Source organism: Nicrophorus vespilloides, unplaced genomic scaffold (genome assembly GCF_001412225.1).
Source record: "Nicrophorus vespilloides isolate i.1.1-1 unplaced genomic scaffold, Nicve_v1.0, whole genome shotgun sequence".
NCBI classification, from domain to species: domain Eukaryota; kingdom Metazoa; phylum Arthropoda; class Insecta; order Coleoptera; family Silphidae; genus Nicrophorus; species Nicrophorus vespilloides.
In genome coordinates, this window is record NW_017097090.1 from 1 (window position 1) to 130,280 (window position 130,280).

At 30.5% G+C, this 130,280-nt stretch overlaps 11 protein-coding genes across 26 annotated transcripts; 4 read left to right on the forward strand and 7 right to left on the reverse strand.

The window, feature by feature from the left end:
- The first annotated feature begins 518 nt into the window (after positions 1 to 518).
- LOC108558879 (serine/arginine-rich splicing factor 2) lies at positions 519 to 3,310 on the forward strand. 5 transcript variants are annotated; one of them, XM_017915925.1, is made up of 6 exons: positions 519 to 616; positions 675 to 911; positions 1,334 to 1,477; positions 1,547 to 1,757; positions 1,818 to 1,900; positions 2,740 to 3,309. In XM_017915925.1, exons 2-4 carry the CDS (start codon positions 730 to 732, stop codon positions 1,755 to 1,757), a joined length of 537 nt encoding a protein of 178 aa, XP_017771414.1. In that variant the 5' UTR covers positions 519 to 616; positions 675 to 729; the 3' UTR covers positions 1,818 to 1,900; positions 2,740 to 3,309. The 5 variants fall into 5 exon arrangements, with proteins under 5 accessions (XP_017771414.1, XP_017771416.1, XP_017771415.1 ...); XM_017915927.1 differs by having other exon boundaries at positions 561 to 616; positions 658 to 911; XM_017915926.1 differs by lacking the exon at positions 519 to 616 and having other exon boundaries at positions 623 to 911; positions 2,740 to 2,891; positions 2,977 to 3,309.
- A 1,506-nt stretch (positions 3,311 to 4,816) lies between these two features.
- LOC108558878 (ras-related protein Rab-40C) lies at positions 4,817 to 6,817 on the forward strand. The gene is made up of 5 exons (XM_017915923.1): positions 4,817 to 5,042; positions 5,156 to 5,365; positions 5,426 to 5,619; positions 5,673 to 5,898; positions 5,954 to 6,817. Exons 2-5 carry the CDS (start codon positions 5,212 to 5,214, stop codon positions 6,202 to 6,204), a joined length of 825 nt encoding a protein of 274 aa, XP_017771412.1. The 5' UTR covers positions 4,817 to 5,042; positions 5,156 to 5,211; the 3' UTR covers positions 6,205 to 6,817.
- Positions 6,818 to 7,690: 873 nt separating this feature from the next.
- LOC108558869 (glucose-induced degradation protein 4 homolog) lies at positions 7,691 to 9,342 on the reverse strand. 2 transcript variants are annotated; one of them, XM_017915903.1, is made up of 4 exons: positions 9,126 to 9,342; positions 8,728 to 8,895; positions 8,436 to 8,668; positions 7,691 to 8,206 (listed from the first exon to the last, which is right to left on the reverse strand). In XM_017915903.1, the coding sequence occupies exons 1-4, from the start codon at positions 9,270 to 9,272 to the stop codon at positions 8,131 to 8,133; spliced, it is 624 nt and encodes a 207-aa protein (XP_017771392.1). In that variant the 5' UTR covers positions 9,273 to 9,342; the 3' UTR covers positions 7,691 to 8,130. The 2 variants fall into 2 exon arrangements, with proteins under 2 accessions (XP_017771392.1, XP_017771393.1); XM_017915904.1 differs by having other exon boundaries at positions 7,692 to 8,194.
- A 322-nt stretch (positions 9,343 to 9,664) lies between these two features.
- On the reverse strand, positions 9,665 to 10,626 carry LOC108558868 (SUMO-conjugating enzyme UBC9-B-like). The gene is made up of 3 exons (XM_017915901.1): positions 10,380 to 10,626; positions 9,958 to 10,304; positions 9,665 to 9,899 (listed from the first exon to the last, which is right to left on the reverse strand). The coding sequence occupies exons 1-3, from the start codon at positions 10,443 to 10,445 to the stop codon at positions 9,824 to 9,826; spliced, it is 489 nt and encodes a 162-aa protein (XP_017771390.1). The 5' UTR covers positions 10,446 to 10,626; the 3' UTR covers positions 9,665 to 9,823.
- A 494-nt stretch (positions 10,627 to 11,120) lies between these two features.
- LOC108558870 (SUMO-conjugating enzyme UBC9-B) lies at positions 11,121 to 12,047 on the reverse strand. Its single transcript, XM_017915905.1, has 3 exons — positions 11,820 to 12,047; positions 11,413 to 11,759; positions 11,121 to 11,337 (listed from the first exon to the last, which is right to left on the reverse strand). Exons 1-3 carry the CDS (start codon positions 11,883 to 11,885, stop codon positions 11,265 to 11,267), a joined length of 486 nt encoding a protein of 161 aa, XP_017771394.1. The 5' UTR covers positions 11,886 to 12,047; the 3' UTR covers positions 11,121 to 11,264.
- Positions 12,048 to 13,293: 1,246 nt separating this feature from the next.
- On the forward strand, positions 13,294 to 14,754 carry LOC108558872 (G2/mitotic-specific cyclin-A1-like). Its single transcript, XM_017915907.1, has 5 exons — positions 13,294 to 13,669; positions 13,724 to 13,773; positions 13,824 to 14,102; positions 14,164 to 14,322; positions 14,395 to 14,754. The coding sequence occupies exons 1-5, from the start codon at positions 13,309 to 13,311 to the stop codon at positions 14,623 to 14,625; spliced, it is 1,080 nt and encodes a 359-aa protein (XP_017771396.1). The 5' UTR covers positions 13,294 to 13,308; the 3' UTR covers positions 14,626 to 14,754.
- A 1,908-nt stretch (positions 14,755 to 16,662) lies between these two features.
- On the forward strand, positions 16,663 to 26,326 carry LOC108558874 (serine/threonine-protein kinase ULK2). 2 transcript variants are annotated; one of them, XM_017915909.1, is made up of 17 exons: positions 16,663 to 17,045; positions 17,145 to 17,237; positions 17,709 to 17,792; positions 22,711 to 22,747; positions 22,806 to 22,856; positions 22,935 to 23,060; positions 23,479 to 23,552; positions 23,622 to 23,782; positions 23,970 to 24,226; positions 24,281 to 24,395; positions 24,454 to 24,727; positions 24,785 to 24,935; positions 25,000 to 25,247; positions 25,305 to 25,569; positions 25,629 to 25,765; positions 25,820 to 25,955; positions 26,010 to 26,326. In XM_017915909.1, exons 1-17 carry the CDS (start codon positions 16,956 to 16,958, stop codon positions 26,075 to 26,077), a joined length of 2,367 nt encoding a protein of 788 aa, XP_017771398.1. In that variant the 5' UTR covers positions 16,663 to 16,955; the 3' UTR covers positions 26,078 to 26,326. The 2 variants fall into 2 exon arrangements, with proteins under 2 accessions (XP_017771398.1, XP_017771399.1); XM_017915910.1 differs by having other exon boundaries at positions 25,024 to 25,247.
- On the reverse strand, positions 18,721 to 21,598 carry LOC108558876. The gene is made up of 6 exons (XM_017915911.1): positions 21,011 to 21,598; positions 20,879 to 20,948; positions 20,534 to 20,806; positions 20,312 to 20,477; positions 19,629 to 20,249; positions 18,721 to 19,272 (listed from the first exon to the last, which is right to left on the reverse strand). The coding sequence occupies exons 1-6, from the start codon at positions 21,055 to 21,057 to the stop codon at positions 18,929 to 18,931; spliced, it is 1,521 nt and encodes a 506-aa protein (XP_017771400.1). The 5' UTR covers positions 21,058 to 21,598; the 3' UTR covers positions 18,721 to 18,928.
- A 1,097-nt stretch (positions 26,327 to 27,423) lies between the features above and the next one.
- LOC108558871 (putative uncharacterized protein DDB_G0285119) lies at positions 27,424 to 29,641 on the reverse strand. Its single transcript, XM_017915906.1, has 12 exons — positions 29,398 to 29,641; positions 29,086 to 29,343; positions 28,857 to 29,026; positions 28,691 to 28,800; positions 28,563 to 28,632; positions 28,230 to 28,510; positions 28,127 to 28,177; positions 27,972 to 28,070; positions 27,792 to 27,920; positions 27,695 to 27,733; positions 27,571 to 27,636; positions 27,424 to 27,505 (listed from the first exon to the last, which is right to left on the reverse strand). Exons 1-12 carry the CDS (start codon positions 29,468 to 29,470, stop codon positions 27,487 to 27,489), a joined length of 1,365 nt encoding a protein of 454 aa, XP_017771395.1. The 5' UTR covers positions 29,471 to 29,641; the 3' UTR covers positions 27,424 to 27,486.
- Positions 29,642 to 30,450: 809 nt separating this feature from the next.
- LOC108558873 (intraflagellar transport protein 22 homolog) lies at positions 30,451 to 31,321 on the reverse strand. The gene is made up of 4 exons (XM_017915908.1): positions 31,200 to 31,321; positions 30,951 to 31,123; positions 30,701 to 30,891; positions 30,451 to 30,631 (listed from the first exon to the last, which is right to left on the reverse strand). Exons 1-4 carry the CDS (start codon positions 31,248 to 31,250, stop codon positions 30,513 to 30,515), a joined length of 534 nt encoding a protein of 177 aa, XP_017771397.1. The 5' UTR covers positions 31,251 to 31,321; the 3' UTR covers positions 30,451 to 30,512.
- Positions 31,322 to 37,481: 6,160 nt separating this feature from the next.
- Positions 37,482 to 62,227, reverse strand: LOC108558877 (broad-complex core protein). 10 transcript variants are annotated; one of them, XM_017915921.1, is made up of 7 exons: positions 57,864 to 58,944; positions 52,129 to 52,330; positions 50,858 to 51,043; positions 50,073 to 50,775; positions 48,515 to 48,565; positions 38,592 to 38,828; positions 37,845 to 37,919 (listed from the first exon to the last, which is right to left on the reverse strand). In XM_017915921.1, the coding sequence occupies exons 2-6, from the start codon at positions 52,312 to 52,314 to the stop codon at positions 38,608 to 38,610; spliced, it is 1,347 nt and encodes a 448-aa protein (XP_017771410.1). In that variant the 5' UTR covers positions 52,315 to 52,330; positions 57,864 to 58,944; the 3' UTR covers positions 37,845 to 37,919; positions 38,592 to 38,607. The 10 variants fall into 10 exon arrangements, with proteins under 10 accessions (XP_017771404.1, XP_017771401.1, XP_017771405.1 ...); XM_017915919.1 differs by having other exon boundaries at positions 48,515 to 48,580; XM_017915915.1 differs by lacking the exons at positions 38,592 to 38,828; positions 57,864 to 58,944 and adding an exon at positions 62,103 to 62,227 and having other exon boundaries at positions 37,482 to 37,919; positions 48,515 to 48,580.
- Between the last annotated feature and the right edge of the window lie 68,053 nt (positions 62,228 to 130,280).

The window sequence follows — 130,280 nt, forward strand, 5'->3', positions numbered from 1 at the left end:
AAAACCAATTGAATTATTTAATTCCCAACTACTGAGACTCCACAACGACAAAACCAGACAATATTCCACTGTGTCCAGAATTCCATCCCTGGGACACGACATTATAATAAATATATTCTTAGTTAACTCTCTTTTTCGTTTAGCACATTTGTAACGTATATTATTAAGAAGTAATGTAGAAATTTAAAAATAACAGAATACTTTTCATATTTGATGAAATTGTATTGAACTTTGCAATGATTATAAAATTGGTTTGTAAAGAGTAAAACAACTATGAAATTATTTAAATACAGTGGAACCTACAATTTATTTTGCTCGTTAAGCGAAATGCTCGTTATTCCGCCACCCTTTCGGTGATTTTCTGCCCCATAATTTTTGTTGTTCCTACCAATTTTCGTATCAAATCGGATAAAAATGACAAAAAAAAAGGAGGAAAAGTTGATTTGCACTGGTTTTAGAACGGTTGGTATATGGATGCCAATGGGGGAATCCCCGAATGCATCCATCATAATTTCTTGTCGTGTTGTTGGTAACGGTATTATTATGTTGGTCCTACTGTTGGTTCCTGAGGAAAAGCCACCTAAAGCATGCGCAAAAAATGCGTCGGCCATTTTAGGTGGGTTGTTTTTAGCGTCATGTTTGGCATTATAAATTCAGTTTAATTTCTGTGTCAGAGAGTGCATGTAGCAGATCGAGTTCCTCCGTTTGTACCGTGCCCGAAAGACCAAGATGAGTTACGGACGACCGCCACCCCGCATCGAGGGCATGGTTTCTCTAAAAGTTGATAACCTCACTTACCGAACAACTCCGGATGATCTGCGAAGGGTCTTCGAAAGATGCGGCGAGGTGGGCGATATTTACATCCCTCGGGATCGATTCACGCGCGAAAGCAGAGGATTTGCTTTCGTAAGGTACGTATTATATTGAGCCAAAAAGAAAAACCGTTGGCGCCGCTTCCGTTTCTCTTCTCCCTCTTCCCTTCTAGACGCTGAGGGTCGTTGACCCAAATCTACATCTCTACGTCGTTTGTTTTATCCTTTAGTTTTTGTAAACATTAATGATGCATTGATATACTCTTGTATCAAATATGTTTCCGATAATTGCTGCATCACCTTTCTTCAAAGGTGAAAGGCGGCATAGGTGCTGCGCTCTACATCTAGCCTTCTTCTTTAACCAGATGCGAATTTAACTTGTTTACTTAATTTTCGAGAAAAATATTATGATGCAATTCGCGCCTTATTTATAGAAATTTATCTGTTTACTTCTTCGTCTTTGAATTTAACCATTAACACTGTTTTTTTTTTAAATAATAATATCAATATAATATTTGCAGATTTTATGATAAACGTGATGCACAGGATGCTTTAGATGCCATGGATGGTAGAATGTTGGATGGCAGGGAGTTGAGGGTACAAATGGCACGTTATGGAAGGCCGACGTCGCCCCATAGGAGGTATGGTAGATCTAATAGGAGGAGGTAAAAAGATACTCTTGCGAGAGTATAAACGTTGATGCTAATGTGCTTTTTGATTTGGTGTCGTTGCAGGGGGGGACATTCGAGATCAAGATCCAGGTCTCGATCACGATCCAGAAGACGCTCCAGGTCTCGTTCATACAGAAGACGTTCGCCGAGTCGCAGCCGGTCAAGATCAGACAGCAAAAGTTCAAGAGGTCGCTCCAGATCTCGTTCCAAATCCGAAAAGAGAGGCGGCGACAGGGAGAATAATACCAAGTCGCGTTCCCGGTCTAAATCATAGGTAAGATCGAAAACAGTCAACTTTTCAGCGTCTTACGAATATCCGTTTCTTTTTTCGCAGATATCCTAGACCTGGCGGTGCCTTTTTCAATTTTTGGCGCCCTCATAGTTGCCATGTTGCGGTTTGTGTTTAAGAAAATCAAGGTATCTAGTTATTTAGTTACTTCTTATTATTTTTTTTAATTATTATTGAACTTGGTATTCCTTAATATTATTTTTCACTTATTCGTAACTATTATTTTTTAAATTCATTATTTTTTACTTGTTCAGTTTCGATAATATTTTTTTTCGATATTAAAATAGTTTATAGTTAAGACAATTGTTAAATTGCAAACTGAAGAATATATATTTCAAGTCAAATTCTTTTATTACTTTTCGTTCTTTCGTGTTTTTTTTCTTTTCTTTAATTTTATTATTATTAATTTTCTTTTAATTGAATATATTTAGAATAAAAAGTACACTTATTATTAAAATGTAATTAGTAGATTTTAAATATATTCAGATGGATTCAAAATTTGTTATTTGCAGGATTCTGTTAACTTAAATTGAAAGCAAATATATAAAGAGCAATAATACTTGTATGATAGCGAATTTGTATTTAAAAGTTTTAAAAGTACTAAAACACTGGAGTGTAATTGTAAGTGTTCTGTATAAGGCCAACTTTTCTAATTTAGTTTCTTGTTCTCCTTCGTTTCTTGATTACTTTTCGTTCGGAATTCGCGAGTGCCATGCTTAGATGCACTTGCGAACGAGCATACGTACATTTTTTTTTTAATTCTACATCTCTATATATATATTGATAATAATAATGTTTCTTCTATTTTAACTAAAGAAATATATCTGAAGGCACACATACATTTTCACCAAATGTTATTACTGTTTTTTTTTGTTTGTTTGTTGATGATGTTTGTTATTATTGCATATTTTTGTTGATATGTGATCTGGTGGACGAGAAAAACTAACGTGTTTTAATATATGCACAGGCGTGGCAGTGTTAGCTGTGGCGTGTCGAGGGAGAAAGAGAGGCTGAGTCAAAGAGACCTGGTGTAGCTGTTTCTCAGCCCCACGTGCAGTTGCAGTAGCAGTCCCAGGTTGCGGGGGCGTACTCTTAGCAGAGCTGTCTGTGGCCGCCCAGGTGCTGTACTGTCGCAAAAAATTCATTCATTGATTTTGGGGCTTGACAAACATATGACCGAGACAACTTTAATCTTGATTTTCAGACTAGACTTTCGATCAGACTGTTTTGTTTTGAGAACCTATAGAGGTAGATTGAGAGAGAAAGAGATTGAGAGTAGTGGCGGTGATCATGATGATGATGATGATCGTGGTGGTTTTCTCTGAGGTTATGTATTTTTTATTCGATCTTTTTATTATCATTATTTTTTTTCCTCTCTCCGTTGATTGAACTGTGCATTCAACTGATCATTTATGTCCAGGAAGGTAAGACTACTCATCATTTCGTAAAGGCAGGTAGGTATATCTATTGAGATGCAATATTAAATTGTCTTTTTCTTCTATTCTTTTACAGAGACCACATAAAAAACACTTCTGTTCATAAACATGTTTATTAAATAAAATTTTTACTCATTTATATTTCTCTTTGTGTCTCCATATTGTATCGCTCATCAAACAAAGATATTATTTGCTCTCTGTTTTATGATGATCGATGTTCCTCTTCCAACAAAATATAATACAATAGAACTAAGCAAACATTGATTAAAATGAAACCGTATTTCCTACTATTCATTTACATATATCAATTCAATTGATTAAAACTATCAAATTACAGTGGAACCTCGCTTAACGAGTTTAATCAGGTGGCAATTGCAAGCCCGACAACCGAAATACCGTCAATTAAAATTCCGGCATAATCCCGACTATATCGAAAATGTCTACAATAACATTTTTAAATTATTCCGGAGCGTAGTGACTTTTAAATTGTTATTAATTATAAATAATAACAATTAATAATCTTAATGTATTTGATATTATTTCATAATGTTAAGGTTTATTATGAATAATTCAACAAAATCAAATAAATTAATAATATTTTTTTGTTATTAATAATAAAAATGTAGCACAAGGTGACTACGCTCCGGAATAATTTAAAAATGTTATTGTATAAATTTTCGATATAGTCGGGATTATGGTTGTCGAGATTCTGATACAGTCGGGTTATGGTTGTCGAGATTTTGATATAGTCTGTACATTTTAAAAATGATGTAGCAGGCGCGCAATCCGGGACTTCTCTTCTTAAACTTCGCTCGTTAAGGGAGTCATTTTTCTTACAATTAATTTTGCTCGTTAAGCGAGGTTCCACTGTACTGTAAATTTATTTAAACGTAGTGCAATTATGAAATTGTCGATGATTTCAAAACTTAATAAATTAACTGAAAATAGAAGTGTGATTTATTGTATCATTTAAATTTCAAGTTTACGGTAATAAATTTCCATTCTATTAAACACAAATATTTTAATTAAAATAAATCTTTAATTAGGTTAATTAAAGTTCTTAAGAAATATATTCATTTTAGTTTTTTTTACTTAACTAATGAATTTGTTAAATGATATTAAAATGCTCTAAGAAATCATGTTTCATTAAGTCAAGAAAAACGTCTTGTTTCTGATAATACTTTCTTTAAAATCTATATGAAATAGAGAATAATTTATAATTAATAACTCAATGATCTTTTTGTGTTCGTTATAGGAAGAAGTGGAAAGTTTTTAAATGGTTTTGCTTCTAAGAAAATAAGATTCTTTCAAATTCTGCGAAAATGTGCTTAAAATCTTTAATTAAGACATTACATTAATATTGTTTAATAATGAAAGTTTAATTTTAATGAATCAAAATTGTATAAATTTATTAGGAATTTGTTAATGATATATTAATTGTTTTTCTTGGAAATGTTCAAAAGAACTATATAATTTTTGTAAATGATTAGTTTGTTAATGATTAATAGTTAATTATTTAGCATTTAGAAAAAAAAAATCTGAAATTGAATTATGAAAGATTTGAACTACGTTTTCGAAGAAAAAAAAAATCACGTCGTAACCAAAAGCGCACAAAGTGAAAATCCCTACGGACGCACAGCCCACTTGAAACCTGACAGTTCACCATCTTGTTTGTTGATCTACAAAAAAAATAATGTGAATTATATATGCAGCAAGGACTAACAAAGACGGACGTACCAGAAGATTTGTTGCACATCGAAGGACAATCGCATACGATACGCGATGATCTCCAGTTTCGTTTCCGAGTGATTTCACACAAGTATCCACACCTCAGGTACGAACGACCTTCTGCTTTAAAAATAAGTCGAAACTGGAATTTGCATTTGCAATAAATTACATTCTCTAAATGGAAGCGCATTCCATACTAATGCGAGTTCACGTCCCCAGTGCTGTAGCCCATACAGATTGTTTATTATGGTGACAATCACATCAATTCCACTATTATGGCTGAGGATAGCAGTCGGCCCCCACAGAAATCCTACGACTACTTACTGAAGTTCCTGCTGGTCGGTGACAGTGATGTAGGGAAACAGGAGATCCTCTCGGATCTAGATGATGGGGCTTCAGAATCACCTTTCTGCAGTGGCAGTGGAAAGTGTAAGTATTTTTTACTAAATCATAATAATATATTTGTTTATTGTCACTTTTTAATTGTAGCTTATAAAACAACAACTATACTGCTGGATGGCAAGAGGGTGAAGCTCCAGCTATGGGACACTTCAGGACAAGGCAGATTCTGCACTATAATAAGGTCTTATTCGAGGGGAGCCCAAGGAGTTCTTCTTGTCTATGACATAACTAATAGATGGTCCTTTGATGGATTGGATAGATGGCTGAAGGAAGTTGATGAGGTTGGTTATCTTAATACATCTTTGATTTGTGTTAATTGTAAAATTCGTTTCAGCATGCGCCTGGGGTGCCAAAGGTGCTTGTTGGTAATAGACTGGAATTAGCGTTTAAGCGGAAAGTCGGCGTGAAGGATGCTCAAGCGTACGCCGATAAAAACAGCATGGCTTTCTTCGAGATATCCCCGCTGTGCAACAAATTCAATGTCATTGAAAGCTTCTGCGAACTCTCGAGAATGGCCCTCCAAAGGAACGGCATGGAAAGGCTATGGAGATCAAATAAAGGTAATTGCGTATTTCTTACAATTCTACTAAATAATAAATTTGATTTTTTGTTTAGTGTTAAGTTTACAAGAGCTGTGCTGTCGCGCGATTGTAACGAGGACGACCGTTTATAGTATAGAGCAGCTACCATTACCGACGTGCGTCAAATCCCACTTAAAGTCGTACGCGTTGACAACGCGAACGCAACTGAGGTACTCGCACAGTCAGAAGAAAAGCCATTCTAAGAAGCTGAAGCTGCTCACAACCCCGTCATCGCCGGCCGACAACAGGAGCTGCGTACCTAGAAACAGCTGCTGCATTTCATGATGAACCAAAGACTTGTAAATTCCCGAAGGATATAAAAGACCAGTGTGAAGTGGACTCGATCATTAATAAATTTGTGGGAAACTGAGTTTCTATACAATACGTACCTATAATACGTTCTGTCATATCAAGACCAACGTTGATTTCTATCAAGTCCTACAGGTGCGCGATATATTTAGGTACGTTAAAGGTATAAAACAGAAGAGAGAGAGTACAAATATTAATGAGACAGTTTAATTTTTTATATGCGTATAAAAACAATGACAGAAAATAATACTATATATATATATATACATACATATATTTTTTTGTTACGTTGTGTTCTGGTTATACTCGAGAACTAACTATTTAAATCTGCATATATATATCCTTTTTCTTATATGACTAACCGTCCTATTTACACTAAACTAATTGATATAGCAATGACTCGTCGTAAACTACTCCACTTGTTCAAAGGCAGCACATGGGACAAAGATATGAAACTGAATGACCTCAGCTTGCGGCATCACAGACTGAGACCTATAGATTTAGGTGATTCGTTGTGAATAAGCGAACGAGTGATTTTGCAATAATTATTTTCGATATGCAAAAAAAAAAGAATGAGAGAAGAAACAAAGTAATTGATAAAACAAAAAAAATTGTATATATTTTGTGTATATTGAAGGAAAAATTATATTTGAGATTAATCAGTATTTATAAATATTGAGTAACAAGAAAAAGAAATGGAAAACAGAACTGTACAAGTTTGACAGAAACCGTTGTTATTTATTGTTTTGCCCACACTTCCCACCCATCTAGAGGTTGTTTTGTATTATTTGTTTGTTTTTTTTTATTATTCAAAATGCATCTTATTTATTCTATTTTTTACCCTGTATATGGCTTTTAACATAACATGTAATTATTATTTTTCACTTTTGATGTTATTACCTTCACCATTTTTTTTTATATTAAACCTGTAATTACATTTCGTTGTATTTGTACTTATTAAAAAAAAATAATTTTAAACACTTCCCATACATTTTTTAATTTCATATTTGATCCCAAAAACCAATGTAGTCTAGTGACTTTCAAGTATTATCTTAATCTGAAAAGTTTGTAATGAAAGTTAAGCAACGTATGTTATGATTGGATGGATGAATTTGACAGTTTTTACTTACAAATTGTGGAAAAACTTTATAGTTGATGCATATAGGAATGAAAATTAATCAAAACTTCTATCTTAGCGTAAATAGGTCTGTTATTATACTATAATTCGTAGAAATGTATAACAGTTTATTTACCAAAATTAAAAAAAAAACTATATTGATATCGATTCAATATAAAAAATAGTTTTCAGCGTTTTCGCATTCCTTACAACTATTACTAATTGACAACTTTGCTCGAAATTACACACATTTCAATCAATACAATTCCGACGAAAATTACAAAAATAAATTAGAAATGAAAGGTTCAAGAAAAAGTAACAATTTAAAAAATATATTTATACACAACAGAGTAAAAACAAAATTTCACCTAAAGTAATTCAAATAACTTAATTTCACATGCCGCGACTAACATAGGTCTTCGTAATTAATACTAAGTATATAATCTAATCAATCATATTAGAAGTTGTTTCCTACGCGTTTCCTTATAATTATTTTATTTTTAATTTTGCAGTTGCTTCAAATTAATTTTTGCGGATTTTAACAAAAAATAAATAAAATAATAATAACTCTTGACCGCATCAAATCCTTGTTTCGTAACAGGAAAAAAAAATAATAATAATTCACTTATTGACTAGTTAACGTAACCACAATTAGTTTTGTAAGAATATTATATAATACATATCCGAAATGTAAACTTCAAAGTAATAAACGATAGAGAGTGCGTGTTTTTTTTTTTTGTTTGTTTCTTTTTGTGTGGATTCTCGAAGATCGAGTCGTTTTCACTTCACCTGAACTCGTAGATCTGTATGCTGTGTTCAGGGACGTGCGTCAAATTTAAAGATTGATACCTGTAACAAATACTAGTTTTATGATAGTTACATAATTGGAACAAATGGTAATAATGACTCATGAATCAATGATTCTAGAATAATGTGAGTCATTGGTAAATGTAACATGATATGCTGTTGTTGATTGAACTTGCAATATATTTGCAAATAACAATTATTGAATGTGTGGCATTGATAAAATAATGCTGTAATTGAATGCTATTATATGCAAATAGGTGAATAGAAAGTATAATATATTTACCATTCTGAACTTCGATGATAATAATAACCTTCAATATTTGCCTTTGACTTTTGAAAGCATATGTAATAGAAGCCTGCAAAGGAGGCTCCACTAATATCCTTAATAGTATGATCAGGCACTAAAAAATGTTCCTTCCATCTCATGAAGACGAAATCCGTATCAGCGAGAGCTTTATAATTAAACGTATCTGAATTGAAAGTCTTTGCATACTGGCAGAATGAAGTAAATTTACTCTAAAAAAAAAAGAAAATTATTGAGTTTATTTAAATCTTAAAGCTATTTGATTTAATACCCAATGTTTCTTGTCAACATCTTCGTCAGCGTCCCATTTCCTCGTTAAAAATGGGTATTTCTGGCTTATGATTTCACCATCGAAGAAGGTGGTCAACGTTGGATACTCGTTCGTCAGTCCATTTATTTGTAAGTATCCGCACAGGTAAGAGTTCTCTTCATCTACGTGCTGAAAAGGAATATTCAAAAAGTTATTTGGCGCGAAAAATTGTTATGAGGTTAAAGCCGGGGGGAGTGGTCTCGCTCAAATGTCAAAGTGACATATGTTCAGGGGTATTTCGGTGCAGCGACTGTTTATAAATCGTCGCCAAAAATAATGTTATTATGCACTTTACTTTTCTGTATTGGATCTAAATCGATGGAACGGATCAAAGTTTGATGTTTTTTTTTTAAACTAACCTGTAAAACTACTTCCACCTCGTAAGAGTTTCCTTTAGACTTTTGAAATCCTTGAAACTTGGAGCCGTTGTAGAGAAGGGACTTGGTGACTCCTGGTTGCTTCGAATTTGCCGGCGGTGGCGGCGCAATATCTACCTTTACAGGCATATTCTAAACATCTAGTATTATTCGCTCACCAACCAAACTTTTGCAAACCAGATGCCAAAATAACAGTGGCGACGTCGACGGAGGAATCTCCAACTCCTATACTTCTTATAGGCAATTCCAACTACTCCAATTACAATAGAATTAGTAACTCGATATTTTCTTAATAGAACAATTAGTAAACATAATTAAAGTACTAAATAAACAATGATTTAATTGTCTAAATTAATGAAATGTATTGAATTTTACAAATAAAATTCTGTTAAATTTCTAATGTAGTATTATTTATTCAGATCAGTTTGGTAATAATTATAAAATTTTATTTGAAACGTCCGAGTTTCATTGAAGTTTATTTGTACGAATATATGTGTACATATCATCTAAATGCTAATACATAAAAAAAATAAATTTATTGACTCCTGCATACACAATACTCAATTAATTGGATTATAGTAATTACAAAAAATAATAAATCAAGAAATGATAATAGCACAATAATGGAAACATCTTATAATATATTTATATGTATGTATCATAAATAAGTATCAGTACTCTTAACATTCGAGTTCTTGTTGGTTCATGGCTCTTGCCTGTGCTCTCACCCTCTTCTCATACTCCAAACGGTTCTGGCTGCAGAAAGAACATCACATTAACAAAAAATGAAAATTTAAAGAAACAAAATACTGACCAATAAATTGTGTAAGCTTCTGCTTGTGCTGGATCTTTAACATTAGGTTCATTCAATAAATTCTGTATTCCAAGTAAAATTTGCTTTATTGTTATGGCTGGTCTCCAATCTTTCTCTTCGTCAAGTAGCGATAAGCAAACAGTGCCCGAGGGATAGACGTTCGGATGGAAAAGTGGCGGCTCGAATTTGCACTTGGGCGGGCTGCTCGGGTAATCGTCTTTGAAGATCATACGAAGTTTGTAGTGGCCTCCTTCCCACGGGGTGCTCTTCTTGCCGGGAATGCAGCAGATCCAATTCATCAGGTTCAGGGAACCATCCTGATTCTTGCTGGGTCGTGCAACGAAGCCCTGCAATTCGAGAAAAGCAGTCGGTTTTTAGGTTATATACAATCGGGTTTTAGGAAAGAAGCTAGGTCTACTCACAAATGGATGCTCCTTCCTCCAAGCCTTTCGTTCCTCAGCCAAACGGGCGCCGGAAATACCAGACATCGTGCAGACAGCTAGTAATTAACTCGGCCGATTACGGATATCCAATAAGTGAAAAAAAAACTCGTGTAAGCAGGGCTGTAATTTGTTTATTTCAGAGCTGAAAACACACAAAGAAAAGCGGTAAATTGGTGAAGAATTTGACAGAACACCACAGTTATGTCAAAAAAAAGACATACCCTCGAATTTAAACACGACTGCCAACATTAGAATATTCAAATTAATTGGATTTTCATAATTATGCTGTTATTTGTAATAATTACGTTAACTTTTAATAATAAACGATTATTTTAGTATTAGTTGCACCATTAAATAACCCACGAAAGTTAACAAATTCTATGATTATTGTCTTTGGGTCAATTTTATTTATATTAATTGTTTATTAACTTCAACAAAAATAGTATTGCTTTTACTTAATGTTAACTAATTCTAAGATAATTAATAATTTACATAAGAACAGACAAATTACCCAATTCTTCAACTATCAATAATTCAGTGTAGCCACAACACTAATAATTCAACCATAAACCTACCTTGTTTTAAGACCACTGTAGACCATTTGTAGATATTGATATTCACTTATGTATATTATATTTATTGAAATATAATACATCTACTATTGATTCTATAGAAATGTTGTAGGAATTTCTTATTGACACATTAAAAAATCTTCATAACTTTATAAAAAAAGTATATTTATTTATTTAAAAAATATTATAAACGTATCCTAGAAGTTAACAATTGTATCGTTTTGTTATGTTAAAACTACTTTTATTATAATACAGATTAAATTAAGAAAAACATATTTTAGAGGTACTGAACTTATTCCATTTCTTGTTGTGCCATCACCCTTGCTTGTGCTCTGACCCTTTTCTCATATTCCAAACGATTTTGACTGAAAAAAAAACAACAATAACATAAGATTAACAATCATATTCAGAATTGATTAGTTATTAACTATGATTCTTACCAATAAATTGTGTAGGCCTCTGCTTGAGCTGGGTCCTTTACATTAGGTTCATTTAGTAAATCTTGAATGCCCAACAAGATTTGTTTGATTGTGATTGCTGGTCTCCAGTCTTTTTCCTCATCCAGCAAGGATAGGCAAACAGTGCCTGAAGGGTAAACATTCGGATGGAACAGTGGTGGCTCAAATTTGCATTTGGGTGGACTGCTGGGGTAATCATCTTTGAAGATCATTCGCAGTTTGTAGTGTCCACCTTCCCATGGAGTGCCCTTTTTACCAGGAATGCAGCACGCCCAGTTCATCAAATTGAGAGCACCATCGGCGTTTTTACTGGGCCTTGCAACGAATCCCTGCAGTAAACACAATAATTAAATCCATTCAAAAAAATGTACAACCATTTCAATACTTACAAATGGGTGCTCTTTTCTCCAAGCTTTCCTTTCTTCAGTCAAACGAGCTCCAGCGATACCAGACATCTTATTTTACGGATTATTATTTAGGTAATAATAAAGAAAATGCCAAAAAATTACGAAAATTATAGTGTATACTGTCCCATACACAAATGACCCTGTTGAAGATAAATGACAAATGATGAATGAAGTTGTGAACGAAGTGAAGTATCATCAAGATAAAATGATATGAATTTTCAAAAACTATAGCTCGCATCTAAGTTGCGTTTCAAAGTTTATCATTGGAATATTTAGTATTAAATTTAAAGTTAAATAAAAATTTGCTTTTTAGAGAATTTAAATAAAACTTTATTTGTAGATCACCAGCTATACTTTGTTTTTATGGTACATTTTTTGCGCAATAAAAATCAATAAAATCTCGTAAAAAATGTTTAAATCTTTAAAAGTATCGCAAATTTGAAGCAAGACTATACTTTATTATTGACTCCGGAATAATAAATTAAATTAACATGAGTAAAAAATCAGATAGCATCGTAATGAAGACCGAATCTACTCAATCTATGTCCTCTTTAAACTTAGAGAAAAGATCGATGGGAAAGCAGCATACACCTTCGCCAATGGGTAAAAAATGGACATGGGATGAATACAAGCAAAAGAGACACGTCGAATTACCTCCAGTTCCCATCAAGAAGAAGGTCGTGAAGAAGAAGAAGCGCGAGAGCACTCCCAACTCGTTGCTGCAACTTTCAGAAAAAGTTAGTATGATTCGGGAAAAATCGTTTGTATCAACTGAAACTACTGTTGTTGAAAAAACGGTGAAAAATTACGAATACGAACGCATCGAAATCAATAAGACTTACGATGAAGTCGAAGAATACACATCAAAGACACCGGAAAAGAAGCCGGAGAGGAATTTGGACGAATTTAAGAAATATCTGGAAAGATCTCAGGCTTATCTTGCTGAATGTGCAATAATTAATAAAAAGACTGAAAAGTTTATAGCAACGGAGTTGAAAAAGTATCCGAACCTGCAAAAACTGAGAAAATCTTTGTAATTTGTATTATTAATGTTTAAAAATCAATTGGAAATATTAGCTGCGCTAAGTATTCATAATTGTTTTGTTTTAAAAATTTTATATTGTATGACATAGTTTTTAAGGTGTATCAATAAATATTATCACATTTGAATAGAGTTGTATTGTTTTGATCAATTTGTTCTATAATCCTAAGCCACATTTAGACTACATATTATATAATTAAACATATTAAATTAATCGTAATTTTTATGATTAAAATTAAAATGTTTTCAAAAATATTATATTTAAATGAAATATTTTCAAAGATAAAATTGTTGAGAATATTTTCGTTGAATATTTTATATGCGATAGTTTATCAATAAATGTATGTAGTTTTTTTTTCTCTTCGATTTCTTGTGCTTAGCGATAAAGTTAGGATACTTTGTACAGTCATCTGCAAGCATTTGTGAAACATGGAGAGAATAATTTACGAGAAAGAAAATAAGAGGACGAAGATCACGAGGCAAAGGTTGTGCTCGGATTCGATGCATCGAGATCAAAATATCGAGATCAAAAGGGAGCGAACCCGTTCCACCGAAGTCCAACGTGCAGTTTTAGGTGACCTCCAGAGGAACGTAGTTTGCCACAGGAAAATCTTCAATGGGGATATAGAATTCACCAGCTTGCAGAAAAAGTGTAACATCTCGCCAATTTTGAAGAGCGCATTTCTACAGAAGAAGGATTCCAACTCGCCCATTTTGAAGAAGAAGGATTCCAGGAAAAAAGTAAACTTCATAAATAAACTCGAGCAGAGGAAAACTGAAAGGCGCACCAGTGAGTATTTTATTAAAGTAAAGGTTTACGTGACGGCACGGATGTTATTTGCAGATGAACCGGTCACGAAGGTTCTACATTTGTACACGCTTGAATATTTAGAGGTACGTGACTGAAGTTGAACGTATCAACGTCTAATTCGAATGTTTTACAGGACATTATCAAACACATGTTGAAGAAGGAAAAGTCGCAGGTTCTTCACAAAGGTTTTATGCTTAAATATTCAGCTTGCGAGGAGAGCAGGAGAAGAGTGGTGCTCTGGTTTTACAAGTTCGAGAATGAGTTTAATATTTCCTACGATATGCGTTACGTGATTATTAAGATGTTCGACAGAGTTTTAGCAAACATGCACGTACCAAGGGACAAGTACCATCTCTTCATGATAACAATTATTTTCATATTGAGCAAACACAGCAGTGTTAATGCAGTTTCGGTGAAAAGAAATATATAAAAATAATAATTATCATCATGAAATTCATTATATTCATTTACAGATGGCCAAATTACTGAATGCTTGCAAAGGTCATTACATTCAGGAACAAATTCTTATCCTGGAGAAGGATTTGCTGGTCTTCTTCGAGTACAACTTTATGCTCAACGAGCCTATACAGTTCGTTCAGTATTATTTACATAAAATTGGACCAAATTCCGAGGTCTGTTATATTCCAATATATATATATATATATTTAATGAATAGATAATAATTTAAAAGAAAATTTTAATAGGAGATAGTGAAGATTATGAAGCAAACTCAGAAAATCATACGCGATTACGCTTTGACCACGGAGTTCTCGATTCATCCTTCGTCCAAAGTAGCTGCGGCCGCGGTTTACGCCTCCTTGAGGATTATCTACGGCAATACTAGGCTCTACGATATAAGTTCAAATATTCAGGGATATTATTATGGTCCGCATCTGTTGCCTATGGTTTACTCCATGGGCCAATTAAACTTATAAGTGTTCGTTTTTATTTGTGTATTCATTATTTTTGGCTGGTCCAATATTTTACTTGTAGACATTTTATATTTGTGTTTGTGTATTTAAGAAACGATGAGCAATAAAAATAAATGATTCATCTTGATTAAACATTTTAGTTTTGTGTTATTTTTAGGAGGTGCCCTCTACTTATTTTATTGTAGAGTGTATTTCGGGTCAAAGTGACCCGTCTATATCAAATACGTTCTTGAAATATCATCAATATTTGAATTTCAATGTGCAATAACTTTGGTTTCCTTTGTACAAAAACGTGGGAAATCAGTAATTGTGATATCCAGTATGCAACACACTAATACAAAACAATCTGATATCATACATGTCTATAATGAGATGAAAAATGTGTCAATAGCTTTAGTTCATTATAGTATATATGAACCAATTCTAGATATTATTTGATAAAATAAGTAAAACGATCGTTCTGTAAACCATATATGTATGCATGATTGAAAACTTGATTACAAGTATTATACAGGTGAAATGTCTGTTGAAACACAACCTAATGAACGGATTCCAAAAGAAACAGATGTTTTTTTTTGTCCAAGCAAGAGCGAAAATAAAATAGCAACGTTTTGTAACATATGCAAAAAACCAATTTGTTCTACTTGCTCAACAAAAATATGTTAAATAAAATGATGTTAAATTCGTCAAGAATTAATCTGTGTTTGTTGTAATATTTTCTTTCTATTTTTAATATTTAATAAACGGGTCATTTTGACCCTTGATTTATTTATTTGTCTGTAGTAGTTACGGGATAAGTATAACAATATGTTTAACTATAGATTCAAAACTGCCTTTGAGATAAAAAAAAAAGGTTGAAAAACACTGCTTTAGTAAATGTCATCCTGATGAGTGAGACAGAGAAAAAAAATGGTTTTCTATTTTTAATATTTAATAAACGGGTTATTTTCACCTATGTTTTATTTATTTGTCCGTAGTAGTTACGGGTTAAGTATAACAATACGATTAACTACAGATTCAAAACTGCCTTTGAGATAAAAAAAAAAGGTTGAGAAACACTGCTTTAGTAGATGTCATAGTAATCATATTATTAGACTGCGTTACAAACACACTACAGTTTCAGTAAGTTTAACAAATGAGTAAAAGAAAAAATAAATTACTGTTATATAATCTTCTGTATAAATAAGAGGGTAATTAAAAGGAATGTTGCAATTTTCAGAGGAATAGAAGAAATCTGCAATACCGATAGAAAGACTGATGAGCGAGACAGAGAAAAAAAATGGTTTTCTATTTTTAATATTTAATAAACGGGTCATTTTGACCCATGTTTTATTTATTTGTCCTTAGTAGTTGCGGGTTAAGTATAACAACACGTTTAACTATAGATTCAAAACTGCCTTTGAGATAAAAAAAAAAGGTTGAGAAACACTGCTTTAGAAGATGTCATAATAATCATATTTATACTGCGTTACAGACACACTTTAGTTTCAGTAAATTTAACAAATGGTTAAAAGAAAAATTAAATTACTGTTATATAATCTTCTGTATAAATAAGGGGATAATTAAAAGAAATGTTACAATTTTCAAAGGAAAAGAAGAAATCTGCAATACCGATAGAAAGACTGATGAGTGAGACAGAGAAAAAAAAATAGTTTTCTATTTTTAATGTTTAATAAAAGGGTCATTCTGACCTATGTTTTATTTATTTGTCCGTAGTAGTTACGGGTTAAGTATAACAATACGTTTAACTATAGATTCAAAACTGCCTTTGAGATAAAAAAAAAAAAAAGGTTGAGAAACACTGCTTTGGTAGATGTCATAGTAATCATATTATTAGACTGCGTTACAGACACACTTCAGTTTCAGGAAGTTTAACAAATGGTTAAAAGAAAAAATAAATTACTGTTACGTAATCTTCTGTATAAATAAGGGAGTAATTAAAAGGAATGTTGCAATTTTCATAGGAATTTAAAATAATGTGGGTATAGAAGAAATCTGCAATACCGATAGAAAGCCAGATGAGTGAGACAGAGACGGAGAATCAATATTATGATGGCGGAGTTTGACAGCATTGACGTTTCGGTTGTTTTGTCGTGAAGATGTTGCAAATATTTCTGTTTGAAAGTGCCATTTGATAGTGTTTCATGTGCGTTTTGGTTCTTTAAGGACTGGATTATGCGAGCAAAATGTAGAGGTCGGAGATTAGGTTCTTAGCGCTTCAATTTTTTCGTTTTATTTATGCTTACGCGAATGGAATATGCGCTTCTATTGATTTGGGATCTGCTGATAGAACAATAAACAATTTCCCTGTGACCAGTGGTGCTGCAAGAAATATGGAGAGCATTGGGGATTTCGAGTACAACTCCAAGGAACTGATTGGTCATGGTGCCTTCGCTGTTGTCTACAAAGGCAGACATAGGAAGGTCAGTCACCTTGCCTTGTTTTTGTTCTATTCTATTACCATTTGTTTTTCTTTGGTCCACATTCCGTAAACTTATGCCAATTATGATTTTACTTTGCAGAATCCATCTCTTGTTGTTGCTGTCAAGAGCATTACCAAGAAGAGCCTGGCCAAGTCGCAGAATCTCTTAGGCAAGGAAATCAAAATACTTAAGGTATGCATATATCACCAATACTTTGCAAAATATTGTAACTGATGTGCTAATAATCAGCTTAATTCTTTATTTATTATGTTTCATATGCAAATAGGAATAATTTTAACCATTGCATATTTCTTAGGTTAAAATTAAGCTATAGTTATTATTAATATTTAATTAGAAGCCTTTGATCGTACTTCCATAAAAATCTGAGAATTCCTCATTTTTCTGGAGTATTTACAAATCAATTATCTTATCATAGTTTGTTTACAAATCTTATATTTATTTGTCATTTAAATTTACATCTAATTTAAATATAACAATAGCAAATAGCAAAGGGTTTTTTAATATATATTTATTTAGTTTATATATATTATTACTATTTCTATTAATATCTAGATGCAAATTTATCAAAACTATAAAATAGAGTAGTTTTACAATTTTTTGAACTCTAGGATTTGTTAATTAATATTTTATTGTAATTTGCAGGAATTAACTGAACTTCATCATGAAAACGTTGTGGCTTTGTTGGACTGCAAAGAGTCCAGTCATAATGTATTTCTGGTCATGGAGGTAAGTTTTATTTGTTATTTTTTTATAATTCTATTTATTAATTTAATTTTAAATTGTGTTTTATATAATAATAATGTTTATGGCATCAGTCGAACAGAAAAAAAAACACATAATTAAAAAAAACAATATTAATATATATAATTTCAAAAAAGTCAACTGGTTCATTGACGGTAAGTCTTTCTGCCTAGGGAATGTTTTATATATTAAATATACTAATTTGTATTATGCAAGTAAATGTAATTTATTTGCTTTAAAGAATGAACGAATTGTAATTGTATTTTTAGATTCTCATTGCTGATTAATTGAGTCTTTATAAAGAAATGCTGGTATAATTGCATTTGAGGTCTGACTAATTTGTATCAAACACGTTAGGTACGCGAAATGTCGATTTGTGATGCTGCTGTGATACTTGTTGTTTTCGTGATGAACTTTTCCCAGCGTAAACAAAACGATATTAATGCTAATATGTTGTTAATTAATGAAAATTGATATTAATTAGTATAATGGATTACAAAATAGCTTTGTGGAATAAAATAGATAAATCTTTAGCAGTCATTTGGAAAATTGCTCACTGTGACTAATATTCGAGTCTCCCCTTAGAGTAGTCTAGGTCTCACAGTCTGGAAAACGCTGGTTTAGATATAAAGTCCATTTTTTTCATATATCGAGATATTTAAGGGTTTGCGTTTGAATTTATAAATATAAAAAAGAAGATATCTATATCTTACTAAAATTACTATTTTTTTTCCAAAAGTGGATTTTTACCAGTTTAAAAAAAACGGTACAGAAATGTATATTTTTGGAAAATAAAGAAGGAATGATCATATGCAATTATATTTGCTTTCTCTTACATAAATTTATACAAAAAGCTTACAAGTAAACACCATTTACTTACAAATATAGGACCAAATCTCTTAATTTTGCCACAGTTTTTATATAAAAAAAAATCTATCAGACAAACATTTAATAAATAAAAAAAAATCTAATTATATATTTAATTAAGGTGCAGTTGTTATGTCCAGAATTCGAACGCAGTGTTTCATTCCTCGGATTGGTTTTCATATTGTTTTTTCTCTACGTTTTTTTCATTAAAATACTGCTACAAATATGGAATTCCGCTGATTTCATTGTTGAATTTACTTCTTCGGTTGTTCATCATCGTCATCATCCATCGGAGGGATGGTGTGTTTCTCCGGTTCGTTGATGACCTCTTTTGCTGTGCAATCGCAGAGCTCCTCCACCTCGTCAGGTTGAACGTCCGGCATCAGCGGTTTCTTCTCCGCTTCCACTTTGATCTCCTTCAGTTCTTTGCCCTCGTTCGGATCTTCCTTGGTGGTGGCGCCATTGACTGCATCGTAACGTGGCTTCTTATGCTTCTGCCAGCACTTGTAGGATACGGCGACGCTGCCCACGACTATCACAGCTATGACCAAGGTCACTGCAATGTTGGAGCTGGATGATGGCGTTGTCGAAGCATCGGCTAGAACACACGGATATTTGGTTTAGCTCACCTTATCTTGCGACATATTTGAGGCGAACAAATATTAAACGCGCCACATTTATTATTTATAGGTGCGCATTTAGATATGGCATATACATTGCATCGTTACAAACTTATCCTATTTATTAACTTATTATCACTATCTTCTTTTCGGATTATCGGCTGTGACGTTATTGCGTTATCTTACCTGTCCAAGAATGCCTTTTACATAATTCAGTTTTGTGCATAATGATGATAATATGTCTTGAGATTTCTATGTCAAGTGATTGCAAATATTGATTTGCGTTATATGCATTTCTTTTTCTTTGAGCGATAATAATGAAGTGAATACTTACTCTTAATATCTTCGTTCCTTGAATTCGTGGCTCTCACGGCGGTCACTATCTCCGCATGAGTGTTGGATGATTGCAAGTCGCCTTCCTGAACTTTCACCGCACCTCCATCGGATACATCGACTTCTTTGGATTTTTCATTTTCCTCGACCACTTCCGTTTCAGAACCGAAATTTCCTCGGGTACCGAACGCCGTGGGTATTATTGGATCTATTGCGGTATCAGCGCTATCCTCCTCCTCCTCCTCTAAATCTCCTCCCATGGATTCGTTGGCGTTGTCCAAAGTTGTTTCTCTGATAGCATCTTCAGTGACTTGCAACACTTCGTCCATTCTCGTTTCGTCATCTTTGTTGACCTCCTTAGAGTCCACCTCTAGTTCCTCTCCCTGAGCTAATTGCACTGGAATAGAAGTATCTTCATCTTTGACATCTTCTTCAACATCTTCCATATATTTTTCAACATCATCGTTCGCGATGATCGGAGTGCTATCCACATCCTGTGCATCGCCGCTTCCTTCTAGGCTCTCATCGTTGCCCGCATCCGACATCATAATATCAAGGTGGTTGTCTTCGATTACTCCATCATCCATTAAATTATTGGATTCATCGACGTTCTCCAGGACATCTATATGAATCACGTTGTAAATAAATCAATCGAAACAATCAATTTTTTTTAGCAAAACTTGCCTCTTTGCACGTATTGACTGCAGGTGATGTTCTTAGATTCATCAAGAATCACGATGGTCATCTTCGGCACCCTGCACACATTCTTCAAGCCGGCTTCGGTGATTTTCGAAACGATCACGGTTTGCGGGAAATGCCCCATAGTCCCGAAAGCGTCCGAATCTTCGAACTGAAATCCAAACGAATGTATTCAATTGTATCCTATGGTTATTTGGTAAACTATACGTCGATGGGGTTTTCGCTAAGATCCAGCTGCTGCAGGTTGAGCAGGTCGTCGAAGGCGTTCCCAGGGATTTTCCGTAAATCGCAATTAGATAAATTCAATTCCTGAGCGACGGATTCGAGGAAAGAACCGAGCTTGGGAAACTCCAGTTTCTTGTTGCCGGACAAGTCGATCCTCTTAAGCTGGAGGTTATCTTTGAAGACGGTGGATTGGATCTCGGTGACATCATTGTTCGACAAGTCGATTTCTTCCAGAAAAGCGTAATCTTTGAAATCCTTTAAACCGAAATGCAAATAGTTATCGTTTTTTAACAACAACAAAAAAAAACATTATCATCTTATTGTTACCTGAATTTCGGTGAGCTTGCTGTTAGATAAGTCGATTTTAATGCTGTTCTCGTCGATGTCCAGCCCTAACCTAGGTGGTTAATCGTTCGCACCGTTAATTTGCTGAATGTGTAACTTCCGTTCTCCACTTACCCGTGCGACGCTGCGCCGATTAGTAACGTTATAGCGAGGTAATTCATCTTCCGATGCGGTTTGGCTCTTCAAGAAAGGTGTTGTATTTGGCACGTCGCATGAATAATACGCTAAGTAAAGAATTGAACTAGCAAGCTCGATGCAATCATAGTAGATTATTATATTACACAGATAAGGTTATTTATATAATGATAACACTACTCATACATTGAAGCCGTTGTATTATTGATGATTTATTATGGCCGATTTTGTGTTTCAACATTCGTACTTTTCGTTTTATTTTCATTTCACCAGCCAGTCATGCGAGAGCCCTTTTATATTCGTTTCTCCCTTAACTCGAAATATGATCGACGACGACTTCTCGCGAGCAGTTCCGATCTGAAAGGTCGTTGTATAATTTTTATTGATACGGTTCACTTGAAGCAGTTAAAATTATCGTCATAGCGAGATTAGAAACTGTGCTTTGCATGGAAATCATCTCTCTTTCGCTACTTTTCACGAGGAATTTCCGACTCGTAATGTTTATCGATAGGATTAATCACGATTGCGTTCGTTGAAACTGAACGACTTATCTGTTTGTTTCTACACAACTTTTAATTCATATCTGAGTCATAACGGAAATATGGGTCATACCGTGTATTTGATCTTAATACAGATACCTGTCTGCCATAAGATTCCTTTTTTTTATATTGTTGTTGTTGCGAAACGCATCTTGCATAATTTGATTTATCTGCTGCTACATACATTGGAAATACAGAGGTGCACTGCTGAGACGTTGCTTACTTTGAATCGATAATCTATTTGTTATTGCAATTGAAAACTTTATGCTCGGCGACGATGTTTTAGAAGCACTCACTTTCTATACTAAACATTTAATTTCCTGTAATACTTCCACTGTTGCATTCTTAAACAGCTCTCAACCTTGTTTGGAATTGCTCTAATAATAATAGTCACCGGTTATTATTATACCCTATTGTTGTTTGTTTCCTCATCCTCATTTCTTCTGTAAAATAAAGAACAACAATTCTGGCCATCTTCAATGAACGTTTGCAAAGAAAAAAGACCATTAAAAGTACTATTAAATAATTTAATATAAGTAAGCTAATTGTCAATGATTTACAAGAGCACTTGAACTCGATAAACCACAAAATTATAATCCTTCCACTTTAAAGTTATCCAAGGTCGTAACACGTTTTTTTTTTAATAGAGGGTTTAAAAAGGATTTGCGCTCTCTGTGACAGCTACTACAATCGATATGAATTGAAAAAGTTGTATAAAATAATGTTTCACAGTTCCAAATAAAACATTAGATATAGTGTATAAAAAAGATTGAAACATTTTCAATTTAAAGTCCAACATTTGTTTGAGCAACCCATTCATTTAGATCGATTACGAAACATTGAGAATCATTGGTTTTCAAATGGAAAACTAGTGTTTATTTCGAGTGCATTATTTTGAAATATAAATGTTTAATGGCCCTTAATAATTTTAATTAACTGTCTTATCATAATTCTGATAGTATCCAAATTTTATTTTAATTAATTAATAAAGAAAGTTTTATCATTTTTATTGAAAGGCTATCAAGGTCTTTGTTATCTTATATATTTTATTAATTAACTCTTAGTTATTGTTATTGACAATTGAAACTATTATATAATTTATATGTTGTACTTATTCAGTTTTATTTATTTTCTTTACAGTATTGCAATGGAGGAGATTTGGCTGACTACTTGAATGGTAAGTTGATACGTTGTTTGTAATTATCTTATTGTTTACATATTGTATTTGGTTTCAGTTAAAGGAACGCTGAGCGAAGACACAATCAGGCTGTTTTTAGTACAATTGGGTATGTGCTGCTATTTATTTTCTTCTATATTTCGATGACAAATCATTTACGTATAATTTTATATTTGATAATGTTTAGCTGGAGCAATGAAAGCGTTGTATAACAAAGACATTGTTCATCGAGATCTGAAGCCGCAGAACATCCTTTTGGCGCATAGTGGAACGAAGCCACATCCACAACCATCCGAGATTAGATTGAAAATAGGTATAGTCTTTCATATCCATATCAGTTTGCTCCTCTGTAAAACGCTTGTTTTTTTTTTAATTGTCTGCTTTTTATATAGATGAGTACATTCATAATATTAAGATTTAGCTTCAACAACAACAGGTTTTGTGACGTGTTCTATTTAAATTTGAAAAATTCCTTTATAAATGTTGACAAATTTAGATTAACTAGATAATAGATAAAATTAGGAGTTGGATAATATTTAATCAAAAATATTATGCAACAACTTCATCTAAACTGCAATTAAATTATATTTAAAAGTACTTTCTATTAATACAAAAAGTAGATAAATTTGGAATGTCTAATATATTAAGTTATGTTAATATTAGTATACTACATTACTTAAATCAAAACTCATTTTTTTTAAGCTTATACGGTTTTTTGTTTGTTTTTACAGCGGATTTTGGATTTGCAAGATTCTTGCAGGACGGCGTCATGGCTGCAACTTTGTGCGGTAGTCCAATGTATATGGTATAACATGATCATTTTAACTCTCAGAACATAGTAAATACTAATCGTTGTATTATTCATGCAATTTAGGCCCCTGAAGTCATCATGTCCATGCAGTACGATGCGAAGGCTGATCTTTGGAGTTTGGGAACCATAGTTTTCCAATGTTTGACTGGAAAAGCGCCGTTTCAGGCGAACACTCCGCAGGCTTTGAAGCAGTACTACGAGAAAAATGCAAATTTAGCACCCAAGTTAGTACATACATCATTATCATTTAATTTTCATTTTTTTTTTTGATCAAATGTGCTTATTATAACTAAGTATGTCAACGTCAGATTTAATGTTCGTAGTTAATTTAAAAAGTAATTTTATTTTTTTTTATGTTTTCTTTTTGTGGTGATTGTTTTATAGTGTATAAATAATTAATTTTCTTTGCAGAATTCCTGCTGGGACTAGTCCGGAGCTGAGTGAATTGTTGAACGGTCTGTTGAAGCGAAACGCAAAGGATCGCATGAACTTCGAGACGTTTTTCAATCACAAGTTCCTGCAGAGGCCCGAACCTCAGCAACCGCAGATCCCGGTGGATCTGCCGATGCCGCCTACCGTTTACGGATCACCAACAATAACCAAAGTGTCACTGAGGGCTGTGACTCCGATAAAAGTGGGAACTCCGCCCAGATCGATGCCCACACCAGGTACGTTGATCGTGAAAAAAATAAGTTTTTGTTGTTAATCTAAAGATGTTTCAGAATATTCAAAGTTACCCAAAACGGCTTTAAGTTCAAGCTTAGAAGATGATTTCGTCCTAGTACCTTCTAATCTGCCCACCACCGAGCATTCCAACGATAATACACACGATAGATAGTAAGATTTAGTTTTTTTTTGGTGTTTGGGGGTTAGTTCTAATTGTTTTGCATTGCAGTTACAAGGTGGTGGCGCCCGTTAGAACCACGCTGCCTCAGCCATGCGTACCTGTTATAACACCGCTGAGACCCAGCACGTTACCAATCTCGGAGCCTATACCCGTTCCTACCCAAAGACATGTATACGAAAAGTTAAACAATCCGCAGGATAAGAGCACGGAGCAATCGGTTGCGAAGAGCTCCGTGCCGAGATCGCAGCCGATCAATATGAAAAGATCGGAAAACCGCGTCGTTCACAACGACATCGATATAAGTTCACTCTCTCCTCCTTCGGTAATGATCTTAGTATGCAGATATTATGATGATGATATTAAATAAGCTATTATGTAGGTTCAGTTCGTGATTGGTACACCTCCAAGTGGCGGACGTCGTCGCACGTCCTCCAGCGGATCCATAAGCGAGACTCCGCCACCTCCGAGTATATGGCAAGTCTCGCCTGTAACCAGACACATACCCAGCAGCTCGCCTCTAAGACGTTCAGGTAACGTGATCAAATTTCAGTAAAATGATGTTTGGTTATTACAATCCATTGTTGAACATTGTAGATAATTGTTTGAGTACTTCTCCAGTTTTAAGCGGCCCACTGGCCAGAGTGCCCATTCTGAGCAGCCCAAATTTGTCCGATAACAACAATCTACGGAACTCGCCGATTATACCGTTCGGAACTAGGCCTGTTACGCTACCAAACATTTCAGAAATGTGCAATTTTCAAAGCCTCTTTGGTGACAATAACGCTATTGAACCGGAGCGCACATTCATCGCTCCCGAACTTCCTGAAGAAACTTTACTTGAAGTATTATCTTACTATAGATTTTCTCATAGCAATTATTAATTCAACTTTTTTTTTTAGAAAGAGCATAATGAAACATTGGCTAAGATCAATTACGTGCTCGCTTTGAGCAATTGCGTTTTGGAGTTTGCGGCTGCACGTTCTACACCTCTTGGAGCTTTGGTAGATGCTTCGACACAGATGCAACCTCAAACCGAAATGGGACGACGCGCTGAGCAGTTGGTTCTTTTAATAAGAGCTCTGCAACTGCTCAGCTCCGGTTTGTCTCTTGCTACTCAGCAATTGAACAGCGGGCAGTTGCGACCTAGTAGCACCGTCAAAACTGGTAAATTATTTAGTTCCAAGTGAAAATGTTCATTTCTTAATTATTATTTCTTCTTTCAGTAATGACTGCTTTGAACACAAAGTTTCGATCAACACTAGCCGAATGCAAGCAACTCAACAGCATCGGATTGCTGAGCAAAGTGGGATCAGCGAACGTTGCCGCTGATAACATCCTGTACAATCATGCGATTCAAATCGTTAGTAACCTATATCAAAACATAGTTCTTGTTAATTAATTACGTTGATTCCAGTGTCAATCGGCTGCTTTAGACGAGCTCTTCGGAAATCCCGAAGAATGTTTTCAAAGATACCAGACGGCCCAAATACTCTTGCACAGTTTATCCCAGCAGGTTCATAATCCACAGGATAGACAACGTTTAACAAAATGTAAGATCTTCTAATTAATATCACGTATATGGCAGTTATATTCTTCGTTTACAGATAAAGAAGCGGTGGAGAAACGTCTGTACGTATTGCAACAGCAAGGGTACATCTACGCAAGGGACTGAGCTTTCACTAAGGAAAACACTTTTTAATAAGGGCACATCTTATTTTCAGTTAGTTTTATTTGAATCGATTAACGTTTAGTTTACCATTACTTATTATTTCATAGATGGTTATATATAAATATTTAATTTTATAGGCAGCAAACTCAATAAAAAATCATACCAAAAAGTATGAGACAAAAAAAAAACACTAATGATGATGAAGAAGAAAACTAAATACGTATAAGTAAACATGTAATGGATATAAAAAAATTTACGCTTCTGTACGATATATCTTCCCTTTCCGTTCGTTTCTACTTATTTACATTTATGTTTCTCGAAAATAATTAAACATATCTTTGTACGTAGATTGTTATGTGGCGCTCCGTTTAGATATTTTTCGTTTTATTGTACTTCTTTGAGAAATAATGTTAGCAAGGAAGAATGTATATATGATGAAACAAAGAAAAAAATTGACACCGAAGACACGCGACTAACTGTATAAAAAAAACAATATATAGAGGAATGTTGGGATGGCGAAATTGGTTTTCCGGATTCGGATGATGGTTATTCATTATTATTATGAAATTGACGATGTATTTGTATAGTTTGAAAAATTCTCTTCCAAACGGTGTACATTAGATAGGTGACGTTCCAGTCCATTTAACGTTGTGTCTTGGGGGGGTTACCCTCTTTTTATGTTTCTTCTCTTAATTTTCATTTAATTTGAGTTTTTAATTGCATGCAGTTTCGTTTCTCGAGTAGTTTCGTTTCGTGTAACTTGAATGGAAAGTAAACGTCTTGGCTGAATCTCGGATTCGTTGTAAATAGTGTGCGTGATAATCCCCGAGCCGCTGGTAGTAGTGCGCGTTTATTTTCCAAATGGTTTACACGATGCGATCGCTATAAACATTAAATTTATAAACGTATGAATAACTCGTTCGGTCTTCGTTGATTGTGTTACAAAGAAAAGTCCGTATGGATTTCGATATGCGACATAATATAAATATATAAATAACAAAAAAAAAATAATGATGTCGTCTATTGTTTTCATTCTACTTTTAATTTATTATTAATTAATAAATGGTATTGTTGATTGAGAGGTATGGAGTAACAAATAAAACAAAACAAAAATAGTGGTGATTCTGATTTATCCTATGTTCTTTAATCTTCTTCGTTCAAACTATGGTGACAGAAATAGCATCAAAATCGGATAGGATAATGATGTTAATAATAAAAAAAAACGTTCAATAATAATCTCAATATGTATATTTCACCTTTTAAAGGTAACACTTTTGGAGGAATATTTTCAATCAATATTATAAATCTTCTGCATTGAAAAAAATAAATAAAATGTTATTATCATATATAAAAAAATATTGTTAATTTCATAACTTCTTCGATAAATTAAATGAAACTTAATATAAACAGTTCTATGGTCTTCTCATTCGGCTGAAACGTAAAATAACAAAACATTAGTAAGACGTTAAATCGATTCATAATAAAAGCAAACTCACGAGTTTAATGAAGGTTCTTTCATACTTTTTGGAGCGGCATTCCTCTTTGGTCGCGTATTGATTGATCTGAAATTATATATTTTTGTATTAGTTAAAACTAAAATTCATTTCAATAATCACTTACATTTCATCGGCTTGTGAATCTTTCGTCGAATTTATGGAACTGACGAGAAAAAAATGTTAATTGTATGAGGGTAGAGTTCGCAGTTTAGAATACGTACCTGGATGCTCTTTCCGATTTGCTTTTCGTTGTTTTCAGAACTTTCCTCTTACCAGCAGAGCTTTTTAAATTAGTTTTGCTTAAATGCGTATTGCTCTCAATTAGCGTGGATTCATCGGAATCGTCGTCGCTGTAAAATAATTCAGAGTTAGATATATAAATTACATTGAGAAAGTCTTACCTTTTGCTATAAGTATTTCCATTCGAAATGGCAGAAATAAGAGGTAACGGTAATCGAGTCAACATCACTTTACAATTGTCTATGTTGCTATTTGTATTCCTAAAATAAAGTAACGTTATTATATAAAAGTAAGTATGATTTAAGATTGAACTCACCTTTTCGATAAATCAGTCATTTTATTGGATTCAAATTTGTACGGTGTAGATCTGAAAATTTTCGTTTTAATAAATGAATTACATTATAAAGTGATGGACTTACGTTGATTGAAGGGATGGGTTAAAGGTTTCTTCCAGTTGTTTGCTTGCAACATTTTTCCTTCTAGCTGGAGTCGTTGATGCTGTAATTGATGTATCACTATTCGTCACTGAGAGACTCACTTCAGAGCTTCCAAAGTTATTGCTCAGACTTGAATTTAAACTAGACATGCTGAATGGTGATTTGTTCATATTCAGCTTCTTATTCCTACGTGTGATGAGTGGTGAACTGTTACGTTTTCTGCTCGTCATATTTTCGTGGAGAGGCGACAAATGTTGAGAGATCTAAAATTGCGGAATGATTATAGAAGAAATTGAATATGTTGCTAAACTTTACATTAGTACTTGATGGATGCACAATAGTTTGACTAAGATTATCCTCATCAATTTCCTGCACTGTTGTTAAGCTAAAACAAAATTGATTGATCAATAATAAGATTAATAACTATGTTGATTTAGAATTACTTGGGGTGTTCACTACAATCATTTTGGTTGGGGTCATTATTTTCTAAATCGTCGTTTTGGGGAGAATTACTGTTTTCTGGTTCTTCTACTAATTGGTCCATGGGTGTTATCTAGCAAATTCAATGAGATCAATCAAGATAAACAGTCCAATTAGACTAAAACTTACATTCACTAAGCTACTGTTGATTTCTTCGTCTCTGCCCCTCCTTTGCAAGTCCTCATTCAAATTATCAATGTTACATCTTCTCAGTGTAACTGTGGGGTTCATTAGAAAATGATCACTAACCATACGTCGAGATGAATTCTGCTTATGGTTTGGATTCTCTGTTTCAATTACTAAAATTTCAATTATCATAAACAATTCTATTATTATTATTATTATGAAGTAGATTTACCTGAAGATTCAGTAACCACTTTTGTGTCATTCATAATCTTAATAATAACTTCACTCAATCTTCCTATCATTGTCAATGCTTCAATAGCATCTCCATTGATGTTCTTGAGGGCATGCATTAGATTACGGTTAGTCAATAGCTGAGACACACTCTGATCATACAAAGAAGAGTTTTTCATCCGTAGATTATTAAACTCTGATTTCATGTCACCCAAAGCTTTTGCAAGCTCGCGGTTTTTAGTTCTCAAATATGTGTTTTCTGCAAAATCAAAATCAATTATCTTTAGATCATTTCAAATTTAACCAAACAAACCTTCACTGAGAAAATCCATGTTTGTTGTGTTTATTGTGGTGCTGCTGCACGCTGTTCGAGATACTTTAGGCATTTTATCACAAATCTGTCTTACGTTCTCTTCTTGAAATCCTTATTTAAAACAATCTTTGAAGTATTTTCACACCAGTTTATATCCTATGGCATATTATTGTTCATTAGTCAACGGTTTTTCACTGTTCAACAACTATCAAAACACAAACTGTTGAATTGACGCCAAAGTCAATTTTACTGCCAACATAATAGCAAGAAAATGTTTACAGATTACGCCATATTATCTTTTCAACGGTCGTTATTGGTCGTTATTCTTATATAACATGTAACCTACTATGGTTGCCTGTATCACGAAAATCTGATACGAAAGTTCGTTGGTTCGATTCCCAATAACCAATAAAATTCGTGGCGGCTAGGGCTAGAAATAGGGCCGAAATCTAACCTTTGTAACTTAGTAGATTATAGTTTTAAAGTTGTTTATTTAATGAATATTTAATAGTAATTAAGATAAGACTTCTTCTCTTCAGTAAAAATGATTATTTATATATATATAACAAATAAAGTCCTTGCTTTTTTTTTATTAATATTAATTTTCCATGTATTGCCAACGTACAACAATTATGTAAACACATCATTTTTTTTTAGGTTAGGTTATGAAAGGTTAGGAATAACAATTTTTAATTTTTACTTCTTATTAATAACAATAATCTTTTTGCTATAATAAACAAATAAAATTAAACATTTTCATACAATAATAGGAAAACAAAAAAGTTAACTGCTGCAAAGATGGATGGACCATAGGTCATATTGTATAATTTAACCCAGTGATTCCAATTGTCTTTCGACGATTAAAACTGTTTGATGCAACTAATGTAAATTGAAGCTAGATGTATTTTTAACAGTATGTAACCTGGAAAGGGTTAAACGTCATATTAAAATACAATAGTAACGTTTCTTTTATGACATCTTTATGAAAGTTTCATTAATATTATGTAGAAATTAGAAATTATTATATTTTCACAAAGTTTGTTTTCTTCATCTTAAAAACAGTTATATCGTATAGTTGTAGTTTACAGAGAATATTGAACTTTGCGAAAACTTGTTTATTTATTGGTGAGGTTGTTAGCTACGGAGACAATGTACTTGGCAAACTCTTGTCGAAACTTTTCGGCGTTGTTTTCCAGGTTGACGTTGATCTGAGAGATTTTATTGAAGACCTGAGCTACGGAGGGAGAGAGAGAGAGTAGAATTAGAGACTTCGGTCGCTTCGCAACGGCCATCATATATTTACGTAATTTCGCCGAATTATCCGCTGGAGAGTTCAGTGTGCAAACTAAACATGCCCTTAAGCTGAGGCCCTGCTGACTGACGAAGTAATTGTGCATGTAATCCAGTTTCTTTCCGTAATCTTCGTCCTCATTTGAATACGCAAAGACGACGCCGTCGGCGTTTTTCCTCCAAAACGGCCAAAACGAAACGCATCTGGAAAATTAAACAGACAAAAAGAGAAAATCAAGTTTAAGGAAAAAAGAAGGGACAACTTCTCGTTTCCGCTCGTGTCCCATAACTGCACGTCCACATTACTCTTAGTCCCATTAACATCCACATCGTGCAGATCGTATTCCAAAATCCGGAGTGAATCCGTCGGTCTCATTGAATCCGGCACTTCCAGACTCATATCGGCTAAGAAATTTGCTATACTCGACTTTCCGGCCTGTTGTCAATTATAAAAAAAAAGAAAGAGAAAAAATTGTGCGATTGAAAACGAAAATGGAATAATAGAAACTCACATTTCTCGTTCCGATGATTAATATCTTCACATTCAATTGATTGCTCTTCATTCTGGATTTATGTTGGGTCCGAGTGAAGGACGCCGGAATTGAAATGGCATTTGAAAAGATAATAATGGACGATGGCGTACATTTGTTTTCATTTATGGATTCGTTTCCATGGTGATTCCATCGATTCCAACGAAAAAAAAAAACATACAGAAGCTGATGAAGAAGTGGAGCGGAGTGTAAAAAGGTGGCGGTTGTGGTTCGCACTACTTCCTAACCGATTGTCATTACTGCTACATATTATATAGGGGGAGTCCAGATCTCCTCCAATAAATCAAATTACGACGCGTTTCGGCTTTATATCTCAATTCCCTCGAGGCGAACCGATATTTCTTTGAATTCCATATGATCTTTCCAATATTTATTTAGCAACATCTTCGATAAGGGTCATACCTTTAACATTCAATTTAATTATAAACAAGGATAGATTCATCATAAATGTATTAACTTTGAATTTGTTTTTATATTGAAATCTAGGGCAGCTTATGTCAACATAATCTGACATTTAAAGAATTAAATTTAATAAGAAAAAAACATGTTGTCACAGCGTTAAAGAAGACATGTAAAGGTTAGTTAAACTTATTTAAATATACTAATTACTAAATATACAATGTAATTACGACATTAATGAATGTTTTAACTTTTGAAAACTTACGAAATGTAATTAGAACTTTCATCAAATTGTGAAAAATACTAATCAAATAAAACAATTTCTTATAGTAATTACATATACGTGTGAAGTACAAATACTGTTTTTCCTACTTAAGTTGCGTTTTCACTAAGTTTAATAATTGTGAACAAAATTATTTATTATTTACAAGAGTATTGTATTTTGTTAACAAGTGTACCAACTCAAAAAAATCACTTACACACGTAAAAGTGTAGGTAGAAACAGAAATTGTAATTAATTTTTGTAATAAACTACATTTATTTTTAAAAGAATTTGATAAATTTGTATAGCAATATGTTAAAAAGTAGATGAAAATATTGAAACAAATCTTAGAATCAAAGTTATTATTTGAATTTGGATTTTTCGTTAGCAATATTAATATGAGAAGAATTGTACACGTTATTGTTACTAGATGTCGCTTCAAGTGTCGATTTGTTGAAATATGTTTCACTACTGAATATTGTACAACTTACGCTAAGTTAAGCAAGGTTTATAGTACGTACCTGGATGGGTGATCGATGTCCTTTGCTAATTGTTACAAAACAAGTAGATTTCCATTTGGCAGAGATAAAAAAAAACCTATAAATTATGAAAAGAAAATGGGAAATGGTTGAAAAGTAAGAAAAGACAAGTCCAGTTATTTTTTTAGTTATTTTATTACACCAACAATCAATTGATAATATATTCAATAAGTTTTTTTTTTTCATTATTTTATTATATTCTGTTTTGTTCATTTCTCTTCATCATTCATAATAACAAAAGTTACCCTTAATAATAGACTTTAAATAAAAAATAATAATAATAATAATCCTAAACATAATAATTAATAATTAATTAAACATAATAATAATAATAATGGAAGCATATTCTTAAGAAATTTCAATGTGAAGCTGATTATACAAAACGAAAACAAATGAGGAAAAATAATAATAAAAATAAAAGACATGTATGTACTTAAATTAAAACCCTTCAAAGCTTCAGTTAGTGTTTGCGCTATATAAATATGTACATTAAAGAATTAAACAAAGTAATAATAATAATGAACAAAGAAAAAAAAAAGAAATAATGTCACCGAATTAATAAAGAAAACATATTTATAATAATTATATATAAAAACAAACAAATATTTAAGAAATTAAAAAATTATATATAATAATATAAATATATACATTACAAATGGCTTTCATTACATATTCTAAAGATTCATTTTGCGTGTTTTTTTTCATACGTATGTTCCTTCTATGTCCATTGAAGTAATCCTGTTTTACTTCTTCTTATATAATTCTGTTATTCATTAAGCAAAGTCATAGAGGCTTCAATTAAATTAAATTAAATATATTTATAATATATAATATATGTATTTTCTATTACTTTGATATGTCTATATGTTCTGTTTTCACTTGTAAATTCATTATGTCGCAGTACATATATGTACAAATATTTCTTAAATGTTGATACAATTTTGACCGTTGCTGCGCTGACGCCTTTACACCCGATATACACACATACTTACATTCATATACATTTATATATATATATTTATAATAATTACTTTAATTAGGCTAAGTTTAAAATATAATCAAAAATATTTCATTTCTATTCCCTGATTTGTTCTTTTGTTGTTGTTTGTTTAGGTTTGTCAATATAGATATATATCATTTGAGTTCGCGCGCCAACCGTCAAAATTGTTTTGGTTTCATGCTAAGAACTTATTCCTCTTGTTATTTTCCTCCATTTTTAGTCGAACGCTAAGATGATGGCACTATGACTTTGTTTGTTATTGTGTTTCTTTTTTCCTCTCTCTCGGAAAACCGGATTCGCGAAATCGATAGAATAGGAATTACAATAATAATAATAATAAAAATATATCAATAGAGAAGCATATCTAAAGCTAACGTTTCACGTTGTTTATTTCCTTATTTATTTTATTTTTTGTTCCTTAAATCCTAATACGATACTATCATAAGTACATCTGAAAAGGTTGGCTGAGTATTGAGGTATATATCAGTAATTTATTATTATTTTCATTTTTTCTCTTCTTTTTTTTTAATATATATATTTTCATATTTTTTACGCTTGTAAGTGTAAAAAATTGGTTGTGTTGTACTGTATCAAAGGCATCTTGTTGCAAACATGTGAATGAACAAAAAACATATTGGGGGTTTTCTTTAGATTTTCTTTTTCTCTGGGATGAGGGGAGGAAGGGTCTCGTTTCTCAACAACACGGGAGCAATCTGAATTATCATATCATCATCATCGTTATCAACACATCGTCTTCATCGTTAACATCATCGTCATCATCATCATAAAACACTAGCCTCTTGCACATGAAAAGTCAACTGCTGAAACTGTTTTTTTTTATTTAATTTTTAAACTAGCGACAGAAAACGAAACAGAATCAATGAAGGAAACAACCAAACCGAAAGGAAAATAGTAAAGTATATAAAGATAAATATTAACAACACCAACGACGAGAAACGCGAACGTGGGGGTGGGCAAAAGAAAACAACGCGAATTGCTTTCTGCCGAGTTTCCCTGCTCTGAGTTTGGCTTTCGATTAAAGTACACAGACAATCATTACAGACACTATTCTACTTCACGCCAAAAAAAAATTGTAAATAAATTATAACCAAAACCAAAAACGTTCTTGAATAATTTCTGATAAGTTTAAAAAATCTACTGGAGCTTCAATTTCGATAAAGATCAAAAAACGTAGAAAGATAAAGTTTCTTCTTTTAATTACTATTAATTTATATCTTCTTTACAAAATATCCTAAACGTCTACCATTAGGTACAAATTTCCAATTTCTTTTAATACTGTTTTCTATTTCCGTTTCATTCATTCATCATTTTGTCTCGTAAATATATATAAATAATTTAAATTTTCTTAAAGGTTTCTTTTTTTTTTTCATTGGCATGAATAGATATGCAATTTCCATATTTTTACTCCATCTTTTTCTTTTATATTTAACAATCCACCAAGTCTTAAAAAACATCTAATTTCGCTCCGTTAGGGAAAGACACGGACGTTCTGCTGGATGTGACGATTCTCGAGGGTTTTTTAGCGAATTATGACTAGTAAATTTCTTTTAATTAAGATTTAATAAAAGCAGCGCGCCAACGAAACAAATGTACAATAGAAACAAAGTTTTAAAATTAAATAACGAATTAATTTTTTTTTATATAATTTATAAAAGAAACAAGACGCGCGCTGCTCGTTAAAAATTGCATTAGTTTCTTTTGTTCTTTAAATAAAAAAAAAACTATCGCTCCCTCGTCATCATCATCCGACGACTCGATAAATCCGCGTTCTTTCCGCGGAGGACGAAAACCTAACTACGCCTTAAATTTAAAAAGAACATTTTCAATGTTTCCAAATTTAATAAATTCTTTGTATTTCAATAATGGCACGAATTATAAAGTAAAAAATATATTAATTTTCAATATTTTTTTTTTGTTTTTTTTTTACTCGGGGAGGAAAATGTGGAAAATCTAAAATAATTTTCTTTGGTTCGACCGTATCACAAAAAAAAAGTAATCAACAAAACAATTAATATAATAATCTTACCGCGCAAACGAAATATGCGGCAATTTAGTAAAACATAATTTAAACCTAATCAGACGAGAAAAATGATTAAAGTCATTAAAAATATTATAAGTCAAAAACAATGATTTCTTCGTTTGTTGTTGGTTTGTCGTTTCTGCAGCCAAAACGAAATCGGATTTTACCCCAATCCGCGCCCAGATCAAAAAAGAAAAAAAAAACAAACAACGTAGATTCCGTTTTCAGTCTTCAGAGCTAAAACTGAACTAAGATTTGCGATTCAAAACGAAATTATTCTGTTGTTGTTTTCGAAGTTTAACAATCGAATTTTTGTAAATTAAATAAATTAAAAATTATGTAATAAAGAACGAGCGTTTGAAAATGTGTGCCGGAATCTGAACGAAAAAGTAAGTAAATGAACGGTTTACTTGGCACATATTATTTTTTTTTCTTCTTTCTATTAAATATATATATAATATTAGTTATTATGTACAATATGATATTTTTTGTGTTTTTTTTTATAATATTATTTTTTTTGTTTGCAAAAGTTTCATCTCTTGTTCATTCGCATTTTTTTTTTCTTTGTTTCACATTCATTTTTTTTCTTCTTTTATATAATAATTAAACCCTGGAAAGATATGTGTACTTGTCGCTAGTGCACAAGTTATCATCGAGTGAACATAAATACATACAATTTTTTTTTTGTCAACACTAAGAATTCTCTCGTACATTATCCATCAACAGTAAGAACCTACCTTACATATCCTAGCTAAAAGGGGCGAATCGGTGGCAACATCAAAAATTATATAATATAATTTAAAACAAAAACAACAACTTTGTTCGATTCTCTTTGCGACTTTCATCGTCGTCAGTGTTCGAGATATGCTCAAGGTTCGTAGAAGATATGTACAGTTTGATTAATAAATACACGTTCACACCAATCGCAGTATTTTCCTCAACATCAATTAATTTACATTCTTATTTATTTGCAATAAAATATAGAATTGATTTATCAGCGTTTCTCAAACTGGATGTAATTTGAACTATTCTTTTTTTGTAACTCCAAAGAGTTTTACTCATTCCAGTATTTAAAAAAAAACTGGTTTCCTTCAAATATTATTGAAAGTGTTTGTTTGAGAAACAGAAATTAATTGATATTTGAGGTGAAATATTGTTTTATGTAAGTAACTTTATATATAATATTTGTTTGATGTGTATGGGGGTAACGTTTTTCTTTTGTTTCTTTTTTTGATAGGTGCCACCGATTTGCGGTGATGAAAAAATAAAGGGTTTTGAACCGAATCACAGTAACGCAGGGGAATGGCGCCAAAGGCTGCTAAATATGTGATATTATCTTCTTTATATAATATAATATGATTTCATCTGGCATCTTTATATAATTAGTTAATAAAGATATGTTTTCTTTAAAGAGGGGGGGGAGGATAGTAAAAATTATCTTTTTTTTAATGTTAGTGGTGAGTGTGGGGATAATTGAGGGGGGTTATTTTAGGGGACATTTGGGGCTAAGTGGCAGCACTCACAAAGACATTTCGAACCGTATTTGTACTTGTTTGATTGTAAAGAGTCCAAAGAGAGAAAGAGCGTGAGAGTGTGAGAGAGACAAAGAAATATATAGCTCGAGTGGTGTTTCTTTCGTTTCAATTTCTTTCCTTTCTACATCTTCATAAATCTATATATGTGTATATAAATTTGTTTATAATTTCTTACTTTTTTTTTTTGTTAAATTTAGCTTTGAGGTAGATCTATCGAGCAGACCGCGATTGAATTTATATATATATATTTAATATATATATTTGTTAATATTTATATGTAGATATATAAATATATTGTGCTTCAATTCGTTTTCTTTTTTTGTAGTTTGCTTCTTCTGGTTCGAATGGCTTTCGGTTGCGTTTTTTTTTTTTAATTTGTGTATATAATTATAGTAATAGTAATAATAATTTAATTAATTTATATACCGGAGGAGGTGGTAGCGTTTCTTCTTTCTTCTTCTTCCAAAATTTTCTTCTTCATCATCTTCCTTCGTGCTTGCTTTTGTTTTTTTTTTTCGCTTGCATTTTAAAGAGAGATAGATAGAGAAAGAAAATAAAACTCTAGGGAGTTTGGATTTGTACTTGTGGTCACTGCAGGCGCGGCGGCAGAGGTGGCGGCCCCAGGACGCTCTTGATGGCAGTGGTCTTGAGGAGTCTCTTGAGCATGCCGCTGGATCCTCGATGCTGGAGACTCTTGTGCGTGGTCAGGGAGTTCTTGGTGCGGTACCTCCGGTGGCAGAACTCGCACACGTAGAGGGTGTCCGACTGTTCGTGCTTGTCCTGGAAGTGGCGCTTGAGGGAGTAGTAGCAGCTGAAGGTTCGTCGACAGTATGGACACTCCTGGGGCTCGTTGATGCCTCCGGAGGTCGGCGGAGGCATCCGTATGGGGGTGGCGGCGGCGGCGCCTGGAACAGGACGCGGTCAGAGAGCGAGAGGTGCTCGCGCGGTCACCGAGGGTGATTTTCGAGAGAGGGGGGGCTGTTCTAGGTTTCTTTTTTCTTTTCTTTACTTTTTTTTTTTGAAATCTTCGGTTGGGTGTTATCTTTCATTTTTAGTTGATCACGTTTACTTAAAAAAGGAATGAAGGGTCGGGGCACAGGAGTTTCAGGACTATGACTGAGGGTTTAGGCTTAGGGTTTGATGGGAGGATGGGATTTCGGGGGGTTTTTATTTTGGGGTGTAAGGTGTCGAGGTAGTCGCCGTTTTTCCATTTACCATCGATGGATTGGACGGCGGCCGACCTCGCATCCGCAGCCACAGCACATGCCAGCAACCCACAAAGAAGCAACTCAAGAGTATATATAACAAAGCGAGAGCGGGATGAGAGCGAACAAGAATCATATATTATATAAAAATAATAATAAATAAAAATAAAAACAGTGAGAGAGAGAGAGATAGAGAGATAGTGAAAGAGAGAGAGAGAGAGAGAGATAATGGTGATCGAGAAGAAGAGATGATAGAGAGTGAGAAGAATTGAAAGATATTGATATATAGATTGATTTGTTTGATAGAAAGAGAGAGATAGAGAGTGTGTGTAATTTGTGTGTTAGATCTTTTGGTGTCGTATTGGGGGTTACCTGGGGATCGGGGAGGCTAAAAGAACTTAATGTCGATGTCTCCAGGTCGGGACTTGTGGTATGTGTAGATGTGCGTCATGAGCGAGTTGCGAGAGCAGTACACGCGCTCGCAGATGACGCAACGGTACTCTTCCTGCCGTTCCGCGTGCTTGTCCGCGATGTGTCGCTTTAGGGACGCCTTTGAGCACAGCATCTTACCGCACAGCTGGCACGTGAACACCTTCTTGGGTGACGCCCCTGCAACAGCAAAACCAAGCCATGTCCGCGTGTTGTCTGGTCGCGCGTGTTGCCACCCTTTCCTTCCTTTCCATTCCATACCTTTCTTTCCACCTTTCGTTCCATCATCATCATCAACATCATCATCATCAATCGCACACCACATTCATCTCTACTCTTTCGCAACCTCGCGTTCATAAACTTCATCCCCCAGCATCAAAAGACTCTCATCTCTCATCACCTAACACCATCCACACACCGCATTCCTCTCTACGTCCAAACAACTATTCACATCGGAACATCCACCCAAGTATAATTTAGTCTACCATCGCAGTGATCAACATTTTTGAAAAGAAAAATAAACTTCCTAGGAACACCTATTTTCCAACAAAATCTCTTCCTCATAACACCTATATTACTTATTGACTTTCAAATATGAAAATAAACTTTTCAAAAAAAACTTGTTAAATGAACTTTTCGAAAACATCTAAAAATATTAATTATGAACTGAATTGAATTGGACATACATAAAAGTCTTTAGACTCTTTTTTTAATGTTTTCAAAATAATAATTTTGGTCTATTGGAACCAATTTTCCTCCTTGAAATATCCTTTAAGTAATATGAATAAATAGATTCTTAAGAATACTAATTTTAAAGTAGATTTAATTCGATAGGTATAAAACTTTTACTTTGAATATAATGAGCTTTCCTAATAATTAGAAAATTTTTATTTATATTTACAAGTTTTTACCAAAATGTATGAAATATGGAAATAAATAATCTCAAATATCCCTACTAATTATAGCAGAAGTGAAAACAAAACATCACTTAATAAAGTATAGATGAAATGTAGCATAATAGCCAAGTAAAATCTTAAATTATAAGCAATAGCTGTTAAAAATTAGACATAAAGCATGAAAAATTTGCTTCATTTAGTTATACACAAAAATTGATAAAATTCAATTTATGTTTGAAATGTTCGTAAAATTAATTTTCCTGCATCAACGTAGACTAAACTGATACATCCTTAGGTGCATTTTCAAACGCAACAGCATCTTTCAGAGTTATCTCTCAATCAAATTCATGACATCATTCTACACCATCCAAAAGTCCCCACTGTTTATTTTTTTTTCATTTCCCAGCGTCGGCCGACATCACAATCAATCCAACAAATTCAAGAAATCTTCATTTAATCCTATTTATATTTTTAACAAACATTTAATTTCGTATATTCAGAGCAGTGCATTGCATTGCAGTGCAACCCGAAATTTGTTATCTTGAAGATACAACGTGAAAACCTTCAACTTTGACCTTCCCCGATTTATAAACGAATATTTAGTTAATAACAAAAACAACGTGTGCACGTGATATTTTCGAAAATAAACTAGGAGACTTTGTCAGAAGTCAAAGATATAAGAATAATTACGTTTCCTTTCGTTGGTCTAATTAAAAATTCAACTTTGACCTCACGATTACAACAAATCTTCGCTTCTACGTTGTTATAATTATAATTTAAAAAAAAAATAAATATGTTTTTGCATCACGTAAACAAAAAAACTCTATAATTTGATTATTGCAACTATTCCTATAAATTATGATTAACTTAAGATTTCTTTGTTTGTAAGAATTGATTGTAATGTTTCCACAGGTATTCTTAATTCCAACGACCTTTTTCTCGCCGTTTTTTTTTAGTTTCCCGCAAAGCGAAAATTAGGAATTTGCTGGAAATTTAATTTGTTTACATTAATAAATATTAAATTCATTGATTGAGTGAAGTCAATTTTTTCCAGCAAATTCCTACTTTTTTTTCCTTCGATTTTTTTTTTGAAATGTCGAGTGAAATGTGACAGAAGCCAATTCAGCGCATGAAAATGAAAATTTTGGATTTTCGCCCGCCGGGATGAAATCGGAGAAACAAACACAAAAAAAAAATGTATAAATAGAGAGAGAGAGAATGCGAGATTAATTGAGCGAAAAGCGAAACAAAAACAAAAATTGGTGTGTCATAAAACAAAAACAAAAATATATAAAATAGGTAAACAAATTAAAAACGAAAAAAAAAAATTAAGAATGCGAAATTAGTAGTAGTACAGATGGAGGCGCTCCCAAGAGGTGCGAGTTTTGTGGGGGGGCGCTGATTGTTTCGCAGCCCCTGCGATGCGGGGGGGTTGACGTTTACGAACGCAAGTGGTGGCAACTCTCCGCGACCGATCATTAAGAAAAAAAAATAATAATAATAGTAGAAAAAATAAAAAATTAAAAAAAAAATAAAATCAGACAAAATAAAACAAAACAAAAAATCACAAAATAATAAAAAAAAAATAAAATAATTGGTGGTCATACATAAAGACAAAAAAGATTAATTTATGGGGGGGTCGGGGGTTTTTGTGGTTTTTTTCGGTTGTTTTTTTGAAGGGTTGTTGGTACTTTGGGTGGTCGTTTTGGTAAAACATAGCAGTTAAAAAATAGGGGGTTTTGGTTTGGTTTCTGTTTCAAAAACTTCTTTTGATCTTTGAAGAAACTATGTAAAAAACAATAAATAATAGTTTATAGAAATCACACAAGTTATATATAAAAAAAAATAAATAAATAAATAATAATTCTTATAGAGGGAAGAAACAACAAGCAAAATAAAACCCAAGCTGCTCGCCAATGTAAAAATATATTTGAACATAAATACAACAAGTACATTTAAAAAAAAATCCATCATCATCGTCATCATATATTGCATCAAACAACAACACATGACATGCTCATACGCAACTAGATAAAATAATAATAAGAATAATAAGAGACAAAATAAAAGAGTGGGATTAAAAAAAAATGAAATTAAAAAAAAAAGTTGTAGATAGTTAAAGTAGTTAATTAAATCAAAAGTAGAGTAATATATATATTTAGAAGAAGGAAATTCTCTCTACACAGGACGTTTTTTTTAATATATATATATTCTATGCTTTCTTTTTATTCCTCTTCAAATTAGGGTTCAGTTTAATTAAAATTTCAGTTACTCTTTTCTCAAAGAAGGTTTTCTTTCTTCCTTTTTTTTTTGGTTGCCAATTCGCCTAATTTTTACACCAATCAGTCCGAAATTATCAGTCTTAATGAATACTTTTCAAATAACATTTTTTTTTCTGTTTTTTTTGTTAGCTATACATATTATTATTAAACGAAGAACGACTCTTCGCTTTACGAATTTTCTTTTTACAATTTTTCAAAAATGTTTCCGTTTCAACAACAAAAAGAAAACGATATTCGTAAAGGAAAAAGAACCGTCCGTCTAAATTTTCCGTGCATTTTCCCCTTTCTCGCCGGTTTTGCTGCAAGAGCCCCCATACGCTAGGACACTTGATTTAAAAAAAAACTCTTGCAACAATTACAAAAAAAGTTTTTCGAAATGGGAAAAAGCCGCAACTTTTTTTTTGCATAAAAGTTTTATTATTTTCTTGGTTGCCGTTATTTTTTTTTTACAAATCATTTAAACAGAAATAATTATAATTATACAATAACAATCAGTCTTTCAGAAAGTTCAAAATAATAATAATATTAAATAATAATAATAATATATAATAAACAAATTAAAATAGTCCTGCCCTCTCGTAATAAGTTTTTTTTTTCTTCTTTTTCGATCAACTTTCGCACAAAATAATAATAATAATGCAATATAATAATTAAGAAGAAAGAAAGAAAGAAAATAAAAACAAAATAATAAATATATATATTTTATATGTAATAATAATAATAACATTAATTGATTTTTGCGTGTTTTTTTTTTGCTTTTTCTCGTATATCGATTTTTTTTTAAATAAAATTACTGGAAGAAATCCTTCACCGATTAAATCATATAATATATATTTATTTATATATATATTAATTATATAAATTAAATACGAGCGAAATCGCTGTTAACAAATTGTAATAATAATAATAAAAAAAAATATATTTATATTTACACCGAAGAAAGTTGCGTATTTATTTTCGATGCATTTTTTTTATTTGAATTTTTTATTGTTTGTAAGAATTTCCCTCGCTCCGGCTCTTCGTTCATTATTAATATGTTTAATTGTTTTTTTTATCACAGAGTTCCAGAAATAAGTCAACTAAAATTGCACATTGCGAAGGCCGAAAGAACAAGAACAATTTGCAAGAATTGCCAATAGGGCCGCACTTGGAGCTTAGGATTCTTTTTTTTTTGTTAAATAATTATCAAAAAAATAAAATAAAATTATATAATGCAAGCGAAGAAATACGCAAATCCCTTCGACCACACACACGAAAATTTAAAAAAAAAAAAACAAATATGTAGTGTAAGAAAAATTTAGTTTCGCTTTACAAGTTACGCAAGTTTTAGCCTTTCTTTCCTAATTGGCCTAATAATTAACGTTTTTTTTCTTCTCTTTACTTCTTTAATTAACTTTTCGTCATATCACAGAGTCCCAAAAAATATAAGTCGCAATTGCACGTAATTTCCGCACGAATTTACAAAAAAAAATGTAAAATAAAATAATTAATAATAATATTTATATATATATATAATAATAATCACGTAAAAAATAAAGTACTTCTATAAATATATATTTTTCAGCGCGTATCCAAAAAAAGTTTGGGAAAAACGCACGCATCACCTAAAAAAATCAAGTCTTTTCGTTCTACAAAAAAAAAAGAAAACCGTTTTGGCTTCAATTTTGGTTTTTCTTTTTATTTGGGTTAAACAATTGGCCACTTGCAAAGAAACGTAAACTTTCCTTTCAGAAAAAAAAAAAGAATAACTAAGATATAATTAATAAAAAAAAAATTAAATGCCTTAATCCTTAAATATGTATGTATATATATAATATATAATATATCTATAAATATAAAAATTTTCTTAAAGCTTTTGAGCTTGTTTTTCTCTCATAATAATTATGGTTTTTTTTTTACTCTCTGTCGGTTTCTCAAGCGCACATCATTTTCTTAAGAGATCCGACGACGCCGTTCGCGAGAACAATTAACAAATATATATATATAATAGACGCTTAAAAATTAAGTCAAAGAAGTATATAGATTATAAAAAAAAAATGGAAAAAAAAAATCTTGGATTAGATATAATTAATATGTCGATTATACAGCTTACAAATTAATTGAAACAAATAATATATTAATATGCTTTTTCTCATCTTCTATATAATAATAATAATAATTAATATTTAGTGTGTGTGTGTTTTTTTTTATCCAGTTTCGTTTATTACATTAAACACAATATATTCATTCATCGTGTGTTTTTTTCTTTGTTATAAACGGATTGAAGTTGCACAATTGCAATCAAATCATCCGTTTTTTTTTGTCTTAATTGTGATTAGGGGAGGTTTTTTTTGAGGGGGCTGAGTTTACTTGTAATATCAGACAGCTTGACGATTATTGATTGATTGATTAATTAAAATTGTAGTTTAGGGGGTTTTCGCTAAATATTATGTAATATGTGATTTTAATTATTTTTTTTTTCTTGCCTGGACTCGAATATTTGTTTATTTACAAAAGCGCGAGGAAAAAGTTTTTGAATTGAATTAAAAAATAATAATAATAATATATAAAGAAAATAAAAATTTGGGTGGGTGAAAATTAAAGTTAAAGGGTTTTTTTTTGTGTAGAGAAAACAAAACTTTTTCCTTGTTCCGCTGCGCAGAGGATGTATATATATAGAATAGTAGTAGGTGTGTTAAGAATTATATAATATTGATTTTTGTTACTTTTGCCTCCTGTGGTAAATGCTTCTGTGATTGTTTAAAGAATTTAATGTCCTAAAGACCTTGTGGCACAGAGTACACACTGCATTGTTGAGGGGTTGGAGATGTTGTTGCTCCTTGTGTCTTTTCAATGTGAGTTTGGTGCTCAGGAGTTTCCCACAGACGTCGCAACGATGGCTGGCCGACAGAGGGAGAGGCAGACTGATCCTTCTCACTGGCACACCGGGAACAATAACCCTAATTAGCCCTTAGGTCTTAATCTTTTAACAAGTAGAGCTTTAGACACTCACTTACGACCAATACCACAAAGCAAAAATAATAATAATAATAATATATGTAATCATAATAATAATAATCAAAAAAAAAATAATAATAAAATAAAAATAATAAGAGATAAAAAAAAACGTATAAAATATATAGAAAAATAAAACATTGGATAATAATATATAAATATATGTATAAAGATAGATTAGGTATGTGTGTGTATGTGGAGGTACAAGAACGAAATCATAATAATAATAATAAGAATTAGAGACGGAATGGATTGAAATTATATAAGAGAATTGAGTGTGCATCTTCGTTGTCCAGCTCAATAATGAAAAATTCTGTCTGAATTAATTCGTTTCAAGTCAAGCATGTCTTATACTACATTCTTCTGTGTATTATGGTTGAAATCCGTTAATTATAATTATAATAATAATAAAAGTGGGTCGTTTAAATTACTGATTAAAACTATTGAGAAAAAAAAAAACAATTCCCTTTCATCCCTTTTTTTTTTCGTAAAAAACAAATCGTTAAAAGTAATCATATAGTTTATATATTTATAAGAAAAGAAAGTGTAAAAGCGGAGTTGTTTTTTTTTTGCATGTCGAAGAAGTGCGATCTTCGATCAAAACTACTACTGTACATGAGAAGGTTACTCTTCTCGCGGGACGTTTGTACGAAGCCCTCAGTAAAAAAAATAATAATAATAATGATGGAGATGATTAACAAAACGTTGATCTCCTATGGGCTTCGTGGACAGTTTTAGTTTGTTTCTCTTGTTCTGTATTGTTTGAGTCGCGTTAGGTCGCTTCGAGTCCAGAAATTGAGAAGGTCACGACGACGCCTCCGCCGTTCACAAGAAAAACGAGTGGTGCTGCGGGATAATGTCGTCCGTCTTGACATTCTTGACGTTTCTGTGATAAATACTCTTATGATTTCGCAACGAGTTTAGACTACTGTAGACTCTCTTGCAAATGTTGCAAACTGGCTCTCTAGATGGCCTCATGTGGACATTCTGAATGTGTCTCTTCAGTCGGGTCAGAGACGACAGACTCTTGTTGCATGGTTGGCATCTGAACTCGTCCGCACCTAAACGGCAAAACCGCTCTCAATTTCTCATTCTTTTCTTTTATATTATAATATATATATATAATAATAATAATTTTTTTTTTGGTGTTGTGTGTGTTTTATTATATTACATTTGATATTTTTTTTTAAAGCAAAATTTTCAAAAATAATAATTCGTATACTAAATCAACAAATATCGTTCATATAAATATAATAAATAACAATCCGAATCCAACAAAGCTCTCAACTCGTATGTACAAAACTAATCAAAATCCCCCAGGCGCTCACATAAACCAAATATTAATAAATTAAAAAAATAATAAACATAATTGAAACAAGTGTTATTTACAATAAACAATTAGAAAAAAAAAACATCCCAATTTTTTTTTTGTAAGAATCATGCTTTTATACGTAATCTTTTCGTGACTGAATGAAATCTTTTTAAACTGAAATAAGTGATTTATAAATTTGAAAAACAAAAAAAGATAAATAAGAAGCGTTAAAGCGAGATTGATTAAGTGAAAGCAAGAATTTATTGTGATGAAACACTTCGAGTAAAAACATAACTTTTTCCAAAAAAAAAAAAATATGTAAGTAAATAATAATTGAATTGCGTTCAAAATTTATCGATAAAAAAATTGTATTCCATCTCAACAAACAATCGCTCAAAAAAAAAATAAATAAAATACTCCAAGCCCAAAAAAAATAATAATAATAGTAATAATATATAATAGTAACAAATAATAAGTAAAATTAAAAGTTAATGTTGTCAAAAAAAAAAGAAAAGAAAAAAATAAAACAAAAAAAAAAGAAAGAATTAATCACGACTCTCACTCACATATACTTTAAAGAAAGTTTTAAATCCTTGGCTAGTTTTTGTGTGTAATTATTGTATCATAGTAATAATGATAGGTTGTTGAGTTGAAACGACAATTTTTTTATGTTTCCATTTTGTGTGCATATTTATATATGTTAAAAATAAATATATATAAATATTGATATGTAAATATAAAATAAAGAGGCTAAACCAGATAAATAAATAAATATATAAAAAGAAAATAATAATAAAAAAAATAAATAGTAATAATAAACAGAAATAAATATTTCATCCCCCTACAATTAACGTTCGCTACAATATATATATAAAATATCTTAAAAAATACAGTTATAAAGAATACTTTCAATTCGTTCAAATTTATTTCTTTTAACAATTCTGAATGTTTAAAATTTATTATAGTTTTGATTTTCTCTTTGCAAACGATCCGAAAATATTCTTTATTTACAAGGTGTTTTTTTCTTTCTTTATTAAATCGCTCTTTATGTAAGCTAAACAAAATGTATAGGCTAGTTTTGGTTCATCCAAAGAAAACAAAGTAAAAAAATTAATTAAATGTATATAAAATTTCGGCGTTTTTTTTTATTTAAATATTTCGTATTCAATCGAGACTGAAAATTTCTTCCAAATGTTTTTGAAATGATGAAGAAATAATAATAATAATAAATAATTGGATTAAGAATAAGAGAATACCGCATGTCAGTATGTCTTTTTCCTCTCTCTCTGCAGATTTATATTCAAATTATATATTTTTTATTTCATTGCACAACTTGGGCGTCAATTTGCTCTACTTGTTCACTGTCTACTCTTGGCTTTGATCAAAAGAAAGTTTGAGATCAAGAATGACGTAGGCCGCAGATGTGTTTGTTGTTGTAGTGATAATAATTATAATAATAATAATTCGCATGCAATTTTCTCCTCCTTTTCCCGAAACGACAACAAACGAAAATAAATGAAAAATAAAATCATCAAAATATGAAAGTAGTTGAAACAAGAAACTGATAGAGAAATAAATGATCGCGACTAAAAATGGTGGCTCTTTTTTCGGTTCGAGTCTTTTGCGCTCTTCCGTAAAACAATTGGCTTCCCCAAAAATTTTGCGTCAAAGTCCGAAATATATATATATATATATCGAAAGAAAAAAAAATATAGTAAATTAAATTAATGATAAGTAGAAAAATTAAAAAATATACTTTTTTTTTAAAGATAAATAAATAAAAAAACAAACGAACACAAAAACAGACCAGGGACAAAACTTATACAACACAACACAATTGTTAAATAAATTAAAAAAAAACAACATTCCAAAAAAAAAAAAAAATACACATAAAGTGATTCTAAACTGCGGAGGGAATGCGTGGGAGTTTCTCGTTATAAAAGTGATTATTTTGTCTTGTTGTTGTTAACAAATAAAATTGATCGCGTTTCCTTCGCATTTCCTCCTTGCAGCTCCCAAAGTCACTTGTTTATTTATTTTTTTATTTTGGAGATCGTCGGAGAGCTTTTCTTTATTTTCTTTGTTTTGAGGGCAGCTTTCGGACAAAACAATCAAAAATAAAAAAATTTGAACTTGCTTATCTTTTTTTTTTTTTTTTGTTGGTGGTGGTAAATTTTGGGGGGGTGGTGGTGGCGGGTTTCGAGAGGGGGGGCGGGGTTTCAATTTTTTCTGGCGGTGGGGTATTTTTTTTGTTTTGTTTTCTTTTTTTCTCTTTTTTTTTCTTTTTTTTTTTGGTTTTTTTTTTTGTAAATGTCAAACATTAAATAATAAAACGAAAATAAATAGTGGTTAAATAAGTACGGAGTAGTTGAAAATTCTTACCTTGAGATGTTCCCGCCAGGCTGTCTCCTCCTTGGAACGACTGTCCGAGACCTGGAAGGAAGAACACTGATTGTTAGAAAGCAGTCAACCGGTTGCGTCAAGTTAACTGCCCGTCCCTAATAAATTGATGGTCCCGCAGTGGTGGGTGAGACAAATTCTACTTAGAGAGGAGTTATAATAATAGTAATAGACCATCACCAATTAGAGATAGGCTTCTACGAGATTTGTTAATATAATATAAAGCGAGGAATCTTCATCTACTACTTCACTCTTTTGTTTATTAGTTTTCTTAATTATTGTTCTATTAAGAGTTGATCTTGAGCTTTTGTCGGATGGCAAAAATCGATTTTTTCGTCATAGGTTTTTCGCTTTTCTTTTCACTTTTCCACTCTTCCAACGGACGTGAGAGTGAAAACTGAGTGCAGGCAGGATTCTATAGAACCGCGCTCCGCGACTACTCAAACACAACTGACCTAACCCAAGGTGAGTTGCAACTACTACTACTACTACTAGCTAAGTACTCTTGCTTTTGGTCGTCTCTTTTCTCGACGTGCCGCCTCTTCTTCGTGTGGCTGCACGAAGCACACGTACTCGAAATAACGCTCGCAATTACATCTCTCATCTCTAATTAATTACGCGCTAAACTGTCGTCCAAACGCATTTAGAAAATAACCAACGACTCGGAAACACTCCACAGCTAATTAAACATTTTCATTCACAATTGAATAATGACCTATTCCAATCTTCATATTAGATTTATATACATCTTATATAATCAATAATATTGTTATTATATTTATTCCAATTGAATAAATTTTAAAAATCAACTAGGTACTTCATAGTAGAAGACATTACATTTGCTACCATAAAATTAAGTAGCAAATAATTTATAATTTAATAATAGGAAAATCAATAATAATTTACACGACATACAAGTTCTTACATGCTTAAATTTCAAGTTGAAAAGTTTATGATATTGTGTTATAATTTATGTTTTTGTTAAGTAATGATTTTTATTTTTCAAAATCAGTTAATACTGAATGAATGTGTTGTCTTTGTATTAACCTATGTATTAGGTCCACTTTTTTCAATTTTAAAAATCCGCGCCAAAAGTGAGTACTTTCGACATATTCTTCGGTTCGCGTGCAATCAAGGGAATAAAGCATCCAAAGCTGTTCCCGATATTTGCGTAGTGTACGGTGATGATGTTATTAATGAATAGACAGCTATAAAGGATAATACAGTGATTAATTTGTTGTAATTTTCTGTTGCTGTGACCTCTTGTCCTCTTAATTTGGAAAATGGACAGAACTTATATTAATACTCAATAGAACAGGGGTGGACAAAGTGCCCGCATGTCTGATGTGTACACACATTGGCTTTAAATTGTTACTTTTCTTATGATCACGATGTTGGTAGTGATCAAAAGTTTGGCCATCCCTGCAATAGAAGTTTGTATCCTTTGTTGGGGTAAAAAGGAGTGAAGAAATTGTGAGTGCTCGAGAGAAGGAGTAGGTTAGTGCGCTAATCTAATATGAAAAAGGGAAAGTCTACGAACCTCCCAATGCAGCTGGATCAGCGAGGGTGGCCATGCTGAAGTTGTAGCTGCCGGCGGCGGTGGCAAACAGTTTGCTCTCATTGGGTGTGAGGTAAGGTCCGATGGGGCTGTCGTGGTCGTCGTGGTCACCGCCGCCGCCGCTGCTCCCAGAATGGGGTCCTTGCGGCAGATTAGGCCCGTTATCGTTAGCCGCCTCATTGGAATCGTTACTGTTCTCATCCTGGTTCGTCGTGCATAGCAGATCCATCGGTTCTGTCTTGATCTCATCCCTCGAATTATTCGTGGGCGATGGGGAGCTGGGACTCGAACCGTGCTCCGTCGAGCTGATCCCGTTACCCTCGATGTCCGTTTTGATAGAATTCAGTATAGGATTTACGTTATTCTTCATCGCCGTCGGCGAGAAATCTGTCGGTTGCGTCTGCGGCGGCTGATGGTGGGACAGGTTCAGCTCGTTGTTGTTGTTGTTCAAGTGTTCGTTCCGTGATCGCTTGTGGTCGCCCTCAGGATCCTGGCTTATCCTTCTGTCCCTGCGGTTCTGCATCGCCGCCCTCCGGAGCAGCTGATTCACGGTCGTCGCGCTGTGAGGCGGCGACGACGGCGACGTGAAGATCGACTCGTCCATAAGTTTATCGGGGAATGCCGGATGGTGATTCGACGAAGGCGTCTGCTGCTGGGCCCTGACCAGACTTTGTACATGCGCTAGCTACAAATTCGAAAGAAAAAAAAAAACATTAGTCAAAATCGAAATTATCAATAGATTTTTTTTTGCAGGATGATGCACGCACCTCTCTGTCATCTGCGTGTTTCTGCGTGAGGCCGCTGACCCGCAGGACCTCCGCAGTTTTGAGGAAGGACGAGAGTGATCTCTGGTGCACGTTGACCTCCCCATGGTATATGAATTCCACGAGTGCGTGCAGGTCTGTCCAGGCTACGTCTTGAAGGACTATCACAGGATGCTTACAAGGGGTTGACTGTAAAAAGATAAGAAAAAAAAAACATTCAGTTACAATTTTGTTGAAAGAATTACCACAATTTTCAGAGAATTTATTTGAAAAAATAAAATAAAAACAACAAACAATTTGCAGCGCTAAACCCGAACCTGTTGCACAGAATCGATCTGTGGAAACGCTACCAAACTACATAATATGAGCATCACACAATATACACGTTCGTTGCCGTTCAAATACTCAACATATGTTAGTACTTGACAATTAATTTGAAAAGTAACTACATTTTTTTTTTATGAATATCATCTACTAAGTCTGTTAATTTTTTTTTATGATTAGATATGGACTTAATATTAAGTTTCTAATATGCAGTTAAAAGTAAAGCGTGTCATCATGTTTAACCTTCAATGCAAATGCTGATTAATCATATGAGTAAACGCACGTATTGTTCCTTGTTCTTGAAACAAAGCTGCGATAATTGAAAGAAAATTTGGCTTCTGCAGTTTCTCTTTGATGTTCTCGTTATTTAACAATTATTTTTTTCACAAGAAAACTGAGTTTTTGTTATAATTTTGATAAAATGTTTGTTCTTGTTTAATAAAGACTGATTGATGAAAATGTAAATTAGAAAGATAATGTTAATATTAATAGTTTATAATTACAGCATAACGACTTGCAAACGTTTGTAATATACGCGCATGCAACGCGCGGTTCTAGTCAAATTGATAGTCTAATTGAGCATAGATTAATACTTCAGCGTGCATAGACGGATCGTTATCAGTACAAACACTTTGACCTTTTTCCTCGAGATGTTAACATTTTATGCATTGCGCTCCGCAATCAGCCGAAAATATTTATAGTTTCCTTTCACATAAAGCCACAAACGTACGATAATTGAACCTGATAATCTCGTAATCTCTGAGAGCCAGTTTCCTGTTCGCACTTATTTTTATTTACTTATTTTTTTCTAACAATGACGTAATAACTGAATTTTTATTTTGAAAATTGAATTATTGTATAAATTGAAATCCCGACAACTAACATCTCGACAGTATCAAAATGTCGGGATTTTGATTAGAATTGTATAGTAAGAATAGTTTTGTTGTTACCTTAAGTAATTCTCTGAAATATGGACTGCAGGCTGACAGGACGACCCGATGCGCCTTCAGGCTCTTCCCGTCGCAGGCCAAGGTGACGTCGACGAAGTCCTCATCGTCCCTCAGATTCTCGAACGCCGATGTTATACTACTCTGGTAGTTGTTCCAACGTAGACAGAAATGTTGTGTATCTACCATCGTTAACGTTAATTACCTGCAACCGAAGAAACGAAACAAAAACATAACGTAAATAAAATATTGTTATTTCTCTCGCTCGAATTTTCCATTAAACTTCACACAGAATAAACTTAATGTAAACATATTTTCGCGAAATTCCAATAACACGAATCATACACATTTCGTTCGCTAGACGACCATCATCATCTCTTTCTTTCTTCGTATCTTCTTTTTCTCATCCTTCAACGAAAATAGATTCTTTCATTTGCACCGAATAAACACATTTTCACTTTTTATTATTGTTCTTCGGATTCTTCTCTTGACTTTATTCTTTTTTTTTGCATGCGAGTATTTGCTTTGGCCTCTTTATATTTCTGGACCCTCGTTCCATTCCAAAACCAACAGGTTCCATTTTTAGCGAGAAAATTAACACGTCTTTAATTTCTACCATCAATATTCGGCACTATTTGCACACTTAAAAGCATCATTTCCCAACACTGTTTGCATTTGATTAAACCCGTACAGCCAATGGTAAATATTCAAATAATCTTCTTAACCACAATCAAAGTAATTAACACAATTCTTATTTCAAATATTAATTGATTGAAATATTTCAATACAAAACATAATTATTACATAAAAAAGTACATATTTCTGTTATATTTAAAAAAAATTGGCCGAACGAAAGATTTAAAATTTAAAAAAATATTATAAAATCAATGATCAATAGCGTTTTGTAATAGTTATTACAAATTAGAATTATATTTTGTAAAAATAATTATTCAATGATAACTCAGTTTTAATTCTATTCGAACGCGTTGAAATTTCTATGCAGTTTCTAATGTTACCCGGCGCATCCACAATAATGTTAACACGAGTATAAATCTACTAACATAAAATTATCATTTTCTATTTTAATTATATAATTTGAAATAATTGTTGCTTTATCTTATGTAAATCAATTAATTGTATATAGTTTAGTTTATGATTAGGATTTATGTGCTCATTGTAAAATAAAATCATAAAAAAAAGAAGAATTGACTTGAAATAGGAATTTATTAGATAATTAATTTAAAATTGTTAAAGAAATTGTTTAAAAAATGAATCAATGAAATGGCAATTATACTATTAGTATGGAAATTAACTAAATTGGATGAATTTGTTACAAATTTGAATTTGACACCTGTCAAACGTTTGCGGCGAGCGGGAGTTTCGAAAGTGACAGGTTCGCAAGAAAAAAAAAGTTTCTTGAAATAGTTACCCATAGTTGAGGTAATGATTAGTCCAAAATAGATGAAGGTAGTTTGGAAAGGGGCACTTGTTTTAGCACCGACTCGTCGTAACTGTACTCGATAAACTATACATATTGTTTATGGCGATTTGCATATGGAGCGATGATAATGTTCCACTTGGTCTCTGTTTGTATGTATAAACAGTCGATGAAGTTGAGAGAAAAAAAAATATATATAATCGTAATAGATCGTCTCGGGCGGTGCGCGAGAAGATCTCGATGAATGCGCGCGAAAAGCCGCGGAAAACTCGAAATAAGAAGCACACAAAAAAAGCACAAGAGCAGCGGAAAAAATGGGTGAAAAACGAAACGAAAAGTGGCGGCACGGAACACTGGAAGCACGCGGACGGCGCCGTCGACCGGAAACGGAAGCGGCGGAAAACTGCAGACGTCGTTGCCGCGCGGCCCTCTTTCAATCATTAAAAATAAAATTCGCGCTGCATGAAGAGACGAAAAAACATATTCATTGGCTATTAGAACGCGCCGGTGGGGGGGATGCGAAAATATGGCCGCGAAAAATATATATCTGTGTGGGTGCGTGTATATATATATGTATATATACATCTATATATATATATATATATATAGTATACACATTGCGCGGAAAGGGAAAACTCCGACGCTGCGTGCGGGGGTGCGTCGCGACGCCGGGCCGCGACCTCGACGGTCAATGGCAAATCAACGACGCATCAGCTAACGAAATCATTCGATACATTATTCCCGCACGTTTCCTCTCTTTCTCCATTTTTATTCACGTTTTTTTTTCTCCATCTTCCATCCATCCACCTCTTCCTCATTTTACCAACACTTCCATTTTCTTTTCATGCTTCCATTTCATTCCATAATCGTTTCCTTGCACTTCTCGTTTCCACCGCCACCGAAATGCAAAGCAGGCCCACGAACAATGCGTATAAATTAATGATTAATATGTTGAAAAATGCGGCTGGTGGGTGGCGCTCTCTCGCACAATGCAGAAAAATAAACCTTAATACCCCCGGCTTCCCATCTACGACGTCGTTGCGAATAACCCAGATCTCGAAATAAATGCCGAAAATATACGTGCAACGAAAAAAAATAAATATATATAGAAGTAGATGGACGAAATCCTTTGCCCAGTTGGTTGCCTAAAACCATTTTTTTTTCCTGAAAAATCACTTCAATTTCTTAAAAGCTTTCAATCCAAAAAGAAAAACTTTTGAATCTTATACATGCAATTTGTCTTCGTTATAACAGAGTGATATTTTTATTCTTGAAAGTCTCCTTTTCATTTTACGTAATTTTATATTAACTATTAGTTGTTTTTTCAAATTATTTAATATTTAAAAAAATAACATAATTATTACAAGATTCTAGTTTTTCGTTCTTGTAAAATAAAAATATATGCTTAATATTCACTAAAACAATATTTTTTAATTGTTTATTATATAAATTATGAAATATTATTGTATAAAACAAAAAATCTAATAATCAAATTAAATTGTAATTATAACAAATTATATAATTTTTTTTTGTGAACGGAAATGCGCGCATAGTGTTGCATAACCGGAGGGGGTTAGAAAAAAAAATATACGCACGTCGCTCGTACATATGTACATAATCGATTTTCGTCCCATTACCATATCCTCTCCCTGCTTCGCTTTCATTTTCCCCAATTTCGCTTTTGTTTTTCACTCCTTTCCCTCTTCTACTCTATTTGTTTTTGTTGTTTTTTTTTTCACCACCGACCATCATTTTCAATGCCGCCCATCCCGCCTAGGATTAATTGAATGGACTAATTGATCGTCCGGACGAAGCTACTAACCGTTTCGCCGGTTGCCACGAGCTTATGTAATTATGTTGATATGTTACACAATATTGATTTTTTTTCCTCTCTCGACGTTTTGCTGTCTCTGGGCATCATTCCATCCGTACACGGTTATTATCATCCGCCAAGTTAAATATATATATATACATTATATACACACACATCACATTTTTTATCTAACACCAATTCCAGATAAAAAAAAATGAAATAGTTGATAATAAAAACATTTAATAACAAACATTTCGTACTTTACGATCATCGTTATTAATGTTGCTGTTGTTGTTATTAACAATAAAAGGTAATAATTATAAAAAATTTACAAGTCCAGAAAACTGATCAAATTAGATCTATTAAATATCAACAAATTTGACAAACTTTTTATCGAAGATTTCATCCGGATTACATAATTTCGCGACGATTCTATTGCATTGTCTCTGGCCGATTAGTAGATAAAATAAAAATAAACCTTTACTTTTTTTTATCAGCGAGATGATGTAAAGATTACAACGTTGCAACTATTTACTTTAATTCCTGTCACTTCTTGTATATTTACACGTACGCGTCTGCATCGAATTGGATCATCCTCAATGTATTTACGTAACTAATTACGTATTAATATGTTAATGTATTTTTTTCTTCTTCTTCTTCTTCTAAAGAGAAACCTAATTTTCAGATGAAAACAAATGTCATAAATATTTTGAAGACGAGTAAACACTTCGTCTCGAAAAACATTTCAATGCACGAACGTTATTATTAATTTGTATCCCTAATTCTCTCTCTCATTTCACAATACGCCTGAGACACAAAAACATGTTTATATATTCGAATTAATAACAAATCATTCATAAAACAAACAAAAAAGTTCAATTAGATATTTTTCTTGTATTGGGTAGAAATCAATTGTCTTCAAATACAAATGACGTTAATCTAAATCCAAATTGCTTTGTTAAGTATAATTCAGTTTACTTGAACTGTTTTTTTTTATTATTATTATTATTAATGCATGCACATATCCCGAACAAACAATTGACGTAGACTCGAAATTATGCAAATACCGAAGTTGCAAAATAATGCATCAATAGAAGTTTCGTTGAGGTGTTTCATTTCTCTTTTTTTTTGTTTCAGTCTTTGTTATTTACGTTGCTTATTTATATTGTTTTTTTTTTTGGCAATTTAAATAATGGATGTTTTGGCGGTCGAGCGCAGGGCCGGACCGGGCGCGAATTCCTAGGGTTTGCGTCTATTAATACCTGTTACCAATGAGAGAGAGATAGTCCGTAAATTCCGGTTATTTGTTGGAACTCCCCGGCCCAAAAGGGCCGTCGACCGTTGCCCTCGCACGCCTAATTAGGCACGCACCAAGGGCTTCGGAAGGATAGGTTTTCTTACCCGTTTTTTTATTGCATAAACGCTCAAATTGATTACGTAATAAAACTAATATTAATTTTAATATATAATTATTAAGATTAAATTGCAATTCGAAACTAATTTATGAATGTTTCTATTCTATTATTGCTATTTAAGAATTGTACTTTTGGATGCAACATAGATCCAAGGTTGTTTTCATTGCAATAATTTGGGTGCTTCTAAATCATATTTTTATACGCAGATTGTATCAAAACAACAAGTAAATCATTGTTATTTTGTTACGATTTATATTGTTATTTAATCGTTGTTTATTTCATGGGTTTTGGAAAATCCGAAAAATATTGTTATTTACCGTTTATTTTTTATATAAAATATAAAATTAGAAAATTAATTTTTAAATTTGTTTTTTTTTATAGTCTAGGATTTACGCAAATAGAAATTAAATAACAGAGATTAGTCCAATTTCGAGTAATTTAAAATGTATATAAAAAAAGAAACATTTAACAAAACAAGAAATGCATAGTTGTTATTTACTAGTAATTTTTCTAATAAATTAATCAAATTAATAATTCAATTTGTGGATTATATAAAAAATACTTATTATTTAATTAGAGGTATTATAATTGTTGTTTTAAAATCTATGAATTATTTTCATACAAAAACGTGGAGAAATACTGATTAATTGTATTATTTAGAGGGAAATTTCGAAATGATAGGAAAACCAGGAAACTTTTATTTAATTTAGATTCCAATGAAATCTTAGAAATTGAGGATTTATATTAAAATTGTTATTGACATCTGTGATTCATTTATATATAAAAAAAACAATATAATGAAATAAATGATTGTTATTGAATTTTATATAGTTTTTTTTGTGTGGAAATAACTAAAAATTATATTGAAATTATTTAATTAGAATAAACCAAAGTTAATTGAGGACGTATTTTCAATTAAAGATTTATTTATAATATAAAACAATTATAAATAAATCTTTAATTGAAAATTCAGTTGAAAATTGAATTTAAGTGCAAAAAAGTTGAATTTAAATTTTTTAATGAATTTAATTAAAAATTTAGGATTAAAGGAATAGTTGAAGTTGTTATTTACCTTAGAAATGGAGCGAGTGTTGTACGAAAACAAAATTTGTTTGGGAAATAAGTATATCCATGTTCTAATGTTTGCCCAGGGTGAGAAACGTGTTGCACTTCAACGTAGCTGCATCGCCGTACTTGTATTATAATATACTTGGTTTATTCTTTTTCGGTTCTCGTCCTGCAACTGGCCAGTCTTTATTTTCGCCTGCTTCGGAGGCCGGATGTGTGTATTCGCGTGTTCAGAATAAAGAAGTACGAATATTATTGGGGTTGCGGAATTCCCGTAGCCGTTTTTATTTTTGTTGGACAAAATGAAAAAAAAAATTATCCTCCGTTCCGAAATGTACAATTATTTGATGGATAATGTAAACTTGAAAAATTCAATTTTTTCTTTTCTTATATTGTTTGTTGCTTGTTGTTGATGGTGTCGTCCTTCCTTAGTTGCTGCCGCTCGGTTTCGGCGTCGCGAAAAAAGGATAATAGTGGTGGTTGTTGTTGGTGGTGGTGTTGATGATGATAAAAAAAGCTGTGATCGCACTCGCACCGCACAAAGCACCGTATCATATCAGCTCGAACCCGCGACTGCGTTTATATTAAAAATTCAAACGCGCAAAAAATGACTGCTCGCTTATTCTTTATTGGGACATAGCTATGAGACATCTGCCGTAATAAGCCAGCACTAAAAAATAGTGCGTTCCGCCCACCCCTCCCCTATTCCAAATGAAAATGCGCAGAATAAAGAGTACAGGCCCGCAATTAAAAATGTCAAAATAAAAAACGGCCCGTCGCGATCCGGCCCGATCCTCCGACCCGGCCCACGGACCCGGCTCTCCGCTGGAGGGTCGTACCCGACGCGAGACCCGTGGGACACCACCGTCCGGCGCCGCCCCCCCACCTCCGACGCCGCCTCCCGCGCTCTGCCGCCACAGACACACGCACACGCACGCATTTGCAAGTAAAAAGCACACGCACACACTTACACACACACACAACACATACACAGAGAAAGAGAGTCTAAACAAAGAAGAAATTTGCGAATCCAAGATGCAATATTACGCGCGCTGCGGCGGCGGCGGCGTCGTCGTCGGTTAATGAGTGAAATCCCCACCCCTGCGCGCACAACCCCCTTCCCCATTTCCACTAAAATTTTACCCCAAAAAATCATTACGTTCTTCTTCTCGTTTCGCAGTGTTGGTTGTGTCTGTATGTGTGTGTACAGGGGTGGGGGTGTGCGGGCGCCGCCTCCCGCGCATGAACATTTTAATTTCTCGTCGGGCATAGAATAAATACGCGCGCGGAGGCGGCTGCGATTCGGCGGGGGCCCACTATTTTTCCCCCGCACATTTTCGTTTCGCCAGGCCATATTTTATTGATTTTATAATCAATATCGTAATAAAACCTGCAATGTTTTCATCTTTATTTTTCCCCCAGCATCCCTGCTGTACACTGTTGTACGTACACACATATATATATACGCACGCACACAAAACGCCGTAGCCGCTGCTGCCGCCGCCACCCCCGCCAAACACACTCTCTCTCTATCCCGTACACTACCTATTCCGTTACATTTTTACAGCCGCCCCTTCGCAAAAACCGCCGCCCCCGCGCTCTCTTCCGCCTTCCATCCGTCCCCCCGGAACCGGGGTTCGAAACCCTCCTCAGTCGCTCAATATTCAAATTTTGCTCTAATGTTTTTAGCACATACAATACACGTAAAAAAATTTAATGCTTCTTGCTACGTTGAATTTCGTTAATAAATTAATTAATTAATCAAAAATATGAAATAACTAATTAAATCAGTTTAATTTTTTTTATTTAAACAATAATCTAAATGATGTTTTCTAACCTTTATACAAATTTCTATTTTCGAATCGTTTTTCTCATACTAAATCTATTTTATTTCAATAATTAATGATTAAAAATTAGTGTAACAATTCTATTTGTATTTTTATGAAAAATAATTGTGTTTTACAAAAATCCATTTTTTTTTGCACAAATATATACATTTTCGTGTTTTCTAACTTTTATACGAAGATTTACAATAAATGCAATTTCGAATTATATTAATTTACATAAATGCGATAATTACGATTAATTTTTATTTAAACATTATTCGAAATTGTGTTTTCTAACCTTTATACAAATTTCAATTTTCTCATACTAAATCTGTTTTATTTCAATAATTAATAATTAAAAATGATATCATTAGTGTAACAATTCTATTTCCCAAAAAAAATAATGTATTTTTATAAAAAAAAATGTGTTTTCTAACTTTTATACGTAGATTTACAAGAAATATAGTTTCGAATCAAATTAATTTACAAAAATTCATTTTATTTTAAAACATTTTTTTTCACCCTACTGTAAAGATTCTTCTTAACAAATATATAAATCTTCAAGTGTTTTCTAACCTTTATACGAAAATATACAAGAATTTTCTTTTTAACTTACAAAAACCCAATTTTAAACCAATTTCTATTTTTCAATTATTAAATTGTTAATTATTTTTATTTTTACATTTCTTTATAAAAATATTATTTATATTGAGTTTATACGATAAAAGAGTCAAGTAAATTGAAAGAATGTATAAAATTTACGTATTTTTGTTGTATAATTTTCTAACATTTTGTGCATTTTTTTTATTTGGACCTGAGTTTTCAAAACTTACTAAAACATATAACGTTGTATCATTTCTTTTTACAAAATTCAATATATAAATTAATTCTTCAAATGATTACTACAGTAAGAACATTATATTTTACTATAAAGTTAATAATGAATGAATCTAAAGTTTCTAAAACTACCAAAAATCACTTATGTTTATGTAACATCATTCTTCTAATTTATATATTAAAAACATTATGTTTTACTGTAAAACTGATGAATGAATCTAGTAAGATTCCACAACACTTACACGTTCTAATGTGACAGGAGTGTACATAATGTTCTAATATAAACATAAAGTATTAAGTAGGCTATATTAAACGCTGAATCTCTAAACCAAATGGAAATGGCGTGTAATTTATGTTGACGATAGACATGCTAATACGATAGTAATTAAAAAAAAAAGGAACGAAATATATTCTAATAGTTGATATATTTATAATTGGTTTAATTTCGTAGAAATCAACACGAAACAACAAAAACATCATTCAGCATGGAAGTTGTTACATTTATTTACCATTTAAGATTCCATTAAAACAAATCTAGTAGTAGAAACATACATATGTGTTAATCATCTTTTTCACAAATCGGAGCGAAATGTTTCTATTTTCATTAGATAAGATTGAGCGAAGAAACTAGCCGATTTTATGTTTTGATTTGCGAACTTCGCATCCTACTCGCATTTATTTTTCTTTTATTTCTGCTGACCGACTATTTGATTATAAATAGAATCCAAATGTTTATTTATGATGTACATTAGTTCGAATGGACACTTCTTCGAATATCGCTTACCAAACGAAATCGATAACAGTTTTTTTAATTAATCATCATAAACAAAAAATTATAATTAAATTTTTAAGAATTTCGTTAATTTAAGCATGGGAATACGGCATATTTTATTGGTGATGAGACGTTTGATTCATTACAATTGTTTTTGTCGTCGAAAGCTCGCGATATGAATAATTGCCGGCGAGTTACATAACAGCACGAAATCTAATTTTAATTACGTTATCACGTCCACTTCTAGTAAACATTTTGATACATCGATGCATGTTTTTAATTAGATACTAGAAATGTAGTGAAACTAATTAAAAGTCTCAGTTCATGTTATTTCTACTAAACTCATCTTAATCAGCGCAATAGTTTTGCGAAACGCAGCAGAACGAACAAAAGAAAAATTATAAACGAAAGCAGGAAGTAAATATTATTATTTTTCATCTCGATTAATAAATGCAAATATATAAATTTAAAAAAAAATCCCAAAATAATTTTATTTTAAATTTGCTTAATCTGTTGAAAACAAATATTTATAGAAATTTTATGCAATTAAGTTTCAATGTAAACATCCTTGTTGTTCCAAAAAATTTTCATTGACATTTGTTTTGAATTCGATAATGGAATAAACCGAAAAAAAAAACAGTAACAATGCAAAGCACGGCGTGAATTAGAACCGAATAGTGAAGAGAATACAAATTTGAGAATGCAAAAATGTCTTTGGTTTTTTTTTTTTTGGTAATGCGATGAATAATTTTCTATTGTTCGTTTCTCAAGTGCGATTTTTTTTTGTTTGTTGCGCAGATTAGCTCACCTTCGGTATTATTCATTGTTTCTGCTCTGATCGGATTTGCACTTTTGCTGTTGTTTTACCAAAAAGACTGAACTATTTGACTTCTATGGAGAATACTTGAATCTGCTCATTAGCATCCAATAAAAGCACTAATCGCGAACCGCTGAACTACAAAATAAGCATGTGCATTTGAAATCGAAAAATATTGTTTACTGTATTTGCCGCATCCGAACTTCACAGTTTTCTATAAACAATCCCATTCGTGCACACGATTCTAATCAACGATGTGTTTTCTTCTCTCCAACGCACATCTCTCGCATTTGTTATGAATATTATCTAATATTCCAGAAAATTTATATGAAATCTCCTGATGCATTAATTATCAATAGACACAAAAATATTGACATTAGACTCTTTTATCACATACATTAATCTACAAAATTGTTATCTTAATATGTGAATCTTCTAGAAATATGATACACATTGAATTGGATATAATTGATGCGTTTCTAATAATTAATTTTACTGTTTTAAAGTTGTAATTTTTGTAAAAAAATAATATTTTTTGTACGTTTAATTCCATTTTTTAATCTAAATAAATATATACAAAATTTATATAATAATTTAACTTAATCATGAATTTTATTGTTTAAAAGTTGGGAAACACTGCTGTATACAAACTGAATACAAAAGTAAAATATTTTTACATAATTTCTAACAACTTGTTTAAATACATATTTTTTTAGATTTAACGTGTTTTTTTTAAATTATTATTAATAATATTTTCAAAAAAAGCAACTGAATTTTTTATTTTTATCTTAATTGGAAATAGTTTTCATTTTTATTTTGTTGTAATTATATAAATCACTGTACAAAATGTAAATAATTTTTATAATTTGTTATAATTTATAGATGAAATAATTGCAAAAAAATATATATAATTTTTCTTATTAACATTTTTCTATTAAAAACGCTTTAGTATATAAAATTCAACTTATTGTGTATTTTGTATACAAATTTATCATAATTTCTTTTTTTTGTATAAAGTGAATAATATTATTCGAATAATATGTTTTGAATACTCGATTATTATTTGTCGATGCTCATTAAATAAATTAGCGAAGAAAATGTAGTTGTAACAACAAATTGAAAACACACAATTTTGTTGTTGCAATTATACAAATTATAGTGTTGTATCGACTAATTAATATAGAAAAAATAGACCTAAAACGAGTTTATTTCAAATTATTGTGCAAGCAATGAGTTTGTGAGAGAAATTACATAATAAAAATATTGAAAATGGATATTCAATTGAAAAAAAAATGTACAAAATGATTGTTTAAATGCGGATGGTATTTTGTAAAGTGTTTGTTTGAAATGTAACACCGTTTAAATGTGAATTCAAATTTTAACAGCGCAAATGTATCAAATGAAACAAATAGTGTACATTTTGAGGATAATTCCACTGTTATATAAATTTATATATAAATATCGGAAATTGCATCCCCCAAAACTGGATTGTATCCAATAACACCTATTTGTATAAAAACAAACGGATATTTCGTAAATATATATAAAAAAAAGTTTTTTTTCTGTCATTCGTCATTTTTATATTGCAAGAGATTTAAACGTATTAATGTAATGTAATAATTTTATTATAGATTGAATTAAGTTATAATTAAATAATAATAATTGGAAAATTTTCTAAATGTATGATTTTTTTTTCTTCTTAAAAAATATAAATTTTTGATACAATTTTTTCTGCATTAATTCTAATAAATTTACGTAATTAATTGCATATTTCATGATTTAAATTTAAATTGATTTTATTATTAGTTTAATTTCATTTTTGTAATTTTGTATGAAAAATTTAGATTCAAGTATATGTTTACAATTTAATTTAAAAATTTATTTTATATAAAATATATTTAATAACTTAATAATTACATTAATAGATTTTTTATAAAATTTGAAATATTGATTGATTTTATTTTATATCAGTTTTTATTGAGTTGAGAATTTATGAAAAAAAAAATTAGTAAATTTGTATAAATTTTTGATGAAATTTTGAATAAACTTTAATTAATTTATGAATTTATTTAAAAAAAAAACATTATTTCAATGTATTTTTGTGTGTGAAATGTAAATAAATAAATAAATGTTGTGAATTTTCTTACCTCGAAAAAGACGGCGCGTCGAAAAAAATGTTGTATTAGACTGCAATTATTTGGAGACACTCACCAGTTAGATGCAATTTGAACTTGACAAAGTCATAGCCATAGTTTCGTATCAAGTTGGTTACGTCATGTCGCCAAAAAAATAAACGAAAATATATAATTTAAAACGATTTTCCCGGCGTTGTTTATGACTTTGTAGGACGAACAACAACAACAAATGTATGAATCGAATGTATAAAGAGATACATTATATTCATGCGGGAAGGAAGAAGATGTGTGTTACATTCAGAAGGACCCGAAACTATTTGGGAAACGACGTTCTCGCGGTTCGATTCCATTAAAAACACTTAACTTGTTTTTGCAGTCTATAGAGTTTATTTACCTTCTATTTACTATGAATCAGACTTTAATTTGTTGTGTGTGTGTGTGCATTATATGTGCATGTGCACATACAGTCGCTCTCCTTTTTTTCCATTTTCGTGTTCTCTCTTCTTCTCTTCCTTTCTGCTTTGTTGTTCGTCGGTCAAATAAATATATCCATTGCATTGCAAGTGAATAGAGAGAAAGAGAATGCGAGAGGGAGAGAAAAAGAGTCGTATAGTTCAGACGACCGACTGCCAAATTAACGACAGGACCGCACTCGATCCGAATTCCTTCTGAAACTTTTGCATTTTTCTTTATTTTTGCTGTTGTTGTTGTATGCGTTTTACCTAGTAGATGGGACGACGTTGTTTGACGTAGACGTGGACGAATGCAAAGAGGTCGATCTAATTTTAGTTTTATTGCAGCAGCCGCACAATAAATGGCTTATTAATCTTAATCACGTATTGGATAATTTATGCATGTTAGTTTTACACAATTGTGTGTTTATTTCAATAATATGTGTTAGATAATTGTGCTAGAATCGAGGCAAGAGCGGCAACAAAGAACCTCTTTCATGATCATGCAATTACAAACACACGCGTTTTTATCGCCGTCCAATAGATATTGGCTAATGTAATAATACTATAGATTATCCGAAGAATAGCGCTATTTACATGGGAAAAAATCTTCGTCTGTCCATTTATACATGTTAGACGTATTCAAATCAACATTAACAAATATATTTTAAATAAAAAAATATATAATTGTAGTCATTTTATAATGAAATATTTGGTTTCATTTTGTAGTTCTTAAATCCTGAAGCGGTTTGATTCATTGTATGAACTGGCTACCATATTCATGATGCGAATATATTCGTCATAAGCGCTACTCGTTACAAGAGACCATGACGAATATATATGGCATAGCTACACAAGTGGTTAATGTATTTTAAGAAAATATAGTTTTCAACAAATGTTCAACATATTTTTCAGTTTATGAAAGAATTGTTGTCATTAAAAAAAATAATTTTATTAACAAATATTTGATTTTATTCTTAGTTTACTTAGCCCCTGAAGCTGTTTTATTAATTGTATGAAGTGGCTCCCATATTCATGATGCGAATATATTCGTCATAAGTGATACGCAATACAAGAGACCATGACGGATATATACGACATAACCACGTATTTTAAGAAAATGTAGTTTTTAACAAATGTACAACAAATATTTCAGTTTATTCGTTTACGTTTTTTATTAATTAAGTAAAAATGAACCAATTGATGTCATTTTTTTTTTGAAAAATTGAAAACTAATTTTATAAACAAATATATCATTTTATTTTGTAGTTTACTTAACCCCTGAAGCGTTTTGATTAATTGTATGAAGTGTCGAATAATGATATATTGATTATCCGAATATATTCGTCATAAGTAATACGTACAAGAGACCATGACGGATATATACGACATATGTAACACACATCTTCCACATATATTTTTTTCTTGTTTTATAGAAATTTGAATTTTATTTTTATTGAAAGATTTTTCTTAAATACAGACATTTTAGACAAATTATTTTCAAATGATTAAAAGCATAACTTAAAATTTACATATGCAAAACAGAAACATTGACAAAAAAAATATTAATAATAACTGATAGAATGATTCAGACTGTGCTCATATCACAATTGACTCGTTTTGTTTTGCGTTAATCCAATGTATTACTAAACAAAATTTCTAGAACTTATTTATCGAAACAATTGTTAAAATGTTTAGATTACGTTGAATCCAATTCATTTATTGAATAATTGAATAACATTCTATTTAATTTAATTACTTTCTATTGAGTTTCATTTAGAAATTAATGGAATCATCTCGAATAACCACCAAAAAAAAAAATTGTAGGTCACCCTCACCCCTTTTTCTAATTATATATACACACACAAACCAAACTTTTTTTTTACATAACAAACAATGAGTCACTCACTAAAAATATCATCAGGTATATAAATACTGAGAATAAAGGAAAACGCTTTCGAATATTACACATAAATTTGCAGGAAATACATATAAAACCTAAATTATTTTTTTTTCGATTTTGCAGTCGTTATTTCATGGACGTTTATGCTTTAATTACAGTGTTCCTCTCACTCTCCGTAAACACACACACATACATATTTTTTTTTATATATAACATTATCAAAAACAAAATATGCTTTTAGTGCATTCTATCTCGCGATAAAAAAATTATCAAACCAACTCGAACCCATACGCACACATTTGTTGCGTACGTGTGTGTGTATATAATATTAGTCTAAATTTAATGACTGCTGCTATCGTTGCTAAACATGGTTTCGGAACACTGATAAGCGAAAAAATTCGCACATTTAGTGATTTTTTTTTGTTACATATACATTTTTGTTATGTTATATAACAAGAAAAAACCTCTAGCTTATATGATCACATATTACTTCTATTGGAGTGCAACCAAGTTTACTAATTGTTTAATATTTATGAGTGGATAAGTCGTGTTTAATTTTGGTTGGAAAATGCGAATTTTTTGTGTTCTGGTCCGTCAATTTTTTTTTTGGGAACCGGTAATCTCCCGACCTTGGGTTTTGCGTGCACGAGATTATTGGCACTCTAAACCAGAGAATGCTCCTTCTCACTCATAAAGCGTATAACAGAGAGAGAGAGAGAGAATATTGTTTCGTTTATTTATTTCAGCGAAAGGCATTAAAGGTCGCAGGTCAACAGTACTTTATTCTATCATCTAAAGCCTATTTGCATTTGGTAAAAATAGATATCTCACTCGCATAGATTGCAACGTTTTTGATTGATGTTATTCACGCATTAGTTAAGTGTCATTTTTAGTTAACGCTAACTTTATAAGTAACTTTAAAGTTGATGTGAAAATTATTATTTTGGTTTTAATTATCAACTTGTTTCTAATGAAATCTTTAAAATCTTTATTACTTTGTTGTTTGTTTTTTTATTTTAGAATTTATCAAAAAATTGTTCACTTTAGTATTTTATTCAATTTGTTCAATTTATTGGTTTATTAAAAATTTATTAACTTTAGTAATTTATAAAATTTCTTCAATTTGGTAATTACTAAAATTTGTTAAATTTGGTAATTTAAAAAAAAATGATTACTATAGTAGTTTATGAAAATTATTACTTTTAGTATGTTATTAAAAATTTGTTCAATTTAGTAGTTTAGTAAAAATGTCTTCACTTTAGTAGTTTATGAAATTTGTTCAATTTGGTAATTACTAAAATTTGTTAAATTTAGTAGTTCATCAAACATTTGTTCACTTTAGTAGTTTATTAAAAATTTGTTCAATTTAGTAATTTATTAAAAAAATTGTTCACATTAGAATTTTATTCAATTTGTTCAATTTATTGGTTTATTATAAATTTGTTAACTTTAGAAATTACTAAAATTTGTTAAATTTAGTAGTTCATCAAACATTTGTACACTTTAGTAGTTTATTAAAAAAAAAATCAAGTTAGTGGATTATGAAATTTGTTTAATTTGATAATTACTAAAATTTGTTACCTTTAGTATGTTATTAAAAATTTGTTTAATTTAGTAGTTTATTAAAAATTTCTTCAATATAGTAATTAATGAAATTTTGTTAAATTTAGTACTTTATCAAACATTTGTTCACTTTAATAGTTTATTACAAATTTGTTTTCTTTAGTAGTTTATGAATTTTTTTAATTTAGGATTGCTCATTGCTATTTTATTTATAGAAGTTTATGAATTTCTTTAATATTTTGTAGTTTATCAGTGAAGAACATTTCTTCAATTTTGTAGTTTATGAGATTAATAAATCTGTTGATCATTTGAAGAAATGTTTTCATTGTCCACTTAATATTTAACCTGAGGTTATCCAAATAACCAAAAGATTACAAATGTTACATACACTTAATAGTAAACAAGGTTATTATGTATTCCTAAATGTAATCACGTAAAAATTTTCGCGCATTTGTAATTAATTAACTCAAAACAAAAATATTAAGATCAAATTCAATTAGGATTCGGGTCAACTCGATCGCGATGAAGATGACTTTTCTGCAATAAAACCAACGACCGTTGTTATTATTCTTTTCCACGAAAGCTTTCCCAATTTAGAATAAGAAGCTGTTTCCTTTTGCAGAATAGCCGCGCATCTATTTCGGTTTGTATAGTCTGTGCATTTAATAATATCAGCGGATATATAAGAACAGGAAAATGCAAAAGCCATTCCGAAATCTCAATTATAAACATCGAGCGGAGTTAGACGGTGTCGTTTGGGATTTTCATTTCATTTCTTCCCTCATTCTTTGAAGAAGAAGTTGAAGGAAAAAAAAAGACGTAATTTCGTACGTGCAGGAAGGCTGTGTGCTTCGATAAGCTTCTGCAAAACGATACGAGCACATAGGAAGTTTACCGAATTAAGCATTCTTGTAAAATCGCACGCAGACTTTCTTTTATCTGCATCTAATCCGTTTTAAAAAAAAAATCTTCTTTACTGTTGAATATTATATGAAACGTTAATATCTAATACAGGTAATAACTTGGATATTAGTTATCATCAGAGAGTCAAGAATTACAGTTCCGGTTCAGTTAAAAATCCGGTTAATTTCGGTTCGGTTCCGGTTATCATGATTAAATTAGAGCTTTCTGTGATGGAATTCGTGCAAACTTATATTGTTTACTGAAACTTTCCAATGAATCCGAAGAGAAAAACCCACAAACTGGTTCATTATTAAATAAACAAATTTGTTACAAGTTTATTTTCAATCGCCTATCGACCTTTAATCTTGGAAATTGTATAAATATTTTTTCTATCAATTAAAAAATTGTGATTGTGTACTTAAGGAACTTGTTCGTAACTTGTGTTTTGTATTGAAATGTAAATGTATGTAACGTGTTCTTCATGAAAAAAAAAATGTATACTTATTTCTAGTTTATCGGAGCGAAAAAATGGGGATGGCCCCTAAAAAAGGGGACGTTGGACTCAATCTCTTTTCTTTTATTCTTTCCATTCTTAAGACAAGAATGACATTCCATTTATTATCACATCAATTATGGTTTTAATATTCTAAACATTATTTTTTCATCTCTTAGTTTTACTTGGCTACGTTCCTTCTCTCCAGTAAATTCCACATTTCAATCTTGTTTTTTTTTTTAAATTAGTAATCATATTAATTAGTAATCATCATCATTAGTAAAATTAAGTCAAATTTAGAAATAAATTAAAAATATCTTCTTCAATTTTTTTCTTTATTTTATTATTTATTAAAATTGATGGAAATTTATAATGGAAATTTCATGTTTTTTCTATTATATTGATTGCAATTAAATCTTTTATATAATTCCATTATGTTGCGTTTTTATGTCGATTTGAAATGGAAATATGATTGATTAATCAATCATAATAAAAGCATAATTACGAAAACAAACAACAAAAAAAATCGTCCCCTGTTTTGTTTTATTGATCTGGATAATAGTTAGTTTCATTTATTGTTTTAGTGTTTTTTTTTTCTTCTTCATTAAAGTGCATTTAAAATCGTTTGTTTGAAGTGGGCGAAGTGCATTTCGCGAAATTACAGAGGAAAATATGTATTCGCAAATTGGCGTCTAATTAATGAGCGGATTTTTTTGCGAGCGCTGAAAGAGAGCGGAAAAAAAATGAGAAAATCGCCACGTGTTTCTTCCTTTTAGTTCGCGATTTTTCCTTCATCACGGCTCTCTCCTCCCCTATAAAGTCCTTTCATTATTTATCCTTTCTTTCTTTCATCCGCATAGTGGAGGTTTCATTAAGCATATTCTCAATTGATGTGTGTGTGTGTGAGCGCAACGTTTCTTTGGTCTCTTTCTGTGTGTGTGTGTGTGTTTGTACGTAGAAAATCAATAGGAAAAAAAGCCCCCGAGTACTTTCATATGTTTGTTGCGATTTGCGCAAGCTAGTTTTGCTTTTATACTATTGATTAAAATTTAAAAGAGCTCGCGCTCGCGAATTTATTCCGGTATTTATTTTGCGTGCTGCTGCTGCCGTCTTTCTTTCGCCGCCGCCGCCCCCGATCGTTCCTTCTCCCTCCAGCGCTCATTCCCGTACAGCGGCAGGCAGGCAGGCAGGCAGCATCACCGCCGACCGCCACCAGAGGCGGCAGCGGCATCCTTTTCCAACGTGCACCCCTCTTGCCCCCCACACGTTCTGAACCCCCTTTACACCCCTCTCTTCATCGTTTTCAGCCCTTTTATGTGTACCCCCGTGTACGCGCGAAGGGCGTAGGCGAAATAAAACACACGCACATACATATACAATTGCAAAAATAATTAATCAATAATTTCGCAATTTTACGAATTACCCCACCCTAAAAAGGCACATTAATTTATGTGCTATACATACGCATCAAGTATCGCGAGTTGCGTATAAACGCGACAAATTACTTGTACTTGCGCAAGTCAAATGGGATTAGTAAAACTGTGCATAGTTATACAAAAAAAAACTAATTTAAGTAATAATTAATATGTAATTAACTAATTATGTATAATATATGTGTTACGGTAAAAGCACATATTTTATTCGTATGTCGAAAAACCATAATCTCTAAATATGCAGGTTTATAAACCTATATGAACATTTATCGACGTCATTAGGTAAATGTATACATTTCCGGGATATGGTAGGTAAATGTATACATTTACCTGAAATGTAAGATGAACTTACATTTACAAATTATTTACTTTTACCGTAACATATGCAAATCAACTTGGTACTTGTCAAACTCAAAGTCAATGAATTAGTCAATTTTCACTCTATTTAAATACATCACATACAAATTAACAAAATTTTAGTAATAATTAGTAATTACTTGAACACATCAACTATATGAACATTCATTGACGTCATTTGGTAAATGTATACATTTCCGGGAAATGGTAGATAAATGTAGTTATTTACCGATTATGTGCTTTTACCGTAACATATACAAATCAACTTAGTACTTGTCATACTCAAAGTCAATGAATTAGTCAATTTTAACATTTAGAATCATTAATTAAGTAATAATTAGTAATTACTTGAAACTTCTATTTGCACACATCAAATAAATGAAGTAACAATTTTATACATTAAAAAAAGATTATTTTTTAAATTTTTCATTCAAATTAATATTTAAAATTCGAAATGTCAAACAATTAATTATTATTTTTATTTATTTAAAAAAGCAATTATTATGTAATAACTAATATCATTTTGTTTTCTATTTAATTATAGAAATTTCTCATATTTTTTTTAAATTTATTTTTCTATTGACAATATTCTAAGACAACAACATAAAAGTTTGCATGTTTATGTAATAATTAATATTTTCTGTAGATAAAATAGAAAGTTTTGTCTAATTTTTCTAATCAAATCATGAAATTTCTTTTTTTCTCCAAATCAATGTCATAATTAAATAAATTAGCACAATAAACTTATGTTAAAATTTTATTTAATTAATTCTGTGAAATATTAACAGTAATTTGTCATGTATTGTATATATTGTATAGAATATGCGTATAAATACTTGTACTTGTGCATATCAAGGTGAACAAGTAATTGATATATATATATTTTCTAATAGTGATTCTCAATCTATGTGCTGCGTTTAATGTTAAATGACAGCTGACACTTTGCGTCAAAACTGTATGTTATCAACTAATGGGAAACACTGTTTTACAAGATTCTTATAACTGAATCAATCTATCATAATGTAACGATCATATTAAAAAATATACTCGACAAGTATCGCGTTGTGCGTGTGCATATCAAAGTGGACAAGTAATTGATATATATTTTCTAATAGTGATTCTCAATCTATGTGCTGGGTTTAATGTTAAATAACAGCTGTCACCTTGAGAAATGACAGCTGACACATTGCGTAAAAACCTTATGTTATCAAATAATGGGAAACACTGTTTTACAAGATTCTTTTAAGTGAATCAATCTATCATAATGTAACGATCATATTAGATAAATGCACTTGACAAGTAAGTCACTTGACAAGTATAACGTTGTGCGTGTGCATATCAAAGTGAACAAGTAATTGATATATATTTTCTAATAGTGATTCTCAATCTATGTGCTGGGTTTAATGTTAAATGACAGCTGTCACCTTGAGAAATGACAGCTGACACAAAACTGTATGTTATCAACTAATGGGAAACACTATTTTACAAGATTCTTATAAGTGAATCAATTTATTCGAATGTAACGATCATATTAGATAAATGCACTTGACAAGTAAGTCACTTGTCAAATATCGCGTTGTGCGTGTGCATATCAAAGTGAACAAGTAATTGATATATATTTTCTAATAGTGATTCTCAATCTATGTGCTGGGTTTAATGTTAAATGACAGCTGTCACCTTGAGAAATGACAGCTGACACAAAACTGTATGTTATCAACTAATGGGAAACACTATTTTACAAGATTCTTATAAGTGAATCAATCTACCGTAATGTAACGATCATATTAGATAATTGCACTTGACAAGTATCGCGTTGTGCGTGTGGTATTAAGAGCAATTCCTCGTTGCATAACCGGCACGGTACGCACACTCATAAACGCACAATGCCGCTGATAAGGAAGCCGTCTGTATTTTTTCCAAGCAAACACACTACGAGTCGCAGCAGAGATTATCGCCCTATTTGTGCGAAATTCTTCTGCTCTCGTTTTCGATAGTGCTGTTTGTTCAGTCATTTGCGTATCTTGCCTATCCGAATTCGTTATTTTTTTTCTGTATTCATCTCTCTTTCTCCACCTTCTTAATCATCATTTAGTTTTCTTTACTCGGCATACGTACGTACACCCGTTCGCATCACCTTGGAAGGCGGACGGCCGGAGGTGCGGAATAATAATGAACAGCCTTTAACATTTTTTTATACTGCGCGCCCCCCCTTTTCTCTTTCACCCGCCCCAGTGACGACGCCTATGACCAACGACGAAGAGAGCGGAAAACCGAGCGAAAGACACGTAATGACTAACTACGAATCAACGAGGACAACCCTTTTATTCCGTTACCCCATTTAGCTTCCTGTCACATCGATTACAACAACAACAAAAAAACTGAAATCACAAATTTGTTTTTAACACTCATTCTCTTGTAATAAAATGATTAATAACAATTAAAAGTTTAAGTAAGAATTTATCATTATAAGCTAATTAGTTTTTAAATAGATTTTTTCGAAATTTCTATTTAAAAATATATTTTTTTCATCAAATTTAATTAAAATTAATTACCAAAATTCTACTTTAAATATCAAAAAATGTATTCAATTTTCATTAAAAAAATATTTAATTTTTTTTTTACAAAAATATAACATTTTTTTTTTAAATAAATTGAAATTTAGTGTAATTAATTGAAGATTTTTGTGAGAAATTAAAAACCAATTGTAAATATTTTGTTAAAAAACGTAAAGCATATTTAAAACTAAACAAAATATATTAATTATTAATGTATACTCAAATGGATACAGTTTAAATGTTTTAAATTTAGCTTAGTTTACATATCGAAAATGGTTAATTATGACTGGAGACAAAGAATATCTAATTGTTAACAAAAAAGTGGAAGCACAAGGAGCGCAGTGTTTCATCCTAGGATAATTATATTTTTACGATCTTTAGCGATGAGACGATTTTAATATAGTGGCCGCACTATTCGAAAAAACCTGTTAATTATACATATTTAGATTTAGTTAAAACGTATTCGTTTAGAGCTGTTTGTCCATTTCCCAGAAAATAACGTTATTAAACACACAAATTCATAACAATTATATAACTTAAATCTTGTAAATAAATTAAATTGTAAACAACAAAGTCTCATTTCTATTATTGGATTATTTTAAGTTATTAGCAAATTATATATTTAAGCAAAGCAATACATCGCATAGTGCGGCTTCGATTAGTGCGGATTTATTATACGGTTTGAAAATTTCTAAATAAAACGTCCTCAATTAGTACGGTTTTACTCTAACACACACAATGGTTTCGACAGTGCTCTACCACTTAAAACTATTTTTTTTTATCTTTATTTATTTAAGTGCAGTAATATCTCGCATAGTGCGGATTCATTATACGGTTTAAAAATAAACTAAATTTTAATAAAACGTCCTCAATTAGTACGGTTGGCAAAACCAATTTAGCAAAACCAGTATGCGAGTTGATTGATTTGGTCACCCGTTGCTTAACTCTTTGAGATTAAAATTTTGCGTATACTGTACGAAAACAGTGTAGAAACATTTGATTATAGTGTGTGTTTGCATGTGCGGTTTATTTATTTTTTTAAAAGCATATTAATAACTTTATCAATAGCGCGTTTTGTAGTCATAATATAAACATATTATTATTGTTTGTTTACCGAACGGAAAATAGAATAAATTGTAATTTGCTGTTTAGAGCGAGATTCATTCAAACTTATGGGAAATCCTACAAAGATCTTTCGAGCATGAAGAAGCTGTACGAAAACTCATCGTTTTTTATATTTAATTTGTATTTATATTATACCCAACAAATCCGCCGGTTAAATAATGCGTGCTCTGTGAATTATGACTTCCGCGCGCGCGAAATTTTTGGGCGTTATTATTAAAACCGAAAACAATAAATAAACGGCAACTAATTGTGATTTATACATTAATTGTTATTGCAGTTCGCGATTTATCAAAAGCCCTCTCGCAAATTCGCGCCCATCCACTAATAATTTTCGCTGGATAATTCATATTGTTGCTGTTTGTTGCTCATACTATTTTTTTTTTTCGTTCTTGTTGTTATTATTATCATCATCATTTCGTTTTGTCGAATTATTCATTTTAATGCGGACTGCGCCCATCGATAATAATTAATGACTCCGTTTTTCCGCAGCGCTATTTATTCTCGCTCTTCCAATTAACGTGAATATCGAGCAAATGCATACACATTGTTATTTTTATTATTATTCGCATTTATATTCATTTATTTTTTTTTGATAGCGATTGAAATTCATAATAATAAATTATAATAATTACATTTTTTTTTTAATTTCGCAAAGGAAAAATATTATTGAGAAAAAAATTCGATAAAAATTTGTCATAACTGACCTTTCCATAAATATGAAATCTACGAATTGATACGAACTAATCGATACATAATACGTTATAGACACAACAGTGTCTTGGTTTATTTACGGATTGTTCTGCGACTCTTTTTTTTTGTTTCTCTTCTGCTTTCCGGACAGCAAAAATTCTCTGTGATTCGACACTTTTTTTTTGCTTTTTTTTTTTAGATTTCGATCGATAACGGATTTTCGTTTCGCATTACGTTAAGTAATGTACAGAAAAATGTGCAAAACAAACAGGTAAACAAGTCAACGAATTGGTGATAAGTGCGATTTCCTTATAGATTATATAAATATATATTTTTTTTACTTGATAAAACGAATCTTTGTCAAACTTTATTACATATTATTACTCGTAATTGAGTAAATAAATTATTTTTTCCACAATCTATTACGTTTCTGAAATAATCGTATCATTAGATTATTTCAGAAATAAAAAGTTTAACTTTAACATCAATTGTATTTTTAAAAGTTTAGCTTCATTACATATATTTCGACTAAATTTATTTAGCAACCTAAATTTTGCATAATTGAAAACACAGTTTCTATAAATTTAGTCATTATAAATTCTGTCTAATTCTATAGATTTATTACTAATAAATTATGTTTTTTTTTAATTCATATTAATTTAGGTCCAAAATAATTATGTTTTGATAAGTCCATTCATTTTTTCCTTTTAGTCTAAAGATTTTTAGTACTATAATCAATTCTCTTGCAAAATTACTATAATTTTGTTAATCAATTATTTTCATTCATTATATGCTTTATAATTAGCTTTTTTATATATGAAATTTTATTTAATTTAATAAAATTTTTGGATGGAATTTACTATATAGATTTATAAAAGTTTTAACTGTAAAATTTTACTTGAATTTAAGTGTGTACGGTTTTAAGATAATCGAAAATTGATTTTGTGTTTGGATTGTTATAAATATGTAAAGTTTGGCATATTTTTTTTGTTGTTAATTAATTTCGTATAGAATTTTAAATTGGTGGAAATACTGATTGTTATTTTAATTGAAGCTATAATTTTTTTATCTTCTATATTGTTTCAAATTTTAATTATGCGCGTGAATTGAGTAGAAAAGCAATAATAATAATCCTATGTTCATTCGGTTTCAGCGGACTCGGATAATATTCAAACAATTAGCAATTAAAAATTTTATTGTGGAAATAATAATTATTAAAACGAAACAAAAAAAAAATGGGAAAAAATGTGATAGGATAAAAGAAGTAAGAAATAAAATAATAAATAAAAAAAAATAAATAAAAACTTACGTGTAGAAATAGAAAAGAGTAACCAAATAAAAAATTATGTAAAATAATACAATAAAATTGTGTGTTGATGAAGAATGTTAATAAACGGAACGAATAAATAATAAAATAAATATGCGTCCGAAGATGAGCAGATCGTCGTTGTGGAAATTGAATTGTGCACGTCTCATGTGATCAAAGTGCGTGGTGCGATCATCTTCAGGGGGGCCACCGCTTCCTAGTGTTTTGGACACAACAAAGTTCACTAGCCACGACGTCTAACCACCGCGATGGCCTAGTATATACTCTAACACACACAATGGTTCCGACAGTGCTCTACCCCTTAAAACTAAATTTTGCGGAGAGCCCAAAACTTGTAGGACCACTTTTTTATTGGAGTTGCAAATTCATAGGCGTACAGGTACCACGAGGGGGGCCCAGGGGGGGAGCAGGGGCCGAGTAATGACAAAGGGGTCCGGACGAAAAGGGGGGACGTCGTCGTCGTCGTAGTCGTCGCAAGAAGGGTTCCTTCCTCTCTATACTCTCTCCACACTATATAGTCTTCTATATACACACTATAATATCGCGCGGTGCTCCCCGCGAGCTCTCAGCCCCCTTTACCCCTCGCAACACACACACATACACACAGCACAGCCCCCGCGAACCCCTCTAATTCCTTCCTTCGAATTTTATGCTCCCATAATTTATTCTCTTTATTATACTCAAATTAAATTTAAAAAGATAAGAGTGGAAAGGAAGGAGGATGAGGATGCCGCAGCAGCGGAGGAGGAAGAGGAGACGAAGCAGTGGAGGACGAAAGAAGTGGCCGAAAGAACGGAGAGGAAGAAATAATTACTCCTCCGGCCGCAACGCACCGAAAAGTCAAGGAACCTTTCTTTACTGGATGGAACCACCATCAACGGCCATCATTCAATTAAATGTAAAACAAATTCCCTTCCTTCCCTCGACTCGACCTGTCGCGTTGCCATTGTCCTCGCTCCTCTTTTTTTTTTATTCTGCTTCTATCTATCTCCACCTCTTCTGCTCTTCACCCCTTGCAATTCGTGTGGCCATTTTCATAAATCAATAACCGTTTTTAATTGCGTTTTCAGCAACGCACTTTTATCATATTTCGTGCGTATTTTCCTCCCTTCAACCCCATCATTTCCCAACGTGTCTAAACCCATTTCCTACCCCCCGAAAACGTCCGCACACACATATCACATACTCGCAACTTTTTTTTTAATTTTTGACTTTTTTACATCATACCAAAAAATCCTAAGTTTAATTGCAAAACATAAAAATATGTATATCACGCTCATGAATTAGACATTTCAAAGACCGAATTAAAAATTTTGATATAGGAAAATGATTGTAAAAATATCAATTTAAAATAAATGATTAATTGTAAAACATAAAACATAAAATATACATATCACATTTCAAATGCTGAATTAAAAAAAATGATATACGAAAATGTTTGTAAAAATATCAATTTTGAACATTTTTTGTGTTTATTAAAGAGAATATTTTAACAAATATAGAAAATTTCAGAAAAAATATCAATTATAATTATGTAGTAATTGTATTTTTATAAAAAATTTATTGATTATTGAACAATTTTATAAAAAAACACAAGAAATGTATTAATATATTTTTGAAACAGATTTTGTTAAATTATTTATTTTTGTTTAATGTATATAACTAAAACTTATAAAAATATAATAACATAATTAAGCGAAAGTGTATCGTTTTTTTTTTCAACGTTTTTCATTAATTATGAAAACGTTGAAAAAAATCCTTTTCTATACATCATAATTAGTTATTTAAAATTTTCATATATTTTTTTCTGCTTTTTGACTTATTTGTATATTTAGACATTTCAAATATAAATAGAATATTATTAGTAATATTTCTGTAAAGCAATGTAAAAAAAGATAACGTTTATTAAATGTTTCACTCATGAAAGTAAAAAATTACACATTTTTAGAAATTAAAACTCTTAATAAATCAAATATTTAAAAAAAAAATGTACTTGATTATCTTTATGATTTAATTTTACTTTTTTGACGTAAAAAAACAATTAAATAGTTGACATTCAATTATTCGAGTGTTTCAAATTGGAACTATTCCACCATGAAAATAGATATAAACTAACGGTGATCCTTGTACTTTAAGCTTTGACTTGTGCAATTTGTTTTTGTTATTTTTAACGTATTTATTTGTTTTTCAACAGTAAAATATTCTTACAAAATACATTTATTTTAAAATGAAAATAATGTCGTGGTCGTTAGATATTTAATAGAAAAAACTCATAATATTTAAATACTTAGCATACTTAAATACGAGCAAAATAAATTGTAAGAAAAATGGAATACTTTATCGTATATTACATAATTTTATATGGGGAAAATTGTTTCACTATTCGAGTAAAAATCCTGAAATTTTGGAACGGATTATGTTCGTTAAGCGAGGTTCCACTGTAGTTCTAAGCGATAAATCATAGTGGTTTATGTATAATTAATGTAAATGAATCAATTTGAGACTGAGATTTGAATTCTTATACTATTTAAAAAAAATGATGGTATTTAGAAGAGTCAATAAACGATGACTACACAAAATGGGATTTAAAATATAATAATGGAACGATTGGTGATCGTCGCAGGCGGTAGAAAGGGGGAGATAAAAGAACAAAAAAGAAAGAGAAAAAAACGTGTAAATACCGAATATTAAGGACCTTTAGAAGGCGCACATCCTGCTTCGCCCTCCTCGAAATTCGGCAGACCTTGCCTGATCTGATTAGCATTTATTCAGATCACTTCATTGCGCCTCATTTCTGTGTGTTTATAAAACGAAGACGTTAATTCGCATTAAAATTGCTCTGACGGTAAAAAAAAAGGAGAAGAAAATATGAATAAAAAAGACAGCAAGGAATGAGAAAATGATTGAAAGATCACGCTATGTCTAGCTTCTGGAAGAGATCAGTTGGGATGTGTTAATTGACTGCTAACGTGCGTCTCGTACCTGGAGGCTCCGATTGTGGAAGGGTTGGTATTAGGAAATGCCCGAAGCAAATAGTAGTCACGTATTTGATTTGCCGTGTGCTTCGTAGAAAGTAATTTTCAGCGTGTTTCATCTTTACCAACAACATCAACAAACTTTGATTCAATCACTAACAAACTAACAAATTTCATAATGCACAATTTTAAAATTTTAGGTTGTTAGATTAAAATCTTACTGTTTATTAAACAAAAAGTTAGGTGAAAATGTTATAATTCGTTAAATTTCTACCAAAAACTGCTCTAATTTAAAATATTACAAAATCCTATAAAAATATTAGAAATTATTGTTGTAAATATTAATAATAAACAATGATTACTATTAAATTTTAAGTAATAGCAAAAAATTAAAAAACAATTAGCTATATAATATTTTTTCTTAATATATTAGATTCGATGTCTGAATGTTGTTTTTACTTCTATTAGTAATAAAAAGTAGACGTATAGGTTTGACAAAATGTTATAAGAATTCCTTAACTTTATTCCAAAAATATATAAATATTACAGATTACAATTAAAATTTATAGTTAGAGTAAAAATTAGAAAAGATGGTAAGAAAAAATATAAATTAAATAATTAAAAATTGGAATAACCTAAATTTAACTGAATTAATTGAATGCTAATATATAGTGAATAAATGCTTAACGAACATATGCCAATGTTCTCTACCCAAATTGTTCGTAAACCTATTATAGATTTACAAATACACTTGGTGATCGGTTAACGAACAGTTCGGATATCGAAGAAATCGTTTAGCAAACACTTTCGCAAAAGATCTGTATGTTACCGATAGATTAATGTTACTTTTGGGATATAAATGTTACATCGGTTATCGGATTATGTTTCTTAACCGATCACCTAATCTATATAATTGTATAAATGTACTGTAAGTTGTTCGTTAACTGAATATGTATCTTTAGACACATACAAACCTTTCACGAAAACATTTTTTCGCAATCCGAACAATTCATTAACAGATTGTCATTTATAAAAATAAAGTGTAAGACTTGATTGTAAACTAATATTTAGTAAATGATTAGTTAACAAATATAAGACAACGTTCTCTATCCGAATTGTTCGTAAACCGATTATAGATTTGCAAATACACTTGGTTATCGGTTAACGAACAGTTCGGATTTCGAACAAATCGCTTAACAAACAATTTCGCAAAAGATTTGTATATTACGATTGACGTTACTTCTGGGATATAAATATTACATCGGTTAACGAAACCATAGTCCATGAAAAGACTATCATGGACTATGGTTTTTAACCTGTACAGTAAGTTATTTGTTAACTGAAGATGTATTAGACACATACAAATCTTTCACAAAAGCATTTATTCGCAATCCGAATTGTTCGTTAAGCGATTGCGCTCTATATAAATAAAGTCAAAATCTGTTCTACAAACAAGACAATAAACTTATAAAATATTTGAAATTTTTGGTGAACAAAGATGAAAATATGCTATTAGATCCTATCCACTGTAAATAGTAGAATAAGAGCCGCGTAAAACAATATATGCTTTAATTAATATTACGTTTCAGAACTAATTACATCGGAGGAAGGAAGATTAAAGGCAAAATATTTGTGTGTGTGCAGGAACATCCGAAAATTTCCGCGTTTCGAGTACGCCGATTGTCGAAAACTCATTTTGCTCGGCGATTAAATTTCATAAAGTTGCGTACGATTTTCTGAAAATTTAATTCGGGCCTCGACGGAAGGGCGGATCCCTCCGCATCGCGTTGCCAAAAAAAATAAAATAAAAATAGGGACGAAATATGAGTGAGAGAGAGAGAAAGAGAGGTAAACAGTTTCCTGCAACGGTCACATTCTGCACGAATGATGCGAATTAATTGGATTTTCGCTAATTTGCATTATACAACGAACACACAACTTGCCAGCATTATTTTTTATTATTATTATTATTACATATATATTCATTACTATTCGCGATTGAAAATAAATACACGAAGTATGCAAAATAAATATAAATATTACCGATGCGCTGAGTTCAGCTCTTTTTTTTTTGCTATTGTTGTTTTTTTTTAGGGGGGTTCGGGAAGGGTGAGGTTGGTTGGGGGTTGGTCGGTCTGTGCACGTTCGAACGAAAATTAATTAATTTTTAATTAGCGAACTTATGCCGAATGTAAATGCATTCGATTTTGTTTAATTAATGTGGAAAATACGCGCTGCTCCTAGTTTTTAATTAATTTTTGCGCATTATGATATGATGCAATATATACGAAATTTATTTTACGAACGGAATTTTTTGCGCATGAAAAATTATTCATGCAATTAATATTATTCATTATATGACAGAGAATTTATATACAAAATTGCATACGCTATCTATTATGAAAAATATATGAAAAAAATAAATAAATTTTTACATTTAAAAAATGTCCATTATCAAATGATTCAATAAGTTAGTGCAAGATTTCTAATATTGTGTCGACAATTTATAATAAGTAGAATATTTCTGCAAAAAAATAAAACTTTTTCATACAACTTTTAGTAAAAAAATACTTGTAACTTCTATATAAAATCATTATATTTTAGTGAATAAATAATCAAACTATATATTTGAATTATTATAATATTAAACATATTTGTTATTAAACAAATTAATTAGATCCTATTTCATTATTTTATTTGAAATAAAATAAAGTTGAAAGTTTCAAATTGATAAAGCTGCTATAAAATTTTATAATAAGTTATTTTTATTTCAAATAAAACAATGTTAAAACTTTTGAATTGGAATTGAAATAGAATTACGTGGATGTTGATATGCTTGTTGTTTAATTGGAAATTATAAATGTCGAGAGGGATTGTTTTCAGCTGATTCGTATTTCATCGTTTTGTTTGAAATAAAATAATGTTGAAAGTTTGGAATGGATATAAAAATAAATGGATGTTGTTTTGCTTTTCACAATTCTCTTGCATAATTGGAAATTATAAACTTTGGAAAAGGTGAAATTCATAGAAAATTCATGTATAAATAATGTTTTTTGAATAAATAAAACATTTAAACATATGTAAGAAAATTAAATAAATTCAAAACTTAATAAATTTTATTTTAAATTATAAAAATGTGTTGAAATTTTTGAAATTACAAAGGAATATATTTTTTTGTTTTTTTTCTTAATTAAATAAAATTAAGTTGAAACTTTGTAATGGAATTAGAAATACTTGTTTGTGTTTCATATTTCACCTGGAATTGGAAAATTCTAAATGTTTGGAAGAAATTTGTTAAAGATTACGAGTTATGACCTTAATACCTGAAGTTTCCTTTAAAATATAATATAAAATCCATTTATATTTGGGCGCGTATATAAATAAGTTTTAATTAATTTTGATCGCTGCCAAAAGCGTACAAATAATAATTATATTTCAGCATTTTGCTTTCGTTTCAGCAAATTTCTTTCATTCAACGTGAAAGGAAACACAGTTTTTATTTTATTTTAATGAAGTTCTAAAGAAATAAAATTAAAAAAAAAAACGTATTTTTACAAAAAGTTAAAAATTTAATACAAAATCTATGCATTAAGTAATTATTTATTTATCAGTGTGAAAGAGGGCATCAAGTAAATAAGTTAACATGATTAGAATTATTGCTTTGTAAATGGATAAATCAAAATTATCGTTCTAAACTAGTTTACAAACGAATCTATTTATGAAAATAATGAAATACACATATCAATTCTGTTTATATTGGAAATTATTGAAATGTCTCTATTAATTTTGTTACATTTATGAGTTCTCAGTTTAAAGATATTGAGTATATTAATTCTGTGTAATAGTTTACGTGGAAGTATAAATATTTGATGCGTATTATTGAAATGTGGAAGCAGTAATTTGCTGTAATTTATTGGAAACTGACTGATGAATTATGTAAGTCGTTGATAATTTCCCAGTTTCAAGAGTTGCGTTCAGTTACATTTTATTGTGAGGATGTTGGAACGAATGTTTTCATTTTGCGAGAGATTGCGGCGATGCAAGAAGAAAATTGTATGGAATTTCCATGAGATGGTCGAAAAGAAGCGGTTTCTTGTATAAAGTAAGTGTGCGCGGGGGCGTTTCATTTAAAATTTAAACCGTTGAAGATCATGTAAAGCATGTAATAAACAAACCCGTCTTAAACGTTTCGCGAGACCTCAAACGGCAGTTCCGTTCGGGAAACCGCCGCCCCCGGACGAGGCACGCCCCCCAAACCCCCAACCTCCTTCGAACCCCACGCGCGCGCCCGGCCAGAAAAACGAGAAGGGGGGCCGCAATGTAACTATGTATGTATGTTCTGTAAAGCGGGCTGCTACCACCGCACCCCCCCCCCTGCACACCCTTCTCCACCCCGCCGCCCTCGCAAAGCGACTCGTTTCCGTTTTCCCGGATTTTCAGCGGAGAGCACGAGCGCTAATCAGCGCGCAGTTGTTGGAATTTTTAGCGCGCACCGCCTCCGCCGCTGCCGCCGTCCCTCATAAAGATTCTTTCTTAGAGAAAGAGAGTATTTTAAAATGTAGTTCCCGAGATGCTGTAGCGACTAGCTTTATTGATTTTATGTAACTAAGACATTCTTCCCGACAAATATAAGTTTTAAAACTAAGCAGCGCGGGGGCGGCTTAACGTCGGAGCTAGGGATGAGAAGGGGTGGCGGCAGCGGCGGCTTCTCCTCCGTTGCCTGGCGAGGAAAGCGTGGAGGGGTTGAGTCGCGGGGGCCAGGAAACGAAGATGAGGAAAGAGAGACGTTCTTAGGATCTCCTCTTCTTCTTCTTCTACTTACTTTTACTTCTCTCCTCCTTCGCCACCCCAACCGCCGCTTCCACCCCCGGACACAAAAACCCAGCCCACAAATGCACAGTACCGTAATTTTCATATTTCAGCCGCGGCGGCGTTCATTTCCACAAATGGATATCACTACAATCTCTTTATTCCTCCACGAAAAAAAAAATATCCAATCAAAAAAATCCACATCTGTTCTCTCAACTTATACAAAAAATTCTAAAATACAAACTATTACAATTAAAAATGTATTTAATTATACATACAAATACGTAAACATTTAAGTTAATCAGTCAATTAAAAATCATTTAATAAGTTCAAAATTCAAATTGTTCTAAATAAATTTAGCAAATAATTAATATCAATGATTTCAATGAACAATAAACTAAAATATCATACAGCAAATGTCTTGAAAAAAAAAATTCTTAGTCTACATTTATCAATTAATGAAATTTAATTAACAGATTTTAATTATAATTTAGTATATGTGAATAAAATAAATATTTTACAAACTACAAAAAAACAGAGATTTCATAAATATCAAACCATTGGCATTGTAATAATAGATTTTTTTGTAATGTAATTCTATATAGATAAAACTGTAATTAATACTGGCTATTAACAAAATAAAATTAACATATGTTGTCTACAAATTTATATATAAATACTTCACTGAAAATAGTTCGACAAAATTCACAGAATTAACGTTACTCATGCAACCTTGCTTTGTTCCCCTTCAATATCAACTTGAAAATTCGCTCATGCTTTGAATTGCTAATACTATTTTATATTTTTAGATAAAATTGTATGTTAAGCTATGCAAATCGCTATATTTTCTCTTTATATATACACTTGTTAGATATTTGGGGAGAAAATTACTAGAATAAGAAAGTAATGTTAAAAAACACATAAAATGTAATTTGTCCATAAGAAATCAAAATAAGAAAATTTTTATGAATTTCTTTCGTATTTAAGACAATTTTGTTTCCTAATTTTTTGCAACTTCTTCTATTCAAATGATCAATACAGACTCGTTTTGCCCTCGTTCATATTTGCTACATAAGCGCCACCCACTTCAAGCCCTCTTTCATTTTGTAAAGTAAAGACTTCAGGAGAAACCCTCTTTGGCCTCAGAATTTAGTTTACTTTAAGTAGCTTGAAAATGCTTAGATTTTGTGTTTAAAATCAAACCTATCCTAAAGAGATTACATTTTACATTATTACAAAAATATGTAGAAGTTTTGCATAACGAGTGACGATGAGAAGAGAAGTCCCGAATTGCGCGCCTTTTACATCACTTTTTAAACTTATATACACACATTATGTGTATTTTCGATTATGTTTCACTATACGAGTAAAAATCCGGAAATTTTGGAATGTAACTATTATTTTAATTTGAAAAATTAGGAACTAACAAAATCGTGATTATAAAAAATCCTATCAATAAAAAGAAACAAATTTAATTCAAACTTATTAAAACATTCCAAAAATAAATATTACACAAATATGTTTAAAAATAACATTTTTTGTCTATATACTAATTGATTTGATATAGTTAATTTGTTATTGACTAATATTTTCTATTATATATTTGTTTTATTATATTTCTTCTAATAATATTGATTGAATTGTAAAATGTAATACAACAATATGGAATAAAATATTATTTGTTTTTTTTATGATTACGATATTTGGATTTGATTGGATATAGCTTATCAACGAAAACAAAAAAAAAATGCACTAATCGTCTGTGAAAGTGAGAACACACTAAATAAATGATATTACTGTACGCGAATTTTTGTGATATGTATGAAATTTCTTTGTGCTCCGAATTCGCAATTATTTTCTCGTTGCGCATTTAGCAAAAGTGATTCTCTATTTTTAGCGACAGCGCAATTTTTATCTTCGCTTTATCTATAAACTACATAATTTTTTTTCATTATCTCGCCGTTCCGTTTCGCTAAAAGGAATGAAACAAATATAGATAGAAACTTTCATTTTTATATAAAAAAAAATACATGCACACATATGTATTCGTATATAGGTAACGTCCATTTGGTTAAGCTTTTTGGGCTTCGACTAAACTTTTCAGTTTCTAACAGCAAAGAGCAACAACAAACAAACAAAAAATGTTAATCAAAGAGTGAAAGCGAAAAAAAAAATGTGCACGTAAAGAGGGATAAAAATATAAATAAAACGCGAATCGGGAGGGAGGAAAATCCGGAATAGTAAACTGCTCGTGGCTAAATGAAAAAAAAAAACAAAATAAATAAAACGGGGAGAGTCGCTTTATGCGTTTGAAAGCTTTTATATATTTTTTTTCGGATTTCGCTTTATGCGGATTAAAACTGTACGAATTTAACTTTTAAAAAAATGAATTTTAATTGCATCAAATTCGAGTGTTCGATCTTACGTACAAATGAACGTGCGAGCTGTGCGGATTAAAGCTGTAAGAATTTAAGTTTAAAAGAATAATTTTAATTGTATCAAATTCCAGTGTTCGATCTTACGTACAAATGCACGTGCGAGCTGTGCGGATTAAAACTGTAGAAATTTAAATTTTAAAAAAATAATTTTAATTCTATCAAATTCGAGTGTTTGATCTCACTTACAAAAGTATGTGAGAGCTGTGCGGATTAAAATTGTACGAATTTAACTTTAAACAAAAATGAATTTTAATTGTATCAAATTCGAGTGTTCGAGCTGTTTGAATTAGAACTAAACGAATTTATCTTTAAAAAAATGAATTTTAATTATATCAAATTCCAGTGTTCGATCTTACATACAAATGCATGTGGCAGTTTTTTAATTGCATCAAACTTAACACATTGATGACGGCATGACCCACCATTAATTATGACCGTCATTAATTATAAATAATATTTTTGTTGCTAATTTTGACTGAGTATAACCTCAAATATCTTAAGTCAATTACAAATTTCAAACGCCAATACATTTCTTATACATATTTTAATAATTCTTGAAGCAATTTAGAATAAAACGTAATATTGTGACATAATTTAGGTATACTTTCCAAAATAACTTGCGAAACGCTTCTCAGCTTCTAAGTAAGACATTATTTCTGTTTAAAAAAAAACATTGCTAATTTCTTCAAATACAATACAAGCTTAGAGCTTGAATATGCACAAGATGATATATTCGACTTGAATAGAAATTGCAATGATCAATTATTATTATTTCTTATTATAATACCTATAGCACTTTTTCCGCGTTTCAATAAAATTCGAACCCTGTTGAGTATATTTATTGAATTTAACAAAACTAAAATAGGATCATTCAATAATAGATATGTTTATTTATTTTTATGAACATCTTCAAAATATTTGATACACAGTGTCGCTTGATCATAACACTGTGCGGTATATGTAACAACTTTCTTTGCTTTTTTAGCGGCAGTTGCAATACCTTCCCGTGAAGATATTGTTTTATACCATTCTCTACATCGCTTTCTTGTCTGTCTTACTGTACCAGAATACGTTTCAATGAAATGTTTTTGATTTGCTTGCATCTCCGTATCGTCATCATTCATTAGTTTATCAATATTTTTTTTCTCGAAATTTTAACAAATCATATTTTTAGCCAGTTCCCCATTTTTTTATATATATACCTAGCATTTTCAATTGATGTCCCACAAATTAATTCTATTATAATTTTTTTATTCCACTTAACACTTCTTTGTAAACAGTTATAATACGATGTTATCTGATCAGAAACATCAACTCGTTTTTTTGCACACATGTGTATGTTGTTGGTTTTTAACATGGAAACTGGCCTTTTATCAGTCCATTTTAGAAATTTTACCCCATGTCGGTTTATCAAGCTCCTCGTTTTTGTTTTTGTTTTGCTTCCTCAGGTAAAAAATTTCTACTAAGTTTTACAGTACCACATAGGTATGTTGACTTTTTTAGTAATTCTTCTGCTAAAGGTACACTTGTATAAAAAACTGTCTGTAAATAATGTACGCCCTTCATATTAACCAATCTCATTACAACGTCATGAGAATGTCCTTTGTTAATAGTTTCATCATTTTTTCCTGCATACACTTCTAGGTTGTAAGTGCAACTGTGTGGATTAGAACTATACGATTTTATCTTTAAAAAAATGAATTTTAATTGTATCAAATTCGAGTGTTCGAACTTACGTACAAATGCATATGCGAACTGTGCGGATTAAAACTGTACGAGTAAGTAATTTTAATTGCATCAAATTCGAATGTTCGAACTTAGGTACAAATGCATGTGCGAGTTGTGCGGATTAAAACTGTAAGAATATAACTTAAAAAAAAAGAGTTTTAGTTGCATTAAATTCGAGTGTTCAAACTTATGTACAAATGCATGTGTGGATTAAAGCTGTAAGAATTTATCTTAAAAAACTGAATTTTAATTGCATCAAATTCCAGTATTCGAACTTATGTACAAATGCATCAGTTTTAATTTTCTTTATTAATTTGTTAATTAAGTTACATTGTATTATTAATAGATTTGTGGCCTTTTGTCAGCTTTTGCTCAACAAATGCATGTGCGAGCTGTGCGGTTTATAGCTGTAGAAAATTTAACTAAAAAAAAATAATTTTAATTGCATCAAATTCCAGTGTTCGAACATACGTACAAATAAATGGATATGCGAGCTGTGTGTGCAGATTGCATCTATACATGGAAGGAAAGGTGAAACCAGTCAAGATAATTTTGGGCGAATCGAAAGTTCACATTGCATTTTCTGCTCTGTTCGGTTTTCTTCTCTCGCAATTTATTTTTCTTTCTCTCGTCGCAGACACAATTATTTCGTTATAAAACGGTTTATCCCACTTACGTTCTTGTTGCTGCTGCTGCTCCTCTTTTTTTTTGTTGCTTGTACTTCTTTTTCCTCTCTCGAAACCTTCCCGATTGGTCGGAGTTATGTAAAACCGTCTGCTTTGTTTCTGCGCTCTTTAGAAATGCACATAATTTCGTGTACGTTTATGGTAAAAAAAAATGCACATACACGTCGTATTTTCTTAATATATTACGAAGTGCAAACTGTTTCATCAGCAAAGAATAAACATGTAAAACATGTATTTACTTTTTAAGTAATTGCAAGATCAAAATTTATTGAAAATTTAAATAAAATTACAGTTTTTTTCTAAATTACAAATATTTTATTTTTTCGTTAATAAATTACTGCTTTTCTACTTTATAGGAAAATGCATATATAATTTAGTATTCGTTTATTTGAAAAAGATGTGCTTAATAAGTAAAGAGAGAAACAAATAAAAAGAAAGCAAAAATTTATGTTCGATTATTGTAAATTGATTTCTTGTTAAGATAAAGCTACTAAGTAATTTCGACTTAAGTAATCATTACTCGATGACCTACAGGCCAAGGAGATCCGGAGTGTCTTGTAAATTGCATATAAACTATTTAATTTATTAAACTATGTTGTTGTCATTTCTACCTTAAAACACCGACACAAACTTATTATTTTTTTAACTCAAAGTATTTATATTTTTTTGTCTATAGAAACAATTAATCATCACTATTTCTGGAAATACATTTTTATTATCTAAATGTCATTTTTCTAAATAAAAAAAATAATCTTCTACTTATCTATTTATCTATATATTCGATTGCCATAGATTGTCTTTAATAACTGTTATATACTGCAAATTCAATAGGTTTTAAATTTCAAAATTTGCAAGAATTTGTATTTTTTTTAACTTTATACTACTTTTACGTAATTTTTATTACAATGATATAAATGTTAACTAAATTTTATCAATGAATCGAAAATAGAATATTTTTTGTATTAGATTGAAGAAAATTCCTTATTGTTTCAGAAATATTTCATTATGACATAATTATTAATATCATTTATTAAATGATACAATTTCAAAGGTTAAAATGTAATTTAGACCTGTTTTACATAATAATTATAAAACGGTTTATTGATTAATAATGAATAAGTTACTAAAAAAATTGGTGAGTTTTGAAAATTTCTACTCTAAAATTTGATTTCTCAATTACATAATTAACTTACATCACATAATGTTTAAAATAATATATAGATGTGTAAATATGTGAATAATATTTTGATTTTTAAATTTTTATTCCACATTTTCGACAAAGTTTGGTTCAAATTATGAAGAATATAAAATAATTTGATTGCGAAAATTTTTTTTTTTTCAAAAAATTGCAAAGATTGCAACATTTCCATGAGTGGAAAGTTCAATTACATTAAAGCAAGTATAGAGAGGAGAGAAAAAAAGGAGACTCGTACAACTGTTTATTATATATATATAAATATGTTATATACATTTTTTTTATATATTTAAACAGCGAATGCAGCGTCTTATCTATCTACTTCTCAAGGTAACAATTGTTATCTCTCTGAGCTTTATTTATTTTTTATTTTATGTGGGTCTTTCTCATTGGACTAATCTCTAAGCAAACTAAATTTTGCAACTTATGTGCATAAATATAAAAAAAGTAAACTGCGAGACAGACGGAAAGAAGAAACGAAAGAATAATAATCATCATCATTTACAAAAAATATATATAAAGGCGTAACAAAATTAAACGTTATAATTGAGTCATGTAAATATTAAAAAAAATAAAAACCAGACTATAGTGAATCCGGATTGATTGAAACCTATGTTATAATTTTTTAACTCTTTGTTACCTGAATATTGTTAAAATTAAATAAATAAAAATTTTCTTTGGATTTCTTTTAAAACATCAAAATTAAGTTTCCCATACAATTTTAAGCTTAAATCATATAATAAGTGAAATATAGTGATTTAGATTACAAAAACGGATCAATTTTCATATATATTTGGTAATAATATTGTTTTATAAACTTTTTTCATGGTATTCTGCTATACAATGTTTCTATTTGTTACAACATAAAAAATAACGTATACAGAAGTGATGACTATTGCTTGAATGTAGGTTTATAATCACTTGGTGTTTCCAATGGCAAAACAAATCAGTTTTGTATACAATATAAAGATTACATTAAAGTACTAACAAGTATTTAGATCTGTTTCACGTCTCTTTATAATTTAAATAGTAACATAAATGTGTCAGTACTTATAATTCCGATTAGTCCGGTTTCAAACAGTCCGGAATAAACAAAAAACTTGTGTTGTGTTTCCATTGGGGTTGCTTATATCTCGGTAATCGCTCGGTTAAAAAAGTGGCAATATAACAACAAGGACGTGTGGGCTGCGTCGCATCCTTTTTTGGTCCTTTTGTGGCGTACGCTGGTCTCCTGCTCTTCGGCGCCCGGCGAAGCGGAAGACACACTTCCATTGCCGTTCCGTTGAGCCCATAAATAAAACTCTCCCATTCAACAACCAGGACCTGCTGCATTATCATACGCATTCTCTCTCTCTCCCTTTTTTTCACTGAAATCCCAACATAATCATTCGATCTCCATTCCGAAATAGTTAAAATTGAATGTAATCGATATTTATACTGAATCCTAACTTATATGTATGTAATAATATTTTTTTGCTGCTGCTGCTGACTACACGCCCCGCATTATCTTATCAGATAACCAAGGATTAAAACTTAATTAAATTGAGTTATGGTAGGTCCAAATCGGACGGCTATTTGCACATATTTTTTCGTGTGCCTCAGTCAAAACAATATTGATAACGATGGAACACGCAAAAAAAAAAAATTATTTGTATGTAGATGTAGTGTGGCACTCCATTCAGTATTATTATATTGTGCATTCTGACATAATAGATCTTTCGCGTTCGATGAATGGAATTCAAAATGGGACTTCCTGCTCTCCAATCCAGGAGACGGATCCAGTTTCTCTAGGTCCTGAAGGGATTCTAATGAGCAGATGGTCTTCGCAGAAATAAATAAATTAGCGATTTCGCTGTTGCAGAAGAAGGGGGGGCCTTGATATGTATGCGAAAACAAACGCTGCGAAAGGGGGCTTTCGCAAATTGCCATGAATGGCACTCGTTTGAGACTCCTCTATGTGCTAAACATTATTTTTCGACCATTGTCGTACGAACGGATTTCTTTCTCTCAGTAATTTATGTCTGGATGTTTTGAGTTTTACGAGTTTGATAATTGTGGTTTGTAACTATGTAATATCATGCAAAAATATTATTATGTAATACATCGTATAGGTCACGTCAATAACCCTTACTGTTTTGAAACCGGACTAATCGAGGACTTTAAAAAGAGACATGTAATGGCTGTAAATCTATTTATACAAAATAATTTTGTTTAGAATTTATGTTAATTTTGTATAATTAACCTTTAGTTTGTTCAAAAAAATTTCAAACTGTACTATAGTGAATCCGCACTGATAGAAACTGCACTATGAGAGGTATTGCAGTACTTTAAATTAGTTATTTGAAGAAATGTAATTATGGTTACACAAGAAAAATCTAGTAGGAACGAATTTCTTTCGCTTTGTAATTTATGTCTGGATGTTTCGAGTTTTCCGAGTTTGATCATTGTGGTTTGTAATTACATAATATGATGCAAAAATATTATTATGTAATACATAGCATAGGTTACGTCAATAACCCGTACTGTTTGAAACTAGACTAATCGAAGACTTTAAAAGGAGACATGAAAAGTCCGAATATTTAAGTATAACAAAATAAATTTGTTTAGAATTTATGTTTATTTTGTCCAATTAACCTTTAGTTTGTTTAGAAAATTTTCAAACTGTACTATAGTGAATCCGCACTGCTAGAAACCCCACTGAGGGAGGAAATGCAGTAGTTTGAATGAATTATTGGTAGAAATGGTTACACATACAAATTGTGTTCTAAAAGCATGTTAAATTGCATTAGAAAGTAAATAGTGTCAAAAAGTTCTTCAAATGTTTTAAGAAGTCTGAACATTTATGTATACCAAAATAATTTTGTTTAAAACAGCACTGATTTCAAACCGCACTATGAGAGGTAATGCAATAGTTTGAATTATTTTTTTGAAGAAATTCAACTTGTGGTTACACAAACAAATTTTGTACTAAATGCATTTTAAAATACATTAAATAGTAAATAGTTTCAAAAAGTACTGTGAAGATATCTTTTTACAACAAATAACTTTTATGATTGTGTAATGATTGTTTTAATGGTTATTTAATTAGTGGATATGATGATGTAATTACTGACAACAATAAGCTTAGACTGAGATTGAGTCAGTCATCCCACAAGGTACTGTTTTTGGTCCTTTATCACTTATTTCCTATCTGCATAAAACATTACAATTTAATTTGATATAATATCAATAAAAAAAATATATGAAACAATTTAAAACCTTTTATAATTTGCATTTAGATTTGTTTTTTTTATATATTATATTAAAATTTCCAATAAAATCCCAAATTTGCTAAATAATTTAGACTAAAACGGACTAATCTATAAGATATTATATTAAAAGGATATTTGAACATTAAGTAATATCTACATAACTAAACTAACAACAGATTAATTTAGTCATAATATATGGATTTAATCGAATTAAAGATTAAAACAAGTCCTATGAAATCTTTCAACTTGAGTCTGTTTATTTAATAATATTTTCGTAATTATTTTGTCCAATTTTTATTTCTAGGATTTATAAACAGGATTAAATTAAAATTATCAGCGAATTTGCAATAACAAAAACCGTGCATAGTTAAAATGGCAATAACAAAATTTGAAATTTAATGACAAAACAAAAAGTCTTAATCCAAATATGTATATTTCCTACACTCAAAACGTTATCTAAAGGTATTAAGTTAATAATACTTAATACGTTTTTATATAACGAATTTATTTCAAAAAAAAAATTTTTTTTTATGCAAAATGCGTCCTAAATTTGTGTGACCGCATGAAAATGTTTTGTTATTGGAACAACAAGCATTTATTATCAATCTTGGGTCAAAATTCCATAAAGTGGTTTTCAACAAAACACTTGTCCGTGCAGTAAACAAGTTTTCGATAAAATTTATTTATTTTTTGTGTTTCGTTTGTTTGTATGTATGTGTGTATTTTGTTTTCACTCGATTTATGTACTTCGGAGATGTCATCCAATTAATTAGTTAATTACGGAGTTATTATTCAATTTGTTGCAGCACTTGCATTCATTTATATATATCTACATTCCAAATGATGTATAATATAAACAAAAATTTAAATGTTGGATTTTGTTTGCAATTTCAGTAGTTGGACGAGATATGTAAATTGTAACATTAACAAATACTTGATAAAACGTTACTATCTTCTATACTATAGTATAGACAATACCTCGCATAGTGCGGTTGATCAGTTCCACCTAATGATTAAAACCTGAATAATCGAGGACTTTAAAAACAGATAAAATAAACAGCACAGAAAGAGACTTAAAACATTAATTGTAAGAACATTTTTTTTTAGGAAAGAATGTAAAAAATATTAAAATTTTCTAATTCTTTAAAAAACTAATTATATAAATTGTAACAATTGTGTTTCAAATAATATATAGAAACGTAAATGAAAATATATTCAAAATTAATTTTTAACATTTTTTTATGAAATAATAATAATTGTGTTATTATTATTTTCAAATTAATTAATGTACTTTTAAAGAAAATATACTGAATTTTCATTTGAGCTATAGATAGATTTGTTAATATATAATAATCATTATTTAAATTATGTAACAATAAAAAAAATATTGAAATATCTGTGTTTGATTCTAATATTTTATTTTGAAAGAAGTTAATTGAATTTATTTGTGAATACAATAATATAATAATTTATACTATTCTGTACAACTATAGCTCGCATAGTGCGGGTAATCGGACTGTTTGAAACTGCACCAATGTTAAAGAAAAAAAACGTTAATTTATAGAAAAAAATAAAGATTTTACATGTTTTTTTTTTTAGAATTTATGTAACTAATGATAAATTAATTACAATAGAATATTTTCCATAAAAAAGAATAACATAAAACACGTAATTTCCTTAATCATTAAGAATATAATTATATACATTAATTATAATAATGAATACTATTATGTACAACTATACCTCCCATAGTGCGAGTAATCGAATCCGCCAATATACCGGACTGTTTGTAATCGCAGCAAAGGAGACTTTACTTTATAAAGGATAAAAAAAAAATATTTCAAAAAAATAAAAAAAAAATATATATATAAATTTATCTTGTAATATAGAAAACTAGAACGATCTTAATGATTGAATTCATTTTGGAAAACTATAAGAATCAGAATTCGTTTCACAAAAAGCTTGATATTGTAGTAATCTGATGGTATGTACTAAATCTATATGCGATAAGAAGATTGCTTCCGGTTTGATGTTTGAAGAGCAGGAGCAGAGGGAAAAGAGACGATGGTTCGGGCATTTCGTGATTCCGTTGTTGAATCTTTTCAATTGTACGTAATTGAGCAGATGGCATTTGCAAAAATAAATTAGCAATTAAATGGGGGGTTTGACATAGGCCGGGTAAGGAGCAAAACGTGGAAGGAGGAGGAGAAAAAAAAAATATATGCCTGCACGTATTTATGTATATGGTTCGCAAAAATATTGTGCATGAATAGAGGATGAATAGAAAGATGAATAGAGGCGAGTTTTTTTCCCCTCTCTCCTTTTCTTCATCTACTTCTTCTCCTCCTCCTGTTTATTTTTTTTTTCATCCCCCGGTCATTATTTGTATGCAAAACTTTCGGCCATAGTGAAAAATTTCACATGAACTTTAGCTATGTACTAGAAACCTGTATGGCGCACGGAATATTAATCGCGAAATCTCTTTTCATCTCCGCCTTTGCCCCTCGCGTTGCCATCCTCCTACCCCCTCGCTGTTTTTTCCTCTGTTTAGTTGGCTCCCCTTCGCGGGGCACTTAACATCATATTGACTATTAGAGAGAGAGAGAAGGGCTAATGAACTAGAAGTTAAAAAAAAATGGAGAGAGAGAAAGCGTTAGAGGCGCGCATTCAAATGAATGCAATTTTTGATGGACATCGGAGTGTAGAAAAAGAGATGAAGTAGGAGGAGAAAAAAAAACAATTGCAGGGAGAGTTTAGGGCTGCAGGCATCAGCAGAAGAAAAAAAAATCACGAAGTAGAGCGACGAGGAGGGAAAAAATATCCGTCGCGCATAAAGAACCGGTTGCGTGCAAATACACTTGGTCGTAGACACGTAGGGGATGTTGGATATACACTTATTGTGCAAGAGCAGTCTTATTTATTTTTTTTTTTGGTGGAGAGGAGGAGGAGGGGATGTGTTCTTGGTTTTTGAGGCCTTGTACCTATGACAACTATTGCGAAGATTGTGTTTCGCGCGAGGGGAGGGTGTGTGGGGTTTAGGTATGAGACAATAGGATCGAGGGTCGCCAGACGTAGATAGACATAGACCTATACATAGTAGATAGACATAGACAGATTACGATTACGACCGCTTTTCTCTTCTATCCACCGCGAAAGACCGCCACTATTCATATTCTAATATTGCACAAAAATCACCATGCGAAACGCACAGATGGACAATGGGAGGACGATTCTTCTTCGCAAAACCTGATCATACTCTCTCTCCTCACCCATTGTTGACGCCACAAAAGAATATTTCTATTTTACAAATTATACAATTTTCAATATTGCATACCTGATAGACAAGACGGGCGCAACAAACGAAAAACCACTGCTTTTGCATGCATATTAACCACTTACGTTATATGTGCATAGTAACGTCTATTAAAAATTACAATACGAAACAGGATAATTTAATTCAAAAATTTAGAAATAATACATTTGATGCATAAATTGCAAAAAGAAGTAATTTAGTTTATAATAATAATATTAATTATAACAATACAAAAAAAACATATTTTAACATTTCTATACCATAATAATGAAACAAAAACTCAACTGCTACAAAGAGCTATTGACCTGATGTAGTTTATATTATTTTTATTCAATCAATAATTATAAATTTATATTATGAAAATCAATATTTTGGAAAAAAACTAATTTTAATAAAGTCATTAAAAGTCATCTAAATCATAATACAGGATGAAATTTAAAATATTTACTCATTTTGGACCAATTTGATATTATACTTATTAATAGAATTTAAATTTTAATTACAAAATTATTTATTTTTTTAGTACAAAACTAAGTTATGAAATATACTAACTATAAAATCAAAATTTTGGATTTTTTTTTTAGTATTTGATTATTTATAAAGTTAAAAAGAATCTAAATCATAATACAAGATGAAATATTTAGTATTTTTGGACTAATGAATTTTTTTGTTATTTAATTAAATAAAAATTATTAGAATTTTTAGATTGAATTATAAAATTGGAATAAAAATTGAAAGGTGATAATTAATTAGTATTTTAATTTGTCCACAGTTATTATTCAAAATGTAATATAAACGTTCATTTTTATATAATTTTGACAAAAAAATCTATAATTTAATATTACTATTACTTAACTTACTTGTTTATTTCATAACAAAAAGTGTGTTACTTAGAAATCATCATTAAATTTAATTGTAGATGAACGTCGATTTTGGATTTTAAGTTGTAATTAAATAAAAATATAAAGTATTTATTTGTTTGTTTGTAACATGCATTTGTTAATCTAAGATAATCTAAGATACTTCACATTATCTTAGATATCTATGTGTATCTCATTTAAGTGTAGACGTACCTGTATATATTTTTATTTCAAATTAATGATCTAGATTTAGATCTTAGTATAATACCTTTTTCTGTGAATTAAATCTATCATTATCTATAGTAGAATTTATTTTTAAATTAATTTTGATAATTGTTATTTTACCTTAAAAAAACTGAAATATTTATTAAAACCTATTATATTTTTGGAATATTAAAACTTTATTAAATTAATTTTGCTCATTCATGTTGAAATAAAAACAACAATATTCAACATAGGATTATTTGTTAAAATTAAATTAAAATGACAATTTTCGTTTAAATTAAATTTTAATTAAGGCCTGTTATTGAAGATCAGTGAAATAAATAGGTTTTTTTACATTTAGTATAAAGTATACTCAATAGTATACAGTGGAACCTCGCTTAACGAGTTTAATTTCCGAATTTTTACTCGTATAGTGAAATAGTCGTATAGTGAAACATATTCAAAAATACACATAATATGTATTCAAGCTTTAAAAATGATGTAGCAGGCGCGTAATCCGGGACTTCTCTTCTCATCGTCACTCGTTATGCAAAACTTCGCTCGTTATGCTAGGTGATCGATAAGCGAGGTACCACTGTACTTCCAGACTCCACACTGATGACAAATCTAATAAACCTATTTTTATCGCTGTATTTGTAGATAAATCTATAATTAATTAAATAATCAGCACATCATCTTGATTGATAGGCATCATATCTACTGCATCAATGAGATAATTTATTACTAATATTATTAATAATCCTCAATATTTTCTAAATGTAGCTTTTACCATAATTAGAAATACATTGATTAGTAAGAAATTGTAATAGCTTTGTGTAAATATTGATTATGATTCTACAATAGTATTGAAAAGATATGATAGTTTCATGACTATAGAAAAAAAAAAAGTTTTTTAATGAAATTGAAAACCCACTAAACTTCATAATTATTCTAATAATTTTGTTGATATTGCAAAGTAAACATAACACAGAAATATTTTAAAACATTTCATAAACTTTTCTAAGTTAATTAAATCTTGGTAAAAAATAGTTTAAATTCAATTGATATTATGATAAAATTTACATAATTTTATTAAGTTTCGATATAAATAAAACTTGCTAAAATTTATTTTGATATATTAACTTTTCTAAGTTAATCAAGATAAAATTCTAATTATCTGCTTCAAATACAACGAATAATATCATTAACTTTCAAAGTAAATAAAACGTGTTAAAATCTAGTCAATATTCTAATGATTTTATTGAATATATTTTAAATTTATTTCAATAATTTAATCAAGTTTCAAAGTTAGTAAAATTTAGTTTTCTGATGATTTGATTGAAAATATTTGAAATTAAATTTAATTAATTTTCAAAGTAAATAAAACATGCTAAAATATAGTCTATATTCCAATGATTTTAGTAATAAAATATCAAATAAAACATAATGAAAATCTGTTTCATGCCTGTCTTCTCTTCATCATTTATTCAAGTGACCGTATTTTTATGCAAGCAATAAAATCTCAAAGTATGAATAAACTCCTACGCATAAAACCTGGTATTTTGTTACACGAACACATTATTAGTATATATATATATATATGTGAGTGTAAACATTTTTTTTGGCAAAAAGAATATGCAATTTAAATTAGGTCTGGCAATAAAAAGAAGGAAATATGCCTGGAATCCGGACAAACCAGAAGAAAAATCGTAAAACATTGCATAGCATATACTTTTGTTTCTCCTTTTGTTCGCCTTTCTTTTGACGCACTTTTTGTTTATCTCGAGACCATTTCATCAAGTATTTCATCCTGTCTGCCATTACTCAGAAAAATAATAAAAACTATAAACTTTATATCGCGTATCAACAAAAAAAAATGTAGTGATAAACATAATTACGTGACGATTGTAGAGATCAAGATCATCTTCCTATAACAATGAAATATAATACCTTACAATGAAACTAGATTATTTATTAACTGATTACATAAATTACGTAATCATAATTGTAAAAAAAAACTATTTGATCTGCCATTTTCTTAAATCTTATATGTTTTAAGAAAAAAAAAATTTCTTTCTAAAGTGTACATTATATAACAGATATATTTTTTAGGTAATAAAATCAGATTTTTTTCTAAATTAATTAGCGTTAATCCTAGAAAGTGCCTTTTGACTTATTCTTAATTTAAATTAGCTAAGATATAATTTATTTAAAAGTATGAAACAGTTAACCCTTTGCGGATGAGCGGCGGATATATCCGCCCTATCCTTTACTCAATAGACACGCTTATGTAAAATTACATGCGTTAGTGCTGTAGAGGCACCACTTGTGTTACATGAATATGACACTACATTATAATACAAAGCTTCGCAAAAAACAGTAATAACAATTATTAAAAACAATAAAACAGTGAGATTCTAATGAAAATACTGAAAAATCACAGAATTACAAAGTTTTAAATCTCCATGTATAGTAGTTAAATTATAATATTTATACTTGTACGTCAACTATTAGATAATAATATTTAAAATTAAATTAAGACTATAAATAAAAGCATGTAAATTCTTTGGAAAAACTATTTGTACAAAGTCTATACGTAATAAACGGTTTATACAAGAGATGCACGTACACATTGCAGAAATATTAAAATATTTAAATTAAAACTCCAACTGTTTATTGCACCTTTTTATTTTATTTTCGTTCGCTTTTTTTTATTTATAAGTAGGACAAGAACAATTTAAGTCGATTTACATATCGAAATTGCAACGCATTTAAAAAAATATATGTATAAATATTTAATGTAAGTAACGTGTACATTTTTAAATAATTTTATAATCGATGCATTTATTTATGTAGGCCTATTGTATCAAAACGACTGTCATATCAATTGCCGACACGGACATTCTCGAAATACATTTTTTTGACCTGATTATATTTGTATTCCATAATTTCGTACGACTTTCATACATTTCGCATTACTCATCTCTCAAATAAACAAATTTGAAAGTTGTGAATTTTTGATTAAAAAAATTCTGATTCAATTCCAAAATATTGGAAATATTGGATTGACAAGAAAATAGATAACATTATCTTAATTATAAAGAACTTCTGGTGGGATTATGTATTTTGATCTGGTTCTAAGAAACCAAACGAGCAATCAAAGAAAATTGGCCTGCATTTTTAATTCTTGTTCCATAAAAACAATGCAAATCTTTGGTAACTCGTGGAAAAATATTGTAGCTTCGTTGGGAAGTCTATATACATTTCGCATATAGCCATGACCTTGTACCATAAGATTACCATTTATTTAGTTTTCAAAACTCTTTGAGTGGTAAAACTTTCACTATGATGACCTCAAATTGCACTTGGTTCAATATTTGCTGATAAGGACCAGCAGTTTTATGAGCGTAGAAACATGAAGTTGTCAGAAGGATGACAAAAGGCCATCGAACAAAATGAAAAAGTTAAAGTTCATTAAAAAAAAAGTTTTATTCATACTAATAAACCTGTACGAACTACTGGGTAGTTCAAAATATCAATAAAATTATATAAATTTAGTAAATATAAATTATAATAGTTAATTGTTGAAGATTGTTGAAGATTTTCTTAATTTTGATTATTTGATTAATTCATTGGAATTAAGGAATTTCTATAGCAAATTTCCATATTCTTTAATATTTTTTCTATTTCGTGTTGTGTGTGAAAATATTGAATACATTTATTGAAAAAAATGCAATTTCTAAGGTTAATATGGAAAATGGGATTAGTACAAATAAAAATAAATCCACTGTAGCTAAATTTAGTAAATATAATTTAAGATTATGGAAGATTTTCCTAACTTTGATCATTCAAATATGAAGAAAATTCTATAGAAAATTGTATTATTATTTCAAATTTTTCTTATTTCGTGTTATTTAGAGAACACTCTAAATTCATTGGAAATAGTTCAAAATGTTAACAAAATGATTTGAATTTTAGGTGAATATTTCTAAGGTTCTTATGGAAAAATGAGTTTAATACAATTAAAAAATGAATAAATTGTACTTAAATTTAGTAAATATTAAAGATTATTGAACACTTTATTAATTTTGATGATTTGATTGACTAATTCAGGAAATTCTACAAAATAATTGAAATATTTTGTAAGATTTTTTTCCCTGTTTCATATTGTTTAGAGTGTTCACTGCGTATGTAAATCGAAGATTATTAAAATCAAAACATTCAGATTGCATAAGGTCAAGTTATAAAAAGCTAGATAACCGCGTGATTGTAGTGAAAGTTAAAACAAGAGCGCACATGTAATTCCAATAAGTTTGAATCGAAAAACTCTCGTTTTTAATTTTCCACTGCTCGTTATTTTTTTTAATTAAACACTCTATCGGTTTGCGTTAAAAACAACTGAAAAAAAAAAGAAGTGAAAACGCACAATGATGAATGAACCACGTTTAATAGAAGCCGGTTTGCTCTTTTTTTTTTCCTGCACTTTTTCCAGCCAGGAAAATCTACAGGTGGATCACAGCCAATTTGTAAAACTGCGTTTATAAAATAAAATCTGTTTTACACGTGATGTTTTTTTTTCCTCTGTTCATACGCAAACCCGATTCATCCGCAGTTAATAATGATAAAAGCGCTGTTTTTTTGTTCAGTTCAATTGATTTCGCACCGAATTGTTATTGTTTTTATTTTTTTGTTGCCAGTTTAGGCAACATTTTTAAATATTTCATCATTTTATATAGAGAGTTTATGAGATATAGCTTTGTTTATTTATTTAAAAATTACTGATTTTTACGTAGTATAAATTTCCTTTAAATTAATAAATTTTGTTAAAACTAAAAAAACGTTCAATTAATATTCTAATTTTATAGAAAAAGATGGTTATTTCAAATTTACATGAGAAAAGTCCTAGTAATAAATTGGGAATACATCAGAAAAAAATCATCAGATTCAAATTGATGTAAAACTTACCTTTCATTTCAAACAGTTTGATAAGGAATCATATTCTAGAAGCTTCAGGTTAATGAAGTTAATTCTATATTCTTCTGGTAGATTGTAGAACGTTGGTATAACAGGATTCACCAGTTTTGAAAGATCATTGACGTTTATTGATGCATCTCTATGGTGATGATACTTTGTGCAAATAATGTTGGATGCACGAGGAGCTTACTTGATATAGTGAAACAAAAAATATAACAGCTGACAGTGTCAATAAATTTGATATTTGACATTATTTATTATTTGAAATAAACAACAAAGGCTAACAATAATGTACTGAATCCAGATTAATTAATTTTGAACTTCTTTAAATAGTTGCAATGGTAAAGTATAGGGTTATATTCAAATCAGATATTAGTTAAAAGTAACTAATTTTCTCCTATCTAAAATGTGTACTCTTCAAAAATGCATTTTAACATGAGAACTTACAGAACTACCAACGTCAGATCAGATGTTAGTTACTACTAGCTAATTTTATCGTATCCAAAATGTATATTCTTCAAAAATATATTAAAACTTAAGTACTTACAGAATTGCCAACGTCGAATCAGATATTAGTTACTAGTAACTAATTTTCTCGTAACTAAAAAGTATACTCTTTAAAAATATATTTAAACATCAGAACTTACAGAACTACCAACGTAAAATCAGATATTAGTTACTAGTTACTAATTTTCTTGTAACCAAAATGTATACTCTACAAAAATATATTAAAACCTATGAACTTACAGAACTGCCAACGAATCAGTTATTAGCTACTAGTAACTAATTTTCTCGTATCCATAATATATATATATATTCTTTAAAAATATATTTTAACTTGAGAACTTACAGAACTACTAACGTGAAATCAGATATTAGTTAATAGTAACTAACCAAAATGTATACTCTTCAAAATTATATTTAAATATGAGAAGTTACAGAACTACCAACATAAAATAAGATATTAGTCACTAGTAACTAATTTTCTCGTATCCAAAATGTATACTCTACAAAAATATATTTAAACATTGCAACTTACATAACTACCAACGTCAAATCAAAAAATAGTTACTAGTAACTATTTTTCATGTAACCAAAATGTATACTATTCAAAAATATATTTAAACATGAGAACTTACAGAACTACCAACGTCAAATCAGATATTAGTTACTAGTAACTAATACTAGTTCATCTCGAAAATTTATAGTCTTCAAAAATATATTTGAAGGTAAGAAGTTACAGAACCACAAACAACAAATTGGATATTAGTTACTAGTAACTAATTATATCGTAACCAAAATGTATACTCTTCAAAATATATATAAACATCAGAACTTACAGAACTACCAACGTTAAATCATGTATTAACTAGAAACTAGAAACTTACTTTCTTGTATCCAAAATACTCTCTATACATATATTTAAAAATCAGAACTTGCAGAAAGTTACTAGTAACTAATTTTCTCGTCTCCAAAATGTATACTTTTCAGAAATAGCTATCATGGTGTGAGGAATCATCTGTTAAAAAATAATATTTTATAAACTTATGAAATATAAAATTTCTGTACGTACAACATATCAGTATATTATTAGATTATAAATTAGCATAGATATAACAAACATAATAAAGTAAATGTTTAAAAAATACATTCATTCCATTAATAACTGGATATAATTTATTACTGCTTGTTTTAAAGTCAGGTGCATTTGCTGCATTTAGAGTAAAAATGAAAAATGGTTCATGCAATCAAACCAAGCTATTTTTGTGGAATCTACAGGTGGATCATAGGCAATTTTAAAACTGTGTATTTTATATAAAAAAGCGCAGCTGAAAATGCAATAATACTCGTCTGTAATGTAATAATAACAAAAAAAAGCGCAATTTTTTTTTCGCACGCACGGATTTTCCGAAACAAAGCTGATTTATGTGATTGTGCTGTTATTTTATTTTTTTTGTCAGCGTTGTTTTACCATTTGCTTTCACTTTCATTGCCATTTACTGGTTCGTTTGATCGCGAACCAAAAAAAAAGGTGTTTGTTAATTAATTTTAAAAAGGTATTTATTAAAGGGGGTTATTTTCTTAAAAGGTCGTTTATTAAATAACGGTTATCAATTATGGGGAATTACTTGTTATTATATGATTTGTTGTCTTTTTTAGGTTGGTTTTGTTGTTAATGTAAATAGTGTGAAGAAAATTGCGTCGTCGTGTGAAATGGGAGTAAACCGAGTTTGTTCGGTCGACGTGGCACAAATTGAGAAATTTCGACGAGGCCCGAGGGCAGTTTGCTAATGGTCTATTCTACCTAAGCCACCACACTCGGTTTTAATGCTTCATTTGATATTGAGGACACTCTTAGTGGTTGTGTGACTTTTTATTATTATTTTTTTAGGATGTTGATGATGATGGGTCAACGGCTTTGGCTGCAGAATGATTATCGGAATGGTATGGATGGATGGTTTGGTTTTTGGGTTGGGTGGATGATGGTTGTTGTAGGATGGAATAACTACAGGAATGCCTATTTCTGCACAGAGAACGAGGAATCATATCGTTTACGGAGAGCTAACAACAAGTGAGAGAGACCAACCAGTTTCCCACCGCGAATATTAGGGGGTTCGCCAGTTTCTTGAGTTGGCGACGCGAAGGGGGCCCATCGCGCGGCACTCAGTTCATGGACCCCGTTGTAATTCGGCTGTCTGCTAGGAACGCATGGTTGCACTTTAGTTGGCCTATGCTATGCATCTTGCCCTTACCCCGTTCCCCACCTCAAGAACTCCCCCCGAACGTCCCACAGCCGCCACATGCCTGCAGTACCCCCCCGACCGCCGCCACTGCACCGAAAAACCTCCTCAATATCTCCCCGCGGTGCCCCGCTCAACTAAAAAAAAAATTGCACCATGCCTTTCCCCCCTTTTGCAAGTGTTTCCCCCCATCAGCAAAAGCCAAATTGCAAAGTGACTGCACCTTACTCACACACACACACATATGCCTCGATACACCCATACAGAGCATAAGAGCAGTAAGTTTTCGGAGGACACATGTTGCACTCTCACTCGGCCTCCTCCTCCTCCTCTTCTTCATCTCGCTGCCTGTGATTTACATTTATTTTTCTGCCCGTCTTATTGCCTGCTAATGATATCTTCATATCTTCGCGAATATAAAAGCCAGATAGCTTCATTCTAAATTAATGCCGATTCCAAGCATTTTTCGAATTCCCCAAACGAAATCCTTCCTTAACCTCCCCCATCCCCCCGTTTTTCGAGTCAATTAAGTCGGGTTGCACACTTCGACCGGCGCCGCCTTCCCCCTAACTCGACTTCACCAACCTCAAACAATTGAACATCGGCTACTATTTGGTGAACCTAACACGATTATTATACAACCTCGAATTGCAGACCGTTCAGGTGATCAAAGAGTCAACTTGTATTTTATCCTTTGTTTTTAATTATAGCAAATATTTCAATCTACAAATGATCCGCTTTTTTCAAAAGTGATATAAGTCCATTTTTTATACATACATTGAGATATTTAAGACAATTAATTTAAAAAATGTATTTAATCAATTTAAAAAAAATTCATATCATTTAACTGATATTTCAATATATACATAAGTATATAAGATGACTCATGTGACTTCATCTAAGAAGAATGGATATGAGATGTTTACTTATTAGATTAGTATTGTCGTAGGTCCTCACCCCCTATCGATGTTCATTAAAACTAAACAAGAAAATAGGTCTTTTTTTAATCATAATTGGGATATTTTTCTAGTGGACCCCCTAAAAATCTATTATGTTCTAAGTTCTAAAAAAATTATGTGAAAAAATTATCAAAAAATTAGATTTTTGATGGATTTAAAAGTTACATTATATCTTTTTGGGATGAGGAAGGAAAACTGGTTTGACGGTAACAATGTAATAAAAACAATAATTGAAATAAATAATAGTATACAAAAATTGAAGAAAAACAGGATTCTGGGTGGATTTAAACGTTGGATATTTGTCAAAGTGAGAGATTGTATCTGTCTTTTGGGAGGAAAAGGTGAGAGGCACAAAAATTAACAATTTCGTCGGCCATTGCGGAAACTATAAATACAGCCCTCCCGGCCTGGATGATGATGATGAGTGGGGGGTTGGAAAAAGGAGAGAGAAAGAGAGACAAAAAGAGAGAGAATAACGAGGGGGCGGCAGAGTTTATGAGAGTGAGAGAGAAAAAGAGAAAGAGAGATGCTGTTGATAGAAACGAGGACCCCCCCGTTCGCTCGCTCCTCCGTCCCCCCTCGCGGTGTTAAAAAGTTCGATCAATATGAATATGCTTTAAAATGTGGATTTTATTTCAACAGGCTGTTGCGGCGCCCCCCCTCGGCCCGGGAACCGCCCTCTCTTCCCGCGGAGTGAGAGAGCACTTCCGCCCCGGGACTTCCCGCAGTTTACATTTTAACCCCCCTCGTCAACCCCGTGGGCCGTTTGGTGGAGGAGGATGAGGATGAAGAGGAGGATGGTTCTCGCGCGCCCCCTGCCTCTCTCGCAGGATCCACGGCCGCCCGCGCTCGCAGCCACCCCTCGAAAAACGCGCGCTCGCAACCGCACCAACTCCCCAACCCATCCACATCCACCCTCAGTTTTTGGTAATTTTGCAAACTCTTCCTCTCCACATAATATTATATTCATACGCGGGGTGGCTTAAATTACGTTATCAGCGATCGCGAAACGCGAACGTATATCTCCCTCTCTGATTACACATTACGCAATTTTTGCCCTCGTGCAACAAACAGGCTACAACAATAAAAAGCGAGGAAAGGAAGAGCGGAAAACCAACCCAAAAAAGATATATAAAATAAAACACACACTGGGTGAAACGAACATTAACGACGCCAGCTGCCCTCGCAGCAAACGTAAAACGCTATGCGTATATGTTTCTCTTTCTCTCCGAACACTTTTAATTTAATCATAAATGAAACAATTGATACGCTTCGAGCATCCGTGTGTGATTGGGGGAAGCAAAAAGCAGGTGGCTGTGGTTTTAGGTCACATACATACAAATACACACGCACACGCACGCACCCATACAGAGAAAGAACGCAATTCGGTCAAGTTTCATTCCAATGCTCCAAAGAGATTCAAAAACCGCACAAGAAATCTCAAGTTCGAATTGGAATTTGCATACAATTAATACTTTACTGTTACCTTTAAAGTTTATTCAATTAATGCACCTTTCAAATTAATCGATGAGTTAATAATGAAAACATTTCCAATCAATATATATTTTTTTTTGTAGCTTCATTATTTGTAATTTAAATTCAAGAAAGAAAAATCGATTAGTCTTGCATTCCTATAAATCTATTTTATGTTTAATTTTTGGTAACTTTGAGATTTATATCAGACATTTTAATTTAAAAATATTTTTTTATAGAAATGTGAATATTTTGTCTATTTTAGTTACGAATTTAATTTATGACATAATAATTTTTGTTATTTTAATCTAAGATAATTTCATTTTAATTAGTTCCAAAACTAATTATTTTTATTTCTGCTTTTTTTTTTCTACTGAAATATTAGTGGTCTATGTATTTTAAGGACATGTTTATTACGCAAACAAATTAAAATCATTTTAGTTTTAATACGTTTTCTGAAACCATAAAATAGCTGAGCGTAATTAGTATGAAAGTTTTATTTTTTTTGTTAATTTTATGAGTTAATTTGATTTACTTGGAAATTATTTTAGAAAGACAAAAAACAAGTTGCTACATCAAATTAAGTATTATTTGTTTTGCATTTCAGTTGTTTTTTTTCAATTCTTACTTAAGATTTACTAAAAAAGAGATTAATTAGAAATTAAGTGCAGATATATTAAAGGATTGGATAAGAAAACAAATAAAAGGAAATCATACAGAAGTTATATTTCTTCAACTAAAGTCAACAGTAATCAAATTTACTTCAAGTTCTATATTATATATAAAAAGACAAATAAAAACATTACGATGACAAATAGATTCGTAACCCAAGATGACAAATAGACGTCACTCAAATAAGTTCAAGGATTCAAGGGAAAACTCGCAACAAATAAAAAAATAATCTAGACAGACTTTTTGAATCTTTGATCAATAATGAAAGCCGCCGATACTCGAGTTTACAACAAAGCAATATCTGTGATGAAAAAAAAAATATGCATGGAAATACCGGTATAAAAGGTATTTGGTAGCAACTGGTAAAGTATAGGACGAAGGATTCAAATAATTCATTGTGTCTTTTTTTTAAGTAAATGCTAACAAATGTCTGTATGTGTGTACAGACTAGGATTGTAAATATGATTATCTCCGAAGTGCACAGCCTAATGTGTTTAAGCTGAATGAACGACTTTCCTGATTCGCGACGATCAAATATTTATTCATTCCATTTATATTTTTCGTTTAGTATAATTTCAATTTTTATACTTACAATTTTATGTACTTATATATGATTAATACACTAAAGTGAAATTCCAATTTAAATAAAAACTTTTATAAGTATAATTTATAAAATAATGTATATTATTAACAATTGAAATATTATGTTATTAAAAAAAATGAACAAATTGTATAAAAACTAAATAAAAACTGACTTTGAAATGTATTTAATTAATGAATTTACTAATCATTTTGTTTATTTTTTGCAGAAACTTATTGTGAGTTTAATAAGAAAAATCAATAACAAGATTGTTATTTCTTTCGGTTTTCCCCAGTTGTAAGAAAATAATTAAGAAAAACGGACAAAAGGAATGTTTTTGTTGGATCGTGTTTCAGGTCAACTATTGAAGCCTTAGATGTAATGTGCAAGGATGTAATGGTTTGGTAATTGGAGATAGTTGTGAATTTTTATAGAAACCAAGGGTTGTTTCATCTTACATAAATCTATGCTGTTGCGAAATATCTTCTATAATTATTTTTTCTAAATAAATCTACAAGAATTTGTTTTTTATTAGAATTAAATGATCAATTAGATAAGCAGTAATTACGAACCTATAATCTTGAAGAAAAAAAAAAAGATTCATTGTGAAATAAATGAAAAAGTTTAGTTTCAAACTTTTTTAAGTATCCATTTATTTGGAAATTGCTTCAAAAACTTTTGAAAATTTGTATGAGTTATGGACCCTAAAATCTAACATAGACAAGGTAAAAATATGCTTAATTGATTTCTTCAATCGTTTGAATAAAAAAATCCTCTTGAGTGTTAAACTTTTTTATAACAAGCAATATTATTTCTCGAAAAATTATTCAGCAAATTAGCCAAAACAATTTAATATTCAATTGAAAACTTGTTCTTTTTTTACTATTTGTAATTAGATTTTGGAATTGAAGATGTAAATTATAAAAAAGATAAATATTTATATTTTGTTTAATTTGAGTTAAACTTTCATTTTATTTTTTCATCAACTGAAAATTTCATGTAGTTTTCTCGATTTTTACTTCGAAAATGCATAAATATAAAATTAATATGAGTAATAAAGATAAAGTAAATAAATAATTTATTTCTCATGGATTTTAAAAGTGGAATTACAAAAATAGACTGCGAACACCGTGTGATAACTTTTTGGATGAATAATAAATATTTGTTATTGCAATTGAAGGCTCCTTCTTTCATTACGAGTAATTGCATGCATTTAGTTCACAAGTTCATTAAAATGTGCATACACAAAAAATTAAAATAATATAGCGAACTGACGAAATTATAGTCAACGTTATTTCTTCTTTCTCTCTCTCTTTTTTGTATGTACGAAGCAAGAAGTTATTATTATCATTGCAGTGGTTCAGAAAAAGGGAAGTATTTCGGTTTGGAAATGGATTTTCGCGTGCAGCAAAAAACAGACATAGAAAGAAGTGTTTCTGTTTCTGTATATACACCCGTGTTGGTTGGAGTACATTGTACTTAAACTACAATAATAAAATTTTTAAAAATAGCGATCCGCTGCTTAGACTTGCACATAACATATTTTTACGCATTGGGAATTTTAATTTTAGTTCGGGTAAACATTTTTTTTTCCGCTCGGCAAGTAAAAATGCAACAAAAATTGTGTGTGAGTGTGCAGGAGGAGAGAAAGAGAGAGAGAGAGATGATGAGGTTTTGTGGAGGCGAAATGTGTCTGTGCTTTGGAAAAAAGGAAAGAGGAGACGAGGCAAGGCAGGGCATGAGGAACGTATGCGAATGTATTTTTAAATTTAGTTGCGCGTTTGCTAACTATTATATTTTCGGGAGTCGGACTCTGCTCAGGCGGAGGCGGTTGAGGGGGAGGCGGCGGTGCGCGGCCCCCCCGGTTCACTGCACCCTATTTGCATCGAAAATTGCATGCGATTTTATTATTCACTCGCGGTTCACTTCGAATTAGCAAACATCAAAATATGTATAGTGTATATAAGCGATTTATTCGAGAATCGCGGACCGCATACATCCAATCATGATGACACTCGAATCTTCAGTCTTCCGAGTATTCCAATTTGATATCTCGCTATACCCATCAACAAAATTCGTTGTCATATATTATGTTTATTACAATTACTCAAATCTAATTACAAAGCAAGATTTGAAATTAACCATTTAACCAGATTATCTTATACCTTTTTCACTTATTTTATAATACGCACAATTCGTAATTATTTTAGTAACAAATAATGATTAACAACTACTCGTCTAGAAAAACTTCTAGAATGATAGTGATTTCTTTATACATTTTGAAATTGACGATTAAATTTATTACAGAATGTTTTATGCAATTTAAATTATAGAACTTTGTGAATACATTTGTTTTCAGTAAATTCATTCAAGTTTTGAATAAACATCATTTTAGAAACTGACAGTAATAGTTTTAAGTTTTATACATACGTCATATTGACAGTGTCAACAATGACATTTTGTAAGTTTTATACATACGTCAATTTTAAAAATTTACAATGACGGCTATGAAATTTGTTGTACTTTGCTGATGTTTAACATTTTGACATTGACGTTTTGAAATTTTAGTACAGAATGTTTTAAGCAATTTAAACTATGGCACCTTGCGAGCACATTTTTTTTTCAGTAAATTCATTGAAGTTTTGAATAAACAAAATTTAAAAAACTGTCAGTGATATGACATTTTTTAAGTTTTATACATGCGTTATTTTTAAAATTGACAGTGACAGCTCACAAATTCATTCAAGTTTTGAATAAACATCATTTTAGAAACTGACAGTAATTGTTTTAAGTTTTATACATACGTCATAGTAACAGTGACAGCTATGACATTTTGTAAGTTTTATACAAACGTTTTTTAACAATTGACAGTGACACCTCACACATTAAAAAAATATACTTACGTCATATTAAAAGTTGACAGTGTCAAAAATGACATTTTCTAAGTTTTATACATACGTCAATTTTAAAAATTTTCAATGACGGCTATGAAATTTGTTATACTTGTGTCACATTTTGACATTGACGTTTTGAAATTTTAGTACAGAATGTTTTAAGCAATTTAAACTATGGCACCTTGCGAGCACATTTTTTTCAGTAAATTGATTCAAGTTTTGAATAAACAAAATTTTAGAAACTGACAGTGATATGACATTTTTTAAGTTTTATACAAACGTTATTTTAAAAATTAACAGTGACAGCTCACACATTTAAAAAAAATATACATACAGTGCATATGTTTTTCATTAAATTTATTCAATTTTTATACATACTTCATTTTAGAAAGTGACAGTTATGACATTATTCAAGTTTTATACTTTACTCATATTTAACATTGAAGAAAAAAAAAACGGAAAATTTCTCTAAATCATTTCTTAATTCATTATTTGTTTATCGATCTTCATTCATTCAATTCGTATTTATTTTAGTAAGCAAATATTATTACATACTTATTTTCAAAATTGACACTGACAACTATGACATTTTTTAAGTTTTATACATACGTCATTTGACAAAATTGATAATGACAACTATGACATTTTTTAAGTTTCATACATACGTCATTTGACAAAATTGACAATGACAACTATGACAATTTTTAAGTTTCATACATACTTCATTTGACAAAATTGATAATGACAACTATGACATTTTTTAATATTCATACATACGTCATTTGACAAAATTGATAATGACAACAATGTCATTTTTTTAAGATTCATACATACGTGATTTGACAAAATTGACAATGACAACTATGTTATTTAACATTGACGTTTAAAATGTATTAAAAAATGTTTTATGCAATTTACAAAAATTCGATTTGTAATTGGTTTTTTTTTCACAAAATTAATTCTAGTGTAATTTTTTTTATTGTTATTGTGTTTTTATCAACAATTAATAAATTACAAATGTTGAAATTAATAAAAAAAATTAAATATTTGAAAAAGTTTGTAAGAATTGCAGTAATTATTCATAGAAATAATCAGGTTATCCTCAAATTAAATGCTAACCTTACAATGAAAACAGTAAGGTCATTCAATTCGAAAAAAAAAAACACTAATTAAATTAATAATTAATTTTTACCTAAAAAATAATTACAAGATTTTTGTTATTAGGAATATATATATTTCCATGAATAAAACACGTTTACAATCTAAAAATTTTGCAAAACATTCTGCATAATTTAATAAACTTAAATTATTAATAATAAATAACGTGTAATTATCAAAGAGTATAACACTGAGTTTAACTCCAAGTTTTTTTTTTAAAAAAAATGCAGCTACTTGTTGGGCAACGCAATTCGCCAGGTTTTTTTTATGTATACACATATGCACACATTTCGTGCGATGCATTCGGAAAACAAGGACGAGACGTCATTAGCGCGCATTTAGGTTACACAAAAATAATAATAATAATAACAGCGAGAGAAAAAAGCACCGAAAAGAGAAAAATAAGTGTACACAAAAAAGTATATGTATAATGTGAGCGAAGTAAAATAAACGCGCACCGAAGGTTGTAGTACCCAATATGTTTTTTTTAATTCTTTTGTGTATTTGCGGTGCGTTCACTAATTGCAACGACTTTTGCGACATTAACGTGAAACTTGAAGACACTTTGCCCGGGATAATAATAACAATTAGTATTACTGTTCTTCGCTTCTTCTCGTCTCACCAAAACCAAATTATATACAGCTGACTTATGCGATCAGGTTTCTTAACAATATCAATAATTAGCGTGTAAGTCTGTAATTGTTGGAAAAATATTTAGATTTTTTTTGTTGCTGTGTGTTCATTTACAATAATTAAATAAGTTTACAAGTTATTTTAGTTGATTTATCAAAAGCTTATTTAATAGAACTTTTTGAGTTTATCTCTGTAATGGATGAAAATTATATGAAATTTTTAGGAGTCAAGTGTACGTCTGTAACGGTTAGAAATATATTATTAATTTTTATCTGTTTTAGCAATAGACATTTTTCAGCATAAGTCTATAATGACTGGAATAATATTGTCCTTTATGGGTATCGAACAATACAAAATTTTTGATGTAAGTCTGTAATGGTTGAAAATATGTTGGAAATTCTTTCCGTTCTTGATGATTTTCCATGAACTCAATATTTTTAGTGTAAGTCTGTAATCTACAGAAATATATTGAAATTTACTTTAATTCCTTGTGGGATTCCAACATTTTTAGTATAAGTCTGTAATGTACTGAAATTTATTAAAAGATATTTCGATTCTTTGTGGGTTTCCAATGATAGAATATTTTGAGTTTAAGTCTGTAATGGTTGGAAATATATTGGAAAATTTGACGCTTTTTTCGCAATATTGAAAATGCAATAGTTTTTGTGTAAGTCTGTAATGGTTGAAATGTATTGACAATTATTTCTATTTGTATTTCGATTCTTTGTGGGCTTCCAGCAATGCAACATTTTGATTATAAGTCTGTAATGGTTGAAAATCTGTTGCAAATTTTGACGCTTTTTTCACAATTATAACAATAAAACATTTTGGGTGCAAGTCTGTAATGGTAGAAAACGTATTGGATTTTATTTCGGTTCTTCAGAATTCAACATTTTGAGTGTAATATACCAAAATTTATTAAAATATATTTGTTTTCTTTATGGATTTCCAACAATACAATATTTTGAGTATAATTCATTCTGTAACTTATTGGAAATATATTGAAATTTTGACGCTTTTTCAACATAACAATACAGCATTTTGGGTGTAAGTCTGTAATAGTTGAAAACTGATTGTAAATCGGTTCTTTATGGTCTGCCAAGAATTCAACATTCTGAGTGTAAGTCTGTAATGTACCGAAATTTAATAAAATGTATTTTGATTCTTTGTGTATTTCCAACAATACAATATTTTAAGTATAAGTCTGTAATGTTTACAAACATATTGAAAATTGACGCTTTTATCGCAATTATAGCAATACAATATTTTGGGTGTAAGTCTGTAATGGTAGAAAACAAATAGGAAAATCTATCATTTTTTGATAATCTTCTAAGAATTCAACATTTTGAGTGTAAGTCTGTTATGGTTGGTAAGTTTGACCCTTTTTACAAAATTATAACAATATAACAGTTTTGGTGTAAGTCTGTAATGGTTGGAAATATATTGGTAAGTTTGACCCTTTTTTTGGTAATTATAACAATATAACACTTTGGTGTAAGTCTGCAATGGTTGGAAATGTATTGGAAATTCTTTCGGTTCTTTATGGTCTTGCAATAATTCAACATTTTGAGTGTAAGTCTATAATTGTTGGAAATATATTGGTGAGTTTGACCTTTTTCTCGCAATTTTACCAATACTATAACAATGCAACAGTTTTGGTGTAAGTCTGTAATGGTTGAAAATGTATTGAAAATTCTTTCGGTTCTTTATGGTCTTCCAATAATTCAACATTTTGAGTGTAAGTCTGTAATGGTTGGAAATATATTGGTAAGTTTGATCTATTTTCGTAATTATAATATCGTAATTATATAATTTTGGTGTAAATCTATAATGATTGGAAATATATTGGAATGTTTTAACTTTTTTCGTAATTATAACAATATAACAGTTTTGGTGTAAGTCTGAAATGGTAGGAAATATATTGGTGAGTTTGACCTTTTTCTCGCAATTTTATCAATACTATAACAATGCAACAGTTTTGGTGTAAGTCTGTAATGGTTGAAAATATATTGGAAATTCTTTGGTACATTTTTAATATACTTTTATATTGGAAAGAATAAAAAATAACAATTCTTAGTAAACTTAGTTCAAAAGTAGTTGGTACACCTGACACAATCTGCATGTCTCATATAACGCATAGTGAGGACACAACATTATATTTTTTGTACAATTGTATTTCATGATGAATTAATTTCAATTTTTTGTTTGCGTTTCTCCTATTCATTTAAATTAAGGATTTATTATATGAAAATCATATTTAGATATTCTCATAAAACTGTTCAACTGCAGATTGTTGGATGTATTTGCTGAATGTGTGTGCACATTTATATATAAATATATAAAGTAGAATGTGAAATAACAGGCGTAGCGAAAGCAAAAACAAATTTTACATTCCGCATATTAAAGAAGACAATTTAACCTGAGGCTTTTATTTAAATACGAGCTTTCGGTTTATTTCCTTTCCTTTCTCTGACTCTCTTTCTCTCTTTATTTCCATATATCTCTTTCTCTCTCTTTCTGTCTGTCTGTGTATGTGTGTGTTTCTCTGTGCGTCTCTATAATAAGAATATTTTGGTGTGCGGATCGTATGCTTATGAAATATGAATATTGGATTTCAACTCGACAAAATAAAGGGAGAGACAGAAAGAGAAACGGACTCTCTCGCACGCACTCACACGGAGGGGAAGAAGTTGAAGAAAGAAAAAAATGGGAATGTAATACACGTTTCCTCTCCGTTTTTTCGCCCTCCCGGAAAAAGGAAAAACCTCCGAGTTCATGCGTTTGGCTGAAGGAAAAACCGGAGCACGAGGGCACGGCCCACTCATGTGATGATACCTGTTGGCAGCGGAACCTTGCATATTTTTTTTACTTGTGCTCCTGCTATATAACCATTTTTTTTTTTCTGTTTATTTTGTCCAACTCGCGCTTTTCGCTGTGACTCCCATTTATTTAACAGCGCTTTAATTATTTGCCTTTAATTATAGCAATTGTTTCTTTCGTTGCTTGTTTGCGCTTTCCTTTATTCATATTTTTTTTCTTTTCCGGATTGCTGGATGTGCGCGTACGTTGGAGGGTTTATTTGCCGCGCGGAACGTGAAGTAGCTGTAAAATTTATTTTCTCGTGTTTTATTATTAAATCCGAGGGGATGAAACGTGGCAAACGACGTATTTTATGTAATATCATTCGCAAGGGCTAATTCCGACTCCACCCCCATCTATGCGAAAAATTACGCAACGATGAGAGGGGTTTTTGTGAGCGCACGTGCCGTGGACAAGGTGAACGCTTTTATATTTATTCTATTCCTTGTCTTATATTATTATTTTTTATTTTAAATCTTTATTTGTACTTTTTTCGTAAATGCTATAATATCCAGTATACATTGTGTGTATGGATGAGGGAGGTGCGGGGATTTCGGTGGAGGAGGATGAGGCGACGTCAGGGGTGGGTGGGTTTTTCATCTGAACAAAGTAAACAAGAGTTGAACACGGTGGGGGGTGGAAAAAAGAGGGCATACATAATTAAATCTGAAATAGAAACGTCAATACTCTCTCTGTACTCTGCATATCCTGCTGTTTAGTTCCTGCGAAACCACGCCTAACTTTTAAAATTCACTAATTCTGCGCAACGCACCGCCAGGAACCCCTCATTATATTATATATATATATATGCATATACTCTCCTGTATATATATATATTTTTACAGCATTAAAACCTAAAAATCTATAAATGTATATTTTCACAACCGCCCCCATTTCCCTGGTAACTCAGTGGCGGCGGCGGCAAATTAGTGAATCCTTCTGACGTGAGGGGATGATGTTTGATGCTGATGCTCGGGCGCCCCCGCCGCCTCAGCTAGCGTCACCCTCCTCCCCCTCTGCTCCCTTTTTGAACTGTAATGCTGGGGGTGGAGGAACATATGAACACACGCACACGTGTTGAGCGCGGCGCGAATTACGTCGCACCGGAAATTAGCTTACGATCTTTTGCTCGGGAAAAAAAAAACAGGAGAGACCAGGAACATTTTCTACATTTCAATGTCGCACATTCAAATAGGTACACACACACACCTCAATTAACCGATTGAAAATGTATTGATTACTACAATTCTAATTACGATGAATTCTTCAATTTTATAAGTAATTAATTTTGTAGTTAATATGCTTACGTTAATTAGTCATTTTGAGCAGGGTTTCCTAAACTATGTTCCGCGGGACACTGGTGTTCCGTCAAAACTTGGAATGAAGTAATTACTAAGTAAATAATCAATGTTTGTTATCATTTTTTTTTAAATTTATTGATTATTACCTACCCTACAAAATAAACAAAGTTTTCCATTAGAAGAAAAATTTGGGAAACCCTGCTTTAGAGTATTATTTTTTGAATCTGTATTATAATTATTAAGTTCTTAAGAAAGAGTTGTCGAATTTGGAAAGGCGCCTTATATTGTATGGTAAGCTACATAGGTTATTAAGAAATAAAGTAGACTAATACAATCACTTTCATGAAATACACCTCCTGGATGTACACTTATTTAGCTAAAATGTACTGTTAATACTTTTAAGATTATAATTGTGGGGTTTTATAAAATATTTGGAAAAGTTGCCAATTTTCAAAATTTACAAAATATAGCTTTTCATTATTACATACTTTACTATCAGACTAAAAGTTTATACATTTTCTTAAAGAAAATACTAAATAACATATTTGTATAATGTACATTTAAATAATGTAATTCAAAATTGGGATTAGGTGAATTATTTTTAATAAGTTGTAAATGTTGCCAAGATTGAATCAAAATCAACTTTAAAATTTATCAAAATATAAGATTTTTTCTTACATATTATATATACTATGAGACTAAAAATCCTTGTATTGTCTTAAAGAAAGTAGAAAACTATAACTTACTATAATAGTTTTAATACTGCAATTCAAAATTGGGGTTAGGTAAATTGTTTGGGAAAAGTTGCTTAAATTGGACCACTATCAACTTTCAAAATGTAAAATATAAATCAATTTTTGGCTATCCTAATATTATAATAAAGAGAGTTTAATTACATTTTTGGAAAGTACACTTCTTCAACTACAATAGTTTCAATAATAAAGTTCAAAATTAGGGTTAGCTGAAATATTTTCAATTATTTGGAAAAGTTGCTTAGATTGAGAATTGTTTTGAAATATACCATAAGTCTTAAATTTACTAAATGTTTTACTATAATAATAATTAATAGTCTTCTGAAGTTTTGTGTTCAACTACAAAAAAAAAACAAGAGTAGTTTAAATATAGTTTAAAATTAGATTTATATAAATTTACAAAGTATAAAATTTCATGTTCGTATTAAATATGTTTCAATAAAGATTAGGTTTTTACAATACCAAACATCTGTAAACATTCTTAAACAAACAACATTCTGACATACAAAACAAATTGCGACGTGCTGCTTCATTTAATCCTAACGCGAATAGGTGAACTTTATTTTTTTTTTAGAGATGCGTTATTTTTAAACTTTAATGGTCACTCTGAACTCTGGCGAAACAACAAGACGAGATTTGGTGCACGTCATTTCAGGTAATAAAGATACGAGTTATTTAGCAAACGGAGCAGATCAATGCACGTTATTTCTTATTTTCAGAACAGTCAGGATGATAGGTATCTCTATTAAGTTGGAGTCTGTGCATTATTTTATAAAACAGTATTGATAAAAATTGGTGATATAATCAAACAAAAACAGTCATAGCTATAGGAAACACAAATTTAAAAATTAATAACAAAACGAAACGATATAGGTGGAAACAGTTATCTACTTGTTTATTTTTATAATTCCATCTATGCAAGTCACAATTTTTTAAAGCTATTGATTATTTCTCGCATTTGCATTTATATAGATTTAGTTTATTTTATGTTATTTCATCATGATTATTCTATGTTATATATTTTTGTTGTTGTCATATAACAAGCATTAATATTTTGTTAGAACTTCATATTTTTGCTTTTGAGGATATATTTTTTTTCTTCTTTGATTATATAGTATTCATAATCTAATTTAATCCTATAATGTTGTTAATTTTCAAATTTTGTTTTGTGAATTATTATCTTTCAATTTTTAAAATGTGCTAACATATTTGGTTGTTGTCATAAAAGAAGCGTTATGATTTTGTTAAGATGAAATTTTTTCGCTTTTGAGTTTATATTGATTTTTCTTTGTTTATTATATAGTGTGGATTATCTAATTTAATCATGTAACGTGTTTCTTTTATAAAACTTTGTAATTTCTTAAATTTTGTATATCAAATTTTACTCTGTTAATTGGATTCTCTCAGTTTATATAATGTGATTACTAAATATTTGCTCATTATCATAAAATAAGCATTATTATTTTGTTAAGATGTCATTTTTATGCTATATAATCTCATAGTTTTTCTTTGTTTATTATATAGTGTGGACTACATAATTTAATGATATAATGATTATCTTTTAGGTTATAAAACTTTGTAAATTCTTAATTTTTTTATCAAACTTAAGTCTTTTAATTTGATTCTCTCAATTTTTATAATGTGCATATTACATATTTGGTTATTGTTATTTTGTCAAAACGTATTTTTTCAGTTTTTGAGGTAATTTTTTGTTGTTAACTATATAATGTGGTTTATCTAATTTAATTATATAACGTTTTTCTATTATGAAACTTTGTAATTTCTTAAATTTTGTCCATTAATGTTATGTCTGTTAATTGGATTTTATCATTTTTTATAATGTGCTTATTACATATTTGGTTGTTGTCATAAAAGAAGCGTTATTATTTTGTGAAGTTATATTTTTGCGAGTTTTTGATCTTATATTAATTTTTCGTTGTTCATTACAAAGTGTGAATTATCTAATTTAATGATATAACGTTTTTCTTTTATAAAAGAAGTTGTCATAAAAGAAGCATTATTATTTTGTCATTTTTGACATTTTTTTGCTTTTAAGGTTATTTTCTTTGTTAATTATGTAGTCATAAAAGGAACGTTATATTAATTTTTCGTTGTTAATTATTTAGTGTGGATTATCCAATTAAATGATATAGAGTTTTTCTTTTTTAAAATTTTGTAATTTCTTAAATTTTGTGTATATGTTAATTTGTATCTTTCAGCTTTTAAAAAGTGCTAGTTGTCATGAAGAAGAGTTATTATTTTATTAAAATGTATTTTTTTTTCTTTTGAGGTTATATTAGTATTTCTTTATTAATTATATAGTCTGGATCATCTAATTTAATCCTTTTCTTTGATGAAACTTTGTATTTTCTTAAATTATAAAAGTAGCGTCACTAAAACCAGTGTAACTTGTGAACTAAACGTCAGATTGTCATTGAATTTTGACAGGCATCGTCTAAAGGTTGGTACTTCCTAAAAATCATATGGATTTGTCGATAGAGGCGCCATCTATATGACATCCTACGAACTTATTGAGTGTTATGTTTGTTAATTTCTATCTATCAATATTTACAATGTGCTGATTACGGACATATTTTTGTTTTGTCATTAATATTTTGTTTTCTTTCTTAATTATATAGTGTGGATTATCTAATTTAATGAAACATTGAATTATCTTAAATTTTTTCTCTTTCATCTAAATCCGATTGAATAATTGCTTAACTATTTTAAATAATTTGTAACGTAAATATCCCTAATTTTGTACATCTTTTGTACTGAATGCGGTCCTGTTGACGGTCCTTGGCACAACCTAGTTTATACAACAAAAAAAGCAACTTGATTATTACATACAGTAGCAGGGCATTACATATAAATAATGTATAAAATATATTTTTCACCATTAATGTATTCGCCATTGTTTTCACGTATAATTCACACAAAAAATAACAACAACAAGAACATTACATATTAAAAAAAATAATAAAGCAGACGAAGTAACTCGATTAAGGAACAATTTACAATGTAAGTTTCGTCTGTCGAGTTCAATTTTCGAGATGGAAATAAGCCCTTCTCCCTATTCATTAGGATCCAATTTATTAGCAAACATTGCTATAGAGATGTCCAATGAAATGCTTTCATCGTGCGCGCTGCTCCCCGTGGCTTGTGTCTACGTGCTCGCTATTAGTACACCTTTGATGTAGTAGATCCACGAGACTTTAAAATATTTTGTCAAATACTTTCTAGCTAATTGAAATACTGATGAATCGCATTCAGTTTGAGTAGAATTATTCGCTGAATTGTTCATTAATTTTGCCCATTGACGCCGCATTTGCATTTCAAATTAACTTCTCCATACACAAACGCAGTTCCTTTGCGAATTGATTCATTCGTTTCTATATTTGTTTCGTAAACTGAAAATACGTAAAATAAAAACTTTTTTTTTTGTAAAATCAAAATTATATTCAAACCAAGAATACATTTGTTTACATATATTACGAATTGATTCATTTATATTATTAGTTCGTAAAAAAATCTTTCCTAAAACGAGAATTAGTAAAAAATAAACTTTTTTATAAACTGAAAATTATTATCTTCATGATATTTCAGGAATTTCAATTGAATTCATTGATATTAATATTTTGTTAAATGAGAATGCATAAAACGTAAACTTATTATTTATAGAAAACGTATATTAATATAGAAACACTGTAATATCTAGATTACTTTACTAATTGATACCTTACTATTGTTATTTCTTAATTTGAAACATTTCATTTTTTTTTATTATGTCGTGTAATTTTATTTACAATCTGTTCATCAATGTGAACATTAGGTAAATTTAAGATCGCGGTTAACATTAGGTAGGTAATCTTTTCCGGTGGATAGTTACCATTATGATGATTTTTAATTTGTAGGTTGGCTGTTGTAGGATAACTTCAGTAGTATATTGATGCTCTGTGATTCCACTATTTCCTTTGTCTGTGAATCTGCTGCTATCCTTAACACTGACATTTTCCATCGACTTGACTGAAGGTCCATATTCTGAACCTCATGTATTTGACTGTCTATCTGTAATGAACGATGGCCCTATTACTGCAAGCACCCAGAGGACTTACAAAGAGCCTGGCTTGACCAGGATTTGAACCTGTCACCACTGGCACGTGGATAAGGCGACTTTAACCATTCGCCTATTAATGGCCCAACATTTTGTAAAATGAAAAATATTTTTTTTAAGCAAATCAAAATAATATTCAGAACTAAATACTTCTATGCACAAAATGTTTGATGTAAATTAATTTGTATTATTATTTTGAAAATCTATAAATACTACTATTCCAATACTTTAATCTACATAATATTTTTATAATTAATACATTGTAATTATTAATTCGTAAAATAAAAACTCATTTCTTATTAACTTTATGTAATATTTCAAACAGAAACATTTTTTTTACGTATTGATCAAAATTGATCTATTATTACATCGTAATATTAATACAGAAATACTCTCATCGAGACATATAATATTTTTTTATTTACCAAATTTAATTTATTTGACTTTTTTTTCATAAATCGAGATTTTGTAAAGTGAATACTTTTGTTTCTCAACACGAATTGATTAAACTCGAATTATTCTTTAATTAAGATTTATTAATTATTGAAAAATTGCTACTTGATTAATTCTACGTATATTTTAGTAAAATGAGAACTCATTTCGTATTAACTTTATATAATATTCCGAAAAGAAATATTATTTTTTTTACAAATTGATTTTTTTCTATTACTATTTCGTAAAATGAAAATTCGTAAAGTGAAAGATCATGACAATTATAAAATCAATACAGAAATACATAAAAACGTTTAATAGTTTGATATTAACTAAATTTAATCAAGGTGACTTTTTTTTATAAATCGATAATTTCTTACTTTTCTTCTCAAAACAAATTTATTATTCTTTAATTAAGATTTAATAATTATTGAAAAATCTATATGATTTACATCAATAAACTCACATTAATATACGGTAATTGCAAAGGAATTGATTCAATGTATGTAAAACAAGAATTCTTAAAATAAGAACTCATTTCGTATTTATTTTATGTTTGAATGTTATCAAACAGAAATAGTTATTAGATATTCTTAACACTGGTTTCGTTTCTATTATTATTTCGTAAAACAAAAATTCATTAAGTGAACATATAACAGTTTGATATTAACAACATTTAATTTTTTTTTTTTGTAAATCAAGAATTTGTAAACTGAAAACTTTTTAATTGAACTCTAATTATTCTTTAATTAAGAAGATATACTCACTCTGTCCGAAAATATGGTATACATTTGAAACAAAATCTTAGATTATCTAGAGTTTTGGGAGCAAATGTCAATATTCCTTATATTGGTATTCATTACATAACATATTTGACGGTCGTTGCTTTTGAGTAAAGTTGGAATTTGAAGACCAAAAATTAGTTTTTTTGAGAAAAATATATCACCGCAGTAGTTTCAGAATAAAAAATGTAACCCAAATAACGTGAATTTACAAAGAAGAGATGCCAACGCAATTGACTAATGAACAACGTTATGGTATCTTGCAATAGCCTTTATTCAATTTAACTCACAACCACTACTAATTGAATTGTGTTTTTTACTCTATTTAATCATTACAACAAGAAGCTTTGCCAAACACAATTGATGAATTGATTTAATGTGTTCAAAATGCATTTAATAAATTAGAGAGAAATACTCTTGATAACCTTTTTATAATATTACAAACGTGTATGGAATCAATTAACAGGAGGAGGATATTCCAATAAATTTCCTCATATAAATAAGGTAAAACTTCGTCGTAAAAGTAGATTTACTGAAATGTATACAAAATGTATTTGTTTAAAAGAAAGCGTTGAGCAAGGCTAAATCTCACTTTAACAAAATGACAAAAAAAATAAAATGTATGCCATATTTTCGAATAGGGAGAGTAATAATTATTGAAAAATTTCTATTTAATTGACATTATTAAACTTTACATTATAATATTGACATACGTCAAAGCAAAATGTCAATTACAATCGAATTGATTTGTTCTAAGTTAATTTTTCGTAAAACGAGAATTCGTAAATTGAATTATTGAAAAAATCGTAAATTATGAAAAATAAATACATTATTTATTCAATTTGTATATGAAATATGTATTAAATTTTGAAGCAAATAAAAACAATTGAATTACAATTTATGTAGTGCTATTGCAGAAAAATCGCACAAAATTTGTTACAATTATTGAATATTTAATTTTTTTTGTTCGTTGTTGCAAAAAAAATGTACATTCGCTGAAGCGCGGAAAATAATGCGTTCCATATAATCAAAGCTAATGGATATTCAAATTAATTTCGTTCTGTAATTGAAAGGCCGGGGCCGGAAAACTGCGATTGGTGATTTTATGAAATTAATTTAAAATCGGAATCAATGCAAGTCGATGTGTGCATGTTTTACGATTATGGAACGTAACGAAACGGTGGGATGAGGATTGAGGGTGATATGAGGAAGGGAGTTGGGTGTTGTATGTGGGTGGTTTTTTGGAGTTGGCGGGGAGGCGGCGAATTGCCCACTGGAAATTCTATTTATTATTAAAAGCATTTTTACATTTGCTAAAAAAGCTAATGGGAAATTGTAATTAAAATTTAATTAATTTAAAACCACTCCGAAAAGTATACAAAATTTGTCCATTAATTACCGACCCGAATTAATATCGAAATCATTAATATGTTCCAGGAAGCAGAGGGAAATAATGAAATTATTAAAAAAAAAACGAAATGATAATAATGATGGGAAAAAAAGCGATCGATGATTGAGTTGAAGAAATACATAAATAAATAAATTTATATAAAAATATAAGCATTTACATTACTCTCCCTATTTCCGAGATATAAAATGTGCGAGTGTTTATATCTATATATATATTTCTCTTAACGTTGTGCTGTTGCTCTCCCTGGTGACCTCCGAAGTTCGTCTCACCCTCCCGCGCCTATCGCGAAAAACCCACCCCCCCTGCGACTCCCTCTCCGCTGCTCCTTTTCCCTTTCTATTCCCCCCTCAGTATTTAGGGGGAGTGCGTTGTTGTATGGGCGCCCATTTGATAAATTTTAGCATAGAATTTTTTCGAGCCGTAATGAGGAAATTATTTATTTAAAAAGGAAAGTTTTTCCCTCTCGCTGCGAGAAATGCGATGTGGGATAGGGGGAGGAAATGAGTCGACTCGGTTCGATCAATAACTTTGATTAATTAATTTTAAATTATCGCTGCTTGCTGAAGAGCGGCCCGATGAGGGGGTAGATGAGTTGGAGGAGGAGAGTAGAGGAGAGTCGGTGGAAACGGCGGGTGGTGGAGGACGGTTGCGAGCGAGGGGTGGGTCGGGGTGTACGAAATAAAAGCGCGAGCTTTTATCCAGATCTGGTTTCATAAAGTATTGATTCATAACATTTAGGGCACACTTTCTAACAGGATGAAAGACCGTAACTAAACAAGGAAAGAAGCGAGGTTGTGTAGGTAACCAGCGGATGGATGGATGGATGAAATAAATTTTAGAAATTTTCCATACAAATATTGTAAATCTAATTAAGTAATGGATTTCGTTGATATTTCAATACAAAGTAAAACATACCTTATACAAATATAATCTTAAAAATAAATAATGAATATGTACATTAACTAGTCAAAGTAAGTATTTTATCAAATATATCAACTACAAACATTCTTTTTAAATAAAACTAAAACATTTTACCTTACATTTACTACAGTAAACAAATAATATATCAATACAAATTCAACCATAAATCCTACAACAAATATCTATATTAACTGGTAAAAGTAAGTTTTTACTTCATATTTACCCAAGAAAATTAACTACTATCACTTAAATTTCTTTCATTAGGCTTTTTTTTATGAATTTTCATATTATAACATTAATTGATTTTAATGAAAACTTTATTTAAATCTTATTTTTAGTTTTTATGAAGAAAACTCAAGTTCTAGTAAGTTTTTAGTATCTCAGTTTGTGTATAGTTTTACAAAACAAAAATCTTGTGATAAAAAAGTAATTAAAACAAATATTATAAATCTAATTAAGTAATAGATTTTACTGATATTTCAATATAAAGTAAAACATACCTTACAATACAATCTTAAAATTGAATAATGAATATGTACATTAACTAGTCAAAGTAAGTATTTTATCAAAAATATCAACTAGATACATTTTATTAAATAAAACTATTACATTTACTACAATAAATAAATAATATATCAAATTCAAACATAAATCCTACATACATTAACTAGTAAAAGTAAGTTTTTGCTTCATATTTACTCAAGAAAATTAACTACTATTACATAATTTTTTTTCATTAGGCTTTTTTCTTTCATTAATTTTCATATTGTAACAATAACTGAAAAGATTATTTTTATGAAAGCTTTATTTAAATCTTATTTTTAGTTTTTCAGTTTGTGTATAGTTTTACAAAACAAAAATTATGTGCTAACAAACTAATTAAAACATATAAGCAATTTGATAATTCTATTTCAATACATATTAAAATATACTTTACAACACAATACTAAATAAAATTACCTTACATTTACTTGAATAAATAAATAAAATATTAATACAAATTTAAACATAAATCCTGCAACAAAGCAGCAAAGTACAGCGTTTGTTTAAATTGAAGTTATTTTTTTAGTTTCTGCAGTTTAATAAAAAAGGTCATTAATAATCAAATAAATTAAAACATAGCAATTAGAAATTTCGAAAACTTTGTAAATATTAGACTATCTACAAAAAAAAAATTAAATTCCAACAATTTCATTTGAGCGTATTTACAAAATGTTATTGAAATATCAGCTTTTAGTTGGTGTATAATTTTAGTAAAAATCATGAGTTAATAAATAAATTAAAAGGTATAATAATTGCAAATTCCTAAAAAAAAATAGTGAATATGTACATTAATTGGTTGAAGTAAATATTTATACTATGTCAAAAACATGAAGTATACTTATAAATGTTTCATTAAATTTGCCACTATAACTATAAGTAAAATCACAACATTTTTCGATAATTTCTGTTTGTAATTGTATTTTATCTTAGATTTATTAATAATTTTCATTTGAAATTATGTTTTTGTTTTAATTTATTATTATAATGCTTTTTCAATATGAATAAATCTAATATATATTTACAATTTGATTATGAACCCATAATCACAATTAGAAGCAATACTAACGTTGGCCTTGGAACAAAAAAGCATTTTGATTGATTTTTTATAAAAGGATTCGTCATGTATACAAGGTATAAATCTTTAAACTTATTTATTTCATTTATTATTTTATTGGATTATATCGATGCGATAATAAAGAGTTATTCTAGTATTTTTTTCCAATCAATATTTCTCATAAAAATAATCAAACAAATTTTATCAGATACAATATTTTTGTTTATTTTTTAAGGAAAATAAATAAAATGTAAACATATAAAAAAATCTTATTTGAAATATTTCAAAAGCTACAATTAAAAGTAAGTTATAAGTTTTTCAGCTCAATTTTTAGCGTCCTTGAATAATTCGACTGGCGAAATTGAAGTGGTGGCGTCCTTAGCAACCCCTCCGCGTTCATAGCAACCGAAGTAATTCTATAGTTACGGACTTTAATAATGAAATCTGATGATGTGAAAAACCCCTAAATTGTATTAATAAAATAATTTGTTTATTTTTTGTAATTTTTGTTAGTGTCTTTAAATAATTTCATTGACGACTTTGAAGGTGTAACCTCGTAACATCCTTAGCAAAGAAATTATGCAGTTAGCGTTGTTTATAATGAAGTAAAACTTCTCTAGTTTTTTTTGTTATATTTGTACAAATTTACTACAGTTTTCAGTTAAATTTTTAGAGTCCTTGAATATTTCGATTGAAGAAGTGGGGAGTAGCATCATCGTATCGTCCTTAGCAACCCCCTACAAAGTAATTCTATGGTTACCTTTATTTATAATGAAGTAATAAGACTTCTTTGATGATCTGTTATATTTGTACAAAATATGCTTCAGTTTTCAATAAAAAAATGATTGTCCTTGAATAATTTGATTGGAAAAGTTGGAGTTGCATCCCGCAATCGTCCTTAGTAAATAGAATTAGTTTTTAATGAACTAAGCTTTTTCTGATGATGGAAATTTTCTGAATTGTAGTAATAAAATATGTTTGTTTTCAGTAAAATAAATTGAGTCATTGCATAATTTGATAGAGTAGCCACTCCGTGGCGTCCGTAGCAACTATTCAGCGTTAGTAGCAACCAAAGAAATGTTATAGTTACCAATGTTTACTATGAAATAAAGCTTCTGTGATTATGATAAACTGTAACCAAACAATTAGTTATAGTTGTTATCAGTATTTAGTACTTGCATAATTTAATAGAGAAGCAACTCCTTGGCGTCCTTAGTAACCATTCACCGTTCATAGCAACCAAAGCAATCCTAATGTTTACAATGACATAATTTGTTATATCTGTTTTCAGTAATAAATTGAGTCCTTGAATAATTTGATAGAGTAGAGACCATTCAGCGTTCTAAACAACCAAAGCAATCCTATAGTTACCAATGTTTACAATGATATAATTTGTTATATCTGTTCTCAGTAAAAAAAAAATGAGTCCTTGAATAATTTGATAGAGTAGAGTCCTTAACAACCATTCAGAGTTCTAAACAACCAAAGAAATCCTATAGTTACCAATGTTTACAATGATAT

Bases quoted from the DNA above. Each gene is read 5' to 3' on its own strand.
- LOC108558879 (XM_017915925.1), top strand. From the start codon at position 730: ATGAGTTACGGACGACCGCCACCCCGCATCGAGGGCATGGTTTCTCTA. The intron at 912-1,333 runs GTACGTATTATA...TAATATTTGCAG, and splicing joins AGAGGATTTGCTTTCGTAAG to ATTTTATGATAAACGTGATG. The intron at 1,478-1,546 runs GTAAAAAGATAC...GTGTCGTTGCAG, and splicing joins GGTAGATCTAATAGGAGGAG to GGGGGGACATTCGAGATCAA.
- LOC108558878 (XM_017915923.1), top strand. From the start codon at position 5,212: ATGGCTGAGGATAGCAGTCGGCCCCCACAGAAATCCTACGACTACTTA. The intron at 5,366-5,425 runs GTAAGTATTTTT...TTTTAATTGTAG, and splicing joins CTGCAGTGGCAGTGGAAAGT to CTTATAAAACAACAACTATA. The intron at 5,899-5,953 runs GTAATTGCGTAT...TTTTTTGTTTAG, and splicing joins GCTATGGAGATCAAATAAAG to TGTTAAGTTTACAAGAGCTG.
- LOC108558869 (XM_017915903.1), bottom strand. From the start codon at position 9,272: ATGCCTGTAAAGGTAGATATTGCGCCGCCACCGCCGGCAAATTCGAAG. The intron at 8,896-9,125 runs GTTAGTTTAAAA...ATTCCTTTTCAG, and splicing joins AGGTGGAAGTAGTTTTACAG to CACGTAGATGAAGAGAACTC. The intron at 8,207-8,435 runs GTAAATATATTA...TCATAAAACTAG, and splicing joins TATCATCGAAGTTCAGAATG to TATTTGTTACAGGTATCAAT.
- LOC108558868 (XM_017915901.1), bottom strand. From the start codon at position 10,445: ATGTCTGGTATTTCCGGCGCCCGTTTGGCTGAGGAACGAAAGGCTTGG. The intron at 10,305-10,379 runs GTGAGTAGACCT...CTCGAATTGCAG, and splicing joins GGAGGAAGGAGCATCCATTT to GGCTTCGTTGCACGACCCAG. The intron at 9,900-9,957 runs GTCAGTATTTTG...TTCTTTCTGCAG, and splicing joins GAAGCTTACACAATTTATTG to CCAGAACCGTTTGGAGTATG.
- LOC108558870 (XM_017915905.1), bottom strand. From the start codon at position 11,885: ATGTCTGGTATCGCTGGAGCTCGTTTGACTGAAGAAAGGAAAGCTTGG. The intron at 11,760-11,819 runs GTAAGTATTGAA...TGTTTACTGCAG, and splicing joins GGAGAAAAGAGCACCCATTT to GGATTCGTTGCAAGGCCCAG. The intron at 11,338-11,412 runs GTAAGAATCATA...TTTTTTTTTCAG, and splicing joins GAGGCCTACACAATTTATTG to TCAAAATCGTTTGGAATATG.
- LOC108558872 (XM_017915907.1), top strand. From the start codon at position 13,309: ATGGAGAGAATAATTTACGAGAAAGAAAATAAGAGGACGAAGATCACG. The intron at 13,670-13,723 runs GTGAGTATTTTA...TGTTATTTGCAG, and splicing joins GAAAACTGAAAGGCGCACCA to ATGAACCGGTCACGAAGGTT. The intron at 14,103-14,163 runs GTGAAAAGAAAT...ATTCATTTACAG, and splicing joins GCAGTGTTAATGCAGTTTCG to ATGGCCAAATTACTGAATGC.
- LOC108558874 (XM_017915909.1), top strand. From the start codon at position 16,956: ATGGAGAGCATTGGGGATTTCGAGTACAACTCCAAGGAACTGATTGGT. The intron at 17,238-17,708 runs GTATGCATATAT...TGTAATTTGCAG, and splicing joins AGGAAATCAAAATACTTAAG to GAATTAACTGAACTTCATCA. The intron at 25,766-25,819 runs GTTAGTAACCTA...CGTTGATTCCAG, and splicing joins ACAATCATGCGATTCAAATC to TGTCAATCGGCTGCTTTAGA.
- LOC108558876 (XM_017915911.1), bottom strand. From the start codon at position 21,057: ATGAATTACCTCGCTATAACGTTACTAATCGGCGCAGCGTCGCACGG. The intron at 20,807-20,878 runs GTAACAATAAGA...TTCGGTTTAAAG, and splicing joins GCAAGCTCACCGAAATTCAG to GATTTCAAAGATTACGCTTT. The intron at 19,273-19,628 runs GTAAGTATTCAC...CGTGTGTTCTAG, and splicing joins AAGGAACGAAGATATTAAGA to CCGATGCTTCGACAACGCCA.
- LOC108558871 (XM_017915906.1), bottom strand. From the start codon at position 29,470: ATGCCTAAAGTATCTCGAACAGCGTGCAGCAGCACCACAATAAACACA. The intron at 28,633-28,690 runs GTAATTCTAAAT...ATTTTGTTTTAG, and splicing joins GATTGTAGTGAACACCCCAA to CTTAACAACAGTGCAGGAAA. The intron at 27,637-27,694 runs GTAAGTGATTAT...ATATAATTTCAG, and splicing joins GATTCACAAGCCGATGAAAT to ATCAATCAATACGCGACCAA.
- LOC108558873 (XM_017915908.1), bottom strand. From the start codon at position 31,250: ATGAAGAGCAATCAATTGAATGTGAAGATATTAATCATCGGAACGAGA. The intron at 31,124-31,199 runs GTGAGTTTCTAT...AATTGACAACAG, and splicing joins TAATCATCGGAACGAGAAAT to GCCGGAAAGTCGAGTATAGC. The intron at 30,632-30,700 runs GTAAATATATGA...CTCCCTCCGTAG, and splicing joins GGATAATTCGGCGAAATTAC to CTCAGGTCTTCAATAAAATC.
- LOC108558877 (XM_017915915.1), bottom strand. From the start codon at position 52,314: ATGGTAGATACACAACATTTCTGTCTACGTTGGAACAACTACCAGAGT. The intron at 50,776-50,857 runs GTGCGTGCATCA...TCGAATTTGTAG, and splicing joins AACACGCAGATGACAGAGAG to CTAGCGCATGTACAAAGTCT. The intron at 37,920-48,514 runs GTAAGAATTTTC...GTCCTGTTCCAG, and splicing joins CCTGGCGGGAACATCTCAAG to GCGCCGCCGCCGCCACCCCC.